Source organism: Prionailurus bengalensis, chromosome B3 (assembly GCF_016509475.1).
Source record: "Prionailurus bengalensis isolate Pbe53 chromosome B3, Fcat_Pben_1.1_paternal_pri, whole genome shotgun sequence".
In the NCBI taxonomy this organism is placed as follows: domain Eukaryota; kingdom Metazoa; phylum Chordata; class Mammalia; order Carnivora; family Felidae; genus Prionailurus; species Prionailurus bengalensis.
This window is the reverse complement of record NC_057355.1, coordinates 84,599,088-84,743,266: the sequence shown is the minus strand read 5'-3', so window position 1 is coordinate 84,743,266 and position 144,179 is coordinate 84,599,088. Positions and strand designations below refer to the sequence as shown.

General features: G+C 37.4%; 1 protein-coding gene across 5 annotated transcripts; it reads left to right on the top strand.

Moving 5' to 3' along the window:
- Nucleotides 1-29,767: 29,767 nt before the first annotated feature.
- BAZ1A (bromodomain adjacent to zinc finger domain 1A) lies at nucleotides 29,768-125,264 on the top strand. 5 transcript variants are annotated; one of them, XM_043555975.1, is made up of 27 exons: nucleotides 29,768-29,970; nucleotides 30,442-30,612; nucleotides 43,873-44,151; nucleotides 63,489-63,632; nucleotides 73,412-73,513; nucleotides 75,545-75,632; nucleotides 80,597-80,731; nucleotides 81,747-81,846; nucleotides 82,524-82,690; nucleotides 86,006-86,101; nucleotides 86,930-87,068; nucleotides 88,365-88,511; nucleotides 93,702-93,797; nucleotides 93,923-94,147; nucleotides 95,261-95,426; nucleotides 95,690-95,803; nucleotides 100,487-100,611; nucleotides 104,734-105,330; nucleotides 107,178-107,341; nucleotides 108,059-108,213; nucleotides 109,326-109,474; nucleotides 117,167-117,414; nucleotides 117,506-117,732; nucleotides 119,291-119,760; nucleotides 122,003-122,145; nucleotides 123,371-123,458; nucleotides 124,251-125,264. In XM_043555975.1, exons 2-27 carry the CDS (start codon nucleotides 30,500-30,502, stop codon nucleotides 124,445-124,447), a joined length of 4,674 nt encoding a protein of 1,557 aa, XP_043411910.1. In that variant the 5' UTR covers nucleotides 29,768-29,970; nucleotides 30,442-30,499; the 3' UTR covers nucleotides 124,448-125,264. The 5 variants fall into 5 exon arrangements, with proteins under 5 accessions (XP_043411910.1, XP_043411912.1, XP_043411911.1 ...); XM_043555977.1 differs by lacking the exon at nucleotides 43,873-44,151 and having other exon boundaries at nucleotides 29,861-29,970; XM_043555976.1 differs by lacking the exon at nucleotides 29,768-29,970 and having other exon boundaries at nucleotides 30,162-30,612.
- Nucleotides 125,265-144,179: the final 18,915 nt, after the last annotated feature.

Genomic DNA, 144,179 nt, shown 5'->3' with positions numbered 1-144,179 from the left:
ATTCTGTATGTAAAATTCGCTGGTCTTAAAGTTCTGAAATTTGAATACTGATGTTATAGATTTTCAGATTCTAAAGCTTGTCACTGGGTATGGATAAGATTCAGTTTTATGTTAGAGGGACTGGAGACCAGTTTCCAAGTAGTATTTTGATTTTTTCCACCTCAAAAATATTTCTTTTTGCTTAGAAGGTGAGACCTATGCAATTATCAAGTAGCCCATCTCTCTCTTTTTTCTGCTGTGACAATCATACTGTTTCTCTCAAGCAGTGGGCCTATTTCTTTTTTGAAGTATTTCCTCCCACTAACTTCTAAAGAAAATCTATGGCCTATGGCTGAAAGATTTTTAAAATTATATCAAGATAGAGATTTATTTTTTTCCAAGATATAGATTTTAAATGTTTGTTATTTTTATTTTGGGCATATAGTCAGAGTGCTACAGCAGATTTGGCTCAACAAGTATTTAGCAACAAGTCACTTATAACATATTTTATGATGTGCCTCAAAATCTGTCCTTTCCAAGTTCAGAACAGTAGTAGAGAAGAGTTAATGATGACTGTTTAGCTAATTTATGCCAGGCACCCATTTTATTTGATCTTCACAACAACTCTCTGAGTTAGGCACTATTATTAACTCCAGGAAATAGACACACCTTGTTTAGTTGCAGCTGTCAAGAGCCAGTGGTAGGATTCAAACCCAAGCCTGCCTGACATCAAGGCATAAGTGAGGAACCACCATAACAAACTTCTCTCTTTTCTGCTGCTGTTCTCTCTACACTAGTGGGTAAAGCTTGTCTTCCTGCCTTCTTCCTTCAAGTTGTCAGTGGGATATTGAAGACTCAGACTTGAGACGATTCTTGGAAGCCACTGACTAAGCAATTTCATCTCTTCTTAATTCCATCCCTATTATGTGTCTGTGGTGATGGGTTGTGTTTTAGTTTGCTTTTGCTTTTGTTGTTTAATAAAACACTCTGCTTTCCTTCAGTGACATATGAAAATGAAAACAAAACTAAACAAAAACAAAAATGGGAATGGTCCTTTTCTAGCTCCTCTGCCCTACCCTTTGAGAAGTCCGTGGATTCAGTGGTACCCATAGGGCCCACTTGAATGTTTGCTTTCTTTTCTGTCCTTGGCATCCCTGCACTTATCTGAAATAGGCAGAAGCATGGACATACACCCTTCTCCAAATGCTTTACCTTTTATTATATTTTCACATATTTAACTCAACACCTGATCATAATCCATCTATTAGAATTGTGCACAGAGAATAACTGAGAAAGGAGAATAAAAATATGTTTTTCCCGGGGCGCCTGGGTGGCTCAGTTAAGCGTCTGACTTCTGCTCAGGTCGTGATCTCAGGGCTCATGAGTTCGAGCTGACATTTCAGAGCCTGGAGCCTGCTTTGGATTCTGGGTCTCCCTCTTTCTCTGCCTTTCTTCCTCTCATGCTCTGACTCACTCTCTTTAAAAAATAAATAAACATTAAAAATATTTTTTAATGTTTTTCTCCAATAATTTAAATGTTCTGTAATCGCATATTTCCAATAAAAAGAAAGTAAACACACACACACATATCTTTACTTCACTATAGATTACAATAAATGACCTTACCATTTCAGTATTGGCTCAGCTACTGATTATGGTCAACTTTAATAGAATGTTGGGATTATACCACTGTTTTCCTGTAGGTTACTGGTTTTTAACTGCTAGGAGGAGAAAACCAGTAGAATAAATAGAATACATTCACAGCAATATGAAATTCAGCCTGTAACTTTTCAACACCAAAAAAAAGGTAATTTTTTAAGTATTTCTTAGCCTTTTAGAACTTTTGTTCTCTTTATTTAGTATTTAAGATCTGTTTTGTTTGAATATGGCTTGTTTGAATATTTGTTTGAATGTGGTTTGAATATGGCTGTAGAAATTAAATACCTTTGATTATTTGAAAAATTGTGAAATATGTGAAGTTTCTCTCCATAAATCCTTTATCTCCTTTGCCGTGGCATCTTTCTGCATTCTGCATTCTTCCAGGGACTCGTGTCCTGCTGCTGCTCCCCCAAACTGCCTACAGTCTCCACTGCAGATTTACTAGCCTGGCAATTGTCCTTTCTTTCCCTTTCTGTGCTGAGCTCCTATTTCCTACAAGTCTTGCACAGGTTGGTAACCGATAAACTAATTTAAACTAACATGTTAATGGCTGACAGCTGTCTTGGGAATTTGGGGAAGAGGTTTGAGAAAGGCCTTTCCCCGTGGCTTTCAAATCCCACCTGGGCGACAGATTAATTAGCTTATCTACAAGTGTGGTCTTTCTCCTAAACAAATTAATTGACAAGTACTGTACATTTGGAAACAATATATCATTTAAATATAAAATAGTTCTTTATTTAGGGGACTATTGCTTAATTGTGTCTCCCATGTGGGAATTTTTTTTTTTGACATCCAGAGTTAAGGTAAGAATTAGGAGATTAATTCTAAAATCATATATCAGAAACTCAGCTTTTTCCAAGCTTTGTTGCTACTGCATATCCTATATGCATTCCTATATTAATCATTTATAAAATAGGAACAAAATTTCATATTTTATAGGAATGTCACAGAACTAAATGATCATTCATTACATTATAACTATGAAAAAAGTAAACAATAATTATGATATTTAAAGTCACAGTATTGTGGTTTTCTACAGTATTACCATTTATAAAATTATACAGGTATAAATATAGCATTATAAATTTAAAAGTGGGTGAAACAATTCGTATAAGCATTAAATCAAGATGGATGGAACTTTTGAAAGTGTTGAACATTCAAAATGGATTTCCTATAGAATTTAATTTTTGTGTGTGAAATTTGTCCCTAATGAGCAAATCAGAATAAAACAAGAAAACTATTGACACCTTACATTAGTGCCAATTATAGGTTCTGAGTCAATAACACTGCTGAATATAAGGAGTTATAATTTTTTAATGTATACACAGTGTATAAACCACATACTATTTCAGTTGCAGATCTCATGGATTCTATTTTCAATCTATACTACTTAGTTTGCATTCCTCCCTAAGGTTTTAGAATTGGGGAAAAGAACTGGCATAGCTTTAAAAGCAGAACTGTTTTCAGTAATCATGTTGAAAGGCACTTGTGCATGTTTACCATTATCCAAATAGCTTAATTAATGTTCAATACTTTTGTGGGCAATTTGAATCATATATATTTCTTTCAATTAAATAGTTCTTTTTATTTTCACATGAGCGTGATTAAATATTATTTATCATTTTACAAACATTATATTTGCTCGTTTATTTATTTTGCTTGTATGAATGGCAAATCATAACTTTTTAACTAATCAGTAACTATAGACTTAAATGTAAACACAGTGATGTTGCTTTTTCATTATCGCATCAAATTGTAAAAATTAATTGGAACTATATTTTCAGAACTTAATCAGAGATCATTTGTGAAAGCTGCTTATTCTTTCTGATCTATTTTAAGCAGATTTTTTTCTGTTTACCTGTGAATTCTTCATGTATTTGCTATACAATAATCATTCAGTTATTTAACATTGATATGTTAGGTATCTTTAATAGGCTTAGTACTCAGCTAAATAATACTTGAGTATAATGATCCTATTTTCTAAACCAAAAAAATAGGACACATGCTCTGACAAATATATCTTTGTAACACTGTTTTTGAATTATAAAGAGGATTATCCTGAACAATCTAAGACATGATGTTGCCAAATACAAGTTACTTGAAAAAAATAGACATCTATAAAACAATAAAAACTGATTTATTGAATATGTACTATGTGTCAGGCACTTTATAGTATACCTAATTTTTACAGCAACCATGCAAGATGGTGCTATTATTTCCCTTTTGTATTACAGAATTCTGCTGAGGGTTAGGGTGGAAGTGAGGTGGTTATATAACTTGTCTAAGATCAAATGGCTAGTGTGTGCGACAGCTGGGTCTCAAACTCAGAGCTGGTCTAACATCAAAGCCTATGATGATCTAGTATCTCTTAGCATACAGATATTTGTGGTTAAGAAAAGGATGAGGAGGGGAATCAGGAGTCAGACAGATCTGGGTTGGCTGCATTATCTCTATCACTTAGTAGTTGTATGACTTTAAGCAAGTCACCTTAACTTCTGAATTTTGTTAATCCTTTGTGAGGATTGAATGAGATAATGTATGTATAGTACTTAACATAGTGCCTACATGGGAAATGTTCAATGAATGCCTTTTGTTATTTTTATTATTATTTCATAGTGACAGCTCAAAAGACAGAGTGACATTGATATACACTAGTAAAAAGTTATTGTTGGTGAACATTGTTATAACATATATCTTCTGATCTCATGTAATTCTCCATTATCAGATTTAATAACTAATAAAAATAATTTCTGAGTAGTGATTTCATTATATATGATCCTACTTTCTAAATTCTCTTTTAAATCTTTATTATTTTCGTTTCTATGGTGAGTCTAGACAAAGCATTAATAAAACAGAATGAACAAATATTTATTGAGCATCTACATGCCAGGCACTGTTCTAGGAGATGGTGATCTGATGGTGAGCAAAAATAGTCTGTGCTCTCATGGAAGAAGCAAAATGATGAAATAATTACACAAATAAATGTAAAGCTGTACTTGTGGTAAGGGCTATGAGAGAGATGCACATAGTGCTGTGAGAGATTATAGCAAGTAGGGATTCAACTTACTCAAAGAAGTCACACTAGGCTTCCAAGAGGGCAACACAGATGATCTCTGAAGTATGAGTACCAGTAACCAGCCAAACACAGTGGAAAGAATATTTCTGGCAGAGGAAACAGCACCAGGAGACATCCAAGAGTACCAGGGATTGAAAGAAGGGCAGTGTGGGTGGAGAAGGCCAGAAGAAGGTATTGTGACAGGAACCCGAAGAATAGGTGGGGAATCAGAATGTCCAGGGTTTTGAAGGCTGTGCTAAGGAGTTTGGACTTTAAGAACAGTGGGAAGACATTGAAATGTTTTAAAGTTGAAAGTGACATGAGTAGATCTTACTAAACAACAACAACAAACCATGGATGTGTATGGTAATTGTGGTGATAGTTGGAAAATTAAACTGATTTGAGTGATTGTTTAAAAAAAGGGATTTTTGGGGCGCCTGGGTGGCGCAGTCGGTTAAGCGTCCGACTTCAGCCAGGTCACGATCTCGCGGTCCAGGAGTTCGAGCCCTGCGTCGGGCTCTGGGCTGATGGCTCAGAGCCTGGAGCCTGTTTCCGGTTCTGTGCCTCCCTCTCTCTCTGCCCCTCCCCCGTTCATGCTCTGTCTCTCTCTGTCCCAAAAATAAATTAAAAAACGTTGAAAAAAAATTAAAAAAAAAAAAAAGGGGGGGCGCCTGGGTGGCACAGTCGGTTAAGCGTCCGACTTCAGCCAGGTCACGATCTCGCGGTCTGGGAGTTCGAGCCCCGCGTCGGGCTCTGGGCTGATGGCTCGGAGCCTGGAGCCTGTTTCCGATTCTGTGTCTCCCTCTCTCTCTGCCCCTCCCCCGTTCATGCTCTGTCTCTCTCTGTCCCAAAAATAAATAAACGTTGAAAAAAAAAAAAAAAAAGGGATTTTTGGGGCACCTGGGTGACTCAGTCGGTTAAGCATCCAACTTTGGCTCAGGTTGTGATCTTGCGGTTCGTGAGTTCGAGCCCCGCGTCGGGCTCTGTGCTGACAGCCTGGAGCCTGTTTCAGATTCTGTGTCTCCCTCTCTCTGACCCTCCTCCGTTCATGCTCCGTCTCTCTCTGTCTCAAAAATAAATAAACGTTAAAAAAAAATTTTAAAGGGATTTTTATGAATTAGGTAATGGGAATTAAGAAAAATTAAGTGATTTTACCATGAAGTATAGTCATGTTTTATTTTTATTTAAAAAAAATTGTAATGTTAATTTATTTTTGAGAGACAGAGCATGAGTAGGGGAGGGGCAGAGAGAGGGGGAGACACAGACTCAAAAGCAGGCTCCAGGCTCTGAGCTGTCAACACAGAGCCTGACATGGGGCTCAAACTCACAAACTGTGAGATCATGACCTGAGCCAAAGTCAGATGCTTAACCAACTGAGCCACCCAGGCACCCCTAGTCATGTTTTTGAGGTAAAGTAATTTGAAAGCTAATTATATGAACAACCACCACAACAATAAAACAAAACAAAGATCCTCCTAAAATGTAGTTGAAGACTAAGTTCTATTAACAAAGATGAAACATTTTAGCTAGAAATAATGGACTAAAAATAAACACTAATAAAAATTAAACTATTTCTAATATTGTTTGTAGCATGATATGGCACATTTGCATGTCTTCTTAGAAAATTTGAAATGGCATTTTAGATGTACCTTTAAATTTGTGTGTCTAGATTGTGGTTGCACTATTGATGATGATGCATTACTCTTGAATGTCTTTCATCCCAGCATCGTAAAAGATTTTAAAGACATTAAAATTCACAACACCTCTGACAAACAGTTTATAGGTTATTAAATTCTGTGATCTGCCCACTTGACATATGAATCAGTTCCTAGTTAATATGGCTTTCTTACATATTTAAAATGAAATTTAAAATTTGAATAATAATGACATAAGCCACAGAGAAATACAAATGAATTTAAAATAGCCATGAAAACTCCTAAATTTAAAAATATTAACAATTGATTCATTTTTCAAAAAAAATTTTTTGGAGGCCCACCGGGCACCATACATGTGTTAGAGGTGGTTATACAATGATACATAAGATGTGTCAATGCTGGTACCTGTCCTTGAAGGGCTAGCTATCTAATGAGAAGCCATCAAGGATGCAAATAATCATGATACAAAGTGACAGGTGTTAGAACAGAAGTGTTTACAAAAGTACTGTCCTGCTGATGCATAAGGACAATGGCATGTGAAAAGCAAAAGATCTTACATTAATAACAATCACTCTAAACACTGTGTTACTAATACCAATTTTTCTAAAGACAAAGATACACTTCTGTGCTATAGAATAAGGAAGGGCCTGGCAAAATCTATAAATAAGCTACTCTGTGGCAGGCATCTAGTTGAAACTTCTTATTTTATAGATACGTTAACCCCACCACTAAGAAAACTGGATCCCCTTCACCCCCCCACCAGAAGTTTAGTGAATAATGGCAGGAACTAAACCTCCTGGGGCTGCTATGTTCTTTCCATCCCATTTTTTTTTCCATCCCGCTTTTAACATGATTTTATTTCAACCTTGTTCAAGATTCAAAACAGCAGAACTCTATTTCAGATCCTTTAGGTTTATACAATGGAGTTGGAAAAAATACAACCCAGATTCTTCTTCACATTCATTCATATTCATTTACTCATTCACTTAGGATATATTAAATAAGAGACTGCAGTGTGCCATGTATTGTTTTAGGGGAGGAAGGTAATGTCCCTGCCCACCTCCATCCCAGGATTATTAACATATAAACAAATGGGTACAATATGTTATAAGAGCTATGTAGGGGAATAAGGGAACCAAGAAAGAAGTGTTCAGTGTTATGGGTGTTTGGGTGCAGGGTACAGGAAATGCTTCCTTGAGAAGATATGTGCTTAGTCTAGTATGTTTTAAGATGAATAGTCTTAATCTTGCAAAACAATGGCTTGGCCTACGTATTTATATCTGACTTGTGCAAAATATAATTTTAGGGCAATAGTAGTTTTTATTCTGGCCAAAATCAGTTATGTAAGAACTTTTGGACCCCTCACATTCTCCCAGGTCCTGCTTATTTTGGACATGTTAGCACTACTTGTTGCAATTTGTTTTCTCAGACTATTGAGACACAGTAACGAGCTTTTGTTCTTGAAGGGACTAGTTGCAACAGCCTTGGAATGTGTTTGTAACATGAAAAGACAAACAGAAACATAAAATGCTACAGTTCAGAATTTGCTTTTTATTAGATCTGCTACTTTGCTTCAAACTTTAAAACTGTACACAGATAATATAAGAAACAGATAAGTGCAAGTTGCAGAAAGCCTTCTGTGTTGATTGCCCCTCAGGAATCTTAACGTTTGAATATATTTCCCAAGGTCCAATCATGCAATGGGGTGAACTCCAGAAGGTACAGGGGTGTACCCAGTTGTGTAACCCCATTATTATGAAGAACAGAGTTACAGCATAATTAAATTTTAGGCTATCTTTGAGAACATGCATAGAAAGTTATATGTTTCGAACAGATAATTTGTAAGCCCAGAGCCATTCAAAACCCAGAGCAGCAATATTCAGGCTAAAACAAAACTTACTACTTTGTTACAACAGAGAGAATATGCTTTTTACTGGGAAGCTGAATCATAGAAAGGACAGAGACTAAACACTCCATAGATAGCAAGTCCCAGACAGCCTTACTTTCAAAGTGAGTGGGATTGAGCCACCATATGATGACCTTCCTAGAAAAGCTGCGTGTTGCCCCAGTGTTGCTGTTGCTGTAGCATACAGGCCTCAGAGGGAGTTTTCTTTAGTGAATTTGGTCAGAAGGCCTACATGAGTTCTGGGGAAGAACAGAAACAACATAGGAATAGAGGTGAAATATGTGAGTGGGGCTGTAACTTTCAGGGGAGGCTGCTGGGACATTTTTCTAGAGACTGTTGGGCCCATATCACATTACACTGAATGTGCACCAGCATTTAAAAAAAGGTAAAATCAAGTTAAATGAACATCAAATCCTAGAAGTAGGAAAGTGGTCTGTCAGGTTATATGGATAAGGCATCATCAGTCCGACTCTCAGTGGGAGAGTGAATGACAACACTGACCACTTTAATTTTGATTTTGCTGCTGTGTAGAAAGACTCTTGTTATAAGTAGGAATACTGCTGAAAGGCAAGAGAGAACAATACCAAATGCCTGTTGCCGGCAGACACTGTGCTTACTACTTTCTGTGAAAGGTAACAACTTATCTCATTCAAAATAAGCAATTAGAAGACTGAGAAATTATCAATACCTAGGGTCATCTGACCTTTGCTAGACAATAGATACAATGATCAAGTTGATTTACTACAGCAATGATTTTTCTGAATCCATTTCCCCTTGTGTTGTTGTGTATGAAATTGCCAATATCTTCAACAGAGAGAATTGGGAAAGCAGGAAGAATATGATGTTCAGTTGTGTTTGCAGTAGCTACAAGAGCAGTGTGGAGACAGGTGCAATCAACCAAACTTTAGGGACTGGGATGGTGGTGTTTGAGGGGGATCCATACTTATATTTTGTATTCTTCGTATGTTACAATATTGCCAAAAACAAACTATTTCATTGTGTCTATTGTAAACAACACTTTTTCACACCTAACATAAAGTTTTAGTGATGGGGTGCCTGGGTGACCCACAGTCAGTTAAGCATCCGACTTCACCTCAGGTCATGATCTCCTGGTTTGTGGGTACAAGCCCCATGTCAGGCTCTGTGCTGACAGCTCAGAGCCTGGAGCCTGCTTCAGATTCTGTGTCTCCCTCTCTCTTTCTGCCCCTCTACCCCCCTCACACTGTGACTCTCTGTCTCTTTCAAAAATAAATAAACATTAAAAAAAATTTTAAGTTTTACTGATGTATTGTCTTCTGGTTGTCATAAAAATTACTGAGTTGCAGTAGTTAATGACAAACAGAACCCAGCCAACCTTACTTTTTATTTTTATAATAGAAACAATATATGCCTATTACAGAAAAGTCAAAACAATAAAGAAAATGTTTAAAATAAAAATTAAAAGAACCAATTAACCCATCAATCCAGAAATAAACGCTGGCCAGTTAAAATTTTGATATACCTTTACGATGTATCATGCATACTGTTTTGTAACTTCTTTTTTTGTTTGAATCATATATTAAAAATACCTTTCCATGGAAATAAAACACACTTCTATAACATCATGTCTAATGTCAGCACAGTAGTCTGTTTGGATTTACCATAATTTATTTAATCCCTTCTTACTAAATACTTGAACTGTTTTCTTTTTACTAATATAAATAGAACTTTGATGGACACTTGTATATAAATCTTTGCCAACAGTACTCAAAATTTCTGGGGAATATAATTTTAGTAAAAAAAGTGGGCAAAATTTATTCCTTGAGGATTAAAAAATGAAAATTGGTGTCCATATCTCTAATGTCTAATGAGACAACATCTTTCTCCTAATGCCTGGTCATTTGTATTTTTTCTTTTATAAGGGGTTTTATGTCCTTTGCCCATTTTTCTATTGGTTTTTTTCCTTTTCTTTCTAAGGGCTCTTTACCTATAAAAGATATTAAACCTTTACCTGTCATAATTATCATAAATATTTCTGTAAGTTTTCCATTTGCTCTTTATTTTTATTTTTTGGTAAAAAAAATTATTTTTATATAGTTAAGTGTATCAGTCTCTCCCATTTTATTTCTACCTATTGTATCATGCTTAGGCAGCCTTTTTTCACACTAAGGTTATATAATACTTACAAATTTTTTCTCTTAGTAGTAGACGTTCAAGTCAGAATAATATGGCTTTGTATTTTTGTGTTTTCTTTTTCATATAATGTTTATTTCATGTCTATCCTAGGATAGACATAATTTTTTCCTAAATATTTTACCAGTTGACTCAATACCATTTTGACTAATCCATCTTCCTCCAGTGCTTCAAAATCCTACCTTTTTGTATTCTGAATTCTTACCTATACTAGGGCTATTTCTGGACTTTTTCTTTTGCTCCATTGATTTGTCTGTCTGTTGCCCCTTCCCTTTTCTCAAAGGGGAACTGAGTTTATTTACCTCCAGGGCAAGACAACACAAACAAGAAATTAAAAAATGGTTCACTGATTCACTAAAGGGGAAAATGGTGGGAGTAGTCTGTCTGTGATAGAAAGGGAGTTCATGATAGTATGCCAATTTAGAATTGAAAACTTGCATTCCGGATTGGACAATGAATCCATATGTGTGTGTGTGTATGTGTGTGTGTGTGTGTGTGTGTGTGTACGCGCCCGCGTGTGCATGTTAAAAGTACTGTTGTAGGGCACCTGGGTGACTCAGTTGGTTAAGTGTCTGACTTCGGCTCAGGTCATGATCTCATGGCTGGCGAGTTCGAGCCCCACCTGAGCTCTGTGTTGACAGCTCAGAGCCTGGAGCCTGCTTCAGATTCTGTGTCTCCCTGTCTCTCTTCCCCTCCCCCACTCATGCTCTGTCTGTCTCTCCTTCAAAACTAAAAAAAAAAAAAAAAAAAAAAGAGTGTTTTTCCCTGTAAAAAGCTTCCAAGGAGGTCCAAGTAAAGGCCTGGCATACCATGGACTCTAAACTTTCATTTTGTAAGCTTCCACCTGTGGGTTGTGCAACGTTTCAAACTTTTTGTTTTGAAATAATAATAGGCTCACAGGAAGTTGTTTAAAAAATGTGCAGAGACGTCCCATGTACCCTTCACCCAGTCTCCTCCAATGGCAACATCTTCATAACCTGGGTACAGTGTCAAAAGCAGGAAAATGACATCAGTACAATCCGTAGAGCTTATTCAGATTTTATATGCACTTGTGTGTGCATGTGTGTGCGTGTGCGTGTGTATAAAGTTCTATGAAATTTTGTCATATGTAATTAATGTAATCACAACCACAATCAAAATATAGAACTGTCCCATCACCACAAAGCTCACACTAACCCCTGTCACCCCCATTTGTAACTCCTGGCAACACTAAACTAATCTCCATCTCTGTAATTTTGTTATTTCAAGATTGTTATATAAATGGAATCACGCAGTATGTAACCCTTTGAGATCTTTTTTGCTCCACATAATTCCCTTGAGATCCATCCAAGTTGTTAGACCAGTGGTTTGTTCCTTTTTATTATTGAGTAATATTTAGTGGTGTGAATGTGCCACAGTTTGTTTAGCCATTCACCCGTTGAAGGATATCTGGGCTGTTTCCAGTTTGGGCCTATTACAAATAAAGCTGTTATAGGTTTTTGTGTAAACTTAAGTTTTCATTTCTCTAGGATAAATGCCCAGGAGTGCAATTGCTAAATGCATTTTTAGTTTTATAAGAAACTGCCGAACTATTTTCCAGAGTGACTGACTTCACCATTCTATATTCCAACCAGAAATGTATGAGTGATCTCAATTTCTCTTTGCCAGCATTTGTTTTTGCCATCTTTCATTATTTTAGCCATTCTGATACGTGTGTGCAATATCTCATTGTGGTTTTAATTTGCATTTCCCTGATGGCTAACGATATTGAACGTCTCTTCATGTGTTTTATCTGTCATCTATCTATCCTCTTCAGTGAGATGTCTGTTCATGTCGTTTGCCCATTTCCCTAACTGGGTTTTCTTAACTGTTGAATTTTGAGAGTTCTTCTTATAATGCACACACACACACATGCACGCGCACACACAGTTATATATACACACACTATATATATAATTAAAAAGCTCTGCAAAGTAAAGAAAATCATCAACAAAATGAAAAGGCAACCTACTGAGTGAGAGAAAATATTTGCCAATCATACATCTGATAGGTAAATATCCAAAACATTTAGGTGCACCTGGGTGGCTCAGTCAGTTCAACGTCCAACTCTTTTTTTAAATTTTTTTAAAAAGTTTATTTATTTATTTTGAGAGAGAGCGAGAGCAGGGAGGGGCAGAAAGAGAGGAAGAGAGAATCTCAAGCAGGCTCTGCAGTCAACACAGGGCCCGATGCAGGGCTTAAGATCATGATCAAAATCAAGAGTTGAACCCTTAACCGACTGAGCCACCCACATGCCCCAAGTATCCTACTTGATGTCAGCTTAGGTCTTCATCTCAGGATCATGAGTTCAAGCCTCACATTGGGCTCTACACTAGGCCTGGAGCCTACCTTAAAAAGAGTAAAAAAAAAAATTTTTTAAGCAACATATTTAAAGAACTCATATAACTAACAAAAAAAAATCCGATTAAACAATGGGCAGAGGATCTGAAAATTTTCTTCTTTTTCTTTCTTTTGTGAAAGGGGGTGGAGGGGCAGAGAAAGAGGGAGAGAGAGAATCCCAAGCAGGCTCTGTGAGATCATGAGCTGAGCCAAAATCAAGAATCAGACACTTAACCGACTGAGCCACCTAGGTGCCCCTTATCTTTTTCTAAAAGTTTTATATTTTTTATGTTTTAAATTTAAACATGATCCATTTTGAGTTAATTTTTATATAAGATAATGTGTTTTAGGTTGAGGTTTTCTATTTTGCCTGTAGCTGTCCAATTATTCCCGCACCATCTATTGAAAAAGCTCTCCTTCCTTCATTGACTTGCTTTTGCACCTTTGTCAAAAATCATTTGGGTATGTTGTTGGGATTATCTGTAGTTCTGTTGTATTGATCTGTGTGTCCACCTGTCCTGTTTATTCTTTTTTATTTTTAGATATTTATAATACGTTTTCCTTCTGGTAAGGTAAGGAAAGTTGTCTTCATCCTTCTTTTTCAGGAATGTTCTTGCTCTGGTGAATCAGTATAGCCTAGTGGTAAAGAGCTAAGGCTCCAAAAACAAACTGGGGCTTCACCACTCAAGTTGCTATGTGACCTTAGGCAAGCAAACTGAAATGGAAATAGACTTGTGAGAGTAACTTACTTAATGCCTGTAAAGTGCCATAATATTTGACACATAGTAAATGTGTGAGTCTGGTTGTCTAATGTTGTAATAAAAAACCCAAAAACTTCTTACTTGAAAGAAATAAACTTACTTCCTGCTCATGTAATAGGCCAATGTGGGTGTTCCTGATAAGGTGACTTCCTTGAGCAATTCTCTTCTAAACTGTGACTCAAGGACGGAAACTCCTTAATTCTTACTTCCTTTCTTGTAGCTCCACCATCTCTAGGTCTTTGGAGTATTTTCATTTTGTTGGTGGGAAAAGAGAACAGGGAGCAGAGAAGTGGTTGCAAGGTTTTTTTCCCCTGTGTTCCAGAAGTGGAGCTTTCTCCCATATTACACTGGTCAGAATTCAGTCACATGGACCCAACTAGCTGCAAGGAAGGCTGGAAAATGTATTTTGTGTACCCAGGAGAAAAAATAAACACATGTGAACACACAGAGCAGCAGTCTCTGCCTCTGGAAATGATTAAGAGTGTTAGGGCCTAGAATGAGGAGAAGTCTTTATAAAGGACAGGACATTGAGATGAAACAGGAATGATGAGAGAGTGACAGACACACAAGGATCAGGGGAAATATTTCAAGCAGAAGAAGTATCAAGTCAAAGGCCTCAGTCTGGACTCTTTCTGAATGGGATCTTTCTTACATTTTCCAAACGGTTACTGCTACTGTATGGAAAAAGTTACCTTGTAAACAAACATCTTTCTGAAGCTCTCTTATTAGTGGTAATTGTTTGCTTGTTTTTTTAGTTGACTCTTGGTTTTCCAGACAATTAGATCATCCTCACATAATGATAAGTTTCTCTTATTTAAAAATATCTATATCTTGTTCGTCTTGTCTCACTTCTTAGCTATCTTCCTGAACAGATATAAATAATAGCAACAATAGTGGGGATTTTTTATTGTTCCTGATTTTGTTGAAAATGTAACTGAAGTTTTAACATTAAGTTTGAAATTCGCTGCTTATGTTTTATTGTGGCTTTATTTATACTTTTGTTTTTTACAAACCAGGAACAGACATCGAATTTTATCAAGTTGTCTTTTGTTCTCTCTCATAGTGATCTTGGATTTTTACTCTTCTGATGCTTTTTTGTGGTGAAACTTCTTTATTGATCTCTTCATGTTTAACCATCCATACATTCTTAGAATAAGCCCATCTTGGTTAGGGTGTGTTATTCTGTTAATATACTACTGGATTTGATTGCTGATATTTCATTTAGGATTTTTTTGCATCAGTTTTCATAAATGATACTGGTCTATATTTTTCTTTTTTTGTGTACAAGTTATCTCAGATTTTGTTCTCAGGGTTATGCTAACTTTGTAAAATGAGTAATAAGGCTCTCCATAGCATTCTATTTTCTAGAATGGGTTGGATATTATGGATTATGTATGCCTTAAAGTTATGAGACTGGAATCTATCTCCACTCTTTATAGATGAGGAAACTTTGTTTCTCAAGGCTTTATGGGCCAAATGGAAATTTAAAAGCCTAGGCTTCAAAGGCATTTGCTTTCTGCAACAGCCTGTTGTTCCTCTAGCGTGATTAATTATCCCTAACTATTGTAGAGATGTCTTGCAGTTCTTCTCATGTGACAGAGCAGAATTTACAAAAAGCTTCAATAATCTGACATGGAGGGGAAATGAAACTCTTCTATATTTGTGAATTTCCCATATATGATCACCCAGTGGTTAGCTGCCCCTCCCGTTTCAGCCCCCACTGCAGCTTCACTTTTAGACTACGGGGAGTCTTACAATGTCTCTCAAAAATATTTTTTCTGGTTATGAGACTCTCTGCTGCTACCAAAAACCACTAGAAACTGATTGAAGTCCATTCTTTGAGCTCAAGCCTTCTTGATCCTGAGGCCTAGGAAGAAATGAGATAGAGCAGGGTCCCTCTGGTTCTACCCTCCCAGTCCTGTTAGACACCACAAAACTTTTCCATTATATTTTGAAACATAAATTTCTCCAAAGCCTACTGAGAAAATAATATTCTCCCTCTATCTGCTGGCATCAAGCTCACTCCATAGAAACAATGACTCTCTGTGGCTGTACAGCAGCTTTTGGTCTTTTTTTGTGTTGCTCAGAGAGCCCAGGAGCAAAATTAAAGAGCTTTAATAGCTGTTCTTTGTCCCTCTTCCACCTAACAAAGATCATTCTGTTTATTTTAACCACTTAATATCAAAATCCTTTAAAATGTAAAGAGGACAGATCCTCTAAGAAAAAATCAAAATGGCCAATAAGCATATAAAAAGATAACTAACCTCATTAAGCAATCAGGAAAATGCAAATTTAAACTACAGTGAGGTATTACTACATAGCCACCAGAATGGCTAAAAAGAAAGGCAATACCAAGTATTAGTGAGGATGGACAGTTACTGGAACTTACCTAATGTTGTGGATTGGAGTGCCAATTTGGAAGGCCATTTAACTATCTATTAAAGCTAAAAATGTGTATATCCTATGACCCAACAATTCTATTACTATGTATACATTCACATGTCCCAAGAGGCATATACAAGAGTATTCATAGGCAAAAACTGCAAATAATCCATTGTTAATCAAGAGAAAAAGTGGATAAATTATTAATGCATAGGATAAAATACCACATTGTAACAAAAATGAATAAACTACAGCTATGTGTAGCAACATAGATGAATCTAATAAACATGAGGGTATAGACTGTGTTCTCTTTCTTTACCTAGGTGGTGTTTTTTGTAAATTTTTAGGCTATATATTTATTTTGTGTACTGTTCAGTGTATTTCACAATGGAAAGGTTTAAAATGTGTGTGTGTATACATATATACAGTATACACATTCCAAACTCCTGAATAGTATATTGAGCATAATTTTATCTTTTCTTAATAATTTAGAGGCACTATAATAAACACTGTTACTATGGAACTGTAATACAGTTGATTTATGTGGGATTTTTTGTGCTAACTTTAAATTACTCCAAATCCAGGATTTTAAAATTCTTATATATGCTTCTGAGTCAGAAGTAGTTTTGAATTATCTTCTGAGTGGTAGAAATTGTGTCTTTTATGTCAGTTGTAGTTATCTCTGCTTTCCAGTGAAATACATGATGCAATGAATATGAATATGTATTGTCTTGTTTATATTAGAAAGATCTTAAAAACACAAAGAGACAAAATTCCTCTAGATGATTTCCAGAAAAAAATAGCCAATTTTATGACTTATCCAATGTATCACTGTGATGACATTATTCACAGGAGAAGGTCTTCTTCCTTCTGAAAGATACTTTTATGGATGTAGAAACACCATTCGTTTAAAGCCAGCATAATAGGACTTCTCAGAAACCAAGGAGGGAGTTTCTAGGAGTGATCAGCCTCATCAAATGTAGACAAATCCAGAGAGGCATGAGGACTGCAAACAATCTGTGGAAGGAAAACCAGGTAGCAGAGGGTTAGAGAGAATGAGTGTTGTAGAATTTAGGGTATGGTGTGGAACAAGAAAAAAGAATGGAAGTAAGACAAGTAGAGGCATTTTTCAAGATGAGACCTGTGTATATTTAATGTAGTTGAATGGATCCAGTGGAAGAAGCAATAATTGATTAAGCCAGGCTTCAAAGGAGACTTATGATAAAGTTGATAAAATCAACAACCTAGGTAGAAGGATTAATCTTGCAAAAGTAACAGAGAGAGAGAGAAAGTGAGAGAGAGAGAGAGTGTGTGTGTGTGTAGATCTGTGGGAAGAGAGAAGACAGAGGAGTTGTCGGCTAATGAGTATAAACACCAAGAGTGTAGGGATCTTCTGTTTTCGTCCCTAATGTATCCCATGCCTCTAGAACAGTGACTGACATATAGAAAACACTAAGAAATATTTGTTGGATGAATAGACTTTGACATCTAATCAATCTCAATTTAAGCCCCAGCTCTTCCACTTGCATTCTGTGGGAACTTGAACAATTTCTTTACTCTGCTAAACCTCAGCCTTACTATTTTATAAAATGAGAATAACAGTATAGAATGTGTTTCTAGACATGTATGTAACACAAAGCTTTACTCTGAGCTGTTATGACTTTATTATATTATACTTAAATATTAAGTTCAGAGCTTGGCAAAGTGCTTTATACCAAGCAGTTGCTCTCTGAATGATGTTTTAATTGAATTTTTATACTTAACTGTAAGGAATAAACTTGCATTAATGCAAATCACAATCTTTAATTTTTTTTTTTAGCATTTTCTAGCTGTGGGGACTTAATTTTGTCAGGATAACATAAAAGACATATTTTTGCAAAATTATAAAAATAACTTTTTCTAAAAGTTGGTTATAAAAATTAATTTAAGTTTTGGGCACGTGGATGGCTCAGTCAGTTAAGCAGTAGACTCTTGATTTCTGCTCAGGTCTGATCTCACAGTTTGCAGTATCGAGCCCCATGTCAGTCTCTGCACTGACGGTGTGGAGCCTGTTTGGGATTCTCTCTCTCCCTCTCTCTCTCTCCCCCCTTGTGTGTGTGGTCTCTCTCAAAATAAATAAATTTTTAAAAAAATTCTTTAAAATTTTAAGTTTTAAAATATTTTGTTCTTTAGCTCTTAGATTCAAATGCATAGCATTACATTCTGGCATGTTCTCTAACTTCATCAGTTAGGAAGGCAGCTATAGTAGAACAGGGCTAAAAGGCAGCTTTTTAGGATAGAAGGAGAAATGTAGGTGTATATATAGAGTATAGAGGAGAAGGCAGTGTCAACGTTCCTGATAGAAAATTCTAAAGCATAGAGTAAATAACTTTTCTGAAGATTGATTATATCTAAATTAATAATGGAAAAAAGTAGTGTTTTCATGGTGCCTTCTAAGTTTAAAACTTGACTGCCCGCTTCTCATGTGAACATCTACATTTGTTGCCATAGGGATTGCCCCCCAAGACTCCTACTTTGGCCTTAAATGGTATAATTGCTATTGTTATAGACATCAGAAAAATCCTGACTTGTGACTAAGATAACCATTACCAAAACCACTCTAAGTTCATTTACAATTTTAACTCCTTGGAAACAGATAATGGTAAAGTAGTATTACATTATTTATTGTTTCTCAGAAGTCAGCATCCCAAATCTCACAACCATTTCTTGATTAGTTATAGCTGAAAACATCTTATGATTAATTTACTATATGCTTTTTGCCCTACAGAAACTTACATTTTGGAGACTCTGACGTAAACATATAGGACATACTAATACAAATAGCTCTAGCAAGAATTCAAACCACTATCAAGACTACATGTAGCTGTAAAGTTTACTTAGTAGCACCAAAAAAAAAAAAAAAAAAAAAAAAAAAAAAAAAAAAAAGTAATAAGGTGGTAGCTCTGAGGAAATCAAAGTGAAAGAAAAAATTTTTCTAAAGATAAGGTGGACTTGAATAAGTTAGTAGGCCAGAAAAAAGGAGCAAGTGAAGGGCTCCTGGATGGTTCAGTTGGTTAAGCGTCCAACTTCAGGTCATGATCTCGTGGTTCGTGAGTTGGAACCCTGCTTGGGGCCCTGTGCTGACAGCTCAGAGTCTGGAGCCTGCTTCAGATTCTGTGTTTCTCTCTCTCTCTACCCCTACCCCGCTCACGCTCTGTCTGTCTCTCAAAAATAAATAAACATTAAAAAAAAATTTTTTTTTTTTTTAAAGAAAGGAGCCAGTGAAGTGGGGAGATCTTGAGAAAGAAGTCATGGAATAAGGTCCTAGAAGTTGAAAGAAATGTGATCAAAGACACAGAGATAGCCTTGGAAAGGAGAAGACAATGGGAAAAGAAAGAAGGGTGGGGTGAAAATAGAAGAAAGTTTGAGTTGACGAGCCCCTGGATGGCTCAGTCAGTTAAGTGTCTGACTCTTGGTTTCAGCTCAGGTCATGATCTTACTCTTCATGAGTTCAAGCCCTGCCTTGGGCTCTGTGCTGACAGTGTGGAGCCTGCTTGGGATTCTCTCTCCCTGGCTTTCTGCTCCTCCCCCTGCTCATGCTTGCTCACTCAATCTCTCTCTATCAAAAATAAATAAATAAATAAATAAATAAATAAATAAACAAACATAAAGAAAAAGAAAAGAAAATTTGGGTTGAGAACAGAAGTCATATGGAATGGCATCCACTGGGGGCCTTGGAACATATCCCCCATGAATAAGGTGGGGGGGACTGCTGTATTTAAGTTAGGAGGCAAGGTAAGTGCCAAGAGCAAGGTAAGGCTAAGAAGGAAAGATAGGTTGGCAGCTTGAGAAAAGTGACAAGAGGTTTACAAAGACTATTGTAGAGTGCTCAATAGAATATCAACATGAGATGACTTAAAAGGAATTTAGTGTGTTTGTGAAGGCTCCTAAGATCAAAGACCATGTTCTGTAATATCTTGCAATGACAGGAAGAAGCAACAGAAAAGGCAAATGCTGGGGTTTACTCATGGTGGGACAGTGAGATATTTCAGAGCTCTGGTGAGTGTCTTGGGCATCCTGGTTCTTCGGCTGGGTACTGGAATAGAAGAGATAACATCAAGAGATTTATTTAGTTAGCAAATATTATTTACATATTAATATTTGTGTACAAATATTATATAGTAATACAGCAATCCCCCCCTTATTCATGGGGGATATGTTCCAAGGCCCCCAGTGGATGCCTGAAAATGTGGATAATACTGAACCCTATATATACTATGTTTTTTCCTATACATGCATACTTGTGATAAGGTTTAACTTATAAATTAGGCACAGTAAGAGATTAACAGCAATAAGTAATAATAAAATAGAACAATTACAATAAAAGTTATGTGTATGTGGTCTCTCTCCCTCAAAATATCTTATTATACTGTACTCACCCTTCTTGTGATGATGTGAAAAGTTAAAATGCCTACTTGATGAGATGAGGTGAGGTGAGGTGAATGACCTATGTGTTATGACTTAGGCAACTGATGATTTATCAGAAGGAGAATCATCTGCTCCTGGGCCATGGTTGACTGTGGGTAACTGAACCCCAGAAAGCAAAACTGAAGATAAGGGGGACTACTGTATCCATCAACTTAGTAGTTTTTATTATCCTATTTCTGGAAACAGTTCCTTGACTTATAGCCTCAATCTTGATTTCTCTTTTGATTTCAGAGCCCAGCCTTCCCCCTATAGGACATCTCTGCTTTAATGTTCCATGCCTACAATTAAATGATTTATTTTCCTTAAAAAAAAAATTTTTTTAAAGAGGGGGGGCCCCTGGGTGGCTCAGTCTGTTAAGTGTCCAACTTCAGCTCAGGTCATGATCCTGTAGTTTGTGGGTTTGAGCCCTGCGTCACGCTCTGTGCTGACAGCTCAGAGCCTGGAGCCTGCTTCGGATTCTGTGTCTCCCTCTCTTTGCCCCTTCCCTGCTCATGCTCTGTCTCTCTCTGTCTCTCAAAGATGGATAAACGTTAAAAAATAAAATAAAATAAAAAATAAAAGATTTATCTTCCTCCCAAGCCTATTTTTCTACAGATTACCCCATTTCTGTTAATAATGTTAATACCTGTCTAGTCTCCCAGGTCTGACATTTGAGTCATCTCCGACATTTCCTCTCCCTTCCTTAATGTGTCATCAAGTATTGTCCTTAAATACTTCCACCAAAATATTTCTCCTGGTTTTTCTTCCTTTCCTTTGTCAAGGTAATAATTCAGGCTGTTGTCATTCCATAGTGGTACTTCTGTGCCTTTTCAACTGGTTTCCCTCCCTCTAGGCACTACTCAATCCAGTCAGTTTTACATACCACACCCAGATTAATCTTTATAAAAGGTCAATTTTCTGAGTCATTCTCATCTCAGAACCCTTCAAGGAGCTATGGTAGAGTCCCTAAGGAAACAAGAAGACCCTAGAGGACATTATATTCTAATGAGAAAAGGGCAGTTTATATAGTCTGGAAGAGATGCTGATTTAGAGAAGGCTTCGCTCAAGAGTGATGAGAGAAGAGAATGGATGCCAGAAAGATGAGATACATCAGGGTTTAGGAAATAGGTTGAAGAGGAATAGGTGATGCCAAGGAGACTCAGGAAAGTTAGAGGGGTTGGAAGAGAGCTAGGGTAGAGTGTTTCACAAAGGCCAAGATAGAAGAGGATGTCAAGTAACAGACTGATAAGGAGGACTCTTGCCAAGAGTCCACCAGATTTGGTAATTAGGGTGTCAGAATTAAGAGCAGTTTTAGGGGACTATAGGGACACTATGGAGGGTTGAGAAATAAAGAAATAGAAATAAGGAGCATAGGTTTCCTTTTTAAAATGTTGGTTAAGAAGAGAAATAATGCTGAAGATAAAGAGAGATGAACTTAAAATTTTCCCCCGAGGAAAGAGACTTGCACTACATTATAGCCTCAGGTTAGAGATTTCAGTGGTGAAGGAGAGTTTGGTATTAGATAGAGGGAAGACGATTGACTGAGCAAGATCTCCAAGGAGGTCTGAGGAGATCCAATCTAATGAGAAAAAAGTCTTTGTACATTTATAATCATCCTCTTGCTATATACATGCTAATTCTGACTGTATATATATTATGGTTGTATATGGTTAAGGTGATGATGCATTATGAAATGACTATATGAATTTTTGCAACTTGAAGGGGTAGAATGGATGAATCATTTCGGAAAATGTAAGGAGTTGCTAATAATCCCAGCTTGAACATGCTAAATCATTCATTAAAGTTCAAAGGTATCATTCACTATTGCCATTGAAATCAGCTGAGGATTAAGAATATTTTCGGACTGAAAAGTGGGATTCTGAATTTTAACTGTCTTAAAGACTTTATTTTATTTTATTTATTTTGAGAGGGAGAGATAATGAGTGGGGGAGCAGCAGAGAGAGAGAGGGAGAGAGAGAATCCTAAGCAGGCCCCATGCCCAGCATGGAGCCCGAAATGGGCTCAATCTTATGACCGTCAGATCATGACCTGAGCCAAAATCAAGAGTCAGACACTTAACCAACTGAGCCACCCAGGCATCCCTGAATTTTAACTGTCTTAATTCTCTCTCTTCATCCATAATTGCCAGGTAGTCCATGGATACATGGCATTATTGGTGTCAAATTTGCAGTATTTACAATGCTAATATCATGCTTCAACCACAAGTAGTTGGTTAGAAAAATATATGGTCCTAAATCTTAAAAAAGATATGGTCCTAATCATAAACATTATAATATTATAAATATTAATTATTTAAATATAGGAAATAATATGAGAAAAATGAAAGACCATAATACTTTACTGTTTAGGTTTTGAGTACCTGGTGTGTTCCAGGCATTGTTGTATATACTCTTTAAAATATTAAAAAATATTTTTTTAATTGTGAAATAATGTTTTCTTTAACTTTTTTTTTTTTTAACTGAGAGACAGAGAGAGACAGAGCGTGAGCATGGGAGGGGCTGAGATACAGGAGACACAGAATCTGAAGCAGGCTCCAAGCTCTGTGTTGTCAGCACAGAGCCCAACGTGGGGCTTGAACCCACAAACTGCGACATCATGACCTGAGCCGAAGTCGGATGCCCAACCGACTGAGCCACCCAGGCACGCTGTAAAATCATTTTTAAAATGATATCTGATAGAAGGTTACAGCTTGAGCACTAAAAGGAAAATAAAAGAGGAACAAAATATATTCCAGTAGTTTCTACTCCAGTATTAACAGAAATTAGTCCATAAATGAGATAGCAAATATTAGTGCAACTTTTATCTGATAGCTATTTTACTACAAACCAAAACTTAAAAATTAGTTTTGTAGTTGATAAAAATAAAAAGAACCCTATATTTCATATTTTAAAATCTTCTACTTGTTCCTTATATGTCTTTTTAACAAACTATTTGACTGAACATAGTATAATTTGGTCTGTAAATTGGTATATAACTAATTATTAACATAAGCAATCTAGAAAGAATATTTGGTAATGTATAATCTAAATTCAATCTTCAGGTTTGGGGCACCTGGGTGGCTCAGTTGGTTAAACTTCCGACTTCAGCCCAGGTCTTGAGCTCACGGTCCCTGAATTCAAGCCCCATGTAGGGCTCTGTGCTGACAGCTTAGAGCCTGGAGCCTGCTTCAGATTCTGTGTCTCTGTCTCTCTCTCTGCCCCTCCCCTGCTCGTGTTCTCTCTCTCTCTCTCTCTGTCTCTCTCTCTCAAAAATAAATAAACATTAAAAAAATTAAAGAATAAATAGATAAATAAATTATATCTCCAGGTTAAGATGAAAGCAGCCATCCATCTGGCTCTATTTCTTTCACTGTAATCAAATTAAATTTGTACTTTATATATCCATCTAACAAAAATGTGCTGAACTCCTATCGTAGGAAACGCACTGTCCTAGGCCCTGTAAAATATTTAACACAGACGTTTTTACTTATTATTTGCAGTTCTAAACTTATTTCCATTTGTGAGGGAAACACTTTATTATATCAGTTATCTGTCCTGACTGGCCTCTTTACATTTAATTTGTGTATCTCACAAATTTTGATTCATCTTTCTTCTGCAGTAAGTCTCCCTTTTATCCCTGTCCACTAACAAATCTTTTCCCAGAGGTAACTAGTGTGTTATTTTTCTGTATATCCTTCCAGATGCATTTTATGTATCAAGCAAATGCATATATGTATTTAACTCCCAAACATATTTTTAGGCATCTTTAAAAAATTTTTTTTAATGTTTATTTATATTTGAGAGACAGAGAGAGAGAGAGAGCATGAGCAGGGGAGGGGCAGAGAGAGAGGGAGACACAGAATCCAAAGCAGGCTCCAGGCTCTGAGGTGTCAGCACAGAGCCCCATGTGGGGCTCAAACTCATGGACCGCCAGAGCTGAAGTCAAACACTTAACCGACTGAGCCACCCAGGTGCCCCATATTTTTAGGCATCTTGTCTTTTTTTTCAACTTCCTCATTCTTTCTTATATTTGTATACTATTCCATTGTATGGACGTATCATTTATTTAGTTATGGACATTTCCATTAATTTTAAAATATTTAATTTTAATATTAGTCTATTCCTAACAAAGACAAATAGTCTTCCACTCAAATATATTTGTGGATATCTTCCTAGAGGATGGAACGTCTATGTGTATTTGTAATTTTGAATAAATATTGTCAATTTGCCCTTCATAGAAGTTGTGCCTATTTCCCCGTAGACTTATCAACAAATGATGGTGATCTGTGCAAATCCTAAGGATGAAAAATGTTACCCTTAAAAATGTAGTTTTAATTTGCATTTCTCTTATTATGAGTGAGGTTGAGCTTCTTTTTGTCTTTTAAAGCCATTTGTATTTCCTTTTCTGTTTCTCTTGGGTTGTGATTTGTTATTATTAAGAATTTATAGGGGCGCCTGGGTGGCTCAGTCGGTTGAGCGACCAACTTCGGCTCAGGTCATGATCTCACGGTTTGTGAGTTTGAGCCCCACGTCAGGCTTGGTGCTGACAGCTCGGAGCCTGGAGCCTGCTTCTGATTCTGTGTCTCCCTCTCTCTCTGCCCCTCCCCTACTCAGGCGCTGTCTCTCTTTGCCTCAGAAATAAAACATTAAAAAAAAAATTTTAAAAAAGAATTTATATATTTATATATTATATATTTAGTATATAATTTACTTATTAGGTAAATGCCTTTGTCAGTGAGTTGTAAGTATGTATTTTTTTCCCAGTTTGAAAATTGTCTTACAACTTTGTAGTAGCTTTTGTCATGCAAAAAATTTTAACTTTTAGTTTATAGAATTATTTTTATAGATGGGCTTTGTGTTTTACTTAGGCTTTTCTCCCTCTGAGATAATTTTAAAAGTTCTTCGTGGAGTCCTTTAGTACTTTTATTATTAACATATGTTCTTAATCATTGTAAGTTCTAAATTGTTTAGTGCATAAGATCAAGTTCCCTGTTTCAATTTACATCTAAGTTAGATTACCAAATCAATCCCATGAAATATAGAATAGTAGTAAGGAGCGTGGATTTTGGAGTTGATAATTTGGGTTTTTCTGTTTCTGGGCTGTATGATCTTGGGTATGCTGCTTAGTTAACCTCTGTTAGCTTCAACAGCTTTGTCTGTAAAATGGAAATAATAAATAATACTTAGTTTGTTTTGCGAATTGGGAGATGATTCATTTAAAGCCCTTAGTTAGCACAATGCTTCACAAGCTGGAATCATTCATTAAATGTAAACTATTGTGATAATGATGATGGCCATAGACTATTCTTTCAACTGCTACTACCATCCCATAATTTCACAGCTTTAATCACAAGGGGTTGAATAAAAAAATGCATCCCAAATTTGCCAACATTACCAGTTTAGTGTCAAGAATCCAGTCTCCTCTAAGCATCGTTCTCAACCTTGGCAGTACATTATAATCACCTGAGTAGATTTTTCAGTTCCAGATGCCTGGGTCCCTACCCCTAGATGTTGTTTTAACTGGTCTGGGGGTATGGCTCAGGTATCAGTATTCTTCAAAAACTCCTCTGGTGATTTCAATGGACAGCTAAGGTTTAGAACCATTAACGTAACACTGGGCCAGTGGCTTCAGATATTAAGGAAAACATGTTGTTTCTAAAGAACAATATATAGAAATTGTTTATAAGTCAGATGCCATGAATTAGTTAGGAAGACATTGAAAAGAGAACATAGGAGGGTTGAGACTGATGTCGAATATAGATATTGAGGAAAGGAATTACAAAGTTGAAGATATTCCTTGCATATTCACCTAGGACATCTTTCTGAGAAGAGCTCAGGGCAGCTATACTTCAAGTACTTTTATTAACTGCTCCTTCCTTAGAGGTAAGGGATATAAAGTGTTTATATTTGTTAGATGGGTTAACTGAAGCATGAAGATAGGACTCATCAGCTCTTCAAATTTAGGATTCTCGTTATCCTCATTCTCAAAAATAAATTCCTGGATAATTCTCAAAAATAAATTATTATTTCTGATCATGAGTAATATATCTTATTCCCTTATGCAATTTTAGCAGTTTGGGAAAGATTTGAAATGGTATTTTAGCTTATTGATAGATACAGTGTGAGATGGGTATACAAGAAAATTGGATATTATTGAATCCAAGGTAAAGAGCAATGTGGTCTAAAGAGACTGGACGAGGAGTCATGAGGCCAAGATTTCAGTTCCTGAATTTAAGTTTCCTCAGCTGCAAAATGAGAGAAACAAGGGTTCCCAAAGGTGTCTTTCAGCAATTAGTAATTACTGTCATCAAACCACCTAAATAAAGCCTTTCTTGATCAGTCAATAGAAGACAGGAAAAGACAGGAAAAGCTCAACCTTTTAAAAAATACATATTTCATAGATTTGTTGTTTTTACATACATAAGGAAGTATGCTTTCTCAAATATTAAACTATGTCTTGAAGACATTAGACTAATATAACAGTACGTCCTACCTAACTAGCATATTTACATTTTACATGTAAGTGGAGGCAATTTGTGTCTTCACCCAGAGGGGTAACTAATGGAGGGAGGGTAGGGGATTGCATCGTGAGACCCAGGAGGAAATGTTGGAGCAGAGCTTTCTGTTGTCTTTCAAATCATGCCCCGTGGATAACTTCATTTGGAACAGATCATGGCTCCTCCTACTATATTTTCTTCTAATCTTTTCTACTTCTCTTTTTGCATTATATTACTCATGATCATTAGGACTCACACCATTCTTGTTTTCATTGTCTTTACATCATCTCTTCCCTACAAGATTGTACATTTTTTTAAGGCCAGGTTACATTTATAGTGTATACTATAAGCTAGTGTCTTAGCACATAAGAAAAGCCTGATAAATATTTACTTAAATTGCTAAAAAATTAAATGATTTTAATTTCATTGTTTTCTTTTTTCTATCTTTTTAAACGTGTACTTTAATTTTCATAGTCTCCTTTACAATATTTTCCATTTTTTTACACAAAATCTTATTTCATGACATTATTCTTAACTACTTCCTGAATATAGCAATAAGCTTTTCATTCTCAAAAGCCTAGAAGTAGTAATTAATAAATAAAGTAGTAATTAATAAACTAGTAATTAATATAGATATCAAAATATGAAATAAGTACATTAGGTAAGCTTTCAGTAGTAAATGTGTAGGATAAATTTAAAAGGTATAATTTTGAGGTAATTTAGATAGGCTATCAATTTGATCAAGTATGATAAATACATCAAAACTAAACATGGGGGGCACCTGGGTGGCTCAGTTGGTTGAGTGTCAGACTCTTGATCTCAGCTCAGGTTTTGATCTCAGGGTCTTGATCTCAGGGTCATGAGTTCAAGCCCCAAACTGGGCTCTGTGCTGGATGTGAAGCCTACTTAAGAAAACAAAAGACCCCCACTAAACTAATATGTTAATTATAACTTACTAAACTTACATTATTGTGAATTAACAATGAACAGCTATATAACATTTATTAAACATCACAGATCATTAAAATAAATCCTATGTATGTAATTCAGAGAACTGAGTTATATAGGATGATAGTATTGAAATCTGAGTATGGTAATAGGGAAATAGTATTTTGATAAAGTAGAATAAAATTTAACTTTTAAGTTAGTACTAAAAAGAATCCAATTGTTTAAAATTTTGTATTTAATAAAAATAAAATTGACATTTTCTTATTGTGATTTTAAGAAAATTTTAACACCTTATCAAATAGACACCAACCAGGTGACATGTGCAAGTGTTGAATCATTATATTGTACACCTGAAACTAAAATTACACTGTGTTAACTTGAATTTACATAAAAACTTAAAAAACTTCGTGAGCTCTAAGAAATATAAATAGTATACAGAGAAAATTTCCTGTTTTTAGCTTAACATTTAAGTTGGGATTTTGAATTGTGAGAATGATGCTTCATTAACAGTTGTAAGTTTATCCGTCCTCGTTCCCCCTTTGAGAGCCGTTGTGGGCTCTAAATTTTTCACCTGGAAAATTAAATACTTTCTAGGTAGGGAATAATAAATTGTTACTCAAGTACTTGTTGGAGGCCAGTTAAAATGTTTGAGTGCAAAATTTTTTGAAGAGTTTATCCAGACTAAATAATATATATATTTAGTACTGAGAACACTTCCAAGCCTCTGTGACTTCTATATTTGTACAGTAAGGTGCATTAATTTTATTAATGATTTTTAAAACACTCCGAGCATATTGTGTCTTTCACAAAATTTTATTTTGCTAGCTGCCATAAAAGTATCTTGAAAGAAGTTAAAAAATTATAACTCTTGCCATTTGAATAGATTCCTTACATTTTCTGCTCCAATGTACTCATGTACTTAATTTGAAGATATAAAGATGATCCTACATTGTTTCTATAACTATGATCATTTCACATTGCTGGTACTTAGTTATGTCCTTTGTTGAACGACTGTTCTTCAAACTTACTGTCTTTTAGACTCATTCTTACATGTTAATCCGCAAATAAGCAAATGTCAAGGGCTGTAGCAAAAAAGATGATTTAAAACAAAACTGGCAAACATTTGGAGTTATTTGTAGTTTCAAAAATTCTTTTTAATTCAAGAGTCACAAGTATTATGTGCATTAAAATTAGTTTCACAAGTGGAAATTTTGAATATGGGAAAGTTGCTTTCGGGTAAACTTCACTAGCAAATCCATAATCTTTAAAATTCTGTATGATTGAATTAAATGTTGATACTTTGCAAAATATTTTCAGCGGCGCATTACAAATACTACTTTCTAAAGGTGTGTTTTTTAGTTTTAAATATATGGTGGTCCCATAGGCATGATGACATTTTGTAACATATACCTTTTTGGTCTTTTCCTCTGATCTTTGACTGAATTGCCCTCTTTAAATATTAAAGAGAACTGCTGTCAAGAAAAGGTATTTTCTTTCCAAGAAGGATGCTTACACAAGCAAAATATTTTTTTAGACATGAAAATTCTAATATTGAAGAACATATCAAAATAGTTTATATTTTTTATTTCTTATCTCTCTTCCCATCTTAAAATAAAAGTTAAATCTTAACTGGAATCCTTTGCCCGCCGTGAAACCAAGCGACGGTGCCAGACTCGAAGATGAAGGCTTTACTTTGTTAGCCATGTGTTTATGAAATCCCAGCGCCTTCCCTAGATCTCTTGGCTGATAATCTCAAACATGGAGGATGCTTCTGATTCTACACAAGGGGTTGCTCCATTAATTAATAATGTAGCTCTCCCAGGCTCTCCGCCGTCTCTTCCTGTATCAGTGACAGGCTGTAAAAGTCATCGAGCAGCCAATAAAAAGGTAGAAGCGAGAAGTGAAAAGCTCCTCCCAACAGCTCTTCCTCCTTCTGAGCCGAAAGTAGATCAGAAACTTCCCAGGAGCTCCGAGAGGCGGGGAAGTGGCGGTGGGACGCGATCCCCCGCGCGGAGCCAGGCCGTGGCAGCGAGACAAGCGGCGGCCGGCGGCGCGGCGCGGCCGGCGAGAGGCGACCCCCCGGGAGGACAGAGCCTCCCCTCGCTGCCCTTGTAGTTGAAAAGGTGGAGAGGTGGCAGTCGGCGTGCTCGCAGGTGAGGGGCTCCGTGTGGTCGCTCGCAAGCCGGCCGGCGCCGGCAGGGAAGTGTAAGCGAGCGGGGGAACAAAGCGGAGCGGCGCCGGGGTCCGCCCGCAGCGAGCTCCTCGCGGCGTCGGGCCGGCCGGCTGCGCGCCAAGCACGTTGCGAGCCCGGCGGCGGGCCGGGAGCCGGCGCTGGGGGAGGGGGCCGCCGCCGTCCCCGCACCGCCCGCCCGCGGCGGGGCGTGCGGCCCCATTGTGAGCCGGCCGCCGGGCGTGCGGAGGTGGGGCGCGCTGGGAGGGCAGAGGCGGCGGCTCGGCTCGCTCAGTACCCCAGGAGCGGCCGGAGCGACCTCGGCCCGGGTGGCAGCCGCGGCGCGTCAGTCACACAAAAGGCAGTCGAGCTCCCCTCCGGCGCGCGGACCGGCCCACGCCGCCGCCGAGCGCTCCCCACCTTACCGGCTTTCCTTTCCCTCCAATTTTGATAGGGAAGCGGGGCCGACGCGGGCGGCAGAGGGTCCGGGCGAGCCCGCCGGCGGACAGGAGATGCCGCTGCTACACCGAAAGCCGTTTGTGAGACAGAAGCCGCCCGCGGACCTGCGGCCGGACGAGGAAGTTTTCTACTGTAAAGTCACCAACGAGATCTTCCGCCACTACGAGTAAGGGCCGGGCCGGGCGTGGGGGGTGCGAGGGAGTGTGGGGACTCCCTCCCCAGCGTCCTTTTGTCTCTTCTTTTGCTCGCTTTGGGCTTCTGGCGGGGCGACTTGAAAGTGACGGCTGGCCGCGGGCCCGCGTTTCTCTGCCTCCCCCCCCCCCCCCCCCCCCGCCCAGCCCGACAGTGACTGCGCGGGGTTCCCGGGCGGCGCGACCCGCCGTTGGCGCGCGTGGGGAGAGCCGGCCGGGGCCGAAAAGGCTGGAGTCCTCGGCCGGCGGTGGGGACCGCTTCCAGCCGCCGCTGCCGCCCGGCCGCCGGGCAGCGGAAACTCCCCGCGTCGCCCCTCCCCGCCTCGGCCACACGCGCACTCCGGGGCCAGTTCCGGGATCCCCGCCCGGCGGCCGAGGGGATCCCCGCTCGGGTCACCGGCACGGGGCCGCCGTCCCCCGGCCCCGGGGAGGGAATCCCCGCCCCCGGGGGCAGGAAACGGCCGGACTGGGCGTCGTTTCCTCGGTCGGGAGTGGAGACTGAACGTTGGAGCTAGCTGCCTAAAGGAGAGGACGGGAGGGAGGGAGCGGAGTTGAGACTCCGAGAGGGAGTGGGCTCCCCGGCGGGGCGGAGCGGGGGGTGGTGCGGGACACGAGGGGCTCCACCGGCGGGCTCTCGCCCGGTGAGGCTAGGCCTCGGAGTGTGCGACGCGAGCCGAGCGCTCTGTCACCGCCTCTTCTTGGTGACTAACTCCCGGCCCCGGAGAACTCAGCGTCTCCGCCCCCGGGAGACGTTGGTGAGGAAGAAGTCGGGTTCGGGCGGGAGCGGGGGCGGGGGCGGGGGCGGGGGGGGGGGGAAGACGCGGGGAGAGAGCCGGGCGCTGGGCACCCCTAGTTATCACTTTTTTCGCGTAGCCCCGAGGGCGGAGGTGGGCGTTGGGGGAGGGGGTTAAGACAAGTTCAACTCCAGCCTCAGCCAGTCTCCTCTTTATCCCCCTGCGCATGTGGGCTGTCTGACATGTGCCACTCGCTATTGTTTTGATAAGAATCCGGAGCTGCTGCGTGTGTAGTTTCAACTCCTAAATCTTAAGTACCTCGCCCGGTTTATCCCAGGAGATCCCCTTGTCCTGTGACACCAAACACCCGGGGTGTTTTAGAGATGTGTGTTTAAAACAGGATCTCCAAGTGAGAACCTGAATTGGTCGGTCAATGAAGGAGCCTGATCCTCCCTTTTTCTTATGCTCCCTTTATTCTCTCCACTCAGAAGGAATCTCTTTGTGGCTTAGAAACCAAGTGTTATAGCAACCAAATAAATTGTGTGTAGGAGGCACCTTTTCGGAGTGGGGGCTTTGTGATCAAGGGAGGGCTTTAGGCAAAGTCTGCACCTGTCTGAGAAATGAGTAGTGAAGTTAGAAAAGTCAGTTCCTTTGAGCTTTTATTTTAAGTAAGGCTTCTCTTTTTTCTTCGGCTCCAGAGCAAGAGTCACACATGAACATGTTATATCTAGAGAAGTTTTTCAGCAGACAGTACTTTTATATAGGAGTGTACATCTTAACTCAGCTCCTGTACAGACTTGTTTTGTTACTCAAATATTCACTCTTGTAACTACTTAAGTGAATTTGGATTAGGTAACTTGACAAGGATGATGTCTCTCTTCTTTCTTTCCTTCCTTTTTTTTTTTTTTTTTCAGTTTAAGTTAAAATTCTTGGTAATAATTCCCAATTAAAAACAATTGTACTTAAAAGTGCCAACAAAATGGAAAACCGGCTTAAGTTTCAAACTTTCCTCCCTTGATATGAGCAATCTTCTCTTTTTAAGAAACTTTTCTCACTTCAGAAGGGAGCATGACTATGGCTGTATCCTTTTTGAATTAAACTTTTTATATACTTTGGTTCTTGATGACTTACTATAATCATGGAGAAATCTGAAATGCTGAAATACATTTTTTGGTATCCCAAACCTACTACCTTCCACTAATATTATAAGAACTGTGTCCTTTGTAGCCTTGTAACATTAACAGATTTTTCTAAATAGCTGATTTTTTGGTTTTTGTTGTTTTCTCTGTGCTGAAGTGTTTGGGTTTTTGGAATTTATAAGCAGTTCAGGAGAGACCATTGGTTTTGGAGCAAAGATATTTAATATCATTTACCCTGAACAAAGCAGAGCTACTAGTGTTCTTAGGTATTAATCTTTGTGACTTTGAATTGGCAAAATTGGAAGAAGACTGACATTTAATTGTGTTACATTTTGTAATACTTTCTTTTAGATGATTATAGAGAGATCTTTCCAAAATTGCATTCATGGTGTATGGTATATGGTGATCCTTAGTATTATGATAATCTGACCCTTGGCACAAGTCCGGAGAAGGAAACCTGTTTTCACTCATTCATTAAACCACCAATTGGCTTATGTGAATTTGTTTGAAGATTATCCTTTAAGTGCATTAAATGAATATATTTGTCTTTTGTATTTGTGTAAAGACCACTATGCTCACCTATTTGCTCAGGCTTTTAAGTATAACTTTTTCTGTTTTAATCAGTCTCAAAGAGAGTTTCTACACTTCCCTGCCTTTTCTTTTTTTTTTTTTTTTTTTTTTTTGCAACACAATGCAAAGTAACTTTTCCCTCTGACTCTGGTTAGTAGAGGTTCCCAGTGACCTTTTAATTGTTAAATAGTTTTCTGTCTTCATCTTACTTGATAAAATAGTCTAACATTTTCTCCTTTGTCCTAGGCAGCAATGATCCACCCTCCATTTTATCTAGTGTAAGATCTATTATTGCATGCTAATATAATACATTTGTTGCCTCAAATTTTCTCTTTTCCTAGACCAAGAATCTTTTGAGTCAGGGACTGTGACCAGAATGGATCCTTAGCGATTATACAGTACAAACCCTTCTCTTTTTTTTTTTTTTTTTTGTTTGAACTACATGCTCTTTAACTAATTGCTAACTCTTGTTTGACCTGCTTTCCATAAGTAAAGAAGACTCATTAAAAATAGCACATTAACTGTAGGCAAATGATAAGCTAAGGTACAAAAGAATGAAACTGGACCATTGTTTTTGTGTTCTATACAAAAATAAACTCAAAATGAATTAAAGACTTGAAAGTAAGACCTGAAACCATAAAACTCCTAGAAGAAAGCTCCTAAGCAATGAGCTCCTTGACATAGTTTTTGGCGATGATTTTTTTAAATCCAGCACTGAAAGCAGAAACAACAAGAGCAAATGTAAGTAAGTGGGACTATATCAAACTAAAAAGCTTCTGCACAGTGAAGGAAAACATCAAAAAGGTGACCTACTGAATGGGAGAAAGTATTTGCAAATTATATATCCAATAAGGGGCTAATATTCAAATTATAAAGAACTCCTACAACTCAATAAGAAAAAAAAAACCTGACTAAAAAATGGGCAGAATATCTGAATAAATAGTTTTCCAAAGGAGAGCTACAGGTGGCTAACAGGTACATTAAAAGACACTATATACCCTTAATTAGGGAAATGCAAATCAGAACCACAGTGAGATCCCACCTCAAACCTGTTAGAATGGCTATTATCAAAAAGACTAGCATCAACTAGACTATTGTCAACTAGACAGTTGCTGGATAGGATGTGGAGAAAACTGAACCCTTGTGCAGTTTGTAGAAATGCAAATTGGTGCAGCCACTATGGAAGACAGTATGAAAGTGCCTCAAAAACTTAAAAATAGAACTACCAAATGATCAACAACTCTGTTTCTGCATATTTATCCAAATTTTAAAAACCCACTAATTTGGAAATCTATATGCACTCCCATGTTCGTTGCAGCATTGTGATAGCCAAGATATGGAAACAACCTAAGTGTTCATCAGTGGATGAATGGATAAAGAAATTGTGGTATATACACAATTGAATATTACTCAGTCATAAAAAGAATGAAATCTTGCCATTGAAGACAACATGGATTAACCTTGTTTAAGTGAAATAAGTCAGACCAATGATCTTTCTTATATGTGGAATCTAGAAAAAATAGGTTTAAAAAAACCTATGCGATACAGTGATACTGTAATAGCACTGTTATGGGACAGATGGTAGCTACACTTGTAGTGAATATAGCATAATGTATAAATTTGTCAAATCACTAAGTTGAACACCTGAAACTAATGTAACATTGTGTGTCAATTATACTTAAAAAAAAGATTTTATCCCCCCAAACCACACAAAAAAAACAAAAAACAAAAAATAAAACTGAGCTTGTAGGCAAAGAACAGAATAAAGCATGTACTTCGGTTTATTAGATAAGATAAAAATTTGTTCTCTAATTTGGTTAGCTGACAATTTTGTTTTTATTTTGGGCTGTGGATTGTTAAAAATGAAGCAGTCAGATCTGGATACTAGAAATTCTGGATTTGTAGGCTAGGAAGATGATTTGTTGTATTACCCAATGACTTAATCTCCTAAATAAAATTACTTTTTTTTTTTTTTTTAAGCCATTTAGCCCCTTGGTATCGGAATGTGTTTACCATCTTTGAGTGAATTACACTTTTCATACAAAAAGTAGGAATCTCTTTGTCAGTGACAGACCAGCTTATGCTTCAACCTGGCTTTCCATTGAAAGGTGTTTAACTGGTTTATAAAGCACCCGATTTTCATGGTTCATCAGCTCATTTGTTAATTCAGTCCTTTCAGCAACCCTCTTTTACAGATGAGGAAACTGGATTTGGGATAAAGAGAGTAAGTCTAAGATCAGTGTCAAAAACCATGTATCTAACAGTTGGTGAGATTAGACTTTTCACTCCCCTAAGACTCTAGAGTTTATATTCTTATTTACTGTCTGCATGATACATATTAGGGGGAATTCTTCCCATTATTTGTTGAGCTTGCAGAAATGTGCACCAAGAACGTAGGACCCTGCTTCGAATTCAAGCTTGCTGCCTAGATCTTTCCATAGGCACCACTTTCTGTTGTCTGCTCAGACATTTGACTTCTTTACCATATGCCCAGTGATTAAGCTTTAGATATTAAATGTATAGACTAGGATCCATTAGTTTACAGTGGGGGGAAGATGTCCATACAGACCAGCTATGCATGGAATCTGATTATTATCTGAAGGCCTTTTAGTGAGCATGGAGTCTTTTTTAAAAAAAATATTTTATTTATTTTTGAGAGAGAGAGACAGTGTGTGAGCAGGAGACGGGCAGAGAGAGAGGGAGACAGAATCTTAAGTAGGCTCCAGGCTCTGAGCTGTCAACACAGAGCCTGATGTGGGGCTCGAACCCACAAACCATGAGATAATGACAGATAATGACCTGAGCTGAACTTGGACACTTAACTGACTGAGCCACGCAGGTGCCCTGTGAGCATGAAGTTTTTAAGGAAAGTTGGGTAATCTTCATAACTATTGTCTTCAAATTAGATTTTCAGCTCCCCTTTAGAAGTAAATCTGCTACATGTTCCAGATATTTGGGTCCAGGAGTCTTTTTCTTAGATGGTAGAACAGATTCCTAAATGCTTTTCTTTTGGAGTTTTACTTTTTTGTTTGTTTTTGAGAGAGAGAGAGAGAGAGAGAGAGAGAACGAGTGGGGGAGGGGCAGAAAGAGGGTGGGGGGACAGAGAGGATCAGAAGCGGATTCCACACTGACAGCCGCAAACCTGCTTTGGGACTCAAACCCACAAACCATGAGATCATGACCTGAGCTAAAGTCGGATATTAAACTGCCTGAGCCACCCAGGCTACCCTTGAGTTTTACTTTTCATCCACTTAGTAGGCTACCATGTTTTGTGTTAATACATTCTTTTTTCAGGCAGAATATGTCTATCAGTTACTGTGTAACAAGCTAACCTAAAACTTAGTGGCCCAAAATAATCGTCCATTTTATTTGCTCGCTATTCTGTGGATTGCCAGTGTGGTTTCTGCTGGTCTCTGTGCTCATTTAGCTATAGTCAGTTGAAGGTTAGGCTGAGGCTGGTTAGAGTAAGAGGTAGCCTCAGTCATAGGTCAGGAACCTCAGCTGGGATTGCTTTTCTTTCTTCTGTGTGTGTTTTCTCACTTTATTGAGATATAATTGACTAATAGAATTATAAGATATTTAAAGTGTACAATGTGGTGATATATCACTACTGGGATGGCTTTTCTGACCATGTGGTCTTTCATCTTCAGAAGACTAACATGGGGGCGCCTGGGTGGCACAGTCTGTTAAACATCAGACTCTTGGTTTCAGCTCAGGTCCTGATCTTGCAGTATCAAGGGTTTGAGCCCCATGTTGGGCTCTGTGCTGACAGCACAGAGCCTGCTTGGGATTCATTTCTCTCTCTCTCTCTCTCTCTCTTTCTTTCTCTCTCTCTCTCTCTCTTTCTCTCTCTTTCCTTCTCCCTCTCTCCCCTGTCCCCCACTCGCACTTTTTCTGTCTCTCTCAAAATAAATAAACTTGAAAAAATGTTTAAAAAATTAGAATTAAAAAAATAGACTAATATGGACTGCTTTAGGTGCTGGTCTCAGGGTTCCAACAGGGTGAGAGCAGAAGTCTCAGTGTCATTTCTGTATTATGTTGGTCAAAGCTAATCTCGAGGGGCTAGCCCAGATTAAAGAGGCGGTGAAATAAACTCCACCTCTTGTGAGAAACAAGTACCAAGTCATATTTCTAAGGAGGCTGCATACCTTCAACCCTCTTTGCAGACAGTCTACCACGGAGCAGCTGGTAAGATATTATGCTTGGGTCATCCTAATTGGGTTTTGGGAGTTCGTTGGTTATCTTTTTGCAGCTAATCCCTCTTCCTACCCTTACCAATGCCAAACTTTTTCTTCAAAGATTCTCAAGTCTTTTATTTGTTCTTCTGACATTGTTCCTGTATCACACTAGTTATTGTGTGTATTTTTCTAGAATCTCTTTGCAAATATGGTACCTGAGCAGTTAGAATTGATACTATTTATTGCATGTACATACAATATGCTGGGCAACCAGTATTATCTTTTATCGTATTTAATGTTCATATTAACTGTTCATGGAAGATATCCCCATTTTATAGAGGGGAACCAGGTTCAGTAAGGTTGTGTAACTTACTCAGAGTCACATTCTGCAAGTGGTAAGCTGAGATTCAGACACTCTTCCTCGCCTTCACATTCATATGTGTGTACTTTTCTCTATCTAGATACACACAAAAATAAATGTGGACTGCCAGTGGAGAGTACATTTGTTTATTACTCTTTGACACTACGCTTTGGAGAGTCTGGAGATATTGAGATAATTTGTCCCTCTAGTGAGAAATGAATGTATAACACAATGGCATAAATCATATATATGCTATGGAGCCAGTGTAATGGGAGCATAGAAAATGGAGCTGATAACAGCCTTCAAATAAGGAGAGAACATCTGAGTTGGGTCCTGAAAGATGGAACTATCAAGACACAGAATGGAGAAAAATGACATTTTTAGCAGAGGGTGCTCTAAAGATACTTTTTAAGCTAAGGAAACTATAAAAACTCTTAGAAGTATGAATTTGCAGTTCACTTAAAATTTGTCTTTTTCACATTCATTATTGTTAAGCTAGGACTTCTGTTAAGCTACCATAATGTTTCACTTTTGTTGATTTCTATTTAAGATTTTAGTCTCTAGATACAAAAAGCCTTTATTGCTGTTCCCCGCCTTGGTGCATCAGCAGATTTCAGGAGTCTGCCTTATGTGTCATTATCTAAGTCTGAGGCAGTGCTAAGTAAACTGCAGAGTAATATTTCATTAAATGTTTTTTAAAAGTAAACATTATATTTTTAATTAATCTAATTTTTCCCCTGACCATTTGTGGATAAATGTAATAAATGTAATTTTCATCTAGCTGATTTTTTTCTGTATAACATAAGGCATGTTAAGTCAGCCATGCCCAAGATCTCTTAATCTCCTGCTTTTGTAACCCTGTCAGTAGAAGAAATTAATACAACAATCTATCCTGTCTTAACAGCAGTTACTACTTTTCTAAATTTATGATTTGTACTTTTCCATCTCTTGTATATTGCATGCTGTTTAAATCAGGAATTATGTTCGTTTTTAACCTGTGGCTGCATTGCTCAGCTATACTAATTATTTTTATGGACAGAGGAGTTTATGTCCTTTAGATCTTTTATGCAGTATTGTGCTGGGTCTTTCTTATGTCTAGTTGATACAGTTTTGTCCCTTAAGTAGAGTACACTTCGTGTTTACCTTTTCTAAATTATATTTGGCTTCTGGTTTTTATGTCACTTCATTCTTTTTGTTTTTATTTTTTATTTTTTTTAGTTTCAAGTTTTTATTTAAATTCCAGTTAGTTAACATACGGTGTAATATTAGTTTCTGGTGTAGAATTTAGTGATTCATCACTTACAACACCCAATGCTTGTCACAAGTGCTCTCCTTAATACCTATCACCTATTTAACCCATCCCCTGCCCACCTTCCTTCCAGCAACCCTCAGTTTATTCCCTAGAGTTAAGGGTGTGTTTTAGGGTTTGCCTGTCTCTCTCTTTTCCTGCCTATGTTCATTTGCTTTGTTTATTAAATTACACATATGAGTGAAATCATATGGTATTTGTCTTTCTCTGATTGACATATTTCATTTAGCATAATAGTCTCTAGTCCCATCCATGTCACTGCAAATGGCAAGATTTCATTCTTTTTGAAGGCTGAGTAATATTCCATTGTGTGTGTGTGTGTGTGTGTGTGTGTGTATAATACATACATACTACCTCTTCTTTATCCATTCATCAGAGTCATTTGGGCTCTTTCCATAATTTGGCTTTTGTTGATAATCCTGCTATAAACATCTGGGTGTATGTATTCTTTCAAATCAGTATTTTTGTATCCTTTAGGTATATACCTAGTAGTGTAATTCCTGGATCATAGGGTAGTCTATTTTTAACTTTTTGAGGAACCTCCATACTGTTTTCCAGAGTGGCTGTACCAGTTTACATTCCACCAACAGTGTAAGAGAGCTCCCCTTTCTCCACATCCTCACCAACATCTGTTGTTTTCTGTGTTATGAATTTTAGCCATTCTATATGTCACTTCATTCTTAATCTTATTCTACTAGATTTTTAGTTTTCCAAATAACCTTGTAAGTTAACAGTATGTTGCTCTTTGTTCCTTAGTTTGTTCACCATAGAATTGGTTGAATTTACATTAATTAGAGGTGTGTTCTTGCCAATAGTCGACCTGCTAACTCAGAAGCAAGTTTTCCTTAAGAAATAATGGAAAAGTCAAGGGGCATTAAGGAAGACACTTGTTGGGATGAGCACTGGGTGTTATATGCAGGGGATGAATCACTGGATTCTATTCCTGAAGTCATTATTGCACTGTATGCTAACTAACTTGGATGTAAATTAAAAAAAATATATATATATGTATGGGAACCAGAAGTAATCTGTGGAAAATTCTTCCCAACATCAAATGTACTATAAAAGTAAGCAGAGGATTTTGTTCTTATTAATGACTCGTCAGAATGAAAATGCTCTCCAGGCAGGAATTGTGGTACATTGAAGATGACTATAATTCTTTGTCACTCCTTCCAGTAAAAAGAAAGAAAGAAAGAAGAAAGAAAAGAAAAGAAAGAAAAGAAAGAAAAAGAGCAGAAGTCCTCAAACTCTTAAAGGGCCAGATATAATCACATTTTAGGCTTTGTAGGTCATAGTGTCTGTTGTACCTATCCAATTCCATAGGAGTTAGTGAGAAAGCAGTCATAGACAATACCTAAAGGTATGGGTGTGGTTGTGTTCCAATAAAACTACAAAAACAGTTGGAAAGCTAGGTTTGGCCTCCAGGCGAGTAGTATGCTCATCTCTGGTAAAGAAGATTGTTGAAGGAATGTACTAATGTACTAATAAATTGGAGACGTAATAATCTACATTTGCGTAAACATATTCATATAAAACAGGATTTTGTACTTTATAAATTTTTGCTCACAATGGAAAAATGTGCTTCCTATAAAATTTTCATGATTTTATGTTTAGTATAGAAATTAAAGAGTCACTGTAACCTACCCCCAGGAGTTCACTATTATTAACAAAATCCTACATACTTGAATGTGTGTGAAAAATGAGTGAAGAGTGGAATTACAGCAGTGTGAGAAAGTGAAGGTGTAAAATGTCAGAGATGGTTCCATGCTGGTGCCATGCTGCTAAGGGGTGATGAATAGGGAGAAATAGCCCTTGGGCTTTTTTTTTTTTTTTTTTTTTTTTTTTTTTTTGCTTGCTTTAAAACGGCTACTGTGTAGTGTACTCGGTCTCCCTCTTCCTGAGTGTAGATCTTTGTGCACAACGGGACTGTAATATAACAACTTTGCAGAGTAGATAGACACAGGAACAACAAATAGTACAAACACTTTGCCAGAGGAGGTGGAAACCTGAGTATAGAAAGACAGCTGTATGTATAACGATGGTTACTAACGATCCTATTTTTCTGCCTGGTAACAAGTTTAGTGGAGGTTTGTGGCACTTGTGCCATTGCTCTCTTTGGTATTTTGAACAATGTCAACTCATCTAAATAGTGTTTATTGCAGCTCAGTACCCTGTCTCCCTGACAATGACACCAAATACCCCATGACCTACCAAATACCTAATCACTATAGCTAGAGCTGTGCTGTCCAACACAGGAGCCATTACTTGGCATGGGGGTTATTAAGAACTTGATAATCAGAATTAAGATGTGCAATAAAGGCACAATATATACTGGATTTTGAAGACTTAGTACAAAAAAAAAAGAATTTAAAATATTTACACATTGAAGAATTTAAAATTAATTACAGATTTGAAATAAAGCATTTGAGGATGTATTAGGTTAAATTAAATATATAAAATTAATTAATATATAAAAAGATTGTTTCTCTTTAAAATTTTTTAAATGCAACCCCTAGAAAATTTAAAATTATATGTGTGGCTAGCATTCTGTTTCTATTAGCTCTGGTTTAGAGACTAATTAATGTAAGATACCTAGATTTGAAGTATGTTTTTCTTAGGTAGTATTAAGTATGGTTTAAATTAATAAAAGTATACCTTATGTACATCATGTGCTAATTGTACACATTTACAACAGGTGTGTTGTACACAACAGGTGTGTTGGCTTGGTAAGCTGAGTCTTACAGATATGTTTGTTCCAACAGGAAAAAGTTGACAACTTATATAAAGCTTTCTAAGTGAACTGTGGTTTTAGGAAGTAAAACTTAAGAGCTCTTTCAAGATCCATCCATTCGTTCATTTTGTTCTGCACCGTTTATAACCACTTATTGGGTATATCTGTTGTCAATTTCTTAGCTAATAAATTAGTTATTTGGCATAGATTTTCTTGATTATGAGAACCAGATTACACTCATCTTTGTTCTCTCTGACATTTCTTTCTTCAACTCTACTTTTCCTTTACAACCTAACTTTTTAACACTATTTCGTCTAAAATCCGTTCTGGTATTTCTTGATCTTTTTTGCCTATCTCTCCTCCTTCCCTTCCTCTGAACTCCCAAAAGATATCTGCTTCTGTCTTTTAATCACTTTGTAATTTTAATTTTAATGGTATATATCCATTATCTCCTCTACTAAAAGGTGCAGACTTCAAAAGAATCTTTTTTGTACTAAATTAAAATCATGTAACTTGATGTATGCAGGTAACCTCTTTAGATCCCATTTATATTAAGATAGGATTAGTTCTCTTTATTTCCATAGATTTCAATTTTGTTCTGCAGACGAATATACAAATGAAACCATGTTAATGGAATTACCTCAAATCTTGTTTGGAGATCAGACTACTAGGGATAACCTCTACAGATATACTAATCAAGAAGTAAACATATAGTAGTCTTAATACTTTTTAGAATGATGACAGAAGGAAAAGGGAGATTTCAGGAAGGAGAAAAAGTTAGAGAATAGTGAATTGTATCAGTCACAAATAATTATTGAAAAGTACACCAAAGTATAGAGAGGGAAAAACATTTACTCGTATATTACCACTTAGAGGCAACCATTGTTACCCTTTTTACATATGTATAACCTTCTCTGTTCTAAAATGTGTTGATTATAAAAAAATAATACAAGTACATGCTTCTTATAAAAATTCAAACAATATAGAAATATTTAGAATAACAAATTTTCCTTTTCCTTCCTTTGCAGTCCCTCCCTTTCTCCATAATGAACATCTGTTTATAGTATTTGTATAAATACACATTTTTGTTATTCTGATTAGCGTATATGAGATTGTGTTATTCAGTGATTTGGGTTTTTTCTACTTAACATACCTTAGAGATCCTTCCATATTATGGATCTCTCGCATTTTAAAAGTGACTGATAGAATTTTTGAAAAGAAATGCTCATATTAAGAAATTCCAACAGTGCAGAAAAGCACTCAGTAGAATGGTCCCCCAGGCCCATCCCTACTCTGTAGTTCTTGCCTGGATTTTTGTAGAACATTCTAGAAGTCTTTTATGCTTCTTTAGGTTATCTTTCTTTGCCTGCCTGCCTGCATGTCTTCTTTCTTTTTGATGCAAGTGGGACCATATATATATATTTTTAGTAAGCTTTTACTTTCAAAAATATAGGTGAGGGGGGGCGGTGCCTAGGTGCCTCAGTCATTTGAGCATCCCACTTTGGCTCAAGTCATGATCTCAGGGTTTGTGAACTGGAGCCCAGTGGGCTCGCTGCTGTCAGCACAGAGCCCACTTCAGATCTTCTGTTCCCATCTCTCTTCACCCCTTTCCCACTCGTGCTCTCTCTCAAAAACAAATAAAACATTTAAAAAAACTTACAAAAATATAGGAGGGAATCAAACTGGAAAGTTTTTTTTTTTTTTCTGGTAAACATGTTTTTTAAGAACTCTTCTCATACTCTTTAATGACTATGATTGTTCATTACATAAAGTACTGTAATTTACCTAAACTTTCTCATCATTAGTTGTTTAGATTTGCCAGTTTTTCACTATTACGTTAAAGCTTTTAAAAGTTCATGGTTAAGTGCTTAAATTGTCTCTAGTGTTTTGGCTGCTTTGGAACAAACACCTTTAATATTAGAAGAAAAAAGAAAGATTGAGTTTATTTGCAGTTTACTCCCAATTTCAAAAGTGATGGAAATCAAAGTTCAATTTTGGCTGAATGTACCTTTAAATTGCAAAATATAAATGTCTAGTTTAAATATACTTTTTCTTAGGTTTGTATTAATGTGTAAGTTGACCAGTTACTAAACCCTCGTTCTATGATTCTATATAAAATTTTACAATGAAGGCATAATCCTTTATCAGCTTTTAATGTAAAATTTGTGAAATGATAGGTGATGAATGGATTTTTGTTTTTGTTTTTTAATCAGTGACTTTTTTGAACGAACCATTCTGTGCAACAGTCTTGTGTGGAGTTGTGCTGTGACGGGTAGACCTGGACTGACCTATCAGGAAGCACTTGAGTCAGAGAAAAAAGCAAGACAGAATCTTCAGAGTTTTCCAGAACCACTAATTATTCCAGTTTTATACTTGACCAACCTTACCCATCGTTCACGCTTACATGAAATTTGTGATGATATTTTTGCATATGTCAAGGATCGATATTTTGTTGAAGAAACTGTGGAAGTCATTAGGAACAATGGTGCAAGGTAAAGTACTTTTAATTTTTCCGTTTGATACCCATACATTCACATTACTCAAAATTCAGAATACACAAAAAGGTAAAGTGAGGAAAACTTCCTGTCTTCTGTCCTCCCAGTACTCTCTTACCTTCCCCACATATAGCCCTAGTGTTAGCAGTTTCTTATATATTTTTCCAAAGCTAATTTTTACACAAACCACCAAAAACATGTGCTTGCCTAGATACTTGTACACATATATGCGTAAGCACCCACAATCTCCTGCCCCTTTTTAATGCAAAAGGTAACATACTGTATACCTTTTTCATTTAAAATATCTTGAAGATCAGTCCATTGCTTTATGAAACAACTTTCTTCTCTTTTTTATTTACTGTATAAAATGTTCCATTATATGGAAGTTCCATCTTTATTTCAGAGTAAAAAAAACTTAGGGGTGCCTGGGTGGCTCAGTCGGTTAAGCGTCCGACTTCGCTCAGGTCATGATCTCACGGTCCGTGGGTTCGAGCCCCGCGTCGGGCTCTGGGCTGACAGCTCAGAGCCTGGAGCCTGTTTCGGATTCTGTGTCTCCCTCTTTCTCTGACCCTCCCCTATTCATGCTCTCTCTCTCTCTGTCTCAAAAATAAATAAATGTTAAAAAAAAAAATTAAAAAAAAAAACCCAAAACTTAAAGATCATCTACTTTGTCCTCATTGTGTTACCTAATACTTAAAATATGCATGTATTTCTTCCTGAGTTTTAGTAAGCTCCTTTGATAATATGAGGATTGAGTTTTATACACTCCACTAAGTTCTCTTTCGCAGCTCTTCAAGAAAAGAATGAATTTTTCATATAAAAAATTTTAAATGACATTATCTATGGCACTAAGTTAAAAATTATTGAATTGTTGCTGCTTTCCTGAAGTCTTAAGCATTTGTGATTATCTAGTCATTAATATTTATCATAGTAATATTTATTTGCATTAAAACTTTTTATATTGGAATCATACATAGTTTTCTGTAACTTTATTTCTTTCCCCTAGTGTAACGTGTACAGGGTTTATCCACATTGTAGCATGTATCAGTATTTTATTTTTAATGATAAATTCTACCGTATGGATCTATCACATTTTGTCTATTCATCAGTTGACAGATAGTTAGGTTGTTTGCACTTTTTGGCTATTCTAAATAATGCTCTTATAGGCATTCATGTACAAGTTTTTGTGTGAACATATGTTCTCAGTTCTCTTGGGGATACACCTAGAAGTAGAATTTCTAAGTTGTACGGTAACTCTGTGTTTAGCATTTGAAGAACCTCCACACTTCAAGAGCTACTGCATCATTTGACATTCCCACTACCAGTGTATCAGAGTTGCAGTTTCTCCACATCTTCACCAAGTCATATCTGTGCACAATCTGTTATTGTCCATCTTTTATTTTGCCATCCTAGTGGGTGTGGAATGGTATCTTGTGGCAGTTTTGATTTGCATTTCCCTAATGACTATGTTAAGCATTGTTTCATGTGCTTACTGATCATTTATGTGTCTTCTTTGGAGAAATGTCTGTTCTGGGTCTTTGCCCATTTTTAAATTCAGTTCTTTATCTTTTTTATTACTGAGTTGTAAGAGTTCTTTGTGGTTTTGGATACACGTCCTTTATGTGATTTGCAAATATTTGCTTCCATTCTAGGAGTTGTCTTTTCACTTTCTTGATGGTACCATTTGTAGTACCATCTCCCTTTGCTTTTAACTTTTGTTTCTACTTATTAATGACATAAACCTTTTGTTTCTGTCTCTGGTAGTACTTACTAGTGGTCTTCAAGACTGCTTCATCCTCTAGAATTAGATTTACTGGAAAGAACATGCTGACTTACAGAGAAATGGGACAGAGGCCATTCTTAGGTTGAGTTAATAAGTATAGGTATTCTGGATCTTTTCACCTCAGTATTCTTTTCTTCTTGTCTCGTTTACCTTTCAGTATTCCTCCCCTCTTTCTTGTTGCCTTTTGTAAGTATAGATTAGGTGCTTCCCTAATCAACAAGACTTTCTGTTTTGAAATAAGCAATCAGCTAACAGATTCATCTAGAAGATCTTTGTCATTGCTATGGCAGAATAGTAAAGAGAACAGCTGACTACTTGACTGACGGAAGGATTTAGCTCTTTATCTCCTCCATCCTGATTACCACCCAGCTTGCCTACCAGTTGTACAGACATTTGTTCTCAGCTACTTCCTTAGAGCCTACAGAAGAAGTGAGAGTGTTATGGTGGTCTTATGTAAAGAACCCTAAACTAGGAGTCAGGTCTATTAATTTTAAATACCTGCCAGATGCTTTATGTACATATTATACCAGCAGATAAGACCTTATTGTTTCCATTTACAGATGAGGAAAACAGAGGTCCAAAGAAGTCAAGTGATTTTTTTTATAATGTTTATCATACATAGACTGATCTCCTGTGTACTTACACTGTTCTAGATGCTGGAAATACAGCAGTGAACAAAACAGTCATGGAGCTTCCATTCCAGTCTTACAAGTAGTAAGTGGTAGGATTTAAATTGAGGTAGAACTGGGGTGCCTAACTGGCTCAGTCGGTAAAGACTGAGTGATTTCTCCATCTCAGGATCATGAGTTCAGCCCTTGTGTTGGGCGTAGAGCCTACTTTAAAAAACAATTTTTTTTTTAAATTCAGATAGAACTGATTTATAAAATCACTGTAATTTCTTTCACTGGAACTGTATCATTGCCTCCTTGGTTTTGGATTCTGCCACTTACTTGCTCTGAGCAAGTATTTTAAACTCTTTATGCTTTTGTCTTTTTTCATCTATTAAATGGATCCCTGCCCCTCCCAGGTTCGCCACACAGGATGAAATGATATAATGAATGTGAATTTTTTAAATCTGTATTACATAATGTTGCCATTTGATAGCAGTGTCTTACTAGTATTTGAATGTGCATATTGGGGACCATGCAGTTTGGTGGGGGAAGGGGGATTGTTTCATGAGAGATATCCATAGTGGATGTGAGGCTGCAATAATTGCCTGGGACACTGTAACCAGGAATCAAATTTCTCAGTTGTAGCTTTGAAAGGAAACCCCACAGTTAATTTCACTAAGAAAGACAGTTGTTTGGTTTTGAAGATAGCCATCCCACGTTTGTACGTGGTCTTCTAAAAAATGCTACACAAGCTAATGCTAATTATCATTGTTTAGTGAAGCGTTGGGAGGATGGTGATCTAGAACTTAAGCATTTAAGTTAAGCATAAACCCATCTTCTCCACCCTACCCTGGAATTGGAAAATTAAATCAGGAAAAATAAGGTGAAAACCACACAACAAATACACATTTTAGATTTGTGAGTCATCTTTCAGTTGAAGGATAGAGCTAGAGTTTGAGAGAATCTGAAAAATTGAATCAATATAATTGTGTATTTGGTTGTCTTTTAAAATTAAAGTGGACTTTGGGCAACTTGTTTTCAGACATTTTATAAGTACAGTCAAGTTATTCTAGGAGTTCACAGGAGTTTGAAGCAACAGATGTGAGGGGGTACCTCTAAAAAGTAGGTATATTGACAGTAAGAAGTGGCACCTGACAGGAAAGGAGATGGAATAAACATTAACTACTAGCTAATGGTTAAGTATACTGGCCTGGCTTAGTATATTGTTTGGTAGCATTAGAAGGCATTGCAGAATTGAGAGTATACTAGCATTTATTGAACTTTTCCTGCATGCTAGGCAGTGTACCATATGCTTTCATTTTAATTCTCATGATATGGATAGGTGACCCCGAATTTTCCAAAAGTTATATGCTCCTTGGTATTTACTCAGAGGAGTTGAAAACCTAATGTCCACAAAGACCTACAGATGAATGTGTATAGCAGCTTTATTAATAACTTCCAAATTTTGAAAGCAACCAAAACGTCCTTTCCTAGGTGAATGGATGAACTGTGGTACATCCACATAATGGAGTATTGTTCAGTGCTAAAAAGAAATGAGCTATCAAGTCGTGAAAAGACCAGAAGGAACCTTAAATGACTATTACTGTGTAATAGAAACCAATCTGAAAAGGGTACATATGGTATGATTCTAACTTATGACCTAGAAAAGGAAAAACTGTGGATACAGTAAAATGATCAGTGGTTGCCTGTGACTGAGGTGGAGCTGGAGAGAGGTGAATAGGTGGTGCACAGCGGCTGTTTAAGTCAGTGAAAATAGTCTGTGTACTGTAATGATGGATACATGTCATATACATTTGTCTACCCATAGAATGTATAACACCAAGATTGAGCTCTAATGTAAGCTACAGACTTCAAATAAGAATGATGTGTCAGTGTAGATTCATCACTTGTAACAAATGTACCTCTGGTAGGGGGATGTTGATAATTGGAGAGGCTATGCATGTGGGGCAGCAAGGGGTATATGGGAAATCTCAATATCTTCCTCTCAGTTTTGCTGTGAATCTTAAAAACTTCTGTAAAAAACTAAAGTCTTTACATGAACTATAAAAATTGTGTGCTCTGCCTATTAAGACTGAGCTTTATAATTTTTTTAAAAATCTGCTTTTTCTCCCATAAAGATCCCTATTTGTCAGAGAAAATTATAAAAGGTGAAGGCCTAGAGTGCACTTCCCAAGTGCTCTTTCAGAGATAATCACTGTCAAAAATTAGTGCATAGTTTTCTTTTTTTCTATACTACACTAAATTAAAAAAAAATATATCAATCTGCTTTTTCACTTAGTAGTGGTTTAGATATTTTCTTATATCAAAATACATAGATGTGCATCATTTCTAATTGGTTTTGCATAAACTGGTTAAACTACTGGTTCCTAAAAAGCTATTCACTTTTTCTGAGGCTGGAGAAAGTTATTTCTTTGCTAGCCTTGTATGAATTTTCCCTTTGAAAATAATAAACTGTATTTTCTTCCAAATAATCTCTGACCTTTCACTGATAGATCTTTTTCCCTATGTAAATTAAATCAGTGGAAATAGCAAAATTGGAACTGTACCAAAGAGTTTCTTTTTGTTTTTTTAATATTAAAAATAATTTATTGTTAAATTGGTTTCCATGCAACACCCAGTGCTCATCCCAACAGGTGCCCTCCTCAATGCCCATCACCCACTTTCCCCTCTCCCCCACCCCCCATCAACCCTCAGTTTGTTCTCAGTATTTAAGAGTCTCTTATGGTTTACTTCCCTCCCTCTCTGTAACCCCCCCCCCCCACCATGGTCTTCTGTTAAGTTTCTCAGGATACACATATGAGTGAAAACATATGGTATCTGTCTTTCTCTGCCTTATTTCACTTAGCACAATACCCTCCAGTTCCATCCACATTGCTACAAATGGCCAGATTTCATTCTTTCTCATTGCCAAGTAGTATTCCATTGTATGTATAAACCACATCTTCTTTATCCATTCGTCAGTCGATGGACATTTAGACTCTTTCCATAATTTGGCTATTGTTGAAAGTGCTGCTATAAACATTGGGGTACATGTGCCCCTATGCATCAGCACTCCTGTATCCCTTGGGTAAATCCCTAGCAGTGGGTCATAGGCTAGATTTATTTTTAATTTTTTGAGGAACCTCCACACTGTTTTCCAGAAGAGTTTCATTTATAGCCAGATTTTCCCAAATATTATCCCCATACTACTTAGATTTAAAATTTACAAAGTGTTATCTGGTTAGGGAGCATAAGAGACTATTGTTCAGTATTATTTTTAGAACTGCTCTGTAAAATAAAGATCGCAGAATTCTTTTTAATCTGAGAAACTGATATTTGGCATTATAATACTGACCAACCAACTAAAACTTTTAACTGTATTTTTTTTTTTTTTTAGTTTATTTATTTTGAGAGAGAAGGAGCATGCGTGTGCAAGGGGGAGGACCAGGGAGAGAGAGTGAGAGAGAGAATCCCAAGCAGGCTCCCTCTGCCCCCGTCAGTGTGGAACCCAGCGTGGGGCTCAATCCCGTGAACCGAGAGATCATGACCTGAGCTGAAATCAAGAGTCAGACGCTTGAGAGTCAGGCACCCCGAGCTTTTTAACTGTATTAAAGTATATTTCCTATAGCTTTATAGCTGGAATGCTTTACGTGCTTTAGTCATATGAAGTAAAAGAAAATTAGCATTAAAACCTATAATATAGAAAGTAGGCACTTCGTATTTATTAGAATTGGAAATGAGAAAATGAACTTTTATTTTATTTTATTTTTTTTAACGTTTATTTATTTTTGAAGGAGAGAGAGACGCAGGGTGAGCAGGGAGGGTCAGAGAGAGAAGGAGACACAGAATCCGAAGCAGGTTCCAGGCTCTGAGCTGTCAGCACAGAGCCCATCGCGGGGCTCAAACTCACAAGCCATGAGATCATACCCTAGCCGAAGTTGTATGCTCAACTGACTGAGCCACCCAGGTGCCCCGAAAATGAACTTTTAAATCTTTGGGTTCTTTTTTTTTTTTTTATATTGCTAGCCTAAAAGGTATTAGTGAAGCAAAATTAATTAAACTGCATTAATATTGAGGACAAAGAGAAATACTAAATATATTGAGAAGGTAGGATGAACATAAAAGATATGTGAGGACCAAATCTAGTTATTTTTTTAATGTTTGTTTATTTTTGAGAGAGAGCCCAAGCAGAGGAGAGGTGAGGTGGGGGCGGGGGGTGGGGGAACAGAGGATCCAAAGTGGGCTCTGTGCAGGCTTGAACTCGTGAACCATGAGATCATAGCCTGAGCCAAAGTTGATGCTTAAGCAACTGAGCCATTCATGCACCCCAGATTTAGTTATTTTTATTTAAGCATACATGTTTGGATGTCAGTGACTTGATCCAGGTGGGATTAATCAAAGAGAAGTTTTTGGGAACAGGTTATTTGACTAGAAATCTTTTGAAGGCAGAGAAAAATATCAATTAGTAGGAAAGGATTAAAGAAGGCTTCCTATTTAGATGCAAAGATAGTATAGAATTTTTAGCAACATGTATTGGTTAAATTCGTATCATAACTCTTTCAGAAAGTAGGCTTTCTATTGATCAGCTTACACTACTGATCTTTTCTTTTTTTTTTTTTTTTTTTTTTAATTTTAAGTAAGCTCCACGCCCAACATAGGGCTCAAACTCACAACTCTAAGATCAAGAGTCACATGCTCTAACAACTGAGACAGGCAGGTGCCCCACTATTGATCTTTTAAGGTCACAATTTCTGGTTCTCAGCCAAAGAGAGTCTTTAACAGCATCCAAAAATTGTTTTCAATCTTTAGTTCTCAGTGACCCTAGTATGTTGATGATATAATTTTTAACACAAAAAAGAAAAAAAAGGAGACTGTTTGGAACAGCTGTTCTTTCTTTGGAATTCTAAGTTAAAGTGAAACTACCTTCTTTAGATATATATAGTGTTTGTTGTATGTACCAAAGACCCATACTTACAACCCTATTGACTCCTGGATTGTCATTGCTAGTTCAGGAGTTAAAATTTAGAATCCTTATTTACTTGCATAATAATAAATTAGGCCATCCTGGGAAATTATTTTTATACTCTAAAAATCCCTATAGTCACAAAAATAAATGAAAATAAATTCTTTTTCTAGGCAAGTTTAATTTAAATCACTTATAAAGATTATGTTGTATTTCTGTATGGACTTAACAAAATAGTTCAGTAAAGTTTAGACTGATCATACATACTTACTCATTTTCTTCAGTATTCTAAAGGCATTCAAATTGCTTTAACCAATAGGAACATCTGTCTAATGCCACTCAAAAGTCTTTGAATGTTAAATATTGGGGGCGAGGGTGGTTAGTCTCTGGCAACTTCTTTACTGATCCTTTGCATTAATGCCAAGTACAAACAGTAAGCTGAATCTCCCCCCAGGACTTACAGTCATTACTGTGGAGGTAAGAAAAATGATAAAAGTGGGGAGTTGGTAAATAAAGTGAGGTTCACCTCTTTTCTAACATAAAAGGATATCAGATATTTACTTCAATTTGTATCTCATTAAACTTGGTTAGTAGCAGGATGGTGAAGTAGAACAGTAGTAGTTTTGAAATTCTTATTTCCCTGTGGCAAGAGAATATTAGTGACTAATATCACTTTGTGACTAAAATCACAAAAAAGGAGAGACTATGTATAGCTACTTCTGTCCTGAAATCCCTGTTAGAAATAAAAGGGAAATTCATTTCTACATGGTTATTACATGGGTTTAGGTCTGAGAAATTAGAGCCTCTTCTGAATAAAATCTCTCTCCTATATCTTTGTTTACCTCCTTTGGGATCTGTTTCATTTGGCCAATATAAGATCAGTTCTTAATAAACAACTTTCTTCATAGATACTTTGAATTAGTTGAGAATAAGATAAAATTGTAGTCTGTTAATTTTCCAAGCTGTCTTGGAGGCCAGTAGTATGGTGTGTAAGTGGAATTCATTTGACCTATGGTTCTCAATTAGTATTTTAAAAATGAGGTTTATCTTTCTTTCTTAGATGAAGTCAGAGACCATCCAAAGATTAAAGTTAAGAAGAACTAGGAAAAATGACATAAGCTAAACTAATTTTTGGTGAAAGGAAAAGGAGTGACAAAAGTACAAATAAAATCTACTCATCATTAAAGGCCAGGAAGAATCCTTTGTTGTTTAAATTAAAAACATACGCCAAGAGAATAATTCTGAGCAGATGTTGGTATACTTTTTTTAAAATAAGGGGCCAGATAGTAAATATTATAGACTGTGTAGTTCATATGGTTTCAGTTGCAGCAACCCAACTCTGCTGTTGGAGTGCAAAAGCAGCCATAGACAGTATATGAATGAGCACGGGTGTATTCTAATAGTTCTCTATTTATAAATACTGAAACTTGAATATCTTGTTATTTTCACATATCACAAAGTCTTCTTCTGACTTTGAAATTATTTAAATATGTATAAATTATTCTTAGCTTGCAGACCATACATACAAAACAGGAGATAAGTTAGATCTGGCTCACAGGCCATATAGTGTGCTGATTCCTGGAATAGAGGAAAGGTACTGCTTTACAGAGATCCCTTTTTTATTTAGAACTTCAGAGTATGGCATGCAGAAGTGGCTTGGTAGAAAATCCTTTGGAGCCAAACTGTTGTTTCTGGGAACCTTCTTTCTTAATCTGTAAAACTGAAATACTGTCTATATTCATAGGGTGGTTGTGTTAGCTTTTGCCAAATAACAAACTGCCTGCAAAACTAAGTGGCCTAAATCAATAAACCTTATTCTCACAATTGGTTGGCTGAAATGTTCCTGTGATCTGGGCTGGCCTGTCTGGGGCTGGATTGTCTAGATCCTCCACTTTAGAACAGCCTTACTCACATATCTGGGGCCTCAGAGTTGGGTGGCTACTTTCATTTCACCCTTCAGGAAGCTACTAATCCAAACTCATTCCCAGGGTGGTAGCAGGGAGAGGGCTAGCTTCAGTGTGCAAGCACATTTCAAGCCTCAGCATGCTACATATTGCTAGTATTCCGTTGACCAAAGCAAGTCACATGAACAAATCCAGAGATCAAGTGGGAGGGAATCAGAGTGGTATGATTCAATGGGGCCATAACTGTGGCAGTCATCTGCCACAGTAGTTAGTATTTGTTAGGAGCCCAGCATAGTGCCTGCCACATAAAGCACTCAGTAAATGTTTATTCCTTCCAGTACTTGTCAGAGACCAGTGAAGAAGAGTCTTCCAGCTGTGATGACTCATCCTTTTTTTAGTCAGTCCCTAATTTTCTTACATCATAGTCACTGTTCTTGAGAGTTTGCTATATGTCATTTTAGGGAGATGATGACCATACCTATAAACTTTTGAGAGCTTACTATATGCCAGACACTGAGCTTTTTATTTATAAGATCTTATTTAATTCCTGCAACAGCCATATGTAGTAAGTGCTCATTTGCCCATTTTGCAATTGAGAAGCTCATACACAGAGGTTAATTAACTAAAATTTGCTCAAGGTCACAAGTAGTATAATTTCCAAGCACAGGCAGTGTCAGAATCCGTGTTCTTCTGTTTGAGAGAAACAGATGAGTGAAAAAAAAATGAAAGAATAGAATTAAAAGATTGTAGTTGAATGTACTCACTGTCCACTATTTACTTTTCCCTTTACCTGAACATTTTATAATTTGTCTAAATGGGAAGAGATACAGGATTTTATATATGTGGTTAGATTAAGCTTTTGATCATTTGTTCTAAGAGTGATGCAGGTCATATTGTAAGTGTCTGAAAATCATCATCTTTTGATCATTGATTCTAAGGGGGAAAAAAGCTTCAGTATTTAAATAGGTTTCCTGGTTAAATTCTTAATCACTGTTCTTATCAGAGGGTACTTTAATTATTTTACTTTTGTAGTCTGAGCTGTTTAAGCTTTCTTCTTTTCAAATATTTTGTTTTAGATGAAAGAATGCTATCTAGTAGCAACAAAAGGAGACTGCAAGTATGGCGAAAAACTGCAATTTTTATTTATTGACTTTTTTTTTTTTTTTAATGTTTTATTTTTGAGACAGAGAGAGACAGAACATGAACAGGGGAGGGTCAGAGAGAGAGGGATACTCAGAATCCGAAACAGGCTCCAGGCTCTGAGCTGTCAGCACAGAGCCCGACGCGGGGCTCGAACTCACGGACCGCGAGATCATGACCTGAGCCGAAGTCGGACGCCTAACCAACTGAGCCACCCAGGCGCCCCTATTGACTTTCTATCTTTTGGCACAGTTCCCAGGAATGAAAAATGCAGTTATGTCTTTTTTCTTGGAAGTGGTAGGGAATATTAAATTTAGTACTTAAAAGTATACACAAAGTCAAATTTTATGATTCATTAACAAGCATTGTGTGCTCAGTTGTCACTTTGTAGGTATTGGAAAGAGGGTAGTGACTAAGACAAGGACTAGGGACTTAGGTTCAAGTGCAAGAGACAGAAACCCACAAATCAACATGATAATTCAGATTCTGATGAATGTTGTAAAGAAAATAAAACTTGATGGGATAGAGTCTTGAGTCATAATTTTTTCTTTTAGTCAATTAAATTCAATAGTGTGTCTGTAAACTACTGTGTTGGATGCCACAGGATAATCTAATATGAGTAAAGCACTATTACTTTTTTTTTCCTCAAGTAGAACACAGGTAGTACGGATAGAGTTTGCAGGGCAAATATAAGTGAAATACATATGAAAGATTAATAAAGGATTGGATAAGAAATGCTATAAGAGGACATAGAAGGGAGGGAGAATTGGAGGAAAGTAGTCAAAAAGGTACAAACTTCCAGCAATAGGGGAACCGGGGTGACTCAGTCAATTGAGTGTCTGACTTTGTTTCTGGTCATGGTCTCCCAGTTCATGAGTTCGAGCCCCCCATCGGGCTCGTTCCTGTTAGCATAGAGCCCGCTTCAGATCTTCTGTCCCCTGTGTCTCTCTGCCCCATCCCTGCTTGTGCTCTCCCTCCCAAAAACAAATAAATCTTCAAAAATATATATATTAAAAAAATTCCGATTAAAAAATGAATAAGTACTAGAGATATGATGTACAACATGACTGTAGCTAACACTACTGTATGACATATAGGAAAGTTGTTAAGCAAATAAATACATCTTAAGAGTTCTCATCACAAGGAGAAAATTTTTTCTTCATTCTTTTTTTTGCATCTAGATGTGATGGTGGATGTTAGCTGAACCTATTCTAATGTTTTTTGGTTTTTTTTTTTAAGACAGAGACAGAGCATGAGTGGGGATGAGACAGAGAGAGAGGGAGACACAGAATCTGAAGCAGGCTCCAGGCTCTGAGCTGTCAGCACAGTGTCCCACATGCAGCTCGAACTCATGAACCACGAGATGATGACCTGAGCCTAAGTCGGACACTTAACTGACTGAGCCACCCGGGAGCCCCTGAACTATGACTATTTAAAACAAATTACTTTTTTTTTTTTTTATAATTTATTGTCAAATTGGTTTCCATACAACACGCAGTGCTCATTCCAACAGGTGCCCTCCTCGATGCCCATCACCCACTTTCCCCTTTCCCCCACCCCCGTCAACCCTCAGTTTGTTCCCAGTATTTAAGTCTCTTATGGTTTGCCTCCTTCCTTCTCTGTAACTTTTTTTTCCCCCTTCCCCTCCCCCATGGTCTTCTGTTAAGTTTCTCAGGATACACATATGAGTGAAAACATATGGTATCTGTCTTTCTCTGCCTGACTTACTTCATTTAGCATAATGCTTTCCAGTTCCATCTATGTTGCTACAAATGGCCAGATTTCATTCTTTCTCATTGCCAAGTAGTATTCCATTGTATGTGTAAACCACATCTTCTTTATCCATTCGTCAGTTGATGGACATTTAGTCTCTTTCCATAATTTGGCTATAAAACGAATTACTTTTTTTTTTTTTTTTTTAATTTTTTTTTTCAACGTTTATTTATTTTCTTTGGGACAGAGAGAGACAGAGCATGAACGGGCGAGGGGCAGAGAGAGAGGGAGACACAGAATCGGAAACAGGCTCCAGGCTCTGAGCCATCAGCCCAGAGCCCGACGCGGGGCTCGAACTAACGGACCGCGAGATCTGACCTGGCTGAAGTCGGACGCTTAACCGACTGCGCCACCCAGGCGCCCCAAAACGAATTACTTTTAAAACAAAAACAACTTTAAAAAAAATTTTTTTTTCAACGTTTATTTATTTTTTGGGGGACAGAGAGAGACAGAGCATGAATGGGGGAGGGGCAGAGAGAGAGGGAGACACAGAATCGGAAACAGGCTCCAGGCTCGGAGCCATCAGCCCAGAGCCTGACGCGGGGCTCGAACTCACGGACCGCGAGATCGTGACCTGGCTGAAGTCAGACGCTTAACCGACTGCGCCACCCAGGCGCCCCCAAAAACAACTTTTTGAGGGAAGAGGATATACCATATTCTTATAAAAGTGGATTTCCATGCTTAGCTTGTCACTGTTTATAGATTTGTTGCTAACTTCTGTGTCCTCAGATTCTGTTCTTGCTGCTGTTCCACAGACTTGGTTTCACTCTTAAAAGTATTTTAAGTTGTTAGCACTTTAGGAGCCTCTTGACTGTGTAGGCTTAAAGCTCTGAAATACCCTTGAGTCGGTGTATCTGTTCTCCCTCAACTCCAGTGATAGAGTGGAAGATTCAGAGTCAAAGCTAAAGTTTTGGCTGTATCATTACAGACTGTATGACCATGAGCAAATGATTTAACTTTTCTGACACTGCAAAATTTATAACTTGCAGAGTTGGTATGAAGAGAGAATTATGTGTAACTTGTGTACTTAATCTGACATACAGGAACTCTAATAATAATAAGGACCATCTTTTGATTGTCAGCCTCTACTCTGTCCTCAAATAATAGAGCATAACTTTAATTTAGGAAGGTTCTGTATCTTCGGAAACCCATTAGTTAGGTCTTAATTCATGATTCTTCCACCTTTTTTACACTCCAATCTTCTTTGGACTCACTAGAACCAAGAAATTGTAGAAAGTGGATTTGAAAGACACAGACTAAGTCTATTTGGAAATCTATTAGAAGGTGTTGACTTGGGAGCTCCTGGGTGGCTCAGTTGGTTGAGTGTCCAACTTCAGCTCAGGTCATGATCTCACGGTTTGTGAGTTCCTGTCAGCATGGAGCCTGCTTCTGATCCTCTTTCCACCTGCCCACACACCTCCCCCACTTGTGCTCCCTCTCTCTCAAAAATAAATAAAACATTTAAAAAAAAAAAAAGTGTCAACTTGGCATTTTGAATAGTTAACTGATATTTAGCTAAGCACCAGTGAGTAGGCCTGGCCTTGCTTAGATTAGCAAGAAATGCAGAAATGCAGAAAGAGAGAGAGAGAGAAAGAGAAACAAAAGAAAGAAAGAAAGAAAAAAGAAAGAAAGGAAGGAAGAAAAGAAAAGAAGGAAGGAGAGAAGAGGAGAAAGGAAGGAAGGAAGAAAGAAAAATTTTAAATCTGTGGTTTGTGCAAAATTGATAGCTTTGGTAATAACTAGTATAATTTATATATAAGATATCTCCTACATTCTAGGCTATGTCTATCTCTGTACTGTACTGGTTTGCTTCTCCCTTATTCTGTCAGGGATTTATATTTCTATCTGTTATTTTTCTGTTGGTTTTAAAGAAATTTGTTGTTAAATTATTAGAGCTCCGTGGGCCCTACTAGGGATCATAGGCTGTTCCCTTCAGTGGACTGTCAAACTGTTTTAGACACTACATCAACCATACCTGAGCCCAGAGTAGATTCATTTACTTTGTTTTTCCTTCGTGACCACCACCACCATCACCATTTTGGAGCACTCAGCTGAGCTCGGCCAGTGAAAAACGATTTCTTTTTGTAACTTGAACCTTGTCAAATGTTCACTGAAGAGCTTCCCTTCCCTCCACCATGGGGAACTCTGAGCAAACCATCCCTGGATAGGATACCCAGGGTCCATTTGAGGTGAAGGGGTTTAAGAGAGAAAAAGTTTCAGTTACAAAATAAGTAAGTCATGGAAATGAAAAGTACAGAATAGGGAATATAGTCAATAATGTTGTAATAACACTGTATGGTGACAGATGGCGACTGTGCTTATCGTTGTAAGTACTCCATAATGTACAGAATTGTTGAATCACAGTGTTATATACCTGAAATGAATGTAGCATTATATTGTCAACTATGCCTCAGTAATACATTTTTTTTAAGTGGGTCCATTTGATTTCTTGCATACTTTTGTGCAGTTCATGTCACTAAATTACCGAACTTTTTTATCATTAGATTACATAATTAACATTTTTTATAAGATTTCCTGTAGTTGTTCCTCTTTAGAAACACTGGTTTATTTCTGCCAGCCAATGGTGAAAGTTAGTCTGCAAGTTTTTTTTACACCATTTCCCTTTGCTACCAAAGTAGTTAGCTTGGTAATTGTGCCGTCTTAGGCTTTACTGTTAGAACAGAAAAAAAGTTTTTTTTTTTTTTTAATCCTTTTAAATTGTAATCATTTTTAAATGTGTAATTCAGTGGCATTAAGTACATTCACAGTGTTATGTAATCATCACTACTATTTCCAGAACTTTTTCATCATTTCAAACAGAAACTCTGTACCCATTAAGCAATAACTCCCCATTTCTCCCTTCCTCCAGACCCTGGTAACCTTTATTCTACTTTCTGTCTCCATGAATTTTCCTCTTCCTGATACTTCATATAAGTGAATTCATACAATATTTGTTATTTTATGTTTGGCTTATTTCACTGAGTATGATGTTTTCAAGGTTAATCCATGTTGTAGCGTATATCAGAATTTCACCCCCGTTTGTGGCTGCTGAATATTCCATTGTGCGTGTGTGTGTGTGTGTGTGTGTATACATACATATATATTTTGCTTATGCATTCATCTGTCGGTAGACACTTGTTTCCACCTTTTGTTTATTGTGAATAATGCCCTTATGAACACTGGTATACAAATATCTGTTGAGTTTTCAATTCTTTTGGGTATATACCTAGAAGTAGGATTTCTGGGTCATATGGTAATTCTGTGTTTAATTTTTTAAGGTCCACCATATTGTTTTCAGAGCAACTACACCATTTTATATTCTCATCAGCAATGCACAAGGGTTCCAATTTCTCTATTTCCTCACCAACACTTCTTTTTCTTTTCTTTTAAATAATTGGCATTTAGTGGGTATAAAGTGGTATCTCATGGCAGTTGTTTTTTTTTTTCAACGTTTTTTATTTATTTTTGGGACAGAGCGAGACAGAGCATGAATGGGGGAGGGGCAGAGAGAGAGGGAGACACAGAATCGGAAACAGGCTACAGGCTCTGAGCCATCAGCCCAGAGCCCGACGCGAGGCTCAAACCCACGGACCGTGAGATCGTGACCTGGCTGAAGTCGGACGCTTAACCGACTGCGCCACCCAGGCGCCCCAACATGGCAGTTTTGATTTTGCATTTCCCTTATGATTAATGATGGATGAACATCTTTTCATGTGGTTATTACCATTTGTATCTTTCTTGGAGAAATGTCTGTTCTGGTCCTTTGCTTGTTTTGAATTGAGTTGTTTGTATTTTGTTAAGTTACAAGAGTTTTTCATATGTTCTGCCATGTTTTTCTCTGGTTTGTGTATCAGGGTATTATTAGTGTTATAAAATGAGTTAAGAAGTGTTCTCTCCTCTTCAATTTTTGGAAGATTTTGAGAATTGATATTAATTCTTTAAATGTTTGGTAGAATTCACCAGTGAAGCCATCTGGTCCTGGGCTTTTCTTCATTGGAAGGTTGATTACTGATTCAATCACCTTTCTACTTATAGATCTGTTTAGATTTTCTATTTCTTCTTGGGTCAGTTCTGGTAGTTTCTGTCTCTAAGAATTTGTCCATTTTATCTAAGTTATCCAATTCGTTAGCATACAATTGTCCGTAATCTTTTCTTTTTTTAAAAAAAATTTTTTTCTAATATTTATTTTATTTTGAGAGAGACAGAGTGTGAGTAGGGGAGGAGCAGAGAGAGAGGGAGACACAGAATCTGAAGCAGGCTCCAGGGTCTGAGCTGTCAGCACAGAGCCCGACGCAGAGTTCAAACTCATGAACTGAATCATGACCTGAGCCAAAGTCAGGTGCTTACCGAATGAGCCACCCAGGCGCCCCTGTCCCTAATTTTTTCTTAAAATCTTTTTTAGTTCCTGTAAAAATCACTAGTAATGTCCCCACTTTTGCTTCTGGTTTTAGTAATTTGAGTCTTCTCCCTTTTTTCTCAATTCTTTTTTTTTTTTTTTTTAATTTTTTTTTTCAACGTTTATTTATTTTTGGGACAGAGAGAGACAGAGCATGAACGGGGGAGGGGCAGAGAGAGAGGGAGACACAGAATCGGAAACTGGCTCCAGGCTCTGAGCCATCAGCCCAGAGCCTGACGCGGGGCTCGAACTCCCGGACCGCGAGATCGTGACCTGGCTGAAGTCGGACGCTTAACCGACTGCGCCACCCAGGCGCCCCATTTTTCTCAATTCTTTAAGAGCAAGTTGTAAAGGAGCCACATATGATACTTTTAATTGAACCTGTATTAGACTCAGAGTGAGGGAAAATGAGCGAAGAATGAAGATAAGATGGTTTGAGGGCTGGATTCACCTACATAGTCTCCATTTTGTTGATTCTTAAGCCTTGGGATGCTGTAAAACCAGTTGCTTTCTTCAATTTGGGTGCAAAAATTTCCTAGCAGTAGATCCGTGGTCCTGGTTTTCTCAGTGCCTAACAGTGCTATCAGATATTGTAGGGCATACTAAAGATGTTCTCCTAATGGATAATTATAGGCACATGATAAAATGTACACTAATGAGAATAAATGCTATTGTATAAAAATTCACCAGCTTCCCAAAGTGAATCTGCTCTGAATATACTGTTTCTTTTCTGGAATTGTATGAGTCTCTTTGTTGTGGCTGTGACAAAAATTCATTTTGAAAAAACAGGTGAAAGGGTCAATTATCCATTTATTGAATCAAAAGAAAGATTAAACAGCTAAACCTGAGATGAGCAAAGCACAACTAAGTCTAAGGAAGAACAGGAATAAGAATTGATTGCCTCTAGTACCCTTGTCATCTCTCCTTTCATGTCTCTTGTAGACTTTATGTTCTTACTTGTACAGTTACCTGTTGGTTGTGGCAGGAAACATGGCTGCCAAAAGCACCAGAATTTCATACCTTATAGTATAGATTCCATGATAGGAGAGGGACTAATTTTTACTCTCTAGATTCCAAATTTTAAAATCTTGGAAAAGATGTATTGGCTCAGCAAAAAGGTGCCTACCCAGTATCAATAACCCTGGCCAGGCCCTTGTAGGAACATGACAGCTCCCACATGTGGAAGAAGGTGGGGTATAGGAATATTGAAGTTCCTAGGAGAATGGGGATAGTGAATAGGCAGTTTTACGAATGCCCACAATATATCAAAACTTGTAATATATAGGGTGACCAAATGAATGATGTAGTGAGAAAATGGTCCAATCTTGAGTCACTTTTTCTCAGAGAAAAAGGATTTACCCCATTGGTAGGTGTATATATAGTTAAGATATTCTTAGTTAATAAAATCTACCCCCACCCCCACCTCCGGATTGCCCAGGAGTTGTAGGGAGGCTATAGATAGAATTCCAGCAATGCACTTTTTCTCTCTGTTACTCCCTACTATATACCTTTTTACTTATGGTTCTGTCTTCTTTCAACAACTTGAGACATATTTCACACACCATAAAATTCACACATTTGAAATGTACAACTTAATGGGTTTTGATATATTCATAGTTGTACAGCCCATACTATAAACCAATTTGAGAATATTTTCCATACCCCAAAAGAAAGCCCATGGCCATTGTCAGCCAGTGCCCATGGCTGTCCTTTCTCACTTTCTTCCCTTTCTGCCCCCACCTTCCAGGCAGCCACTTTCTGTCTATGGATTTGCCTCTTCTGGATATTTCATATAAATGGAATCATATACTATGTGGCAGTTACGTTTGGTTTCTTTCATTTAGCATACTGTTTTCATGGTTCATCTGTACTTCATTTTTATTTTTATTTATTTTTTGCTGAATAATATTCCATTGTATGGATATACTACATTTTAATTATCAGTTGCAAATTGGGATAGTGAAAATGGGATTGAGGAATATTTCAGTTGTGGTGAATATGTCTGAAATTGCAGCCCATAAAACCCAGATAGAGTGGGTAGAAGTAAGGGAAGCCAAAATAGAGGCAGTAGAACTAGTGAATAGGAAGTTTTATAGCAATCAGAAATCCCAACAAAAACTACAGTAAGAATGATCTCCAGGTTATGATCTGGAGAATTTCTGTATTTAAAATATTGGATGTTTTGAAAAACTAAGACTCAACCTGTATAATGACATACTATGCCAGTATTTGATTTTCTAAACAGTAACTTTAGTTAAGAATATAATTGCTAAGGGGGCGCCTGGGTGGCTCAGTTGGTTGAGCGTCCGACATCAGCTCATGTCATGATCTCCTGGTTCCTGTGTTCGAGCCCCGCATTGGGCTCTGTGCTGATAGCTCGGAGCCTGGGGCCTGCTTTGGATTCTGTCTCTCTCTCTCTCTCTCTCTCTCTCTCTCTCTGCTCTTCCTTTGCTAGTTCTCTCTGTGTGTGTGTGTGTCTCTCTCTCTGTCACTCAAAAATAAATAAACATTTAAAAAAATTTTTTTAAGAATATAATTGCTAAGAATCTTGATAAATTGACCTTTGTATTATTTTAAATTGTAGCTAACTTTTCTTAAATTGGATGTTACAGATTTTCTTTTTTCTTAATTTAGTTACATCAATAAGCCATAGTCTCTACAAAAGCAAATATCTTTCAGTTGTTCATAATAATTAGATTGTTCTGAAATGTTTGATTATAAAATATAAAATACTTTGCATTTTTAAATGTATAATTTTCTTTAGGTTGCAGTGTAGGATTTTGGAAGTCCTTCCTCCATCACATCAAAATGGCTTTGCTAATGGACATATCAGCAGTGTAGATGGAGAAACTATTATCATCAGTGATAGTGATGATTCAGAAACACAAAACAGTTCTTTTCAAAATGGGTAAGTGATTTTTGTTAATTTTTAAACTGTGTATCAGATTGACTAATGATATACCATTGAAATAAGTTTTTCTTTAATCCTTCCTTTCTTCCTTTGTAATCATACAGTATAAAATCCATCTAGGAAATGTGGTTCAACAACACACATTAGAATTTTCAAGATTGAAAGCTACCTTGTTAATTGTAGTCAGCTGCTTAGGAGCACTTGAAGTTCACCTCATTCAATTGCACTTAACACATTCCGTTTTTGTTTACTTGAGAAAATTCATTCTGTACTTTAATTATTATACTTAATTGCTTTATGGTGCATATGGTAAAGACACTAACTTTCTGAAATTCAGTCAGTTGACAACATGGGTCAGCTGAATGCTCCTGGAGAAAAATCCTACAAACACATGTAGATTGGCAATGTCGGGGCCCCTGGATGGCTCAGTCGGTTAAGCATCTGACTTTGGCTCAGGTCATGATCTCGCGGTTAGTGAGTTTGAGCCCCGCATTGGGCTCTGTGCTGACAGCTCAGAGCCTGGAGCCTGCTTTGGATTCTCTCTCTCTCTCTCTCTCTCTCTATCTTTTTCTGCCCCTCCCCTGCTCACGCTCTCTCTGAAAAATAAATAAACATAAAAGAAAAAGATTGTCATTGTCTACAGGTAAATTTAAAAATCTCAGCTGTCTTCAACTGATTAAAAGTCTTCTTACATGTTTTCGTTCCACTCCCTCCTATTCTAAATCTTTATTGCTCCATTCTGTTCCTTCTCTGCCTTATAGGCATCTCAAACTTAAAAATTCTTTTTCCAGTGTATCTTATGTTTTTTTCCTTCCCTGTTGTCAGTGAACAGTGCAATAATATTCCAATAAGAAACCTGAGGCCGCTTTTTTTCTTTTGAGTATAGTTGACACACAGTGTTACGTTAGTTTCAGATTTAAGACATAGTAATTTGGGGGTGCCAGCCTGGCTCAGTTGGTAGAGCAATGTGGCTCTTGATCTCTCAGGGTCATGAGTTCAAGCCCCACACTGGGCGTAAAGCTTATTTAGAAAAAAAAAAAAGTAATTCAACATCTCTCTGTATATATGCTATATGACTTAGTGATTGAACGACCTTCTCTATACTTACATTATATGACATAGTGATTCAGTAACTCTCTCTATACTCTCACCAAAGTATAGCTACTATCTATCACTATACAGTGCTATTACAATACCATTGACTATAATCCTACTGCTATACCTTTTTATTCCTGTTACTTATTCATTCCATAATTGGAAGGCTGTATCTTCCACTCCCCTCTACCCATTTTGCCCATCCCTTCATCCCTCTTCCCTCTGTCAACCATCAGTTTGTTCTCTGTACTTAGGTCTGATTCTGCTTTTTGTTTATTCATTTGATTTTAGATTCCACATATAAGTGAAATTATATGTTATTTGTCTGGCTTACTCCATTTAGCATAATACTCTCTAGTTCCATATATGCTGTTACAAATGGCAGGATCTCATCCTTTTTTATGACTGCCTAATATTCCCGTGTGTGTGTGTGTGTGTGTGTGTGTGTGTGTGTGTGTGTGTGTGTCTTTACTCATTCATCTATGGATGGACACTTGGGTTGCTTCCATATCTTGGCTGTTGTAAATAATGAAATAAACATAGGAATGGGGTGAATATAGCTTTTTGAATTTTCTTTTGTTTTCATTGGGTAGATATCCAATACAAGGAATTATTGGATCATATGGTATTTCTATTTTTAATTTTTTGAGGAACCTCCATACAGTTTTCCACAGTGGCTATACCAGTTAACATTCCTATCAAAGGGTTCCTTTTCCTCCACATTCTCACCAATACTTATTTCTTGTCTTTTTGATTTTTGCCATCCTGACAGGTGTAAGGTTTTGATTTGCATTTCCCTGATTATTAATGATGTTGAGCATTTTTAAAATGTGTCAGTTTTCCATTAGTATGTGTTCTTTGGAAAAATATCTATTCAAGTCCTCTGCCCATTTTTAATTAGATTATTTGGGGGGTTTTGGTGTTGAGTTGTATCAGTTCTTTATATATTTTGGATATTAACTCCCTGAGGCTACTCTTAACTACTTCCTTTATCTCCTTTGCTTCTGAAATATCAGTAACTGTCAAATTCCTTCAGAACCTTGTAATTCAACTTCTGACTAGAACTATTTTGTCTGATGTTTTTGAACTATTGTATCTATAACTGGCTTTTGAGCATTTGCTGTCTAGGCAGTGTGCTAAGTTCTTTACATGCATATTAGTCACTCCTAGAAGAATGCTGTTATCCTTATTTAACAAGAAGAACCTCTGCTTTAGAAATGTTAATTGGCATTGCACAAAGTCGCCTAGCTAGTACATTGCCTGACAGAAAAAAATGATTTTTAGATGAGTGAACGAAGCATGACATGGCCCTATATGTTAAGTCTTGATACATCGCATTTTTTGAGTTGCTACAATTAAGTAGAAAAAGAAATTAATAGGTCATTTGTGTCCTCATTGAATATAGGGTTTATGATGCAAAACTATTGGGGATTATGTAGTTAATATATATCCTTTAGCAGCTCTGACAGTAGTTCATGTGTTTTGTTTGGAGTGTTTCAAAGATTGTAACCCTTAAGTGGAGTTAATTATATATTAGTTTATTTATTTCGAGAGAGAGAAAGAGCATGCATGCATGCACGCACAAAGAAAGAGGGAGAGAGAGAGAATCCCAAGCAGGTGAAGCCTGACACGGGGCTCAATCTCACAGATAATGAGATCATGACCTGAGCCGAAATCAAGAGTCTGGATGCTTAACCAACTGAACTACCCAGGTGCGCCTGTAGTAACCCTTAACCTAATCTTCTAATTCTTGTAGGTGCTGTGAGGTGCTTAGGATGAGGAATGTCTAGACTCTTAGGTTCAGCACTCTATTATTCAGCTCATTAATGTCCTTTCTCTTCCTTATAGATTTGAATATGAACTACATGCATAGTTTGTGGCTAATTTGTTACTTTGAGTATAAAGCAAATTAATTCATAATCCCAGTTAGTAATAATAAATATTTTGCTTGTTATACACAGCAAATTAATTCATAATCCCAGTTAGTAATAGTAAATATTTTGCTTGTTATATGTACCATTTAGAGCACTTGTGCCACTTATAACAAGCTTATCACAGAATAGTACTGAATTTGACCATAATTTCCTATCTGAATATGTTGTGCCTTATCCCGTGAATATAGGTACTTGGGACAGACCCTTGCAGTAGGAAAAGTGAGTAAGCTGGTCAATTACTTTATTCACAGATATTTTAACTTGTTTGTGATTCTCAAAAAATCTGAGCCTTCGCTATACATCAGCATCATAAAATGCCTACTTGTTTGTAGATTTGCTACCACTGTATCCTAAGATACCAGGAAAGGTGAAACATAGTCATCTTTGGACCTTTGTTCTTTTATTTCTATTAATTCAGTAAGTAAGAAATTTACCTTGTCTTGGTTGCTCCCTGACAATAAAACATAATATAGAGTTTTTCATGTTTCAGTAGGGGACTTGAAGGGATGGGAATGGAACAGTTATTGGCATTTTCCATGAGTTGAGCTGTATAAAGGCACCCACATATGTTCTCTTATTTTATTCCTCAGAACCATTCTAAAAGGGTAGATGATCATTTTCTTATATCATTGAGGAGAAATGGAAGTTCAGAGTTAGAAAAGTTTTCCAGCATCATAGTTCATAATATCTGCAAGACATACTAAGGCAGCATATTTAGAATTAAACATATTTAGGGGCGCCTGGGTGGCTTGGTCGGTTAAGCGTCCGACTTCAGTTCAGGTCATGATCTCACGGTCCGTGAGTTTGAGCCCTGCGTCAGGCTCTGTGCTGACAGCTCAGAGCCTGGAGCCTGTTGCAGATTCTGTGTCTCCCTCTCTCTCTGCCCCTCCCCTGTTCATGCTCTGTCTCTCTCTGTCTCAAAAATAAATAAACGTTAAAAAAAAATTTTTTTTAAAGAATTAAACATATTTAGAATTTACATAGATCATTAAGATGATCACCAGCGTTTTTTGAGGGAGTGAAGGGTTAAGATATATATATAACATAATATTTTCTGTTTTAACCATCTTAAGTGTATAATTCAATGGCATTAATTGCATTCACCGTGTCGTACCTCTATCACCACTATTCCCAAAACCTTTTCTTTACCCCAAACAGAAACTCTGTGCCCATTAGGTAGTAATTCTACATTCCCTTCTCTCCCTCCATCACCTAGTAACCTCTAATCTGCTTTCTGTCTCTATGAATTTACTCATTCTAGATATTTCATATAAGTGGAGTCATACTGTATTTGTTCTTTTGTGTCTGGCTTATTTCAGTTAGTACTATTTTTCAAATTACATCCATGTTGTAGCATGTTGAGATTTATGGTAGAGCCTTTGGTATACCTATCTAAATATACTTTAGAATGAGATGAGGCTAATTTTTGTAATCATTCCTTTTTAGGGCTAAACATTCCCTTGTATGTATATACTACATTATATTTATCCATTCAAGTGATAGACATTTGAGTTTCCACTTTTTGGCTATTATGAATAATGCTGCAGTGATTATTGATGTACCAGCACGTATTCAAGTCCCTATTTTAAATTCTTTTGGGTATATACTCAAAAGTGGAATTGCTGAGTCATATGACAATTGCTTAACTTATTGAGGAACTGCCAAACTGCTTTTCACAGCAGCTCCACTATTTTACATACTTAACAGCAATATATAAGGATTCCAATTTTTCCACATCTTCACCAGCACTCACTATTTTTCGAGTGTTTTGATTATAGCCATCCTAGTGAGATGAAGTGGTATCTCATTGTCATTTTGACTTGAATTTCCTTAATCACTAATGATAATGAGCCTCTTTTCACGTGCTTATTGTCATTTGTGTATCTTCCTTGGAAGATATACAAGTCCTGTGCCAATTTTTACATTGGCTTATTTGTCCTTTTGTTCAGTTATGAGTTCTTTATATATTCTAGTCATCAGATTTTTTTTAATAGAATATTTTGATACATTTGGGGGAGCATATTCATTAATTTTTTCAAAGTTAGTTTTACATCAGTAAAAGTAAGAAATTAAAGGCTTGACTTTTTATAAAAAGTTGCTTTCTCTCAGAACAACATATTATTAGCTTACTCCTCAGTCTGGGCATGGACTGCAGAATCTGATTGAATTAAACAGTAAACTACATATTTACCTTTGTAGGTCAGCTTTTGTTGGCGGGCAGCAGTCAGGGTTTTAGGAAGCAGGTTACTTATTTATTTTGAGGATGGGTATTAACACCTTAAACATATGTTTCTTAAACTATATTTGTGAAAGAGGCTGAGAAAATTGTTACTCTTCTTATCACAAAGCCATGGACAAAGTCATGGACATCGCAGCCTTATACATTTTAGTGCTCTTTGACCCTCAGCTTAACATTCTTGCAGAACTCTCCAACATCTTTGCCAGAACTGGGTTCTAGAATAACACTATGAAGTCATTTTCTCCTTCAGCTATTTACCATGGGATTCATGACAGAGCCTTTGCTGTACGGATCTAAATATACTTAAGAATGAGATGAGGCTAATTTTATACAGTTAGGATACTTTGTGTAGATTATATAATATAAAGAATAGTTTAAATTTAAAATCATTCATTTATTTTATGTATATATAAGCAAATTTTATTTTATTCAACGTTTATTTATTTTTGGGACAGAGAGAGACAGAGCATGAACGGGGGAGGGGCAGAGAGAGAGGGAGACACAGAATCGGAAACAGGCTCCAGGCTCTGAGCCATCAGCCCAGAGCCTGACGCGGGGCTCGAACTCACGGACCACGAGATCGTGACCTGGCTGAAGTCGGACGCTTAACCGACTGCGCCACCCAGGCGCCCCGCAAATTTTATTTTAAAAATTGACTTGCTACTCTCACAATTGTAGCAGTAAATAAAAATTAAGACTAGAGAAGATAATTTAATTTGCATCATATAGAACATAACAGATTTAGGGTTTTATCTGTTAGTCCTGCGCTTTGAAACATGCATATTGTGTATCTGCTCTTAGTGTTCCTTTACTCATCTCATGTTTGCCCATCAAGTGTGGATTGAGTAATGTTATACTTATGTCTACTATTGTTCCTCTCCCTTCAAAGTTACTAAAATATTTAAAGAAAATTTATATTTGAAAACCCTCACATCTTGTTGAGACCAGTCTCGTAGTTACAAATTTCCTTTCTTAATGAAAGAGCCAAGTACAATTTGCTCCTTTGCAATCACAAATTCTCCGAAAATTGAACTAAATTGATAGACAGTACCAACTAAAACAGTCCTGAAAGTCCTGAAAATATTCACTAGCTTACCATCTGATTTTAGTAGGCAGGTATGCCAAGTATACGTCAGTGTGTTTAGTTGCTTTTAGGGTTTGTAGAAGAAACTAAGTACAGTATCTGTAGCAACTCAGATTGGTAGGTAAATAACACTTTGTAATAATATACTCTGCTATTGTGATTTAAGGCTTTACAAAGTTAAGGCCCTTTACAATGGATCAGTGTTTTATGCAGTCCTATCTAGGCAGGTATTATTTAAAGTTTTAAAATATCATAAAAACATTATCCTAACTTGAAAATAGTACATGAACAAGATACATTTTTGGTAACATCTTATATCCTAGTGGTAATTTGCAAGAGCACAAGGAAAAACTAGGAACCTTGAGGAATATATTGTATATCCTGTTTAAAATTCTTTATGTACTGACTTTCTTCATGCAGTGTAATCTGACTGTATTGTTAACCTGCTTAATTGTTAGTAAGATTACAGAATCTGAGTGTTATTTTTAAAGAAGTAGACCTAATTTTTTTGCTAATTGTAATTCATATATGAAATTTTAATGTATGAGAAGGTTAGCATTTGAAATTAAAACAAAAAAACCCATAAGTAACCATTTGTGCTGAAAGCTTAATTATCTGGTCTTTTGTCATTTCTATTGTACTGTTATAGAAAAAATTTTAATTGCTTTTGTATTACCAATATTACCATGGAATAGCAACAAATGCAATTTCCATTTTGAGAAAATAAAAGTAGAACTAAAATTTAACATATATAATGGGCATATTGAAATATTATATATTTATAAAATAAATGATAAAATTTTATGAATAAATCATTGGAATAGCAATCTGATTTCTATAAATGTAACATTAGGTGTTAGTGTGCTATATAGAACTGGTAACAGATCTGCACTTGTTGGCAATAAAATCAGTCCATTAGTCACAGTCATGGTTAAGGTCACTACATTCCATTTAGTATTCCAGCTGTTTAGGCCTAGGCTTTAGGAAGCAAGGAAGAAAAATTATTAAAATGGGGTTTCTTTTTAATATTGTCTTTTAATTCCTGTCTTATAGGTGAATCCATATGATAAGCAGTTTCTGTTGGTCTCTAATAACTGTACTTCTTTGGAAAGAATCCAATTATGATTTTTATCCTGTATAGAGTTTTGTGTAAGAGTTACAACAAAACCCCCATAAGAATATTTGCACTAATTGGAAAAAAAGATTTTGATTCTATTATGCTTTATTTTCACAAATGAATTTCATGACATAGCAAGAAAAAACAAAAAAATAATTTTATACATGAAAAGTCACCTTTTTATAGCCTTAAATCCATTAAGATAAAGTCCACAAACAAGTTTTCTATAAACAAATAATATATAAACAAATTTATAATTATGACTTAAAATAAAATTATGTACTGCCACTTTTAGTAATCTTTTAATTCTACTTGATCATCCCCTATGTGTATAAAATGGTAGTGATTAATTGCTAAGTTAACACCTCTTCAGAAAACTATATTAAGATTAAAAACTCAATCAAATCTGTTGTTCTTGAACACCTGCCACTGATTCATTAAAACTTGTTTTTCTTTTTTCCCCTCTTTTCATTTCAAGAAATTCCTTTATTGGAAACCCACATCAGTATTGTTCTCTGAACACTTAAGAGTTCTCTCTCTTTGGCTCTTTTGGAACAGTGCTTTTCAAACTGCAGATTATGGCCTCATGTATGTTGTGAAATTAATTTAATGAGGAACTTTAATAGAATAGAAAATATTAGATTGCATTTCATATAGTCAGGGTGAATGATTAAATATATCTTCTAGTTTCTGTGTATCCTGGGTCTCCATGTAAAGATCCTTGGTCTTCCAACTAGGAAGTTAATGCTGTTAAAGGTGAACACTTCAGTTTTATTTGTGTGATTGTCTCCTGCATCCCTTTTGTGTGGAGTCTCTCCCCACCCCCCACTTTGTGTTTACTGTATTTATATCACTTTGACTGTATCTGACCCTCATTGCTGAATGCTTCCTTTGTCATCCTTTCATATCATTTTCTTCTCAGTAACCCTTACTTACACCCCATTACATATGCACTTGCGTGCACAGGGGCAGCTTTTTAAGAGTCCAACCACTTGTCTCCCTGCTGCACCACTACCACCTTAGTCTGTTGTGCCATCAGTTCTCACTTGGTTCATTGCATTACCTTTCTAAAGAATATCCTTGTTTGCACTCTTGCCCCGTAGTCTGGCAGCCAGAGTGATCTTTCTGATCTGATAAGTTAAATCATTATCACCCCATTATTCAGTATCCTCTAGTGTCTTTTCTGAGTAAAATCTAAATGGTGGCCTATAATCTAGCCCTTCTATTTCCTCTCTGGCTGTATCTTCTTTTATTCTCCTTATTTATTCTGCTTCTTGTAGAAACCATGCCTACATCCACCCCAGGCCTTTACACTCCTTTCTCTCTTCCTTTAAACTTATTTTCAAGATTTTCTCATGAGTTGCTCCCTCTTTTCTTTCAGATCTCTGCTTAAATGTTAACTTCCTATAAGCCCTATCTGGTCAATTTATCAGGACTGTCACTATCTAAAATAGAGTACCTCTACCTGGCGGTGTATTCCCTTGATAGCACTTACCACCTACTCTGTTGTGTATTTTTGTTTGTTTGCCTGTATCTCCCCAATATAGTTCTATTTTGTTCACTACTTAATCCTTATTGTTTAGTATTTGGCACATTATAGGCTTTTAACTATTTATTGGATAGATGGATGAATGCATCCTCAAAGGGAAGAAAAGATGAGAAGTTGGTGGAGGCAAGGATTAAAGGTATAGCCTCTGCCAGGTCTTAAAACAGGGTAAACTACATTATCTCCACTTTTGCTCTTGGATTACATAGCTATGAAGAAGAAAGCTTAAAAGCAAATCCAAGAGCTATTTTGTTTACAAATTTATCTTATCTAAACTCGGTACTCAGTGCTTACTCATCTCTAGTTGATTTCTTCACACAGGAAAATTTATTGAATGAGTAAAATACCTACCTAAGATAAAATAGTGCTTTGTACTATTTTGGCTAATAAACTTGTGAGGGATGTCAGTAACTTATAAAATTCTAGTTAAACTGGGGTGCCTGGGTGGCTCAGTCGGTTAAATGTCTGACGTCAGCTCAGGTCATGATCTCATGGCTCATGAGTTTGAGCCCCGCGTCAGGCTATGTGCTGACAGCTCAGAGCCTGGAGCCTGCTTCAGATTCTATCTCCCTCTCTCTCTGCTCTTCCCCTGCTCGCACTCTGGGTCTCAAAAATAATAAATATTAAAAAAAATTTTTTTTAATCCTAAACTAAAAACTCCTTTGATTCTGTGACAGTATGTTCTTAGAAACTAGATTTCCATTTAAAAGCTCACATTTTCAGACGAATTATTAACTGATTTGTGTCTTTGCTCTTTTTAGGAAGAAAAAAGATGCAGTTGACCCCTTATTATTCAAGTACAAGGTGCAACCCACTAAAAAAGAATTGTATGAGTGTGCTATTGTTAAAGCAACACAGATCAGGTAAAACTTGGTTTCTATCTATGCTGGTTTAAAAGACAATAATTATGTTTGATTAAGAAGATTCACTATATGGGCGCCTGGGTGGCTGAGTTGGTTAAGCGTCTGACTGTTGATTTTAGCTCAGGTCATGAACTCATTGTTTGAGCCTTGCCTCAGGCTCCACGCTGGCAGTGTGGAGTCTGCTTGGGATTATCTCTCTCCCTCTCTCTCTGCCCCTACCCCACCCTAAATAAGTAAATAAATAAATAAGGGGTGCCTGGGTAGCTCACTCAGTTAAGCATCCGACTTGGGCTCAGGTCATAATCTCTTGAAGTTGGTGAGTTCGAGCCCTGCGTGTGGCTCTGTGTTGACAACTCAGAGCCTGGAGCCTACTTCAGATTCTGTGTCTCCCTCTCTCTCTTCCCCTCCCCCGCTTGCACTCTGTCTCTCTCAAAAATAAATAAAAAAAGGTTAAAAAAACAAAAACACCACATGTGGCTAGTGGGTGCCATGTAGGACAATATCATTCTTGAGGACTAGTATATTTATTCAATAGTCAAAAGATAATTACCTTCTTATTGTCATGTACTGTATGTATGGTGCTAGGATAGCACAGTAAACCAATCCTTTCTTTCCTATAATCCTTTATATATGAAAAGAATATACATTTTGAGGAGGCTACTACTTTAAAACTTCTGTCTTGTTCATTCACTCATAGAAGCTTTTAATTTGACTTTTTCTTGAAAGGAATACATTGAATTCAGTTAAAACATTTACTTTCCGAGGCACCTGGGTGGCTCAGTCAGTTAAGCATCTGACTTTGGCTCAGGTCATGATCTCACTGTTCGTGGGTTTGAGCTCCTCATTGGGCTCTACGTGGAGCCTGTTTAGAATTCTCTCTCTCTCTCTCTCTCTCTCTCTCTCTCTCTCTCTTTCTGTGCCCCTCCCTTGTGTGTGCTCTCTCTCTCTCAAAAATAAATAAGTAAACATTAAAACAACAACAATGTTTACTTTCCTTCCAGAACTTTTCCAGAAATATTTGAATGTTTGGAGTTTGTTTTGTTTTGTTTTTGGTTGTGTTATGTTTGTGTTTTTCTCAATTTGGGGCCAAGGAGAATCAAAAATAGAAAATTTTTAGAATATTTTTTTGAGAGAGAGAGAGAGAGAGCTCAGACACGTGTGTGTGAGCCAGGGAGGGGCAAAGGGAGAGGGAGAGAGAATCTCAAGCAGGCTCCATGACACGGGGCTCAATCCTCACAACCGTGAGATCATGACCTAAACCAAAAGTAACAGTTGGTTGCTTAACCAACAGAGCCACCAGGTGCCTCTGTTTTTAGAACCTTAATCCTATGAATTTATTTTAGAATTTGATAAAACCTGTGTTCAAGAATGTTCAAAATATCCATTTAAATGTTGACAGTGTTATGTGATATCTGGTAATCTACTGACTTTAATTTTTTTAAAGAATTTTTTTTTTAATTTTTTTTTCAACGTTTAATTATTTGTGGGACAGAGAGAGACAGAGCATGAACGGGGGAGGGGCAGAGAGAGAGGGAGACACAGAATCGGAAACAGGCTCCAGGCTCTGAGCCATCAGGCCAGAGCCTGACGCGGGGCTCGAACCCACGGACGGCGAGATTGTGACCTGGCTGAAGTCGGACGCTTAACCGACTGCGCCACCCAGGCGCCCCTTTTTAAAGAATTTTAATGGTGGTATTTGGAGGAATGATCATCTAATTTTTAAAAATTTGGTTTACTCTCTGTAATATATTTTCCTTGAGGTTTATTTGATTTCTAAATGGTTCTTAAGCACCAAATGCATATACTATTTTTGTAACAAACATTTATAATAGATCCACTTGAGTAGATATTATAACATTCTACATAAATATTTGTGAAGTTTCTCATAACTTCTACATAAATACCATTGGAAAATGAATTGTCCTTTTCCTAGGCTTGAAATGAAGGTTATGGGTTTACAGAGATTATAGAGTTCAAACTGAATTCTTTTATACTAACACTTTACTCTTTCTCCTCCTTTTTCCACTGTAGCCGGAGAAAACACCTATTTTCTCGTGATAAATTAAAGCTTTTTCTGAAGCAACACTGTGAACCACAAGATGGAGTCATTAAAATTAAGGTAATCAGAGCAGTGAAATTATTTGTTGGAAGGAAGAAGAGAGAGAAGTGGGCTGTGTTACATAGTTAAAACATCGCAGAAATTTTTTTTTTTTTTTTTTAGAAAGAGAGAACATGGGCAAAGGCAGTGGGCAGAGGGAGACAGAGAGAGAATCCCAAACAGGCTCCATGCCCAAAACAGAGCTCAATGCAGGGCTTGATTCCACAACCATGAGATCATGACATGAGCCAAAATCAAGGGTTGGTGCTTAACCAACTGAGCCACCCAGGCACCCCAGAAATGTTATTTCAAAGTTGATTGAAAATAGTTCTTTTTGGGGTGCCTGGGTGGCTCAGTCAGTTAAGCAGCCGACTTCAACTCGGGTCATGATCTCGCAGTCCGTGAGTTCGAGCCCCGCATCGGGCTCTGTGCTGACAGCTCAGAGCCTGGAGCCTGTTTCAGATTCTGTGTCTCCCTCTCTCTGACCCTCCCCCGTTCATGCTTTGTCTCTCTCTGTCTCAAAAATAAATAAACATTAAAAAAAAAAATTAAATAAAAAAGAAAATAGTTCTTTTTATCTGTAGCCAATTGTTACTAATTTTCTCTCTGTTTAAGGATTAAATACTATTTTGCAATTGCTAGAATTACTAGGTGGCTCAGGTAGTGTACTTTTTTTTCCCCCTTGTAAAAAAAAAAAAAAAAATCAACCAAAACAGGTGATAATAGATGGAAAACTTAGAAAAAGAAAATGTTATAGGGGAAGGAGGCAACTATATTTTTCTAAGTGTGGTTCTGGCTTACAAAAATAAGTTCAATACACAATGGAGTACTATGTGGCAATGAGGAAGAATGAAATATGGCCCTTTGTAGCAACGTGGATGGAACTGGAGAGTGTGATGCTAAGTGAAATAAGCCATACAGAGAAAGACATATACCATATGTTTTCACTCTTATGTGGATCCTGAGGAACTTAACAGGAACCCATGGGGGAATGGAAGGAAAAAAAAAAGAGAGAGAGGTTAGAGTGGGAGAGAGACAAAGCATAAGAGACTCTTAAAAAATGAGAACAAACTGAGGGCTGATGGGGGGTGGGAGGGCGGGGAGGGTGGGTGATGGGTACTGAAGAGGGCACCTCTTGGGATGAGCACTGGATGTTGTATGGAAACCAATTTGACAGTAAATTTCATATATTTAAAAAAAAAAACAAAAATAAGTTCAAAGAACAGATCCTACTGGATAAGAAAACAATATATATAATAAAAAGAACATCAGAGACCAATACTAAGCAGATGGGTTATATTTTATTCAGAAACATTAAAAGGGAAAAATCAAGTTTAGAAATCTCACATGTGTAATGAAAGTTAAATGGTAAAACAAAAACTAATTTTTTTAATTGAGAAATACTTTACTCATATTGGGAGAAATATGTAAAAAAGCAGTGGAATGGGTAGAGGGATGTATGCATGTGTCAAAAATCAGCTACCGTATGATTAAGATTTGTGTAACACATAATATGTGTTATATCAAAAGGAAATAAATGTTTAAAAAAGGATATATGAATTTACTCTGTGAAAAATAGCATTTAAGATCTCTAGAGACCAAGATAGATTATTTAACAAATAAAACTGGGACACTTGGTTAACTTTGGAAAAACAAAGTTAGATCTAACAAAGGAGGGAAAAAAGGAAATGAAATGAAACAATTCTTAATGTTATGCATACTAAAGAACAAGAGGAAAGAAATACCAAGGATAAGACTGATTTGAAATATAAACTTATTTAGGTTTAAAAACATCATGAGGGGCACCTGGGTGGTTTAGTCAGTTAAGCATCCGACTCTTGACTTTGGCTCAGGTCATGATCTCACCGTTCATAAGTTCGAGGCCAGCTTCAGGCTCTGTGTGAATGGTGTGGAGCCTGCCTGGGATGCTCTCTCTCCCTCTCTCTACCTCTCCCTCACTTGTACACATGCTGTCTCTCTCTCAGAATAAATAAATAAACAAAAAAAATAAATAAATAAAAATGTAATGAATGCATTTCAAGGGCAAAGTGCTAGAAGAAAACTACTTTCAGTTAATACAGTGAGGAACTCAAATCAATTAGAAAAACATAAGTACCCCAGTAGAAAAATAGACAAATAGGCATGATAAAACTTCACGATGGATGAAATATAAAAACTTAAAAACATAAGATAGAATCATCTGAAAAATAATTTTTTAATGTGAGCATATTTATGTATTTGTCTTGATAATAAGAAAATGCTTGAATTGGGCTCAATCTATGCATCATTTAAAACCACAGGTAGCCATGTTAAAAGGAAGCTTCCAAAAAGCTAATGAATCAAATACTTGTGAGAAGTGGCTAGAACAGTACCTAGCACAGGGAGGTAGTCAGCCAGTATGTGAATAGTTAGTGGTGGTATGTGTATCATAAATAGCAAGTTGACCAATTTCCCTAATTTACAAAAATCTCTTAATATCAATTAACAAAAACAACCCAATTGGGAGAAAATGATAAAGAGCATCAGCGGTTTTTTACCAAGGAAAGTAGTCAATAAACATGAGCAGAAGTTCAGCGTAATAAATACATGAAAATTAGGGGTGCCTGGGCGGCTCAATTGGTTAAGCGTCCAACTGTTGATGTCAGTTCAGGTCATGATCTGGCAGTTCATGAGTTCGAGCCCCACATCGGGCTCTATGCTGATGGTGGAGAGCCTGCTTGGGATTCTGTCTCTGCCGCTCCCCCGTTTGTGCTTTCTCTCTCTCTCAAAATAAATAAACATAAAAAAAATTTTTTTAATAAGTAAATGAAAGTTAAAGTGACAGTAAACAATTTTCTCTTTGAGTAACAAAAGATTATTAGTGGGTTTTCTAGTGTACTTGCATACATGTTGCAAGCACATATGCATACACACACACACACACACACCCAAAGACAATAAAGTTTGATCCTGATGTGGTAAGTGTAGTCTGCTGTTAGGAGTGCTAAAAGAACACAAAGATATATTAGTTTATTGTGTATTATGTATGTATAAATAAGGAACATTGGCAATTAATGTATTAAAGCCTATTTTGACCTTTTTTGAGCATATATATTTGAAAAGAAACCACTCATATCTTTATACGTATGGGCATTTGTATATTCAGGCGTTATATATATGGGATAGTCAACAACCATCTTAATAGACTTTAATGTAGAATCTTTAAATAGAGTCTTGATTTATTATGATGGCCAGAACTAATTGAATTTTAAATGTTAAAAGCTATGTTCTATCCACTAAGATTACAATTACTACATAGAAAATTTAATCCCCAGTTGAAGTGTTTCAGTTTTGTTAAAAATTTAAATTTTTGTATCATTTTCTTATACATTTTCTGAAAGATATTTCTATAAGTAGCATGTTTTCTTCTAGAGAAAGAAAGAATAATGATCTTGGCTGTTAGGCCAAAAGTAATCTTCAGAATTACTAATCAAAAATAAAAAGGTTAAAGTTGGACATGAATGAAAGGTGAACAGGTTCTGAAACTTTTTTGGATTTAGCGGTTATCCTAGAACCACACCACTTCTGGTAGGAATGAGTTTGACTTCAGGATGCCTGGGGGGCTCAGTCGGTTAAGCATTCGACTTCGGCTCAGGTCATGATCTCACTGTTCGTGTGGGTTCAAGCCCCACATCCCGCCCTGTGCTGACGGCTCAGAGCCTGGAGCCTGCTTCGGATTCGGTGTCTCCCTCGCTGCTCCTCCCCCAGTCATGCTTTATCTCAAAAATGAATAAACATTAAAAATTTTTTTTAATGTGTTTGACTTCTCTGAACTTAAACTCTATTGAAAGTTGATAATTTTTCAGCATTTCTGCTGTCTGCCACATCAGCTTTAAAATTTGATAAAAGTCTTGGGGCGCCTGGGTGGCTCAGTCGGTTGAGTGTCTGACTTCGGCTCAGGTCACGATCTCGCGGTCCGTGAGTTTGAGCCCCACGTCGGGCTCCGTGCTGACGGCTCAGAGCCTGGAGCCTGTTTCAGATTCTGTGTCTCCCTCTCTCTCTCTGACCCTCCCCCATTCGTGCTCTGTCTCTCTCTGTCTCAAAAATAAATAAACGTTAAAAAAAAAAATTTTTTTTAATAAAATTTGATAAAAGTCTTTAAAATTTTTTTTCAACATTTATTTATTTTTGGGACAGAGAGAGACAGAGCATGAACGGGGGAGGGGCAGAGAGAGAGGGAGACACAGAATCGGAAACAGGCTCCAAGCTCTGAGCCATCAGCCCAGAGCCTGACGCAGGGCTCGAACTCACGGACAGCGAGATTGTGACCTGGCTGAAGTCGGACGCTTAACCGACTGCGCCACCCAGGCACCCCTAAAATTTGATAAAAGTCTTTAAATTAAAAAAAAAGTCTTTAAGTTATCACCCTGAATTGGGGGGGGGGGGTCTAAAATGTACAGTAGTTAAGAAATGGTTGAGAAAAAATGTATTGGGTTGATACAGTGGGTTTTTTTTTTAAAGATTTTATTTTTACGTAATCTCTAACATCCAAAGTGGGGCTCAAACTTACAACTCTGAGATCAAGAGTCACCTCCTTCACTGACTGAACCAGCCCAAGCACAGTGGACTTTAAATGTTAAGTCATTGGATTATTTATTTACATAGAAAATTCCATACAAAATTAGTCAAAACAAAGCAAACTGCAAAAGATTATTATATAAATGTAATTTTGTAATGGTTTTAGAATTTAAGAAACTGTTGAAACATTCTTGTGTATTTTGTGTGAAAAAATTCTTTGCATTGTGGTTTTCCTTCTGGTAAAGCTAATTAATAATAGATCAAGTAAATCAGCTAAAATGTGTAATACTGTATATTAACACATGAAATTCTATGTCGAAATCTTTTCAACCTGGTCTTTAACAGTAGTCATACATGACATTTTAGAGTACATCTATAAATGGTTTCCTAATTATGTTATTATTGTACCCTATATTTTTTTTATGAAGGCGTCATCTCTTTCAACATATAAAATAGCAGAACAAGATTTTTCTTATTTCTTTCCTGATGATCCACCCACATTTATCTTCAGTCCTGCTAACAGAAGAAGAGGGAGACCTCCCAAACGAGTATCTATTAGCCAGGTAAGTAGAGAATGGATAAAAACTACATTGTAGCTCTTAATAAAACTATTCATAATCAAGAGCAGTGTTTGGCTCCCCTCACCCACATAGCTTTAGGAAGGAACACATTCCTTCATATACAGTGTATGTACTGTGCGTTGAAAACTACTTAGCAGTGAAGCCTGTAGAAGTCTCAAGTGTGAATTAGACATAGCTTTAATGCCACAGGGATTTTATACCAAAGTGGAAGCAAGCATATAAGCAGTTACTGAAATACAGGGAATAAATCATGGAATCAAAACATGAAGAACGTTTAAAAAATATGAAATAATAAAAATATCACACTAAACATGTTACACACCATTATGCTCACAAGAAGTACCATAAAAATAAATCCTTTTGGGGTGCCTGGGTAGCTCAGTTGGTTGCTTGACCGACTTTGGCTCAGGTCATGATCTCGCAGTTTGTGAGTTCAAGCTCCGCGTTGGCTCTGTGCTGACAGCTCAGAGCCTGAAGCCTACTTCAGATTCTGTGTCTCCCCCTCTCTCTACCCTTCCCCTGCTCATGCTCTGTGTCTGTCTCTCAATAGTAAAAAAATGTTGAAAAAAAATTTTTTAATAAAAATAAAATAAAATAAAACCTTTTGACATTATTAACATTTACCACAAGAATATTTTTGACATGCACTTCTTTCATATTTGATGTCTACGCCATTTAGTTTATAAGGTACCTTAGAAAAATTTTTTGTTTTTTCTAATGCATATATTTAAGGCTGTCCTTGTAGATTACCAGTTGTTTTTCCTGGGAGGTTTTTGTACTAATTTGTAGAACTATAGAACTAACCTCATATTCTGTATGTTACTATGATTAAAGTTATTAAAGTTTTGTTAGGCTTAGAATAAAACCTCATTGTAGTATAAGGAAAGTATAATTGATGAGAGTTTTTAAAACTTTATTATTATTGTAAGAACAAGGCAGACCATCTGTCTGAAAAGTTGTGGTGTTCTATAACTAGTTTCTCTGTTTGTTTTTTTAGGAAGACAATGTTGTTAATAAACAAACAATTGCAGGTTATAAGAACAAAGCTACTAAAGAAAGAGACAAACTTTTGAAGCAAGAAGAAATGAAGTCACTGGGTGAGTTTTAACATTCTCTTCAACAACTGTTTAGGTACAGGAAAGAATAATTTCTCTTGCTTTCTGAAATGGCATATTTCTGTTATTTGGGTTTTTTTTTTTTCCTTGTAAGCATAAATATTTCTTGCCCCTTAGGTATCTATAAATTTTTATGATGAATAAAACCTGTGTTCAGCTCTTAAAACAATATTTCAAGGGAGAGCATATCCTCTGTTAAACCAAGCTAATGCTTAGATTAAGCACAAATTGGAGTTTCCATGGCTTACAGACTGTTTGGGGCCATTTTTTTGCTTTATAAAACAGTGCTTTCCAGATGTGACTGTACATATGAATCACTTGGGAATCTTATTAAAATGAAGATTCTGAATTAGTAGGTCTGGGTGGGAGAAGAGATTCTGCTTTTCTAAAAAGGTGATACTTTGCTCCTGGTCTTAGGACCAGGGCTTCACAGCAGGGCTTTGAAATAGCAGGTATGTTTGTCCCTGGTCAGTAGTTTGTCTTAAATGCAGCCAACTTGCTTTCCCATTTGAATCACCTGCTGGCTCCCTCCAGCAGTTTACAACACCTGAGTCTACTGATCCCATTTAACCATAAATTATTTCAGGAATTCTTTTGTTACATTAAAAAATGTGTTGTTTTCTGTCTGTGAACAGTTCTAAGTTTGACCTTCTCTACAGCTTTTGAAAAGGCTAAATTAAAAAGAGAAAAAGCAGATGCCCTAGAAGCAAAGAAAAAAGAAAAGGAAGATAAAGAGAAAAAGAAGGAAGAATTGAAGAAAATTGTTGAAGAAGAGAGACTGAAGAAGAAAGAAGAAAAAGAGAGACTTAAAATTGAAAGAGAAAAGGTATTCATTCAAGTATTTTAGCTATGCTGTCTATATAATAGTATTTTACATATTTAAATTCATAGTTAATTTTTAAATGCTTTTACCACTTTGATTCACATTTCTAGTTGTTCATAGAGTGCTGGATAAACACTTATTGATTTATCTCTCTTTTGCTTTGGAAAATTTAGTAATTTAAGGTTCAACATGTAAATACGTGGCCTTTACACCCTAAAGCCCCTTAAGTACAATTTTAAAGTTGATTTTCTTCATTATTTAGACTTTCTAATTTAGGGAAAATGATATGCATAAAACTTGCAAAAGTAAAATATGTGATTAGAAAAAATACAATAAGATCAAGACCCCTGGTTGGCTCAGTCAGTTAAGTGTCCAACTCTTGATTTCAGTTCAGGTCATGATCCCAGGGTTGTGGGATCAAGCCCCGTGTCAGGCTCCATACTGAGCCTGGAGCCTACTTAAGATTCTCATTCTGTCTCTCCCTCCCTCCCCCCTTTGCTCTCTCCCCCGCTCTTGCTGTTTCCAAACAAAAAAACAAAATCTGCAAATAACAAGAAAGAGTGTTCTTATTCTCCTTGAAGAATAAAGTATCTGTAAAAATAGATTGCTCAGCAAATCTCTTATAATCTTTAGTAGTAGATATTCCCTAGAGAATTCTGTAGCTGTTTTCTTCCAGAGTCAGTCAGTGTCCTTGGTTTTCTGGGATATTTACAAGTGGCCCTAGATGATCCTGTTACACACTGTGCTCATTTAAATTGCCTGTAGTTTCTTGAACTGTTTCAAATAGGCCATTGGTTAGGATGGGGATGAAAGTATCTAATACATGTACACTCCAGAAAATTTAGAAGGGGGCACCTGGGTGGCTCAGTTGGTTAAGCATCACACTTCAGCTCAGGTCATGATCTTGAGGTTCATGAGTTCAAGCCCCATGTTGGGCCATCAGGCTCTGTGATGACAGCTCGGAACCTGGAGCCTGCTTCAGATTCTGTGTCTCCCTCTCTCTGTCCCTCCCCTGCTCGTGCTCTATCTCAAAAATAAATAGACATTAAAAACAATTTAAAAAGGAAAGAAAAGCAACTGCACTTAAAAAAAATATTAGAAGAAAACCACTTGTAATCTAAATGGTAATGTTTAGAGGTAGCTTTTTTTTTTTTTTTTTTTTGGAAAGAGAACACAAGTAGGGGAGGGGCAGAAACAAAGAGGGAGGCAGCGTCCGAAACAGACTCCAGGGTCTGAGCTTTCTGCCCAGAGCCCAGTGCATAGCTGGAACCCACGAGTTGCAAGATTATGAACTAAGCCAAAGTCGGACACCTGACTGAGCCACCCAAGTGCCCTGAGATCGCATTTTCTCCTAACACTTTGATTAATTTATTTCTAATCTTTATTCTGGGCCCTAAAAAAGAGAGATACAGCATTTATAATTTTGTATTTTTGTTTATTTAACATTATTGTAGGGCTGCTGGGTAGCTCAGTCTTAAGTATCCAACTCTTGATTTTGGCTCTGGTCACTATCTCTCGTTTCATGAAATCAAATCCTACATTGGGCTCTGCGCTGACAGTCTGGAGCCTACTTGGGGTTCTTTCTTTCTCCCCGTCTACCCCTTTCCTGCTTGCATGTGCACACATGCATATGCTCTCTCTCCCCCTTAAAATAAATAAAAATTTTAAAAACACGTTTTTAAAAATGTTGTAAGCATACTTTCATGCTTAAATAAATAAACTAAGGTGGAATTTTTAGTGACTGTGTAACAGTTAATCAAATAGATACAGGTAAGTGCTTTATAATTTTTGCTCATAAATGATGATACCCGTTCAAATTTATGAATAAGAGTCTTTCCTATTTTTGGATTATGTCCCTGGATAAATTTGTAGAAGTAGAATCTTATGTCAAAGGGTAAGAACATTTTAAAAACTTTCTATACAAACATATGTGGATATTTGTTTGCTAAACATGTGCTTATTTACATTCTTAGCAACAATGATTGAGAACACCCATCTTATTACATCCTACAAGAATTATCTGGGGTGGGGAGTGGAAGATTTAGTACAGCAGACTATTTAAAGCACAATGAATAAGTTCTGTAACTGTTTCTAGTCACTTTATGTTAAAAATTTGGTAAGTGCACATCTATTACCTTCAGTGGTCCTAAATTTCAAAGGAAGAGAATAATATTAACATACGTTAAACATTTATTGGAAAATAAGTATATAATGTAATAAATAAAAATTATTTATACTCTGCTTCACTGGAGACTTTTTAGGGTCATTATTTACCTTGCAGTTTCAAATACCAGAACCAAGAAGTATCAAAAGACCAAGTGAGCAAGAGAAATGGTCGGGAATAAAAGAAAAAGAAGTCCACCAACTGTGTTCTGATAATTGCTTTTACTTACTGGTCCCTCTGTGTATCCCTAAGCTGTTAGGGTTAAATGAATCTTGAAAATAACAACTATATTTCAAATATAGGAGGAGGTTTTATTTTAGGTACTCTAATAATTTGTTACTTTACTTTGTCAGGATTTAATTGATTTGAAATAGAGCTGCTGTAGGCAGAGTCAGATTGAATGAATATTTATCCAGGAGCTACTATGTGTGAGACATTTTCCATATTTATAGCAGTTGTATTGGCAGGTGTTGTTTTGATCAGTGGTTCTAACACTTTAACATGCATCAGAATCACCAGAAAGATTTAATGAAAACATCAACTGTTGGGGCCCCTGAGTGGCTCAGTCTGTTGAGTGTCCGACTTTGGCTCAGGTCATGATCCCACTGTTCATGGGTTCAGGCCCCATGTCGGGCTCTGTGTTGATGGCTTGGAGCCTGGAGCCTGCTTTGGATTCTGTGTCTACCTCTATCTCTGCCCCTCCCCCACACGCGTGCGTGCATGCTCTCTCTCAAAAATGAATAAACATTTAAAAAGTGAAAAACACACAAACAAACAAAATCAACTCTTGATCCCAACCCCAGAATTCCTTGTTCAGTAGGTATGGGATGGGGCCCAGCTATTTGTAATTGTTACAAGTTCTCAGGTGATAATGATGCTGCTTTACAAGGTTCTTAGAAGTGGGGTGCCTGGGTGGCTCAGTGGGTTGAATGTCCGACTTCGGCTCAGGTCATGATCTTGGGGTTTGTAAGCTCGAGCTTGGGGTTTGTGAGCTAACAGCTTGGAGCCTGGAGCTGCTTTGGATTCTGTGTCTTCCTCTCTCTCTGCCCCTCACCTGCTTGCAGTCTATCTCTCTCAAAAATAAATAAACATTTAAAAAAGTTTTTTAAAAAGCCAAAGTTCTTATAAGAAACTTTATGAACCTTTTGTTTTAGGAAAGAGAAAAATTACGTGAAGAAAAACGAAAATATATGGAATACTTAAAACAGTGGAGTAAACCTAGAGAAGATATGGAATGTGACGATCTTAAGGTATAAGTATGTTATGTGATGTTTCACACCCATGCTCTGTGTGCCCTATGTGGCTTTGCTGATGAAATTTTTCTTTCATAGTGGCTTCTTCATATTTAAGAGGAATAGCCAATTAAACAAATGCTATATTTCGAGTTCCAAAACAGCATTATTAGTATTTTGTAACAAACTTTGATAATGCTTCTTATTCCGCAGACTTAATGGGTCATTTGTGTGATCGTTGATAATCCAGTATTATCATTCATCTCAGTTTATAAAGAACCATTTCTAAGTTCAGTAGACAGTGGATTAATTCTATTCTATATCCTAAGGAAATCCTGCATTGAAGATAATATTGGCACAGCGAATGCCTGATCTCAGAATCTTAGGTTAAAAGTCCCTCTTAACTAGAAAATGCAGCGAGAAATATACTTTAGCCCAAAGTTGTTCTTAGTTCAATAAAGAAAAAAGTCCCTAGTGACTGTGATTTAATAAAGCTGGAATAAGGCCAAGACACACATCATTTTAAAAGTTCCAGGGCACCTGGGTGTCTCGGTCATGATCTCGCAGTTTCGTGGGTTTGAGCCCCACACCAGGCTCTGTGCTGACAACGTGAAGCCTACTTGGGATTCTCTCTCTCTGCCCCTTCCCCACTGACACTGTCTGTGTCTCTCTCAAAAATAAACTTGTAAAACAATTTTTAAGAAGTTCCAAAGGTGATTGTGATAAACATCTAGGGTTGAGAACCACTAGTCTATATGAAATAAATCTTACTAGGTAAAGAGTATGTATCTATTATAATTTTCTGTAATTGGCTCAAATAGTTATATAAATTATTTGATCTTTCAGGAACTTCCAGAACCAACTCCAGTGAAGACTAGACTACCTCCTGAAATCTTTGGTGATGCTCTGATGGTTCTGGAGTTTCTTAATGCTTTTGGGGAACTTTTTGATCTTCAAGATGAGTTTCCTGAGGGAGTTACCCTAGGCAAGTGCAATTGCTGTGTTACAGTTCACCCTAAAATTAGTGGCTTAAAGTAATAAATTATTATCTCTCAAAATTCTGTGGTCAGTGGAGTTAGCTGTTCTTGGAGTCTCTCATGTGGTTACAGAGAGTGACTGGGACTGGAATCCTCTGAAGGCTTACCTGGCTGGATGGTCAAGATAGCTTCCTCACACACATGCCTGGTACTCAGTGCTCCTCCACGTGGCATCCCACTCCGTCAGAGTAGCCTACACTTGTTATGTGGCAGCTAAGAACTCCAAGAAGAAGAGAACAGAAACTGCCAAGGCTAGGCCTGGAAGTGGCAAGCCTTGTTTCTGTCATAGTCCATTGGTCAGGCCTGCTGGGATTCAAGGGAGTGGAGGAATAGACCCCTTGAGGGTTTATGTTAAGTGTAGGGAAGGATGTTAAAGTGTAGGGAAGGAAGGAATTGACATCAGCCGTATTTTGAGATAAGTTATGCCTGCCTTTGATTTGTGATTCTGTATTGACTCTGTACTTTTACTTTGTGTAAACATTATAATAACTACATTGATTGAGGAGGGCTTTGGATCCCATTTTGGCTTTTGAATTGTCAAATACCAAAATAGTTTTCTTAAAATAGAGACCCTCAAAGACAGAATTATAATGCCACTCTTATTTTAAGAAGAGTATATTCTTCAGGAGGGCTTTCACATTCCCTCAATTTCTCTTTATGAGCTGGCTGAGGCATGCATCATGTGCCTCAGAGATCAAGGTCTAAACGATACTGGTTTAGGTAAGATAAATTAGATAAACAATTGTGACTTGGATACAACATTAGGATCATAAAAAAATTTAGATTTTAAAATTTTAAATAAAAGATTACATCTAATACTAATGATTACCTCTCCTATGCACTGTTTGGTAAATGGTAATGTCCCACATAGCTCCTGAGAGCAGCGGGGCAACAGTAACAAATCTTTGCGTTGTTATTCAAATTAGAGAATAAAATTATAATTTTTAATTTGTGCCTTAATTTGCACCTGAAGTTTAAACTTAAGGTGAAATATTGTATTGATTTGCTGAGGCTGACTTGACTTTCTTGAATATAGTGATTTTTGGCTTAATGGTTTTATTTTATTGTAATCATTATAAATTGTTTTTAGACTTTGCCTTGGATAATACTCTACTTTGATAAATGGACACTTAAAAAAATAATTGCACAGGCTGTTGTCGATTAAAATGTTTATTGTTCCAATGGAGTTGTTTTTTCAGTGCATGAACAGAACTTCAAATTCATTTTAAACATTTTATTCACAGAAGTATTAGAGGAAGCTCTTGTAGGAAATGACAGTGAAGGCCCACTATGTGAATTGCTTTTTTTCTTCCTGACTGCCATCTTCCAGGCGATAGCTGAAGAAGAAGAGGAAGTAGCCAAAGAGCAAATAACAGATGCAGACACCAAAGGTCAGAATTCAGTATTCTTGTTGATTGATAGTAGCTCTGTAGCTTTGAAACTGATTTTTAAAGGTTATTTTAAGATTAACCTCGCTTTTACAGTTCTAAAATATAGCTGTCCAAGTTACCCAATTCCTGAGTCATATACTAACAATACATTATCAGTTGTTTTATAAAAACTTTGTTTTAATGTATCCTGTTTCTGGGGCGCCTGGGTGGCTCAGTCAGCTAATGTATCCTGTTTCTGATGACCTTAAAATATCTACCTCTGCCCCCAATCGGTCTTGCTTTTTATTCTTTTAGATTTCTCCTATGATTTAGGAACATTACAGATTTCATTGACCAGTATCTGTAATTGCAAGAGATTCTGCTAAATGGCACTGATTTCTTTGCCTCTACCTAAGGAAATACTTTAATTATTGTTATCAGTACTTTAAGTTGAAAATACTGTTGCTGATTTCATTTGAGACATGAAAGTGTTTAGATGAGAGTTAAGTAAAATTTAGTTTTTATTTCACCAACAGTTTGAACTAGACATTTTGCTGTTTAAATGCTATGCACTTAAATATCTAGGGTCAGCATGTGGTACATATTAACGTAGGAATAATTCTTAGAGAAACCCTTTTTTATTTTTAAAATGGAGTATGTTCACTATTTTGTTTAGGACTTCATCAGAGGAGTTGTTAAGCATTTGTATGATTTGGCTTCCTGAATTACACTCTTCATGAACTTTGCCATATCACATTAGACATTGTTTAAAATATCTATAAACTATTTTAGTGTATTGCATAAAAATTCACAATAAGATAACTTTGGGGAGACATTTTGATAGCAGTCTTGATACAAAAAGATAGGACATTCTTCCATTCAGATAGTATTGTTGACCTTAGATAATTTGAGCTCATTTTTTAATGCCTGATTCATGAAGCAACAGGATCATCAATATGCATCCAGTGTTAGTTTTGTTTTTCTTTTACGGCCTAAGTTCAAGCAAAATATTTTCTCTAACTTGAGTGCTAATCACCATATGCCCCTTATCAAGGTCATTTTAACAATGCTGTCCCCTTTATCATCTCAGATGACTTAGTCCATAAAATGAGACTCTACTAAGGGGAAGATAGAAGGGCAAACAATTCATAAAAATCTAAAGATTTTTCTAACATAACCAGTACCAGCACTAAAGATGGATTATCTAAGACAGAAAATGTGGCAAATACTCATTCTTTTAGCCACTAGATTGTCTTAAGGACCAATAATATCACAGGGCTGTTGACCAAGTTCTGACCTTAATACAAGGTATAAGTCTGTATTTAACTCAGGATTTGAAGCAGGTGAATTTTGTAGTTTTGTACTGATGGGAAAAAGTGGGGTGACAAGGAAATTATGTTGGAAAATCAGCTAGTGTAAAGAAAAAAAAATGTATATAGATATTGGTGTTTGTATTGCCATTGTATTTTCTTTCCAGGATTTGTTTGATCTGTAATTTTTATAACTCTAGTCCTGTACAGGATTGCAGATAAATACTAATACAAATTAGTAATTTGTATTAAATAATACAAGAATAAGTATTAAAATAATACTTATTATACCCCAGAATAAGTATTGGCCATTAAATAAAGGTTTTAATGCACCTTTTTTTTTTTAATTTTTTTTTTTTTCAACGTTTGTCTCTCTCTGTCCCAAAAATAAATAGAGCATGAACGGGGGAGGGGCAGAGAGAGAGGGAGACACAGAATCGGAAACAGGCTCCAGGCTCTCAGCCATCAGCCCAGAGCCCGACACGGGGCTCGAACTCATGGACCGCGAGATCGTGACCTGGCTGAAGTCGGACGCTTAACCGACTGCACCACCCAGGCGCCCCTGCACCTTTTGAAGATATTTATTTAAATGTTAGGGAGCGGAAAAAACATGCTTTGGAATTTTAACACCCTTGTCTACTTCCTGTTGTATTGGCTACATTTTATATAATTATTACAGTTTCAGTAAGTACCCTAGGCTGTTCTCCCAGGTATTTTCCACATGTTCCTCCTATCTCTGTAACAAAAAAGCTTTTCCACAGTTCTCCTGAAAACAAGTGACATAAGATACTGTATATGCATTATTTCATTTAATTCTCATACCCCCTTGTGGTATAGATAGGTAGGTATAATAGGCAGATCATTATTAATTATTTTCTGCCTTTACTTATAAAGAAATTTAGTCTTAAGGAGTTTAATTAACTTGCCCAAAGACACATGGCTCATAAGAAAGTGATGGGATAGAGATTCAGGAAGTCTGCTCTGAAGCCTCATAATGCCTATACTATATTACTTCATGATATGGCAGAGATGTTGAAAATTTGAGTATTTGTTTCCCTAGCATTGCCTATAAAATTATCTGTCTTCAAAAAGATTTAAATCCTTTGGCCTTTAGACTCCCTCTTTTTATGTCAAATCTTGGAAATTTGGGCAATTTTTAAAATCTTACATTAAAATTTTCAATTCCTCTCTTTAGTCTTACATCATGAACTTGGAAGCCCTTCAAAGTATGGGAACAAGAGCATCCTCCTTACATAGCATAGTTTTGTGTATTTGCTAAGATATCATTGTTTAGTGTTGGAACTGTAGATTCTAGATTACTCTGATGATAAATGTAACTTTAAGATAATCATAACAGACACGGTTCAGCTGTACAGTGGAGCCTTGAAGAACACAGGGGTTAGGAATGACAGCTCTCCCCACCCGTAGCTGAAAAATGCACATATAACTTTTGGCTGCCCCCCAAACTTAACTACTAATAGCCTACTGTTGACTGGCAGCTTACTGATAATAGAAACAGTTCATCAATACATGTTTTGTATATTATATGTATTAAATGCTGTGTTCTTATAAAGTAAGGTGGAAAAAAGAAAATGTTATAGAGAAAATACATTTATAGTACTGTTCTATAAAAAATCCACTTATAAGTGGCCCCACAGAATTCAAACACATGTTGTTCAAAGGTCAACTGTATTCTCTTGGTATGATATACCCAACTGACTGTCTCTAAGCGAATCCTAGAGTAATAATACAGTTTCTTGAGAGTGTCATTTGGCAAATAATTGAGTTAAAGAATACATTTTACTTTTTTTTAAGTAGGCTCCATGCCCAACATGGGGCTTGAACTCACAACCCTGAGATTAAGAGTCACGTGCTTTACCGACTGAGCCAGCCAGGCACCCCTACATATTTTAACATGCTACGTGAACACAATTAAAAGTAAACTGTTGGGGCGCCTGGGTGGCTCAGTCCGTTAAGTGTCTGACTTCAGCTCAGGTCATGATCTCTCAGGTCTGATGGTCTCACAGTTCATGAGTTCCAGCCCTAGCTTCGGCCTCTGTGTTGACAGCTCAGAGCCTGGAGCCTGCTTCAGGTTCTGTGTCTCCCCCTCTCTCTGCCCTTCCCCTGCTCGCGCTCTGTGTGTGTGTGTGTGTGTGTGTGTGTGTGTGTGTGTGTCTGTGTGTCTGTGTGTCTGTGTGTCTCTCTCTCCCCCCTTCTCTCTCTCTCAAAAATAAAAAAATAAACACTAAAAATAATAAAATAAAAATAATAAAAATAAATTTTTAATCAAAAAAAGGTAATCTGTCATGTTTTTGGTTGTTCATTTCCTAAGGCCTTTGTAATTTTGTCCTAGGATATTAAAACTGACTACAGATAAAATAGGTTGAACATGGTAATTGCTGCGAAGGAAGAGGATCAGTTCACTTTTACTGGGACTGTTATTAATATTAGAGTGCCTATTAATTTTGTTTGACTTTACATGTAAAATGAAAATTGAGGAAGTTTTAGCTCTCGTATTTCTCTGGTAAGGAAGATTATAATGTCTCATTTGGACTGGATTCTTGGCCTGGTAGGAATAACTCCTGCATATTTGCAATGTTTAGTCAAATAACTTCTCCTGTGTGGCATTGTCTATGCTTTAATGCCATGAAATTGTCAATGATTGTAATCAAACATGATCCCAGAGTTGCCTTTTTCCTTTTAGTAAAGGACAGCAATTCTGTTCTCTGAGGTTCATTTTGTTAGCTTGTGAATTTTTGGAAGGAAAACATAGTAGAGAGATAAGGAACCACAGACAGTTTAGCCCAGTGATTTTTAACTCTAACCCATGGAATACTATGAGTTGTACAGGGATTCCTTGGTGCCACTGCAGGAGAGTTGGAAAAGATGAATGGGCAGGATTATCATCTCCATACCCACTTAACAAAGGAACTTTTATCTCTTTTCTATTGGATTCCCCAAGAAATATTTGAAGAATTTAAAAACCATTGATCTAGATTCACTCCTTTAGGAAAAATGAAGGCAATTAAGTGACTTGTGTAAAGATTCTGTAACTAGGAACTAGGGGACTGGCAGAGCCAAGACTAGAATATATATGATCTGACTCAGTCTGAAGCTATGCCCACTGTACTATGATATAACAAGAAGTTTTTGTAAGCTTAGAGTTTTTTCATAGTTGACACTTTACATTTTTTTATCAACAATGTATTATAATTAGGAATAATTGCATATGCTAATACTTTAAATACATTTGTGCTAGTAGATTTACTCTAGTCTTGTTTGTAAGCTAGGGATGGTTTTCAAAGTTAAAGCAATTTACTTAGAAAATACAGGGAAATCTCCCTGTGGTTTCTTAGATTGCAGAGTTTTCAAAATATAGGAAATTTAATGAAGAGGATAAATCAATGGTTAAGTGACAGTAGTGCTATCTTTAACTTGTTTTCGTTCTTTTTCTGTTCTGTGCTGGTTTTTGATGATCACAAACTATACTTTGTTGTGATTCAATCCTAAAATATTTATTAAAGATTGGGGGATCTTCAAGTAGATTCTGATTTTCAAAGTAGACTTTTCTAAAGTTGTATTGAGTGAGGAGATTTGTTTTTAATTCTATGCATTTTACCATGTTTTTTGGAATGTGTATGTGCACCTTGTTGGTAACTTGGAAATTGTCTTCTCTGTGTTAACTAAGGAAGATATTAGTGTGCAGTACATGTCTTAGGATTTATAGTCTGAGGTGGACACGAGGCGGGATGTGAATGATGCTTGTTTTACCTAGTGTTGGCTCTTTTGAGGTTCCCGAATGTTAAGCTGTTTGCTGTTTCTTTCATCATTTTAAAAGGGCATTATTCCCAAATATTCCAGCTTTGATCTGCACTAGAATAAAGTATTTATTTCCTTAAAGATTTAACAGAGGCTTTGGATGAAGATGCAGACCCCACAAAATCTGCACTGTCTGCAGTTGCATCTTTGGCAGCTGCATGGCCGCAGTTGCACCAGGGTATGTGTGGGTTTTATTTATTTTTAATTGGATTTTTATTGATAATTTTATTAAGGTGCATTTTACATTGCTAAGGATTCCTTGCTTATATTCTAAATGACTGTTTCATTTTTTAACAACTATAGGCTGCAGTTTGAAAAGCTTGGATCTTGATAGCTGCACTCTTTCTGAAATCCTCAGACTCCACATCTTAGCTTCAGGTGCTGATGTAACATCAGCAAATGCAAAGTACAGATACCAGAAACGAGGAGGATTTGATGCTACAGATGATGCCTGTATGGAGCTTCGTTTGAGCAATCCCAGTCTAGTGAAGAAACTGTCAAGCACTTCAGTATATGATTTGACACCAGGTAAACTTTGCAAGTTGGAATTTGTATAACCTGCCCCCTTCCTACCCTCTTTTATCTCTTTAGGCCAGAAAACTAGGTGCTGATGAGAAATTTTAGATGATACCAGTTTTAAAAGAAAGAGCAGTCTTAAAAAAATTGTTGGACTACAAATAGTGACCCAGATGGAAACTACTGTTGTTTTCCTATTAGCTTTAACTGTTTCTGATTTTCTTTTCTTTTTTATTTGGACTTTCCTGGTGGCAAATCTACTACATCTACTAAATTTAGAAGGATAAGTGACAATTAGCTGGCTTTCACTTTTATTTATCAGTATATCAGAAATTTAAGCCGGAGCAGCTAAATTCTAACATTTGCTTGAATAGTGTTTGAGGTATGAGAAATGGTGTATGAAGGTGAAGTTTCTTTTCACTTCCTTTTTTAAATAAAAAATTACAGTGTACAAACATACCAACTTTAATATGATTATTTATCATAAGAGACTCTTAAAAACTGAGAACAAACTGAGGGTTGATGGGGGGTGGGAGGGAAGGGAGGGAGAGGGTAGGTGATGGGTATTGAAGAGGGCATCTTTTGGGATGAGCACTGGGTGTTGTATGGAAACCAATTTGACAATAAATTTCACAGACATAAAAATAATAATATGCTTATTTCAGAGAACATCTAATAAAAGTAGAGTGCATTCATTCCTAACATCCATATAGTTTTTATAATTTATGGTGGGTTTTTTTGTGTGTGTGTGTGCAGTATTTTCAGAGTAGCAATTTGCCTGTTGCCATTTTTTAAAAATCCATGTGGTTATAATTTAGACTTTATTTGAACTTCATAAATGAGCCCAAAAATTAAAACTTGAAAAAAATTGTCATTAGAAAATTTTTCATGTGTATTTAACTGGTATATAAAGTAGTTACTAGTATTTGAAATGCCTTGCATATTACATAACTATTAATTTGGACTCAGTTGCTTTTTCTGAAGACATGCCATTGGCATGTTTGATCTTGAGACTTTTTCCTATTTTTTTTTTAAGCATTTTCACATTGAGCCACAAATTAAGATTTTTCAAACAATTCCGTTTTGTCATTGATGATACAGAATTTATTTACCAATTTTTGACAGGAGAAAAAATGAAGATACTTCATGCTCTCTGTGGGAAACTACTGACCCTAGTTTCTACTAGGGATTTCATTGAAGATTATGTTGATATATTACGACAGGCAAAGCAGGAGTTCCGGGAGTTAAAAGCAGAACAACATCGGAAAGAGAGGGAAGAAGCAGCTGCTAGGTGAGAGATGATTATAGTCAGTTGTGCCAATGAAGGCTGCTTATTCCTTTACATCTAAAACCGTACTTGACAATGGGCTGTAATATGACCTTGGTTCACACTGGTGTTTGATGGCTTACCTAAGAGGTTATGAATGAATACTACCTTATGGTTTTGTGATAACATTTGGATCACTTTCCATAATTTTATGGTTGAAGACAAGATGCTAAAAGTTGAAATTATCTTCCATCAAATAGACTGTAGTATTTTATTTTAACTTTCAGAATTCGCAAAAGGAAGGAGGAAAAACTGAAGGAACAAGAACAAAAAATGAAAGAGAAACAAGAGAAACTGAAGGAAGATGAGCAAAGAAATTCAGCTGTAGATATATCTGTTGGGTATGGTTTGAATTACACTGCTCATTCTTACATAAGAACAAAAATCAGCACTTTAAACTCTAAAATGCTTTCAAAACTTTTAAAAACTAGCTTTCTAGTTTCTTATTCATAGGTACATAACAATTGTGCCAATGGGCCTGTAGCCTCTTTTTAACCAGTAATGTATTAATAGTGGTATCTCCCATCTCCACCACCATCACCATTGTGCATTATGTTTCACAAAGCTCCTCTGAGTTTATTGAGGAGTGGGGATGAAGTTGGAGGTGTTAATAGATGGTATAGGGAGAAGATGAAAGCCCCTTAAGTAATTTAGTGACTTAGGTACTCTTTTTCATTTGAAAATATTTGGGGTGATAATTGGCTATGAATACAAGTGGGAATTTTTTCATATTGTACATGGCAAACTGTATTCAAATTTACCAGAATTTTTTTTATAAAATCTGCAAAGGAAGGCTCCAAAAATCTCAGTATTCCGAAATTAATGTATTGACTTTTAGTTATACTTTCATATAAAAATACCTGTAAGTCACAAACTTGCAACAGCTGTATTTTATATGGCCATCAACAATACGTTAAGAAATAAAATTTAGGGGGCGCCTGGGTGGCTCGGTCGGTTAAGCGTCCGACTTCGGCTCAGGTCATGATCTCGCGGTCCGTGAGTTTGAGCCCCGCATTGGGCTCTGTGCTGACAGCTCAGAGCCTGGAGCCTGTTTCAGATTCTGTGTCTCCCTTTCTCTCTGCCCCTCCCCTGTTCATGCTCTGTCTCTCTCCATCTCAAAAATAAATAAACGTTTAAAAAAAATGTTTTTTTTTAAAGAAATAGAATTTAGCTTAGGAAAGTTAATCTGATACCTAAATAACAAGCAATCAAAGAAAAAAAACGAATACTTTGATTTCATCAAAGTTAAAAACTTTCATGCTTCAAAGAGCACTGTCAAGAAAGTAGAAAGAGGTGTCTGGGTGGCTCAGTTGGTTGCGCATCTGACTCTTGACTTCAGCTTCTATCATGATCCCAGGATTGTGGGATCGAGTCCTGTGTCAGGCTCTGCACTGGGTGTGGAGCCTGCTTGGGATTTGCTCTCTCTGTCTCTCTCCCCTGCTTGCACCCATGTGCACTCACTCTCTCTCTAAGGGGGAAAAAAAAGGTAAAAAGACAGCTCAGTAGATGGGAAAAAATATTTGCAAATCATATCTCTAATAATGGTATAATATCCAGGGATGCCTAGATGGCTCAGTTAAGCATCCAACCTCAGCTCAGGTGATGATCTCATGGTTCATGGGTTTGAGCCCCACGTCTGGCTGTGTGCTGACAGCTCAGAGCCTGGAGCCTGCTTCGGATTCTGTGTGTGTGTGTGTGTGTGTGTGTGTGTGTGTGTGTGTGTGTCTCTGCCCCTCCTCTGCTTGCACTCTGTCTCTCTCTCTCTCTCTGTCTCTCTGTTTCAAAAGTAAACAAACATTAAAAATAATAATAATGGCATAATATCCAGAATACATAAAGAACTCGTACAACTCAACAATAAAAGAACAACCGGTTTAAAAAATGGGAAAAGGATTTTAATAGGCATTTCTCCAAAGAAGATATACAAGAAGCACAGAAGATATTCAACATCTTTAGTCATTAGGGAAACACACATCGAAATCACAATGAGATATTACCTCATACTCACTAGTATAATCCAATGAAGGGACAATAAGAAGTGTTGGTGAGACTGTGGAGAAATCGGAACTCTCATGCATTGCAGGTGGAGATGTAAAATGGTGCGGCTGCTCTGGATAAATTTGGCAGTCCCTCAAACAGTTAAAACATTTGTTGCCATATGACCCAGCGATTCCACTCCTAGGTATATACTCAGAGAATTAAGAGCATACGTTCACCCAGAAATCTATATACAAAAGTTCATAGCATCATTATTCTTAATAGCCAAAGAAATGGAAATAACCCAAATGTCCATCAGTTGACGAATGGTTAAACAAAACGATGTATTTCTTCAGTGGTATATCCATATAGCAGAAGGTTATTCAGCAATAAAGAAGAATGGAATTCTCATACATGCTACAATGTAGGTAAACTTTGAAAACGGTGCTGAGTAAAAGAAACCAGTCATAAAAGACCATGTGTTGTATGATCTCATTTATATAAGTAGTCCGGAATGGGCAAATACAATACACAGCAAAAAGTAGATGAGTGGGTACCAGGACAGTGGGGAAGAGGAAATGGAAAGTGACTACTAATGGCTATAGGCTTTTTCTTTGGGGATGATGATACTGTTCTAGAATTAGATGGGTGTAATGATTGCACAACCTTGTAATATACTAAAAACCACTGAATTTGTATACTTTAAAATGGTGGTTTTAGGGTATGTGAGTTATATCTCAATTTTTTTTCACATTTTATAAACCCTTTCCAGTTTTATTGAGATATAAGTGACTTATAACATTGTATTAATCATTTAGGGTATATGACATAATGATTTGATACATGCATATGTTGCAAAATAATTACCAGAATAAGCTGAGTTACTATTCATCACCTGAATTTTTTTCTTTCTGATATCTTAATTTAAAAACAAAAGAAGGGCACCTGGGTGGCTCAGTTGATTAAGCATCCAACTTCGGCTCAGGTCATGATCTCACGGTTGGTGGGATTGAGCCCTGTATTGGGCTCACTGCTGTCAGCACATAGCCCACTTCAGATCCTCTATCTCCTCTCTCTCTGTTCCTCCCCTGCTGGTTCTCTCTGTCTGTCTCTCTTTCTCAAAAATAAACAAACAAACTTAGAAAAAATAAAAATAAACGTTACAGATTCCACCATTTCATATATTTTTATACTCATCTAGCCTCCCCTCATTTACATTATCCCTCTGGCTCCTAAACACATTTGAGTTTGCAAACCTTGCTTTGGATAAAGACCATAAATGGTGGAACTTACTGGGGCGCCTGGGTGGCTCATTCGGCACCCAACTCTTGATTTTGGCTCAGGTCAGGATCTCACAGTTCAGTTCGTGAGCTCTGCATTGACATTAGAGAGCCTGCTTGGGATTTTCTCTGCCCCTCCCCCGCTTGTGTTCAGGCACACACTCTGTCTCTCTGAATAAATAAAATATGGTGGAACTTATTTCAAGGTTCATACAATTTTAAACTTAAAAAAAATTTTTTTTAATGTTTATTTATTTTTGAGAGAGAGAGAGCAGGAACAGGGGAGGGGCAGAGAGAGAGGGAGACACAGAATCCGAAGCAGGCTCCAGGCTCCGAGCTGTCAGCACAGAACTGGACGCGGGGCTCAAACCCACAAACCATGAGATCATGACCTGAGTCAAAGTCAGATGCTTAACCAACTGAGCCACCAGGTGCCCCATACAATTTTAGTTTTAATTTGGATAGTATAATGAATTAAATATCTATATTGTATTTATTCAGCCTGTTAACTGTATCAGAAGTTTATCTTCTCTTCTCCACTATTGGTCTACTTACCACCTACTTTCTACTCTGAGCCGACCATCACCTCCCAGCCAACCTAGACTGTTAACAGTGGCCCCTTGTCTCCCTTCATCTACTTTCTCTCCCAGATCCTTTTCCACATAGCAGCCAAAGTACCTTTTAATCATTTCTGTTTTCTAAATTCTACTTTTTCCCCCATTGCTTATTGAATAATTCCCTACAAGGCCCAGTATGACCTAACTCTGCCCTTGTCTCATCTATATCTAGGACGACTTCTTTGTTTTATATTTTTCTCAAAATAATAGAGAAAAAAGCTCTTTCCTTTTCTCTTCAGCTCAATGCCATTGCACACATTTTCCCCTCTGCTAGAAATGGAGATTTCTGGGGCGCCTGGGTGGTGCAGTCAGTTAAGCGTCCGACTTCAGCCAGGTCACGATCTCGCGGTCCGTGAGTTCGAGCCCCGCGTCGGGCTCTGGGCCGATGGCTCAGAGCCTGGAGCCTGTTTCCGATTCTGTGTCTCCCTCTCTCTCTGCCCCTCCCCCGTTCATGCTCTGTCTCTCTCTGTCCCAAAAATAAATAAACGTTGAAAAAAAATTAAAAAAAAAAAAAAAGAAATGGAGATTTCTTCTCACCTGCTGCCTTACCCCTCCCTGGTCTCCCTGGTCTCCCTAGTCTCACAGTTTAAATATCACTTCTTCAAGCAAGCCTTTCTTTTTTTTTTTTTTTTTTTTTAACGTTTATTTATTTTTGAGACGGAGAGAGACAGAGCATGAACAGGGGAGGGGCAGAGAGAGAGGGAGACACAGAATCCGAAACAGGCTCCAGGCTCTGAGCTGTCAGCACAGAGCCCGACGCGGGACTCGAACTCACGGACCGTGAGATCATGACCTGAGCCGAAGTCAGACGCTTAACTGACTGAGCCACCCAGGCGCCCCTCAAGCAAGCATGTCTTGATCCCTGAGACTAGATTTCAGTTCACCTTGAAAAGTTTTCATAACACCTTGAACTTCTCCTTTTTTAATAGTTATTACATATTTTAATTTTATAATTGTTTGTGTTATCTGTTTCCTCTGCAAGAATATCATTTTGTCCACTACTTCCTAAACCTAATGGCTTGCCCTTCATAAGCAGGCAATGAACTTCCTAAACCTAATGGCTAGCCCTTCATAAGCAGGCAATGAATATCTCATGAATGGAATTTTATATATTCTTTAATGAAAGTAATCTTTGTTTTTTTTCCTTAAGGGAGGAAGAAAGGGAAGATTTTGATACTAGCACTGAGAGCAAAGAAATGGAGCAAAAGGAACTTGATCAAGATACCATCACTGAAGACGAAGATGACCCCAGATCACATAAAAGAGGCAGAAGGGGTAATACAGAAATTTCTTAAGGGCATGCTTACTTGTTTTTAATTAATAAGGCACATTATAAATCAGCTATACTGAAATATGTATTAGATTACTTCCATTTATTATTCCTAGGTGTGTTTGTTTTTAAATGCCCAACTCATAGCAGTGATAAGTTCCTTAGATGGTGACCATTTTGTTAAAAATGGTGTTAGAAGTTACATTCTGTCTTTATTCTCATGTCATTTATACTTTAGGGAAGAGAGACAATATTCATATTCTTTTAACAGATCAGTTTCACATAACTTCAACTTCTGGTTAGCGAGTTTTGTTGAGTTTGGTATTGACTACTTGATATTAGGCGAAATAGAAATTTTTATTCTATAGCCTACTCAACATTCATTGAGTACCTTTTAGATGCTAGAAATACAAAGGTCAGTAATGCTTATAATTGGTACCAAATGATTGAGAATGGAAATCTACTACCTTAAAATAATTTTATAAATTTAGATCAAAGGGAACACATTTTTTTTAAAGTTGTTGATATAATTTACTTCTGAGGATCTTTAACCATCTTCATTTGACAACTACTGAAGGAGATTTGTAAGTTTATTCTGTTTATAATTTTGATGGTATCTTTTTTTTTTCTACATTATTTTCTAAAATGGCTATTATAAGTAGACAGAAAATCTCTTGTATCATGAAGGCTATATTTTCTGATTACAATGCAATTGATTTAGAAATCCAAAACAAAAAAAAACCAAAACCTCATTTGATTAGAGGTTTAAACACCTCATTTAAAACACACTTCTAGGGGCGCCTGGGTGGCACAGTCAGTTAAGCGTCCGACTTCAGCCAGGTCATGATCTCGCGGTCCGTGAGTTTGAGCCCCGCGTCGGGCTCTGGGCTGATGGCTCGGAGCCTGGAGCCTGTTTCGGATTCTGTGTCTCCCTCTCTCTCTGCCCCTCCCCCGTTCATGCTCTGTCTCTCTCTGTCCCAAAAATAAATAAACGTTGAAAAAAAAAAATTAAAAAAAAAAACACACTTCTAGGGGCGCCTGGGTGGCGCAGTCGGTTAAGCGTCCGACTTCAGCCAGGTCACGATCTCGCGGTCCGTGAGTTCGAGCCCCGCGTCAGGCTCTGGGCTGATGGCTCAGAGCCTGGAGCCTGTTTCCAATTCTGTGTCTCCCTCTCTCTCTGCCCCTCCCCCGTTCATGCTCTGTCTCTCTCTGTCCCAAAAAAATAAACATTGAAAAAAAAATAAAAAAAAAATAAAAAAACACACTTCTAAGTAATAGGTCAAAGTAGAAACCATAAATAGAAACTAGAAAATGTTTAAAACTACTCAATACTGAAAAAAAGCTAATCAATACTGCACATTAATACTTGTTGGATACAGTCCCTCTACTTGGTGGAAAATTTATAGTTTTAATACATATTAGGAAAGAAGAAAGGCAAATTGACCTAGGCATTCATTTAAGAAGTTAGCGGTAGAAGATAGAATAATCCTTCCAGATAAAAGGAAACAATGGATACAAATAGAAATTAATAAAAAGTAAACTGTAATACAGGAGAACAGCAAAGCCAAAAATTAGTTGTTTGAAAAAGATACAAACTAGACAAACCTTTGTTGAAATTGATTTGGGGGGAAAGTCACAATAAGGTTAGGACTGAAAAGGTAAACATAACTACAGATAAGAGTAGAAATTTAAAGGTAAGGAAACAGCATATGCAGTTTTATGGAAATCACTTTGAAAATGGAGGCAAAAAGGGGGCACCTGTGTTGCTCAGTTGGTTAAGCATCTGACTCTTTGTTTTGGCTCAGGTCATGATCTCACAGTTCGTGAGTTCAAGCCCTGCATTCATGCGGAACCTGCTTGAGATTCTCTGTCTCCCTCTCTCTCTGCCCCTCCCCAACTCGTGTCATCTCTGACTCTCACAAAAATAAAATAAATAAAGCTTTAAAAAAAATGTTTAGGGGCGTCTGGGTGGCTCAGTCGGTTAAGCGTCCATCTTTGGCTCAGGTCATAATCTCACAGTTTGTGAGTTCGAGCCCAGCATCGGACTCTGTGCTGACAGCTCAGAGCCTGGAGCCTGCTTCAGATTCTGTGTCTCGCTCTCTCTTTGCCCCACCCCTGTGCATGCTCTGTCTCTCTCTCCTTCAAAAAAAAAAATTTTTTTTTAAAGGAAAATGGAGGCAAAAATAAAGCAAAATCCTAGAAAAACACACATTATAAAAATGCATGAGAAAATTTAAAAGGTGACTGGTCCTAAACCTTTAGGTCTTGAATCAGTATTAAAAGTCTTCCTACAAAGAAAATGTCAGTCCTAGACAACTTTATAGGTGAATTTTGCAAAATTTTAAAGAAGCAGATAATTTTTTTTAATCTTTATTTATTTTGAGAGCAAGCAGGGGAGGGTCAGAGAGAGAATTGCAGGCAGTCTCCTCACGTGGTCAGTGCATAGCCCAACACAGGGCCCAATCTCATGAACCATGAGATCATGACCTGAGCCAAAATCAAGAATCAGACGCTCAACCAGCTGAGCCACCCAGGTGCCCCAAAGAAGCAGATAATTATAATCTTATATACAAACACTTTCAAGCAAAGAAATAGAAGTAACTCCCCACCCATCTAAACAATCTGACAGTGACTGAAAGAAGAGAAGTTTAATTCTTCAACACACCATAAAAGGCCTGGCAGGTCACTAGGAATCCAGTCTCTTCCTGTCTTGTTGGTACTGCCATCCATAGGGTTTGCTGCCATTCTCATGTTCAAAAATGATTTATCCCCATGTCTCCATTCTGGCTAGTTGAAAGATGGGAAATGCAGAGAGGTACAACCCAGAGGTTACATTTAATGCTTCTGCTCCCATCTCTTCGGCCAGAAGTTTCTCATGTAGCCATGCCCCCTGGAGAAACAGTTCTTTTTTTAAAATTTTTTTTTTCAACGTTTATTTTATTTTTGGGACAGAGAGGGACAGAGCATGAACGGGGGAGGGGCAGAGAGAGAGGGAGACACAGAATCGGAAACAGGCTCCAGGCTCTGAGCCATCAGCCCAGAGCCCGACGCGGGGCTCGAACTCACGGACCGTGAGATCGTGACCTGGCTGAAGTCGGACGCTTAACCGACTGCGCCACCCAGGCGCCCCCGAGAAACATTTCTTGCTGGAAAATGTCCTTCGTTTGAATTGCTAGCTACCCAACTAAGCATTAGGGGTTCTGTTACCTAAAATCATTGGTTTGTAAACTACAGCCCATTGGCCAAATATGCCTTGCCCGTTTTTATATAATCCATAAGCTAAAAATGGTTTTTTATATTTTTAAGTAGTTGGGGAAGGAAGAATGATATTTTGTGATATGAAAATTAAATGAAATTCAGGTTTCAGTGACCATAGTTTTAATTGAACACAGTCATTCTTGTTCATTTACATATTGTCTGTGGCTGCTTTCATGCTACAATGGCACAGTTGAGCAGCTGTGAGCAGAAACCATATGGCCCACAAAACCTAAAAATATTTACTAGCTAGACCTTTATAAAACTAGTTTACTGACTCCTGCCTTAAAGAAAGAACTATGTTGCAGCATAACAGATTCTGCCTCACTCTCCAGTGTGAGATTACAGTTTTTTTGTGTGACTCTTGTATTGTAAGTAAGTCCAGTTTCTTATCAGCATAGAGTATTAGTCTGTTCGTGCGCCATAATAAAATATCGCAGACTGGGTGGCTTAAACAACAGAAATTAATTTTCTCACAGTTATGGAGGCTGGAAGTCCAAGATCAAGGTACAAGCAGGGTTGGTTTCTGGTGAGGTCTCTCTCAGCTTGCTATTGCACCTTGTCATTGTGTCCTCACATGACTTGTCTTCTGTGCCCAGAAGTGAAGTGAGTGAGCACTCTGGTTTCTTTCTTTTCTCCTCTTATAAGTACCCCAGTCCTGAATTAGGGTCCCGCTCTCTGGACTCATTTAACCTCAATTACCTCCTTAAGGGCCCTGTCTCCAAATATAGTTACATTGGGGTTTAGGATTTCAACCTATGAATTTGTTGGGCATTCGGTTTGGTCCATAATACATAGTAACTTGGGATGGCTTTGTATATTTTTCTGATGAAAATTTAAAATGTGATGATGATCAAATGTTTCAATTATAGGGAAAAGGGGACAAAATGGGTTTAAAGAATTTACAAGACAGGAAGAAGTCAACTGTGTAACGAGAGAGCCTCTTACTGCTGATGAAGAAGCAGCTTTAAAACAGGAACATGAACGAAAAGAGAAAGAGCTCTTGGAAAAAATCCAAAGTGCCATAGCGTGTACCAATATCTTTCCCTTGGGCCGAGACCGCATGTATAGGCGATATTGGATTTTCCCTTCTATTCCTGGATTATTTATTGAAGAGGATTATTCTGGTCTCACTGAAGACATGCTGTTGCCTAGACCTTCATCATTTCAGAATAATGTACAGTCTCAGGATCCTCAGGTATCCACTAAAACTGGAGAGTCTTTGATGTCTGAATCTACCTCCAACATTGACCAAGGTCCATGTGATGATTCTGTGCAGCTGCCAAAACCAGTGCATAAGCCGAATCGGTGGTGCTTTTACAGTTCTTGTGAACAGCTAGACCAGCTTATTGAAGCTCTAAATTCTAGAGGACATAGAGAAAGTGCCTTAAAAGAAACTTTGTTGCAAGAGAAAAGCAGAATATGTGCACAGCTAGCCCATTTTTCTGAAGAGAAATTTCATTTTTCAGGTAAATTTTCATTGAAAACTATTTCTTTTTCTCTCCCCATAATCTCTGGTTCAGGATTAAACATCTGTCAAGCTATTAGAGCTATATTTAAAACATCTTCTGTCTTCTCTTTCATTTGGACCATGAAAGTTGGCAAGTTAGAGAATGTTTTCCAGTTAGACAAGATTTCACTGGGTTCCGTTTAGATTATGAGGAATGGCCGTATAGGAAGATTCATATTCTTCCCAGTCCCATTCCCTGATCAGTAGACTCTGAATACCCAAGGCACTAAGGTTGCCATTAGTTTTAGACAATAGACATGATAGTTCATTCAGTAGGGGTTTTGGCTGAGGGTCCCAGGGACAGTTTCCATTAGTGATCACACCTTTGGAGATTGGCTGCAAGGGCAGATAGGGTAGCAACATACAATGGCTGGTTCATTGATAACAGGTAAAAGAAGGTAATAAAGCGTTTTTGGCATTTTCATATTACTGAGTTTCTCTAGGTAAAGAACTCTTAAATTTAGGGGCATACTGCCATGTCTACTTTAGTTCTCTTCAGAATTAAAAACTTCAGATCACAATTCTTTAACAGCTTTATTGAGATTAGTTCATATGCTATGCAGTTCACTCATGTCAAGTGTACAGTCAGTGGTTTTCATTAATATTCACAGATGTGCAACCATCACACAGTCAATTTTAGAACATTTTTATCACTTCGAAAAGAAACCCCATATTTGTTTTCCTTCTCTGGAAATTTCCCTGTCTGAACATCTTATATGAATGGTATCATATACTATATATGGTTTTTTGTAACTGGCTTCTTTCACTTAGCACAATGTTTTCAAAGTGCATCCAAGTAGTAGCATGTGTCAGTACTTCATACCTTGTCATAACCAAATGATGTTTCATTATGTAGGTAAACACCACATTTTACTTAACTGTTAGTTGATGGATGTTTCTGTTTTTTCCACATTTTGGCTGTTATGAATAATGCTGCTGTAAATGTTTGTGTACAAGTTTTTGTGTCGACATATGTTTTTATTTCTCTTGAGTGTATATCTAAGAGTGCAATAATTGGGTCATATGGTAATTCTGTTTAATCATTTGAGGAACTGCCATACTGTTTTCCAAAGCAGCTGCACCATTATATATTTCTGCCAACAGTGTATGAGGGTTAAATTTTTTCCACGTTCGTGTCAACTCTTGTTACTATCTGACTTTTAGATTCTAACCATTTTAGAGGTATGAAGTAGTACTTGATTGTGGTTTTGGTGTATATTTCCTAAAGACCAGTAATGTTGAGCATCTTTTCATGGTCTTAATTGACCATTTGTATATCTTCCTTAAAGAAAAGTCTATTCAGGGGCGCCTGGGTGGCGCAGTCGGTTAAGCGTCCGACTTCAGCCAGGTCACGATCTCGCGGTCCGGGAGTTCGAGCCCCGCATCAGGCTCTGGGCTGATGGCTCAGAGCCTGGAGCCTGTTTCCGATTCTGTGTCTCCCTCTCTCTCTGCCCCTCGCCCGTTCATGCTCTGTCTCTCTCTGTCCCAAAAATAAAAATAAACGTTGAAAAAAAAAATTTAAAAAAAAAAAAAAAAAAAAAAAAAGAAAAGTCTATTCAAATCCCTATTGCCCATTCTTTTTATTAGGTTGTCTTTTTATTGAGTTGTAAGAGTTCTTCATATATTTTAGACACAAGTTCCTCATCAGATATCTGATGTGCAAACATTCCTGCCCCCCCCCTTTTTGTACTTTAGAATTTACTAAGTGTTTTTATAAATCCATTTTCTCATGATCATAACTGTCACATTGGGAAAATTGTGTTTTTAATAAGAAAATCATAATAAAGGTATTGGTAACTATTTCAGACAAACCTCAAACTGATAGCAAACCTACGTATAGTCGGGGAAGATCTTCCACTGCATATGATTCATCTCAGATGTCTGCGGAAAGACAGCTTGAATTGAGGCTGAGAGATTTTCTTTTGGATATTGAAGACAGAATCTACCAAGGAACATTAGGAGCAATCAAGGTTAGTACCTGGTCCCATTTTTAGTTTGCCTAGTTACCAAAGTTTTCGTCATTTTTGTTAACTTACTTGATACAGGCAAGGCATGTGTGTTTTGAATAAATACATGGGAGTGATAATATTTTTTATGAAAACTAAGTTAGTTCCCCTCTATCAAAATACTAATATATGAATAGAAATCTTTCTTAAATGTACTATATGGCTATCTGCTTTCGTAAACAGAATTTAATGAACATAATTGACCTTTTTAATAGTAATTTTTATTATGTTTAAAATAACTGTTTTGCGGTATTTTCATCTGAGATGTTAAAATGTGTAAGGATATTTTCTTCTTCCTTGACTAGCTCCTGCCTGCTCTGCTGAGTCTGGTTTGTTTATTGGTTTCTTTGTTACCTTTTTAAAATCTGTAAGTAATTCATGCTTGATATGTGTGTTCTGTTCATTCCTTTGCTATCATCTGTCACTTTTTTGCTACTATCAGGTGACCAATCTCAGAATTGTTTATGATTTCCCTATATAAAAAGTGAGGTACTAAAGCTTCCATCTATAAATGATATGAATTCCATTTTGGCCACTTAGTAACCTTATTTTTAGATCCCTTTTTGATTTACAATCTTTTCTAGAATATTCATGAATTTTTCATATGTACATTGAATCTCATACTTCTTAGGAACAATATATGCCATTTTCCCATGTTGGTAAACCTGGGTTTTGTTACAGGTTACAGATCGACATATCTGGAGATCGGCATTAGAGAGTGGACGATATGAGCTGTTAAGTGAGGAAAACAAGGAAAATGGGATCATTAAAACTGTGAATGAAGGTATAGAAGAGATGGAAATTGATGAGCAAGCAAAGGTCATAGTAAAAGACAGGTACAAAAATGATTTTTCTAAAGTAACTCACTTTTTCTTGCCACTCTATATGGTTCTTTTTAGTAAATGTTTTTTTCTTCAAAAAATTGTTTTAAAATCTTACCATGAGGACTTTTAATACTTGTAACCACTGAAATAATTTTCCTCAACCACAAACTCTCTTTTACTCCACTTTGTGCTAGTGCAGACAAAAGGCAGCTTGTTAGGATAATGATAATTGCTCAAGTTTAAAATAAAAAGTCTTTGAGCCTAGGGTTTTATTAACTTCAGAAAGTGATTTTATATTGTCCGTTTTTCTATAGGATATCTTAGTAAATTGTGTTGGGCTTAAATATTATTTGAATTATTAAACAGAATCTATATCTGTAGATCTGTAGATAGATGCTTTGACTTTCTCAGAGTTCTTTTTGGATCACTCTCCTTAAGGAGTTTATTTAGAAGGAAATGGAAAAGAGACATTAAGCTAGCAGCTATGAAACAGGATAAGAGTTCTGGTAGAAGCAGATACCCAGTGCAAATGTAGTACATAGGAGGGCTACTTGTCTTTGTAGATCAAGGAAGACAGCACAGGAAGTGCCAGAGGAAGTGACCAAGAACCTGAGACCTAAAGGTGGGGAAGATGTACTGGGAGGGAAGATATAGTACTAAAGGCTTTGAGCGAATAGGTTTGTACGTGTAAATGATCATTTTAGCTGCGGCATGGAGATTTATTGCAAAGGGAATAAGATTGATGGCTAAGAAACTATTCAGGAGGCAGCTGTAAGTATCCCACCCGGTAAAAGTTGAAGCAAGAGAAATAGAGGGAAGCTGCCTGGTCTGCTTATCCTTAAGGCCCACCACTGGGTCATCTCCCTAAATCCTTTCCCTTAACCCATGTCTCATCCACCTTTCCTCCTCCAAATATTTGCCCTTCTGACCTTAAAGGACTTGGTATTTAGTTAAGCTCTTGATTCATGTATTTATCTCCCTTTCCTGCTAGCTTATGTGATCTCCTTTGAGATTGGGGAAACTATTTCTTACACAGGTGTGAGTAAGCATTTGAAGGAGTTAGACTCAAGTCTTACCTAACAGTGTTTTTAAGTACCATAAACTTTTCCATGTTTTCATTGTAGACTTCTGGGCATAAAAACAGAAACTCCAAGTACTGTCTCAACTAATGCAAGCACACCACAGTCAGTAAGCAATGTGGTTCATTATCTGGCAATGGCACTTTTTCAGATAGAGCAGGGCATTGAGCGGCGTTTTCTCAAAGCTCCACTTGGTAAGTATCAATTTTTACTTCAAAATATTATATATATTTTAAATGATTTTGAAATTGCCTCTTAATAGAAATTTATGGGCTGACACAATAAAATTGGCTAATTAGAAAAGCTTGAGATTATATTTTCACTTAAAAGCCTGAGATTTTTTTAAATAATGCTAAAGTACTTTTTATTGTAGATACTGATCTTTAATGACTGTCTATTTAAGTGTATCTGTTAATCCTTTCTTTTGTGTGTAAGTTTCATCAAAAGAAAGATTACCAAAACCTGTGACTAGCCAGATCCTGAATGATCAAAAGTTGTAGATAAGTATTTCTCTTGTTATTTAAAACAGAATCCCAAAGAAGCTACTTAAATCTCCACCACTGGGGGTATGGTTTAACAGTGTGGGTCACTAACCTGAGCACTGTATAAGCACTAAATCAGAAATACCAAGTGTTAAATACAAATGAGGAAATTCTCTATAATTTATGGCTAGGATGATAGAAATAATACTATCTGGATCATGTTTTAGCAGTTTATTAAATTAATAAACTTAGGGACTAAGCTAGGAATATAATCACTATGTCTTTGGGAAAATGTGTGTTTCAAGTTCCAAATCAATTTTCATGTCGTAACTGCCTCTACTTCCCTATGGTTAATGTTAAATTAATTTATAGCTCATCATATTCAAGACAGTTTGTATCTCAGTAGTGGGGTGCGAGAAGAAACAGTTTTTAAAGCCATATCTTTTTGGTCTCATATTGAAAAAGCGACTTGAATAGACTAAAATCATTTGAAAAAATTATTAATACTATTTTTGAGAGACAGAGAGAGACAGAGCATGAGTAGGGGAGGAGCAGAGGGAGAGGGAAACACAGAAACCGAAGCAGGCTCCAGGCTCCAAGCTCTCAGCACAGAGCCCAATGCAGGGCTCGAACCCGCAAACTGTAAGATGATGACCTAAGCCAAAGTCAGATGCTTAACCGACTAAGCCACCCAGACGCCCAAATCCTTTTTAAATTACGTGAATATTGTTGAATATTAAGAACAAAATTTTCATAAATATATGGTGCTATCAGAATGTGAATATATTTTTTAAATGTCTGTTTTAAAATTGAAGAGTTTATGGCCAGTATCTCATTGTTCTAATAAGCCTATTCATATTTTTTATAAATTGATAATTCCACCATGAGCTTAATAACCACTTTTCAGATTGGAAAGTAGCAGTTGTAGAAATAAATACATGTGATCAAAGCTCACAAAGATATTAGTTTGTATTTGCTATGTCACTCTTACTTCCCAGTCTTCAATATTTCTTAATATTTTCTGTGTCTAAATTGAATTACATGTACCAGAGATTTCTTACAAGCACATGTGAATCTACAATTACTTCAATTAAAATTTCAATTGACAGTTATTTGTAAACTATGTAGCTCTTAGAAATATATCACTACTACTCATTAATCCCATGATTCCAAAAGAGATAAGATGCAATTCAGCTTTTTCCATTTCTGAAATTGCCATCGATTAAAGTTGTTTATAAATTCAAGGGAAAAAAAATCAAATTGCTTAGTGTGTCCATATTTTCATCAGTACATCTTTTTAAAAACTTAGACAAAAGGGAAAAGTTAACACTGGAGAATGTTGCAACTAATATCTAGTAGGTTATATGAGAGCTGAGAGCTATAGTGTTCTTTATGCTGGTTTGTATATAGCAGTGTTGGAACATTCATTTCATCCTAACAGATAAAAAGGAGCAATTTCAATTTGAAGTCTTAAAAAATAGGTGAAACAAAAGTTTAACTTACTTTAGTGGTAAATATTGATCAAAGTTAGATGTTAATCATTTATAATATGGATATTATCATCTACCATTGCTGCCACATAAAAAATTAATAGAGGGGCACCTGGGTGGCTCAGTCGGTTGAGTGTCTGACTTCAGCTCAGGTCATGATCTCACGGTTTGTGAGTTCGAGCTCCACATCGGGCTCTGTGCTGACAGCTTAGAGCCTGGAGCCTGCTTCCAATTCTGTCTCTCCCTCTCTCTCGGTCCCTCTCCCCCTCACGCTCTGTGTCTTTCTCTCAAAAGTAAATAAACATTAAAAAAATGAATAGAATAATTGGTGTCTGTAGCTTTTTATATTATATTTAAGCTTTTGGAGGGTCTGTTTTGAATGGGACAACAAGAGATAGAGCTGTCTCTGGGCTTTTAAGATAATCTTTTTTTTTTTTTTTAATGTTTATTTATTTTTGAGAGAGACAGAGTGTGAGTGGGGGAGGGGCACAGAGAGAGGGAGACACAGAATTTGAAACAGGCTCCAGGCTCCGAGCTGCCCACACAGAGCTCACTGTGGGACTCGAACTCACAAACTGTGAGATCATGACCCGAGGTGAAGTCAGATGATTAACTGACTGAGCCACCCAGGCACCCCTAGATAATCTGGGGTTTTTTTTAATGTTTATTTATTTTTGAGAGAGAGACAGAGCATGAGTGGGGAGGGGCAGAGAGAGAGGGAGACACAGAATCCGAAGCGCGCTTCAGGCTCTGAGCTATCAGCACAGAGCCAGACCCAGGGCTCGAATTCACAAACCACGAGATCATGACCTGAGCCAAAGTCGGACGCCCAACTGACTGAGCCACCCAGGTGCCCCTAAGGTAATCTAAACATTAGATCAAGGTAATCAAGTATACCTTAATGTGGGAGAGAAATGGGGGTTCCACTTTATGAATGTTTGAGATAGCATATATATTAAAATTCTCCATGCTTGTGATTATTTTTCAACATAGTAAATTAATTGTGGTAGGAATTTTCCCAGTTTAGCTTCAAAGATTATTTCAGTTTCTTGAGGAAGCAAATAAGAAATAAAAATTCTACTCTTGTTCCACTTTCCTTAGTATGTCCCTTTTATTCTAATTAATCACATTAATAAAACTAGGCTTTTTTAACTTGAGGAAGATACTCATATTTGAATTATTTTAGGTAAGATATGTGAGAATTGTTTGTTCAGATTGGTAATTTGATCCCTTATAAAGTCATTACTTCATAAAGTCATCACCCGTAAGCTATGAAAAAAAATCCTCAAACTAACTTTATCAGTTTGAAATTAGGTAACACAGAAATTAATAAAGATCAAAAGGGAGATTAAAAAAAAAGGACAAGAAAAAGAGGAAGATCAATCTAGTGTGAGAGATGGTAGATTTTTAACTTTTTAAAGAATTTTGTCTTTTTTTTTTTTTTAATTTTTTAATTTTTTTTTCAACGTTTTTTATTTTATTTTTGGGACAGAGAGAGACAGAGCATGAACGGGGGAGGGGCAGAGAGAGAGGGAGACACAGAATCAGAAACAGGCTCCAGGCTCCGAGCCATCAGCCCAGAGCCTGACGCGGGGCTCGAACTCACGGACCGCGAGATCGTGACCTGGCTGAAGTCGGACACTTAACCGACTGCGCCACCCAGGCGCCCCAAGAATTTTGTCTTTTTAAAGAATTATGAATTTACTTTCTATGTTGCTGAGTACTGGTTTGAATATTTAGCTTTTGAAGGAAAACCGTGGGTTTAGTTTTTTTGGAAAAGAGTAGGGTTGGGGATAAGCTTATAAAACAATATCCTCTTCCTAGCATTTTCCTTTCTACATTTCATACCTCAGATAATGAAACTTAAAAACTGATATATAGGGTGGCTCAATCAGTTGAGTATCTGACTTCTGCTTAGGTCGTAATCTCACGGTTCGTGAGTTTGAGCCCTGAGTTGAGCTCTCTGCTGTCAGCCTGGAGCCCACTTCCGATCCTCTGCCCCACTCTCTCTCTGCACCTTGTGCACTATCTCTCTGTCTCTCTCTCTCAAAAAGAAAAAACATTTTTTAAAAAGTGGTATATAAAAAGTTGACATTGGTGAGTTTTAGTATACTTACTTATCAGTGAAAACGATGAACAGTAATGGAAGGTATGTTTATTTATTTTGCATATGGTATTTATTTATAGAATTTTTTTTTTTTTTCACTAGAAGGTGGGAGTTTTTTTGTGTTGTTTTATCCCCTGGAGAAACCTACATAGCTTGGTCACATGAATTACTGTATGTGGCAGTTAATAATAAAGTCTCCCAGTGTAATATTTGATCATATGACTCTACCATTATTTCATATTAGTAACATACTTTTAATTAGTAATTTCTTGAGGAACTTATGCTGGCATGATGGAAGATAAAAGAGAAACAAGATCTGTCTCCCCTTGAGAGTTTTATAATCAGGAGAAGAAGCAAGAAAATAAACCAAAAAATGGAATCAATTATATATACTTTTTATCCTTATTGATACTATATAAAAGTAGAAAAACATGGGCATCCTTTTGTATTTAGAATTTTTAAGGGGCACCTGGTGGCTCAGTCAGTAACGGGCACCTGGGTGGCTCAGTAGGTTAAGCATCCAACTCTTGATTTTGGCTCAGGTCATGATCTTCAGTTCATGGGTTCGAGCCCCCCGTTGGGCTCTGCTGGGGTTCTCTCTCTCTCTCTCTCTCTCTCTCTCTCTCTCTCTCTGCACCTCCCCCATTTGCTCTCTCTGTCTCTCTCAAAATAAATGAGAATAAACTTTTAAAAAGAAAAAATAGAATATTTAAAAGTAGATGGGATAAAAATTGGACCTTGAGCTACCTACCACTGGTTTAATTTTATTAAAGCACATCTTTGATCAAAACCCATAATGTGTCACCAACCTTTGAGTTAACAATCAAACAGACTTCCAAAATTCCAAAGTTTCTTCACAATTTGTCTTTTTCTTCCACTCTTCCACATTGGCCTATGCAAACTTATTTCTTACACTTAACAATAAGAATGTCCTCTGATTTACCCAGAAAGATTTCTTCAAGATCTTTGAACTAGCAATTTTTGTTCCCTCCTTCCTTAGAGGTTCTGCTCAGGCCAGAACTTTTCATGAAGCCTTACATCAAAAAACCAAGATAAATAGAAAACACAAAATGAGAGGGTATAAATAAAACAAAGACTGTATTATTGCATTTCCCACTTGGCTAATATTTCTCTTTAGCTTTGCCTGAAGAGCCGTTTGACCCATTCATTTTTTTCCCTCTCCCATTGAGCTGTTAATCTCTTATTATTGGAGGTTCTGATTATTTTCAAACTCCTTGGTTATATTTTCAAATGTTTATTTCTTAAAACATATTAAAATAGTTATTTTGTTATATTCTGTGTCTAATTCTGATATCTCAGGTCTTTCTTGGTCAGATTCTGCGGGCTCTTGCTTGTAACGTTTTGTTTCCACATGTGCATTATGGGTTTTGACGAAACTCTCATTCCTCAGAACTTGATCCCTGGAAATTTCTTCAGAGAGAATGTGCAAAGATTTGTACTTGTTTCTGCCATTCACCTGAGGTCACTACCAACCTGAACCCCCTTTAAAAATTTTGTTTTTTTCAGGTTTTAAACTGTTTTAAGGCATTGCTTATAGTTACATATTCTCGTGGTAGATTTATTTTCCCTTTCCACCCAACACCAAGGTCCAAATGAGCAGATTTCCTTGCTACATCTTTCTTTCTGCATGGTATTCTTTTCCACCCTTACACTTAAAGGTATAGCCTTATGGTGTCCTAGCTTTTCAGAAAGGATTCAACACATTGGGTGAGCCCTTGGTTCCATGTCCTGTCTCTCTCACCCTAACAGTCAAACAAGAGCTCAAGACTCACTAGTGTTTGGCAGGTCTGTTCCTTTATGATTTCAGCTCCTCGTGTATATCTTCACTCTCCCAGCTGTATAAAAAGTTTCCTAATTCCTAAAGGTAGGGACCATAGAACACATTTGTGTCATCTTCTAAATTGTTGCGCATAGGAGGAACAGTATAATTCAGAAATAATGATAACATTAACAGCATTTACTTATGCATGACAGGCATTTTATTTTTCTTATGTACATTATCCCACTTAATCTTCCCACCAGTTCTCAGAGGTGGATAGTATCCACATATTACTCTTGAAGAACCTAAGCACAGAGAGGTTAAGTAATTTGCCCAAGCTCACATAGGGGAGCTAGTACTCACCTCAAGGCAGACTGACTCCAGAGCTCACATTCTTAAAAAAATTTTTTTTTAATTTTTATTTATTTTTGAGAGAGAGAGAAAGAAAGAGAGCATGAGCAGGCGAGGAGCAGAGAGAGAGGGAGACACAGAATCTGAAACAGGTTCCAGGCTCTGAGCTGTCAGCACAGAGCCCGACGCGGGGCTCAAACTCACAAACTGTGAGATCATGACCTGAGCCGAAGCCGGACGCTCAACCGACTGAGCCACCCAGGCGCCCCATGCAGAGCTCACATTCTTTTAAGCATTATGTTATGGCCCAGGAGGACTTTTTTTTTTTTTTTTAAAGATAATAGTAGGAAATGTGGTACAATAGAACAAAGTATGTATGGAGTCTTATATATCTTGTAGAATTTTGACATTATGTGGTAGTCCCTTCGTAGTTAAGTATATCTTAGGAAAATTAAGGTGGTAGCAATAATTGAAGCTTATTTTTTTTAATGTTTTGTTTTGAGAGAGATCATGTGCCAGGAGAAGTGGGGGCGGGGACGGGGAGGGCAGAAGATCTGAAGCAGGCTCTGCGCTGACAGCAGCAAGCTTGTGGCAAGGCTTGAACTCACAAACCGTGAAATCATGACCTGAGCACAAACCGACTGAGCCACCCAGGTGCTCCAGCAATAATTGAAGATGGAAATCACATACCAATGTAAAATGATAGACTAACTAGATTAATGGCATCTAATGAAATGACACTTAATAAATTTTTTAGTCCAGAAGATAAAGGAATGATGTTATTGACAGAAAGTTCTAAATGTTTCTATATAAATATTGGTGCTGAAAGTTCTTTTGGGAGATGGAGTGTTAGCATTTTTTATTTACCTCATTTAAAAATTATTTTCTTAGAGGGGCGCCTAGGTGGGTCAGTTGGTTGAGTGACCAGTTTCAGCTTAGGTCATGTTCTCATGGTTCAAGCCCCGCATCAGGCTCTCAGCTGTCAATGCAAAGCCCGCTTTAGATCCTCTGTCTCCTTCTCTCTCTGCCCATTGCTCATGTTGTGTCTCACTGTCAAAAATAAATAAACATAAAAAATATGTATTTTCCTAGAGATAGAAGATAACAGTTGGCATTTGTACAGAATTGATATTTTTAATAATAGCTTTATTAAGATATAATTCACATATGTAAAATTCATCCTTTTAAAAAGTGTGTAATTCAGCAGCCATTCCCCATGATCTAATTTCAGAAAATTTTCATCAGCCCCAAAAGAAACCTCATATGATTGATACTTAGAGAGAAGTCCATCTTTTATCCGAAAAGAAGAAGTAATATTCTTGATTCAAATGAATAGTCACTGACTTGTAATCATATTTAGCCAGTCCTCTAAATTAGGTCAAGATTTGGTGACAAAGACTAGATTGAGAACACATTGCCTAAGTTATTTTTCTCTTTTAACTAGTGAAATCTTCAAGCATTTGATATACGGGTTTAAATAATTCCTTATGTCATAAACAAGATACGGCTCAGCAAATATTTTCTTTAACATGAAGTTTTCTTTTTAATATTAACATTTTTTTGTTAAGTATTAGAAAAACTTTAAAATCAAATCTGTTTAAACTACTAAGAAAATAGTTCTAGGAGATGTCTAAGGTTTGCCTAGAAACTTTAATCACTTTACCTTTTCTTTTAAGATGCCAGTGACAGTGGACGTTCTTATAAAACAGTCCTGGACCGTTGGAGAGAGTCTCTCCTTGCTTCTGCTAGTCTATCCCAAGTCTTTCTTCATCTCTCCACCTTGGATCGTAGTGTGATATGGTCTAAATCTATACTGAATGCTCGTTGCAAGATATGCCGAAAGAAGGGTGATGCTGAAAACATGGTGCTTTGTGATGGCTGTGATCGGGGTCATCATACCTACTGTGTTCGGCCAAAGCTAAAGGTATTTTTCCCTACTTCTACTTCTTAGATTAAATTGAGTGATTGAGGTTTTGAGTGATAGATGATTAATGATCATTTCTGTGATTTGTCAGACTGTGCCTGAAGGAGATTGGTTTTGTCCAGAGTGTCGGCCAAAGCAACGTTCGAGAAGACTCTCCTCTAGACAGAGACCATCCTTGGAGAGTGATGAAGAGATGGAAGACAGTATGGGAGGTGAGGATGATGAAGTTGATGATGATGATGAAGAGGGTCAAAGTGAGGAGGAAGAATATGAGGTAGAACAAGATGAAGATGACTCACAGGAAGAGGAAGAAGTCAGGTAAGTCCATGCAATAAAATGAGAGTTTGTGAGTTTTATTCACACAGTGTCTTGACCTCACAAATACAAATGGAATGGTTGGGGCCCTTGACTTTTTTAAAAACCTGTGGGTAATAAGTGGCCTGAGGTTATCCTTGCTTTAGTTTTATAAGCATTTGAAATTATTCCTGAAGAAGTATAGTAGCTATATGAACCTACCCAGATCATAAAATCAAATATGAGTTCAAGTTTGGGCAGGAATACTAATTCAGACCTCCATTAAGTTTGATTTTACTTCATTTTATGCCTGAAGCAGCAAATAAGCATTCCAGAGGATATTCATGAGATAAAGATGAATGCAGCTTCCCTGTGCCCCTATTGCTTTCTCAAGGAGTTATACTCGAACAAAGAGAGAAAGAGATATGCCAGGAAGCACATTATATTGTTATACTTCTACCACATTAGCACCCAGAAGGGGTCAACTTCTATATACTACCATACAGCCAAGTACTCTGCAACTTAGCAAGTGCCTGGCTATTCCAGCCGTGGCAGCACTAGAGCATTCTCCCTTTATTTGTCCCTTTTTAACATTTGAACCCCATTCATGTGGAATCAGGAAAGTGAATGTGAAGCAAGGGCAACTTAGAACTGACAAAGTACAAAAAGGCCAGTCTGAGGAGGGGTAAATAGAAAGAGCTGCCCCATCTATTTTAAACAAGTTGTTTTTGTTTGTTTTTTTGTTTTTAATTTTTTTTAATGTTTATTTATTTTTGAGAGAGAGAGAGAGAGTACGAGCAGGGTAGGGACAGAGAGAGACAGAGACACAGAATCCAAAGCAGGCTCTAGGCCATGAGCTGTCAGCACAGAGTCTGACGCAGGGCTCGAACCCACAAACCATGAGATCATGATCTGAGCTGAAATCAAACGCTTAACCAACTGAGCCACCCAAGAGCCCCAACAATAGCTCCAACTAGCAAGAGCTATCATCCCAGTAGATTATAAGGGCAGTATTTGTGTTAACATAAAGATGATATGGGAAATTCTTGGAAATATTTTAAGTAAACTGGAAGCCCAGGTATATGGGGAGATGGATAAAAAAGGCTTAATGGAGTTGTTTGATACTTGTCTACAGCTTAAAGGCAATTAAAAGAGTGAACCTAGAGTTGCCTGGCTGGCTCAGTCATTGAAGCATGTGACTCTTGATCTTGGGGTCATGAGTTCGTGAGTTCTAGCCCCACGTTGGGGTTAGAGTTTACTTAAAAAATAATAATAATAATAAAATGGAAGATTGAACCTAGTTTTGTATTTTACAGTAAGAAGCAGAAGATGGCAAAGAGATTCTTAACATACTATTCAGGAACCATAGGTTTAAGGCCTATTTTAGTTGCAGTCATTGGCCAAAACTGTAGGTTACCTCAGCATCAGTGGTAATGAAAAGTGATGAAAAACTGTTACTGTAAGGAGACAAAAGAAATGTATATAGAACTCATTGGCTGAAGAGTAGAACAAGGGGAATAGAAATAATCTTAATTGCATCATTTCTCTGTACAGTAATTATGTTTTCAAACAATATTTACAGCCCACCAAAACGAGGAAGACCACAAGTTAGATTGCCAATTAAAACAAGAGGGAGACTTAGCTCTTCTTTCTCCAGTCGTGGCCAACGACAAGATCCTGGAAGATACACTTCAAGGAGTCAGCAGAGTACACCCAAAACAACTGTTTCCTCTAAAACCACTGGTAGAAGCCTTAGAAAGATAAAATCTGCTCCTCCAACAGAAACTAAGTCTTTAAGAATTGCCGGTCGTTCTACTCGCCAGAGTTACGGCCCACTGCAAGCAGATGTATTTGTGGAACTACTTAGTCCTCGTAGAAAACGCAGAGGCAGGAAAAGTGCTAATAATACACCAGAAAATAGTCCCAACTTCCCTAACTTCAGAGTCATTGCCACAAAGTCAAGTGAGAAGTCAAGATCTCTAAGTGTTGCTTCAAAACTTTCTCTCCAAGATAGTGAATCCAAGAGAAGAGGAAGGAAAAGACAATCTACAGGTATGAAGAAGTCTAATTTAAACTATTCTTACCTAAGAAAATGGAATAATTTTGAAAGATTGAGTGTTGTGGGGTGCCTGGGTGGCTCAGTCGGTTGAGCGTCCGACTTCAGCTCAGGTCATGATCTTGGCTTTCGTGAGTTCGAGCCCCGCATCAGACTCTGTGCTGGCGGCTCAGAGCCTGGAGCCTGCTTTGAGTTCTATGTCTGTCTGTCTGTCTGTCTGTCTGTCTGTCTCTCTCTCTCTCTCTCTCTCTCTCTCTCAAAAATAAACATTAAAAAAAATTTTTTTTTTAAAAAAGATTGAGTGTTGAGATACTTTGAATCATTTTTTAAAAGCTGTCACTAAGATACACAGAGTTACTAGGGAACAGCCCAGCCTGAAGCATAATGTTCATTGGAGGGGCAGGTAGCCATTTGAGGAGTAAGGTAAATAATGTTGCCAGTATTTTTCTAGTAGTGTAGCAAGATAGTTGTGAAAAATTTTTAGTGTTCTGTTTCTAATGGAGAGATTTGGCCAACATTTGAACAGTCTTGGTATAACATATTCTAACATTTCATTCTCTTCCACCCTTTCTACTTTAAAACACATATATTCATCATAACCTACACAGGCTATATTGGGTTATTTGGTTAAGTTTCCTATCTGGCATACTGAATTTGCGGGCAGGGGAGAGCTGGGAGAGTAATATTGTTACTGGGGAGTAATCATCAGCTGTCTTTTTAATTCTGGTAATCATTTTTTATAGTAATCTCTATCCCATATAATCTCTTTATTTATCTCTTCAATCCTATTCTTTTCTTCCCTTAGTGTCCATAGTAATAAAATTTTGATATTTCCAAAAAAATAAAATTAAACATAAAAAGCATTACTGTTCCTTGAAGAATTATAGATAGGTTGTATTGTATTATTCAAACCTATGACAGGATTAAGGAATCCATTGGTGAAAGAACGGAAGACCCATTAGTCTGTATGTGCAGTCACCGGGTTGTTGGGTTTGGGAGGGTTCTATCAGGTAACTTGGCACCGAGATCTAATTTAGCTTTTCCCATCCCCTTATCTGTTTTGCTCTTCCCCAATTCTGAACTTCAAGCTACTTGGAAAAAATAGTACACCTGAAGCATTTGTATTCTAAAAAACTCTGCTAAGAAAAAAATTTTGTTGTTGTTAATTGATTTATGAATTTACTGCTCCAAGGACAAACAAAGGGGAAAATGTATGGATTTACATTTAAGTAGAAAATTTAAATACCTGAATTCATAATATGAACTATGCTGCCCTTTTCTACTCATTCATACGCTTTTCCTCTAGTTCATACATTCCTAATGTATTTCATTATATACACCTTAGATTTTATGAGAAAACATTTTAAGAAAGTCTCCATATAAAAAATAAGACTTATAGGAATAGTCTTTTACTTCATTGTTGAGAATTACTTTTCTTTTATGCAAGGTAATCTATAAGGAGGCCTACTTGCTAGATCTGAAGAGGTTACCTTCCTAAGGATGTATTTTCAGAAATACTGGAGAATTGCTTACTTTCATTTTATTATAGTTGAAAATGTATTTTTAATAAAACAGGCTAAAAAGTAATGTATAAACTTTATAAATGTATAAAGTTCTAGAAACTTTCTTTTATAGTACACTGTTGTTACAGTATGTTCCCAATGATGGGGCACCTGGGTGGCTCGGTCAGTTAGGCGTCTGACTTTGGCTCAGGTCATCTCACGGTTCACAAGTTCGAGCTCTGCATCGGGCTCTGTGCTGACAGCTCAGAGCCTGGAGCCTGCTTCAGATTCTGTGTCTCCCTCTCTCTCTGCCCCTCCCCTGCTTGCACTGTCTCTCTCTCAAAAATAAATAAACATTAAAAAATTGAAAAAGAAAAAACACAATATGTTCCCAGTGAATGTTCATTTGGAAATTTTATGATCAAAAAGGAAATAGTGGGGGTGCCTAGCTGGCTCAGTCAGTGGAGCATGCGACTCTTGATCTCAGGGTTGTAAGTTTGAGTCCCACATTGGGTGTAGGGATTACTTAAAAATAAAATCTTTAAAAAATAAAAAAAGGAAATAGTAATTTTTGATCCAGGTTTTCATATCTCCAACGTAAGTTAGTTTATCTCAATATATACAGAATGGCAATTTTCTCTTTGAATTTAGGTGTATTTATAATACCCTGTTTAGCTTGTAGCGATCAAATATTTTGCTTTGTCATCACCTAAAATTAATTTAATCATTTATTTAGAATCATCTCCTATGACACTGAATCGAAGGAGTTCAGGCCGACAAGGAGGAGTTCATGAATTGTCTGCTTTTGAACAACTTGTTGTGGAACTGGTACGGCATGATGACAGCTGGCCTTTTTTGAAACTCGTTTCCAAAATCCAGGTAAAATTATTAGATTTGATAAAATGTGTTCATGTATATTATCTGATTTTAGTCTTCTTGGCAACTTTGAGGTAGTCAGAACTCCCGTTAGTCACTACATATTGGAACGTTGGTTCCTGTGTTGAAAAAAATGGCATTAGGGCGCATTGTGTTCTCAGTCCTTTCTAATCCTGTGACTGATTCTCAACGAATGATGACAGTATGTTGAAATAACCTCAAAGTTTTTTTTCCGTGTAATGAATATGAATAGATTTAATTCAACTGAGTATCGTTATTGGTACCCTAAGAAAACAGAGATGGCCTAAACTAAGGGATTTGAGATGGTGCTAGAGTTCTTTATATACTTAAGGCCGTATGTGATATGCTGCAGCAGAATGTGATATGCTGCAGCAGATAGGGCAGTGTTATAGTGCTGTAATAGAAGTTATAATGGTCCTCCAGAAGTGGAGAAGAAAAGGAGATTGATTTGAGCATTTCAAAGGGAGGGAATAGCAGGAATTAGTTCTTTATAGAAGAACTACAACTGTTTGGTCTGGTCATTAAGGAAAGGTAGGATTTCAATAGTAAGAAATAGAATAAGGACATTCTAGGAAAAGGAGACCCAGAAATGAGAATATGGGAAATGATGGGTAGTTTGAATGGAACAAAGGGTGTGTTAGGCACAGTAGAGAGAAATAGAGAAAGAGAGCACACAAGCAAAATCATAAGCTTTTTCTCCTTTTTTTTTTATTTAAAAAGAAATTTTTTATGTTTATTTTTGAGAGAGGCAGAGCATGAGTGGGGGAGGGGCAGAGAAGGAGGGAGGGAAGACACAGAATCCAAAGCAGGCTCCAGGCTTCGAGCTGTCAGCACAGAGCCCGAAGCGGGGCTCGAACTCACAAACCGTGAGATCATGACCTGAGCCAAAGTCAGATGCTCAACCGACTGAGCCACTAAGGCGCCCCTCCTTTTTTTTTTTTTTAAGTTTATTTATATATTTTGAGAGAGAGGCAGCATGCATGAGGTGGGTTTAGCAGAGAGAAAGGGAGAGAGAGAGAATCCCAAGCTGATAGCACAGAGCCCGACGCCAGACTATCTGTCTCACAAATCACAAGACCATGACCAGAGCTGAAACCAGGAGTTGGATACTTAACCGACTGAGCCACCCAGGTGCCCCAAGCTTTTTTTTTTCACAACTTATCTCTGATAAATTTTCTATAGGAGATATATTTGAATTATTTTACAGGTCCCAGACTATTATGACATCATCAAAAAGCCCATTGCCTTAAATATAATTCGTGAAAAAGTGAACAAATGTGAATATAAATTAGCATGTAAGTAATTTATGTTTTTCTCTGATAATTATTTTTGTTTAAAGAGGTAAAGGCTGTTTTCTCGTGATTTAAATGATGTATATTAATGTGGTTGTATAGATGGCATCCCAAGAGGTCCCTAAAATGCTTGTCTATGTATACAGAGATAAAAGATGCATAGGGATTAAATGAGTTTTAGATATTTTATAGAATCTGATCTTGATAGAAGTTCTATGTAATTATATAACATTCCTAATTACATAAGTGCATAGTTTCAACAAATCAATTTTAAAGCATTTATAGTTCAACAATTTTAAGTTTTAGTTCTACTACCTTGTTTCAGAGGCTTCAATTTCTTTTTTGGGGAACAGGGTAGAGTCAGGTCATTTGTTTGTCTTTTACATGAAAACAATATGGAGTAGAGGCTTCAGTTTCTTCTTCCTTCCTTCCTTCCTTCCTTCCTTCCTTCCTTTTTCTTTCTTTCTTTCAAGTTTTTATTTATTTATTTTGAGATAGAACCAGCAGGGAAGGGGCAGGTGGATGGGGGGAGACAGAGGATCTGAAGCAGGCTCTGTGCTGACAGCAGAGAGCCCAATCAATGCAGGGCTCAAACTCACAAACCATGAGATCATGACCTGAGCCAAAGTCAGACGCTTAACCAACTGAGCCACCCAGGTGTCCCAGAGACTTCAATATGTAAAGAAAAAAGTGGGCTTCTGTTTTCTTAATGACATTTCCAGCTGTGATACAAACAAAATGTATATTTATAATTTATGTACTTTTATTCTAATCTCATTTGTTTTTTCTTTCTAGCGGAATTTATCGATGATATTGAGTTAATGTTTTCGAACTGCTTTGAGTACAACCCTCGTAACACAAGTGAAGCAAAAGCTGGAACTAGGCTTCAAGCATTTTTTCACATTCAGGCTCAAAAACTTGGACTCCATGTCGCGCCTGGGAATGTGGATCAAGTTAGCACACCACCAGCTGCAAAGAAGTCGCGAATCTAATTTTGTCCTTCTGAAGGATATATTTGAGAAAGACAAATTGTTCATGAAAATGGAACATTAAATCATGCTCTAAAGCAGACCTATATATTTATATATATAAAGCAATAACAACTGATTGACCACACTGAAGTGTGGCCTGCACTATATTCTCAATTTTAATATTAAGCACTCAGGAGAATGTAGGAAAGATTGCCTTTGCTACAGTTTTGTTCAGTATCTAATAAGTTTGATAGATGTATTGGTTACAGTACTGGTTTACAGAGGTTTTTGTACATTTTGAGATCATTCATGTGTCCCAATATCTCTGAAAATATTTTCTCACCTGTGATTTATTTTGTCATTGATTTTTTTTTTTTTTTTTAGAAGTGTGGTATTAAGGGAGATTTGTCCATACAGATAAATCTTCTATTATAGCACAGTCTAGGAAAAAAAAGCATATATGTCTAAGATGTTTAATAAGCACATTCTTTCAACACTACACATGAATGCATCCAGTTTTATATCCTTGAAGTGCTGTACCAATGCTGGCTGGAGATATTAAGTCTGAGTTTATTAACTAGATATTTATTTAGCATTCAAAATAATTTGTGAATTTGTTTTGTATTTATAAAATTTGTACCTGGAAAATGTTCTTTAATTTTTTAAACATTTTAATGTGTTTTTGTTTTATTTCTCTAACTTCTTTAATGAACAATCAGTAAAAGGTAACCCCTCCCTTTTCCCTGACAGTTCCTTCAGTTTTACAGAACTGTATTACAGGTTTCTATGTACAACTTTTTTTAAGTGTACAAATAAAATGATACATGTTTTTCAAGTATTCGGAATCTGGAATTTTTACAAAGCAGAATTGGACTATTGCATGTGATACATACAGACCATAGGAACTAATGTTTTATTGTACCTGAGTCTCTATGGCAGTGATTTGCATCTTTTTCTGCCCCAATCCTTGAGAGGTAAGATACCTCCCATGAGTAACAGCAGCAGTCTCTGATAGGGATTCTCAGTAAAAGGAAGGAAGAAAGTTTGGAATATGCCCACCTGGTTAAGAAACACCACTCAACATTTTATAAATTAAATAGGAGGTGCTATTTCTTAGGGATGGAAGACGTACAGAGGCCTTAGTTTCATAGGACTAGCTGTTCCTTTTTAGAATGCAAAACGCAGGTGTCCTCTCTAGGGCTTTTTGGAAGGCAGTAGAATCATCCTGTTTTCTCATCTAAAATCTTGCCATATGTTCACAACTGTAACTTTTGATGTATTTGTAATAATTTCATATACCAATAACCAAATTTCTTAGAAAATTGTACTTCAGTATTTATTCAGGAGAGAATTCTAAAATGCAAGTACACCTCAATAGTAAATTATCTTATTACTTAATATTCTTCACTTTTTAATGTTCATAACAACTAACATTTGTATGTGCTTTTCTTCTAGACAATAAACACTAAGAAGGAAAATTCTGTCCAACTAATAACTGTTAAGTCTGAAAGTCAGTCTTAAGACTTGGGAATTTATATGTTGCCTTTCTCGGACTCAGTGAAAATTAAAGACATTGCTTTTTAATCTGCCCAGCCAGATTTTCTTAGATACAGAAATCATTACTTACACCCATACATACCTGCAGTAATTGAAATTTTACACAGCAACAAGGCTAACATACATACATAACATTCATAGTAGTGGCTGGGAATGTAATGTTGACATGACCAAGAAAACAGCGTTATCCAACTCCTATTTTGAGTTTATGTTTTTCTTCAAGGAGACAGAACTACAAAATGGAATGGGTGGAATAGAAACATAATTGAAAACTCAAGTCCAAGATAGTTGAGACATTTCAGTGAGCTAGGCACCACTTACTGAGTTCAATTTCCGACCCCAGATAAACTATATATGTAAAAGCACTTAATTTGTGGGGCGCCTGAGTGACTCAGTCAGTTGAGCGTCTGACTTTGGCTCAGGTCATGATCTCACAGTCTAGAGATCGAGCCCCACGTCAGGCTCTGTGCTGACAGCTCAGAGTCTGGAGCCTGCTTCAGATTCTGTGTCTCCCTCTCTGCCCCTCCCTCTGCTTGCACTCTGTGTCTGAAAGACATAAAAATTTTTTAAAAATAAAGCACTTAATTTGTAATTGTAAGAGGGTGCTAGAAGGGAAAGAAATTAACACATCTTGTTACATGCCAAGCCTATTAATTTAGAAGTTTATATCCTTCATACCTAATAACTATGGGAAATGCTTTTTATGTTAAGCCAATTCTGTAAGGATGTTCGCTGTTATTCTCTCCATCTTTCAAATGAGATTTTGACTCAGATGAATTTTTTTGTAAGTACTTGCCCAAGATCACAGAGTAAATGACACCAGGCTGTCGAAATTCCTTATTTCCAGGGGCGCCTGGGTGGCGCAGTCGGTTAAGCGTCCGACTTCAGCCAGGTCACGATCTCGCGATCCGTGAGTTCGAGCCCCGCGTCAGGCTCTGGGCTGATGGCTGAGAGCCTGGAGCCTGGTTCCGATTCTGTGTCTCCCTCTCTCTCTGCCCCTCCCCCGTTCATGCTCTGTCTCTCTCTGTCCCAAAAATAAATAAACGTTGAAAAAAAAAAAAGTAAAAAGAAATTCCTTATTTCCAATATGCTAGGCTACCTCCAGGAAGATGAAGGATATGCAAATTTATCTCTGAACAATAAAAAAGAGTAGACAGAAAGGAAAATGGAGAATGTACATGTATTCATATCAGATAATAGTCTACGTCACATGTTTGGAGAGTTATTCATTGTAAGCATATGCTTATTTTCCTTTTTTATTTGTAGTTTCTAAGGATCACTGTCCTATTCTTCAGCCATGTGCTCAGAATATGTACTAAAGGGAGCATGAGAATAGGAAAAGCTGCTATCTTCCAAACTTTGGATTTAGTTCCCATGCATATTTGGCTACAGATCTAATTAATATTGGCTACAGGATCCTTATTAATATTTTAGCAAAATCAGAAATGTGTGAGAAGCCAAAATTTAACAGCTATGTCATGCTTTGAACATTGTTCTTCCAAATATGTTCATTCTCTCATTTGTTTGCTATTTTTTTCCAATGTTAAAATATTTAAATGTCTTGGACTTTTTCTCAAGAGAAAAGGAGGTATGCTTGGACACATGTGAGTTCATTGTTTTAATTTCAAAAAAAAAATGGACATGGTGCTTAGGTTAATTTCACTAACAACATGAGGAAGATTGTACGTAAACCACATATTCTGCATTAGCCTTTATGCTCATAGTTCAGGAGAGCTTGCTATATTAAGCAAAGGTGTCAAAGCAAACCTCTAAATTAGAAAAAACATGCAGAAACATCAGTGTGTTCGTAATTTAATGGTGTACAAATGACTGAGCAGACCTTTAATCTTTCTATTCATTCTCTTTCTAGGTAAAAGTTTGTCTTGAGAGCTAGTGACCCTTACTGTCAAAGAAATTGAGAAAATATATTCAAAGTATTGATGAACAAATCTCTAAAATGTGAGGCTGTGATTTAAGCCTTTGATTGGGTCAATATTAGACGTATATTATTTTTCCCCAGTAATATGAAAAGCTTACTTCTCCTAGTTACAAAATTAATAAATGTCCATTGTCCAAAAAATAGAAAACAATAAAATGCAAAATAGAAATAAATTTGATGTATAATTTCTCAGATTATTTTCTTCAGTAAAAATGGATCGTGGTAGGGATGCCTGGGTGGCTCAGTCGGTTAAGCGTCTGACTTCAGCTCAGGTCATGATCTCACGGTCCATGAGTTCGAGCCCCGCATCAGGCTCTGTGCTGACAGCTCAGAGCCTGGAGCCTGTTTCAGATTCTGTGTCTCCCTCTCTCTCTGCCCCTCCCCTATGCTCTGTCTCTCTCTGTCTCAAAAATAAATAAACGTTAAAAAAAAAAAACAACGCATCGTGGTATACAAATCCTATTTTAAATAGCTGTTTTCACTTTGTACCGTACATTGTGGATATCTCTGTTCTTTATGTGCTGTTCAGTGTTCTGCTGTATCTAAGGCTCACCTTGTTTGGAAACCTCTCAGATAACCCAGTCCTGCATTTACTTAACCAGGTATCTGATAGTTAATTATAAAAAATTATAATTAAAAATTATAAAAAATTATAATTTACTTGTGATGTTTTGGCTAACGACTACAATTAATTCAGTAACCATTTACATGTATGTAACAGCTGTTTCTGTTATTAGAGCCTTAAAATGAGTTAATGATCAGAAGTGACAAACTAAAAAATGGATAATGAGGCAGTGTAGCATTTCTACAGCTAATAGGCATATAATTTTTTTTTTTAATTTTAATGTTTATTTTGAGAGAGAGAAACAGCATGAGCAGGGGAGGGGCAGAGGGAAAGGGAGACAGAATCAGAAGGAGGCTCCAGGCTCTGAGCTGTCAGCAGAGAGTTATAGGCATATAATTTTAAATATTTTCCTGCCTGGGGGTGCCTAGCTGGTTGAGTGGGTGGGGCGTGTGACTCTTGATCTCACAGTCTTGAGTTCCAAGCCCCATGCTGGGTGTGGAGATTACTTGAAAAAATAAAATATTTTTCTTTCTTTCTTTCTTTCTTTCTTTCTTTCTTTCTTTCTTTCTTTCTTTCTTTCTCTCTTTCATTAATTAATTCATTCATTCATTCCTGCCCAGGCTTCTTGTGGTATTTCTTCTGCCTGATCCCATGCACTTTTCACTGTTCAGTCCCCATAATCCTCTAGGATAGGACTTAGCGAACTTTCTGTAAAGGTTTAGACAGGAAATATTTAAGGCTCTGCCAGTCATCTGTCTCTGCTATAACTATTCAACTCTGCCGATTGTAGCACAAAAGCAGCTAGAGACAATGCATAACTGATGCATGGCTGTGTTACTGTAAAACTTTATTTGCAAAAACAAGTGTGGGGCCAGATTTGGCTTTGTTTTCTGATCCCTAATCTGGACTAAATAATACATAATTTAAACAAAGAACAGTATTTAACAAACGGAAAGAACTCTTAATTTTCGTCACCAGTTCTTGCTCTGGCTACTCTTAAAAGTCAAGATTCACCTGTAATCTCATCTTTGGTTCTCTTTTATTTTAGGTCTACATACAGTCCCTGAGCAATTGCATACTGCTTCATGGTGAAACTTAGCAACTGCCCCATGCTAGATTCTACTTCCAGCCATGAAGGAGGAACAGGTACAGGATTTGATACCCTGCTGTAAACAGAAAACTGGACGAAATACATCAATCTTTTCGTATATTGCACAATAATCAGTATAGGACTGTTATCTCTGCAAGATCTCCCTATTACTGGAATTACCTTCCTAAATAACAAAACTAAGCCACTCAATTTCTTATTTATAATTTTCCTTTCCTGTTACCTCCAATGGGATTAGCTTGGCCTGTAAAAGCTGACACCATTCTGTCAACCACATGTATCACTTCCCACTACACCATCTATGTATTGGTTCCTGTCACACTAAACTCTGTTGTGTCTCAGAAATTAGGACTCTGAAGACTTCATGCCTTTTCGCTTGCTCTACCTTCCACCTGAAATGTCTCCCACTTCACCAGCCAGAAGCAGATAACCTGAAAACATCCAGAATACAGTTTCTGTTTGGAATGATGAAAAATTCTGCAAATGGATAGTTGTGGTGATTGCACGACAGTATGAATGTACTTAATGGTACATTTAAAAATGGTAAAAATGGGGCACCTGGGTGGGTCAGTTGGTTGAATGTCCAGCTCTTGATTTCAACTCAAGTCATGATTTCAACTCAAGTCATGATTTCATGGTTCCTGGGATCAATCCCTGCAGAGGGTTCTGTGCTGACAGCCTGCTTGGGATTCTCTCTCTCTCTCTCTCTCTCTCTCTCAAAAAAAAAACACAAAAACAAACAAACAAAAAACACACACAACTTTAAAAATGGTTAACCCGGAAAGTTTAGGGGCACCTGGCTGGCTAATTTGGTAGAGCATGCAATTCTTCATCTCAGGGGCATGAGTTTGAGCCCCACGTTGAGGGTAGAGCTTACTTTAAAAATAAAATGGGGGGCGCCTGGGTGGCTCAGTCGGTTAAGCAGCTGACTTCGGCTCAGGTCATGATCTCGCGGTCCGTGAGTTTGAGCCCCGCGTCGGGCTCTGTGCTGACAGCTCAGAGCCTGGAGCCTGTTTCAGATTCTGTGTCTCCCTCTCTCTGACCCTCCCCCGTTCATGCTCTGTCTCTCTCTGTCTCAAAAATAAATAAACATTAAAAAAAATTTTTTTAAATAAAAATAAAAATAAAATGGAAACTTTAGTGTGTGTGTTTTTACCATGATAAAATATATAAATTTTTTAAACACTCATAAATGTTAACTAAGACACAACGAGCATCTGTTTAAACTCATAGCTGAATGCACAAGAGAGTGGTTGAAAAACCATTCTGACAGTGACATGAGCTGAAGCTGTAGCTATCCCAGTGAGGGTAGGCAGCTGGTAAAGGAAAGTTGATGGACTTAATGTCTTAATACTACTGGGGGGGGGGGGGGGGGGGTGGAGATAAAACCTACAAATTAGACCTGAACTGAAAACCCACGTAAAGCCAAAACCGTCATAGAACTATACATTTATTAAAAATGTAGACTTGGGGAAAAAAATGCCAAAATGTGATCCAAAAACCCACAAAGAAAAAAACAATTTTAAAAATGATCCTCAGGCAGACTTCTACTTCTTTTTTTTTCTTTTTTTTTAATGTTTATCTTTATTTTTGAGACAGAGCATGAGCGGGGGAGAGGCAGAGAGAGAGAGGGAGACAGAATCCGAAGCAGGCTCCAGGCTCTGAGCCATCAGCACAGAGCCCGAACTCGTCAACTGCCAGATCATGACCTGAGCTGAAGTCGGACCCTCAACTGACTGAGCCACCCAGGCACCCTGGCAGACTTCTACTTCTTGGATAATGAAGTAAGTAAGTATCCTTTCCCCTACTCTTCCTGCTATAAAATTAAAAGCCAAAAACCCTAGATGTCATATATAAAGCCAACTTAAGACTGAAAGTTGTTGAGAAGGCAGACTGACTCGGGACCTTGGGATCTGAGGAAAGCATGATGAGTTACCTGGGTTTTCTTTTTGGCTCATATATCTAGATGAAACTGAAGAAGCTGGCAACTGGAAATTCTAAATAGCACAAAGAAAACAAAAGCCACAACAAAAGCTTTTCCAAAGAACCAGAAAAGGAGCAGCCTAGGAAGATAAAACATTTAGACAATAACCATTCCATTCCAGCCAAACACCACAGAAAAACCTGGCCTTACCCACAACCAAAAATCAACTGGGGAGCCTAGACTTCCACCAGGATAGGATAAGGATAAAATAAGGTGCCCCTACACCCCCACTGGAGTGGTATCAGTGAAGAGCAAGTAGGGAGCCTGGACTTTCATCCCCACCAGCCAGTAGTGAGGTATCTCCCGCCTCCCCTAGAGTGTCAGTGGAGACCAGGAAGTGTCTACTGACTACTGATCAGCAATAATGGGAACCCCATTCCTGGTGTCATCAAAGGCTGAGTGGGAAACTTGGACTTCTGCATTTGGCAATTACAAGGTAGTTCCCAGACTTTCCCTGTCAGTGGTGTCAGAGAAAGCTAGTAGCTAAGAAGATTTAAATAAAGTCCAGAGTCTCAGCCTACTTCAGATTCTGTGTCTCCCTCTCTCTCTCTGCCTCTCTCTTCCCCGCTCACACTCTTATCTCTCCCTCTCAAAAATAAATACACATTAAAAATAAATAAATAAGGTCCACAGTCTCATAATACAAAAATATCCAGGTTTCAGTAAAAAATTATTCATACCACAAACCAGGAAGATCTCAAACTGAATGAAAAAGAGAAAGATGTCAACACCAACGTGACATGTTAGAATTATTTGACAAAGGGGCGTCTGGGTGGCTCAGTCGGTTAAGTGTCCAACTCAATTTCAGCTCAGGTCATGATTTCACAGTTCATGAATTCAAGCCCCCATCGGGCTCTGCACTCAAAATAAGAAACTTAAAAAAAGGAATTATTTAACAAAGACTTCAAAGCAGCCATGATACAAATGCTTCAATAAGCAATTACAAACACACTTGAAACAAACAAAAGAACAGAAAGTTCAGTTTTCTATTGCTGCTGTAACAAGTTACCACAAATTTAGCAGCTTAGATGATGCAAGCTTATTGGTTGTAGGTTAGAAGTCTGACAGGAGGCTAAAATAAAGTTTCTAGAGAGCTGTTTTCCATTCTGGAGTCACTAGGGAAGAATCTATTTCCATGCTCTTTCCAGCTTCTAGAGGTCCCCACATTCCTTGATTGATGGCCCCCTTCATCTTCAAATCTACCAACATGACATTTCTCTGTGCCTTTCTTCATAATCACATCTGCCTCTGACCCTGCCAGGGAAGGTTCTCTGATTTTAAGAACCCATTTTGATTATATTACACCTGCCTAGACAACTCAGGATAATCTCCCTATTCAAGGTCCTTAAATTAATCACATTTTAGAAGTCTATTTTGCCAGATAAAGTAACATATTCACAGGGATTCCAGGGATTAGGACATGGACATCTTTGGAGAAGAAACATTAAAAAAAAAAAAAAGTAGACATAAGCCCTAACAAATCAATAATTATATGCAACTTAAATGCTCTACATACACCAATTTAAAAAGTGGAAGGAAGGAAGGAAGGAAGGAAGGAAGGAAGGAAGGAAGGAAGGAAGGAAGGGAGAAATTGGTCAGGGCTCTGAGGGAGAGAGAACTGAATGGAGCACAGGGGCCTTTTTTAGAGCAGTGAAACTATTCTGTATAATTCTATAATCATGGCTACATTTCATTATAGATTTGTTAAAACACAAAGAATGTACAACACAAAGAATGAACCTAATGTAAACTGTGGGTTTAGTCAATAATAATGTAAATATTGGTTTATCAATTATGACAAATGTACCACATGTATACAAGATGTTATTCATAGGGAAAATGGGATGGGTGTTAGGAAGTATAACAAGAAGTCTCTATACTTCCTGCTCTATTTTATGTAAATGTAAAAGTGTTCAAATAGTCTATCAATCAAAAAGAGAGATTGGCAAAATGAATTAAGACACATGACCAGATTATATGCTGTCTACAAGAAATTCATTTCAAATTTAACTATATGGGTAGCTTGAAAGTAAAACGATGGGAAAGACAGAGTGCAAACATTGATAAAAGAAAAGCATGAGTGACTATATAAATCAATATCACATAAAATGTACTTGAGAAAAATGAAGGTTAGGGGCATCTGGGTGGCTCAGTCAGTAAAACATCCAACTTCAACTCAGGTCATGATCTCATGGTGGGTTCGAGCCCCGTGTCAGGGTCTGTGCTGACAGCTCAGAGCCTGGAACCTGCTTTGGAATCTGTGTCTTCCTCTCTCTCTGCCCCTCCCCTGCTCACACTCTTTCTCTGTCTCTCAAAAAATAAACACATGTTAAAAAAAAAAAAAAAAAGAACAATGTAGGTTACCAAAGACAGAAAGGAACATTAATGATAATAAAAGGATCAATCCACCAAGAATGGTAATTCTAAATGTGTATGCATTTAGGACTGCAAAACATGTGGAACAAAAACTGATGGAACTGAAAAGAGAAATAGACAAATCTATAGTTATAGATTTGTCTCTCAAAAATTAGTAGAACAACTAGGCAGAAAATCAGCAAGTAAATAAAACTAAACACCATGAACCAAAAGGATCTAATCAACATTCATAGAACCCTCCACCCAGTAACAGTGGAATATACATTCTTTTCACATACTCAAGGAACATATACTAAGATAGACCATATCCAGGGCTAAAATTTTTCATTTCAACTCAGCTTTTTTCTCTGTAAGGTCTAAACCAACTGTGTCAGAGTCTGCAAAGTACAGTATTTGTTTAACTTACTGGGTGGCCTAACAATGCCATCTTTTAGGACAAAGATAAAGGGTCCACCAGTACCGATCATCTCTTGACAATTTCTTGGAGGGAAATGAGCAAGCTCCAAAGCAAAAGAACATGTGGAAGTCCATCCTGTATAATAGAAAGCAAGAGATCTGTAACTACACCAAGTTATAATTCATGGACTCGCTATGGCTACATCTGGTAGAATTAGAGAAAGTGTGTTGAGAGTTCACATATGTTAGAAATCCCAGCAGATCAAAGACTCTTAGACTGAACTCTTTTTTTTTTTTTTCAACGTTTATTTATTTTTGGGACAGAGAGAGACAGAGCATGAACGGGGAAGGGGCAGAGAGAGAGGGAGACACAGAATCGGAAACAGGCTCCAGGCTCTGAGCCATCAGCCCAGAGCCCGACGCGGGGCTCGAACTCCCGGACCGCGAGATCGTGACCTGGCTGAAGTCGGACGCTTAACCGACTGCGCCACCCAGGCGCCCCAGACTGAACTCTTTTCTAATAGATCTAAAAACATCTACCAGTGCCCCTATCCAAATGTGAAAGATGCTCGTCATCTCTAAAAGTCCATGTTACTTTGAAGGTAGGAATTTCCAGAGCAGAATCGTAAAGAGCTGACTTTTTGAGATGAAGGCTTTAGCAAAATTATTTTGCTTAAATAATGCAATTATCACATTTTAAAAAATATTCTGACTTATGGCCAAAAAAGGATAAATGGTGAAGAAGAGAAGGCTTAAAAATCTTTTCATAAATGTAAAATACCCCTTTGGTTACTCCTATTTTATAGAAAATAATGGGCATCATTCTTCAAATTTGGGTTGAAAAGTATGTTTCCACATAGCCAAGGCAAACTGTCCTCATTGGTTTGGAAAGGGCTTTCCTAGCATAAAAACTGTCATAAGACACAGCCAACCACACAAGCATTCCTTCTTAACCATCTTTGGATAGCTCAACAAAAGCCTGTTCTCTGGTGCTTTTCTATGGCATTCCTTCAGAGTCACACAGGTATTTGAAGCCTAAGTGCAAAGAGCAGCTTTAAAATTATTTGAAGAATATATAGGAAAAAAAATTCTTATATCAAGATTGGAAAGGATTTCACCTCTGTGTATATACCTATATATATACAAATATATATATATGCTTTTTAAAATTTATTTCTTTTATTTTTTTTATTTTGAGAGAGAGAGAGAGAGAGAGAGAGAGAGAGAGAGAGAGAGAGAGAGAGAAAATCCCAAGCAGGCACCACACTCAGCACAGAGCCCAACATGGGGCTTGATCTGACCCTGGGATCGTGACCTGAGCTGAAATCAAGAGTCAGAGTCTCAACCAATTGCACCTCTATATGCTTTTTATTATGGTCAAATTTTAACATATACAAATTAGCTAGAATAGTATAGTGAACTTCTATGTACCTATTACTCAGCTTCAATAATGACAACTAATGGCCAATCTTGCTTTATCTGTCCCCCATTCTCCATATTATTTTGAGGAAAATTCCACTCATCACACCATTTCATTTGTAAATATTTCCGAATGTATCTCTAAAAGGAAAGGCACTCTACACAAAAATGACCTGAATATCATTATTACATTAAAAAGACTTCAATACTGATTCCTTGAGCTCATCAAATATCTAGTGGGGAAGGATTTCTTAAAAGAAAGGAGAATAGGTTGGGGAGAATGGGAAGTAGGGAGGAAAAAAAAGGAGGAGGAGGGTAGGGTGAAGAAGGTGGGAGCGAAAGATCAAAGCAGGAAGAAAGAGGAAAGGAAGACAAACCATAAATATAAAGGAAAAGGTACAAACCTAAAAGAATAACTTGATACATTCTACTACATGATTTTTTTTAACTTCTTTACTTAGGAGACACTATAAACAAAATGAAAAGATCACCCAGAGAATGGGAGAAGATATTTGCAATGCATATAACCGACAAAAAGTTGGTATACTGAATATATAAAGAACAGTTACAAATAAGGAAAGGAAAAATGACCCTACAGAAAATGTTATAAAGTATGTGAACTGGCATAAAGATGTAGACAGAGTTTGTGAAGGCATAAACAATTTAAAAGTCATTGAAAGACACCTGCTTCTGCTTTGATTCTCCATCGGTCTCTAGCCTTGGGGCAAAATTGTCTGTTAGGGAGGAAAATATTGGAGTCCTTAATTAATTAGAATTTCGAAATTTAAACCGAAGACTTTGGGATAATTGAGCAAGTAATTGGCAGCAAAATCACTTGAGGCTAAATGTCTAGATTTTTTTTAACCACCATTTTACCAGAAAACATTAAAGCCTCCATGTCACTCTCCCTACTGTAAACTTTTTAATAGCTTCCTGTAACACTTGGAATAAAGTAAATTAAAATCCTTAAAGTAGAAGCTGCCAAACTTATCAGTTCAAGGTGCCCTTAGTATCTCAGTAATTTTTTTTCAAGGTGCTCTTGGGCCCAAAGAAATAGCTAACAGTTCTGTTTATTAACTAGTTAAGTTCAAGCGACTTAATATTTATGTCCCAATAGCGCCTGCTGGACACCACATAACTTCTTAAACCTTGGAATCAGATTGGAAACAGCCACCTTCATTTCCTGCTCCACACGGATGCTCTCCAGGGACTAGCTTTTTATTACACCAACATCGGAAAACTCACCCAAAGTACATGGGATTAAAGTGTAAATGAGTTTGAGTTGGTAAATTCCCACGGTGTCCGAGAGATGTCGCTGTGTTTCCCTTGAAACTTAAAGCATCCGCAGCGCCCCTGTTGAGTTTGCTGGGGCACCAGGGGAGCCTCAACGTGGGGTTTGGGATTGGTTTACAGGTCCTGCATTAGTTGGCCCCTAACCTCTTCAGCCTCATCTTGTAGGGCTTTCCTTCTTGTCGGCTACACTGTAGCTTCCCTGGCCTTTTATTTTCCTTGAAAAGCCAAGCTTCTTTTTTTCCCCCCTCTGTTCTCTCTGGAGGGCTCTTCAGCCAGAGAATCAGTCTTTAATTCTCCTAATCTATATGATCCCTGTTATTTTTGCACTAGACTATAAACTGCATGAAGGCAGGGACCATGTTTGTTTCGTTCATCTTATATCCAGTGCCAGCACAGTCCTTGGCACATAGTAGGAACTCAATACTTAAAAAACAACAAAAAATAATAAAGACCCCAAGTGTCTATCAACAGGTGAATGGATAAAGAAATGGTATATTTATACAATGGAGTATTACTCAGCAATCAAAAGGAATGAAATTTTGGCCATTTGCAGCGAGGTGGATAGAACTAGAGAGTATTATGCTAAGCAAAATTTGCCAGTCAGAGAAAGACAAATATCATGACTTCACTCATGTGAGGAATTTAAGAGACAAAACAGATGAACATAAGGGAAGGGAAACAAAAATAATATAAAAACAAGAAGGGGGACAAAACATACAAGACTCTTCAATACAGAGAACAGAGTTACTAGAGGGGTTGTTTAGGGGGATGGGCTAAATGGGTGAGGAGCATTAAGGAAGACACTTGTTGGGATGAGCACTGGGTGTTATATGTAGGAGATGAATCACTGGATTCTACTCCTGAAATCATTATTGCACTACATGCTAACTAACTTGGATGTAAATTTAAAAACTTATTTATTTATTTATTTATTTATTTATTTATTTATTTATTTAAAAAAAGGATTCTCTCTGCTCCTCTCCCCAGTCACATGCTCTCTCTTTCTAAAATAAAATTAAAAACTAAAACAGGAGTTACAAAATTCTTAGGGAAAAAATGGAAGAGAATCTTTATAAACATAGATGAGGTGATGGTTTCTTAGATATAATGACAAAAGCACAAGCAACAAAAGAACTAGATAAACTAGACTTCATCAAAATGTCAAAGTTTCCTGCTTCCAAGGACATCATTAAGAAACTGAAAAGACAACCTGCAACCCACAGAATGAGAGAAATTTTTTCATAAGTCATATATCTTATAAGGCACTTGTATTCAAAATATATATAGAACTCTCGGGGTGCCTGGGTGGCTCAGTTGGTTAGGCATCTGGCTTCAGCTCAGGTCATGATCTCACGGTCCATGAGTTCAAGCCCCACGTAGGGCTCTGTGCTGACAGCTCAGAGCCTGAAGCCTGCTTCACATTCTGTGTCTTCCTCTCTCTCTGCTCCTCTCCTGCTCATGTGCGGTCTCTCTGTCTCTCTGTCTCTCTGTCTCTCTCTCTCTCAAAAATAAATAAATAAACATTTTAAAAAATTAAAAAAAAAGAACTCTTACAACTCAATAAAAAGACAAATAACCAATTTTAAAAAACTCAAGATATTAACAGACATTTCTCCAAAGATATACAAATGACCAATAAGCACATGAAAAGATGCTCAATATGATTAGCCATAAGGGAAATGCAAATCAAAACCACAATGAGGTACCACTTCACACTCAGTAGGATGACTTAAAAAAGACAAACAGTAACAATTGTTGTTAAGGATGTAGAGAAATTGGAACATTGCGAATGAGGTTGCAAAATGTGTGGCCACTTTGGAAAAGTTTGGCAGCTCCCCAAAATTTTAAACGTGAAATTACCATATGACCCAGTAATTCCACTCTCAGGTATATACACCATAGAAATGAAAATATATGTTCACACAAAAATTTGCACATGAATGTTTATGAAAGCATTATTCACAATAGCCAAAAAGTGCAAATAGCTGAAAGGCCGCCATCAGCTAATGAATGGATAAAGGAAATGTGGTATATCTGTGCAACCAAATATTAGTTGACCATAGAAAAAGAATGAAGTACCGGGGAGCCTGGGTGGCTCAGTCGGTTAAGAATCCGACTCTTGATTTTTGGTTAAGGTAATGATCTCATGGTTCATGAGACTGAGCCCCACGTTGGGCTCTGCACTAACGGTGTGGAGCTTGCTTGGGATTCTCTCTCTCTTCCTCTCTCCCTGCCCCTCCCCTGTTCACACTCTCTTTCTCTCTCTCTCTCTCTCTCTCTCTCTCTCTCTCTCTCTCTCTCTCTCTCCCAAAAGGAATAAATAAACACTTAAAAAATCAAATTAAAAAAACATATTTGAAAAATCTTTGTTGTCTCCCTCACTGCCTGCAGAATAAAATTCTGACTGTGAGATTGAACACAAGGCTCATAAGAGCTGGTACTTCCATACCACTCCATCTTCATCCCTTACCCAGTGTAGGGGCTCCAGTATCGCAAACTACCTGGGGTTTCTTATGCTTCACTCACACTGCTGTGGCTTTGTGCATTAGGTTCCCTCTGCTTTGAATGCCCTTACCCTATCTGCATAGTGAACTCTCACTTGTCCCTTTGGACCCAACTCACTCCAGACTGAGCTGGTGGTCCACTTTTGTGCTCCCAACCCATGCAAGGCATATGGTGTGCAATTGTTCCATAGACATTGGCTTCCTTGCTATAGTCTCACAGAACTCACTCTTCAAGGCAGGAATTATGTTATTTTTATCTGTGCATTCTCAGCTTCTAGCAGACGTGCTCAATAAATGAAACAAAGAGATGGGTGACTGAGTAAGCTTTTGACATTCTTGATTTAGTTTTTGATCTCTTGCCTACTCTTATCCATGTCTGTTAACATATAGTTTTCGTATGTAATGCTTTTCATGTCTGTCTGATTTTCTATGATTAAAAAATCTACAACTTTTGTAACCAAAGGATTTCCACCTTAAATAAATTACTCACAAGTTTTTCTCAGGTGTTGTTTTTGTATGGTTGTATAATTTAGGTAACCAGCTGCTACTTATTATCATGATCCAATTAATAGTAAATCACTGGTAGGTGGATCTGATAAATGTGTCTGTGAGTTAATAAATTGAAAGTAGCATCTATAAATGTAGAGTTTGCAACTGCTTCAAACAATATTTTACTACTTCCCGCATTTCACTGCTGCTACTCTACCTCATTGCCTCTTCACGTGAGCTAATGCTAAGTTCCTTTACTGTGAGGTCATGTCCCTAAGTTAGAAAGAACAAGAAATGAGACATGTAAGACCCAAAGTGAGTTTTGTGGATGAGAGAGTGAGTCACACAGATCGGACTCTGACACACCATCTCCCACTGTGTTTATTTTCTTGTTCAAAGTTCCAACTTGAATTTAGAAAAATACATGACTTGCCTCCTTACCAGTCTTCTCACTCAGGCGTGGGTTAGGAAGGATATGTCAGAATAAAGAAGGCATGTGGGTAGAAAGGTACATTTTGAAGTGGTGACCGTCTTTATGCTTACATTTGTCTTTGTCGGGAAGTGGCTGTGGGAGACAAGTGTGATGTGTCTTGACAGTGAGTGGGGCTGCATAATCTTCCAGATTCAATGGCTTCGATAGTAATTAAAAAATTATTCTAAACATTTACATACCACAGAAACTCCGTCTAGCTTGTTTCTTGGGAGAATATGCAGTAGGGGATGTTCACTTTTCCAATTTTCTAAGGAATCTTGAATAAACATACTTAAGCGGAGCCTTATAAATTAGTACCCATGAAGCCTGGCATTGTTTCGTGACTGTTGCCTGTGAGTTGGTGTAGAGGAGGAAAATTTCCTTTCTCCCGTTCAAGATTCTTTGGCTGGCCTAATAATTAAATGGACATAAAACAAATTAACAAGAGGGGTGCCTGGGTGGCTCAGTTGCTTAAGCATCTGACTTTGGCTCAGGTCATGACTTTACAGTCCAGTTCGTGGGTTCGAGCCCCACATTAGGCTCTGTGCTAAGAGCACAGAGCCTGGAGCTGCTTCAGATTCTGTGTCTCTCTCTCTGCCCCTCCGCTGGTCATTTTCTCTCTCTCTTTCTCAAAAATAAATAAACATTTAAAAAAAAAACATGTTAACAAGAAAAAAAACATTTAATTTCTTACACACAAGAGCTCATAGAAATGTGAAGCTCAAAGCAGGCAGCTTTTATCCCTTTTAGACAAAGAAATAATAAATGTGTGAGGAATTAACAAGACAAAGAAATTTGAGCTTGGGTAGTAAGCCAGTAAGGAAGTAACAAGGGCTGTTTATACAGCTTTTTGGCCCTGAATTCCCTATCTCTGGTGATAAGGATGTCTCTTCACCTTCTCACACAGCAAGGGTACCTTTCACATGGGAAATGTATTTCCTGCTTTTGGGGCACAGAGAAGGATCGGAGTGTGCTGTTCGTACTGGATGTTCTTAAGTCACTTTAATTTAAAATAATCAACATGCCGGGGTACCTGGGTGGCTCAGTCGGTTAAGTGTCCGACTTTGGCTCAGGTCATGATCTCACTATTCATGAGTTTGAGCCCTGCATTGGGATCTGTGCTGACAGCTCAGAGCCTGGAACCTGCCTCAGGATTCTGTGTCTCCCTCTCTTTGACCCTTCCTTGCTCAGATTCTGTCTCTCTTAAAAATAAATAAACATGGGGCGCCTGGGTGGCTCAGTCGGTTAAGCGTCTGACTTCGGCTCAGGTCATGACCTCACAGTCCGTGAGTTCGAGCCCTGCGTCAGGCTCTGCTGACAGCTCAGAGCCTGGAGCCTGCTTCAGATTCTGTGTCTCCCTCTCTCTCTGACCCTCCCCTGTTCATGCTCTGTGTCTCTCTGTCTCAAAAATAAATAAACATTAAAAAAAATTTTTTAAATAATAAACACCAAAAAAATTTAAATAATCAATGTGCTAAAGTGGAGTAATTTGGGGTGGCCTACCCTGAACCCCATCTTTGGGGTTCCCCACCTGCACTCCACACTGGTGCTAACAATGGCCTTTAGGGTTCCTTTGCCTGTACTGGAAGGAGCTTTACGTACACAATCTCACCTGATCCTCACCATAATTCAGAGAGGTAACATAATCCCCATTTTACACATGAGGAAACAGCCTTAGAGAAGTTAAATAAATGGCCCAAGATTGCACCACTACCATGAGTCAGAGCTGAGATTCCATTTAGATCCATCGTCCCTGAGGTCATTCTCACTTAGTTCCTAACAGTTGTGTGTTGCTGCCATCCACGTGCCGTCCAGCAAATGGAAAATTACAGCTTAGATGTGAGTTCTAGTACTGGATTGGTTAGGATTCTTCTGTCCCACCTGTTAGTTATTTGCTTGGGCTTGAAATTGCTAAAGAGAACAGATGTGGTGTGGGAGATAGAATAATGGCCCCTGTTAAAAAATTAAATTCAATCAAGTAAGTTTGAAGATCTAACTGGCTTTATGAAATGATTCATGAACCGGGCAGCATCCCTCTAGCAAGTACAGAGATGTTCAGAGCGGTTGTACAAAGTGGGAGGTTTTTAATTGGAAGGAAAGTGGGGCAAGGGAGTCATTAGCAAAAGAAAGGTTTGTTTCAGGCCAGGTCATCTTCTTTTGGCAGGAGGGGGTGGGAAGGGCACCGCAGGGTTTGTATCATGCAGACTGCCTCACTAGTGCTGATCAGAAAATTTCTGATCAGCTTTTCAGAGATCACATTCCTGGATAGGTTGAAACTGTAAATAAATTTTAGTTTGTTGCCGTGGGAGGTGGGGGGACAAATGACTACATCTGGGACTTGCTGTTTCTTTTTCTGTAATATCCCCCCAAAAGATGTCCCCACGTGAAGTTCCAGAACCTGTGAATATGTTACCTTACATAGCAAAAGAGACTTTGTAGATGTGATTAAGTTAATGATTTTGAGCTAGAAGATTATCCTAAATTATCCTTTGGGTCCAAAATAATCACAGTGGTCCTCAGAAGTGAAAGAGGGAGGCAGGAGACAGATTCAGAGAATCAGAGATGTGAAGACTGGGGCCTGGGTGGCTCAGTTGGTTAAGCATGTGACTTGGGCTCAGGTCATGATCTCACTATTCATGAGTTTGAGTCCTGCATCAGGCTCTGTGCTGACAGCTCAGAGCCTGGAACCTGCTTCAGATTCTGTGTATCCATCTCTCTCTGCCCCTGCCCTGCTTGCACTCTTTCTCTCAAAAATAAATAAACATTAAAAAAAAGAGAGAGAGACTGAAGCTGTCTGGGGGCCATAAACCAAGGAATGTGGGTAGCCTCTTGAAGCTAGATAAGGCAAGGAAACAGATTCTCTTCTTATAGCCTTCAAAAGCAAGTAGTGCTGCCATCACCTTGATTCTAGCCCTGTAGGACTCATTTCTGACTTCTGACCTCTGGAACTGTAGGACAATAAACTTATATTTTTTTAAGCCATTAAGTTCATGCTAATTTGTTACAGCAGCCACAGGAAACTAATACACACGATGTCTGACACTCAGATCCCTCCACTACACATGGACCAAAATTCACGTAGCAATGCTTGGTAATGCCGTTCTTTTACTAAGTGGTGGTAGGTTCTGGTTATAATCAATAGGCATGAAGAGGAGTTGCTGCTGGCCCTGAGGTTCTAATGCAGTCCTCACAAGGGCCCATAGAAAGACCTCACGATCTTGAAGAGCTTCCTTTTTGTTCTCTTTCTAGCACTAAAGCACCTTAAATGTATTACTTCATTATAATCGAGCACCTACTGTATTCCAGATTCCAGAAATTCAAAGATTGAGTAGGACTCAGATCCCTAAGGAATTTATAGTCTAGCAGGGTGGCAGAACACATAAACAAACTATTACAACACAATATGTGCAAAGATGAAAATATCTTGAGGAAAAGAATCCTAGTATATAGAAAATATCAACTCTGCCAAGGGGGTGGTTGGGTGGGGGGCGGAGTTCGGAGAGGGTTTGATGTCACAGCTGGGAGTGACTAACATCTTTGGAATTCCCAGTTTTGATGGGAGACATTCTGATATCTAATCTAGATTCCTGTGTCCCCAGACCTGGTCTCTGTCAGATTGTAGCTTCTGTGGAATCTCTTGTCTTCAAATTT

What these genes read in the sequence shown, in the direction of transcription:
- BAZ1A (XM_043555975.1), top strand. Translation starts at nt 30,500, where the DNA reads ATGCCGCTGCTACACCGAAAGCCGTTTGTGAGACAGAAGCCGCCCGCG. An exon ending in ATTAGGAACAATGGTGCAAG is followed by an intron (nt 44,152 to 63,488) that starts GTAAAGTACTTT and finishes AATTTTCTTTAG; the next exon opens with GTTGCAGTGTAGGATTTTGG. An exon ending in AGGGAAGAAGCAGCTGCTAG is followed by an intron (nt 95,427 to 95,689) that starts GTGAGAGATGAT and finishes TTTAACTTTCAG; the next exon opens with AATTCGCAAAAGGAAGGAGG.